At 49.5% G+C, this 117,399-nt stretch overlaps 10 protein-coding genes across 33 annotated transcripts; 7 read left to right on the plus strand and 3 right to left on the minus strand.

Annotated features, from left to right (window-relative positions):
• The first annotated feature begins 9,215 nt into the window (after positions 1–9,215).
• Positions 9,216–9,455, plus strand: SMIM40 (small integral membrane protein 40). Its single transcript, XM_055263762.1, has one exon. The coding sequence runs from the start codon at positions 9,216–9,218 to the stop codon at positions 9,453–9,455; it is 240 nt and encodes a 79-aa protein (XP_055119737.1).
• A 6,753-nt stretch (positions 9,456–16,208) lies between these two features.
• Positions 16,209–20,872, plus strand: DAXX (death domain associated protein). Of its 6 annotated transcripts, none has more exons than XM_055263756.2 (8): positions 16,209–16,534; positions 17,519–17,708; positions 17,851–18,682; positions 18,826–19,037; positions 19,197–19,413; positions 19,570–20,044; positions 20,205–20,427; positions 20,621–20,872. In XM_055263756.2, the coding sequence occupies exons 1-8, from the start codon at positions 16,482–16,484 to the stop codon at positions 20,678–20,680; spliced, it is 2,262 nt and encodes a 753-aa protein (XP_055119731.2). In that variant the 5' UTR covers positions 16,209–16,481; the 3' UTR covers positions 20,681–20,872. The 6 variants fall into 6 exon arrangements, with proteins under 6 accessions (XP_055119731.2, XP_055119736.2, XP_055119735.2 ...); XM_055263761.2 differs by having other exon boundaries at positions 16,355–16,525; positions 17,453–17,708; XM_055263760.2 differs by having other exon boundaries at positions 16,368–16,525; positions 17,450–17,708.
• A 660-nt stretch (positions 20,873–21,532) lies between these two features.
• Positions 21,533–25,010, plus strand: ZBTB22 (zinc finger and BTB domain containing 22). Of its 3 annotated transcripts, none has more exons than XM_063632360.1 (2): positions 21,533–21,556; positions 22,445–25,010. In XM_063632360.1, the coding sequence occupies exon 2, from the start codon at positions 22,514–22,516 to the stop codon at positions 24,416–24,418; it is 1,905 nt and encodes a 634-aa protein (XP_063488430.1). In that variant the 5' UTR covers positions 21,533–21,556; positions 22,445–22,513; the 3' UTR covers positions 24,419–25,010. The 3 variants fall into 3 exon arrangements, with proteins under 3 accessions (XP_063488430.1, XP_055120538.2, XP_063488429.1); XM_055264563.2 differs by lacking the exon at positions 21,533–21,556 and adding an exon at positions 21,690–21,781; XM_063632359.1 differs by lacking the exon at positions 21,533–21,556 and adding an exon at positions 21,708–21,725.
• Positions 25,011–25,124: 114 nt separating this feature from the next.
• TAPBP (TAP binding protein) lies at positions 25,125–40,822 on the plus strand. 4 transcript variants are annotated; one of them, XM_055264568.2, is made up of 8 exons: positions 25,140–25,422; positions 25,563–25,733; positions 25,942–26,202; positions 35,485–35,883; positions 36,230–36,568; positions 36,648–36,737; positions 36,876–36,910; positions 39,080–40,822. In XM_055264568.2, exons 1-8 carry the CDS (start codon positions 25,386–25,388, stop codon positions 39,089–39,091), a joined length of 1,344 nt encoding a protein of 447 aa, XP_055120543.1. In that variant the 5' UTR covers positions 25,140–25,385; the 3' UTR covers positions 39,092–40,822. The 4 variants fall into 4 exon arrangements, with proteins under 4 accessions (XP_055120541.1, XP_055120543.1, XP_063488431.1 ...); XM_055264566.2 differs by lacking the exon at positions 39,080–40,822 and having other exon boundaries at positions 25,125–25,422; positions 36,876–37,507; XM_063632361.1 differs by lacking the exon at positions 25,942–26,202 and having other exon boundaries at positions 25,174–25,422.
• A 294-nt stretch (positions 40,823–41,116) lies between these two features.
• Positions 41,117–48,841, plus strand: RGL2 (ral guanine nucleotide dissociation stimulator like 2). Of its 7 annotated transcripts, XM_055264554.2 has the most exons (18): positions 41,117–41,626; positions 41,846–42,042; positions 43,378–43,461; positions 43,734–43,912; positions 44,046–44,096; positions 44,185–44,482; positions 44,751–45,002; positions 45,088–45,191; positions 45,298–45,382; positions 45,463–45,531; positions 45,746–45,820; positions 46,445–46,477; positions 46,595–46,716; positions 46,812–46,907; positions 46,988–47,099; positions 47,205–47,495; positions 47,954–48,068; positions 48,185–48,841. In XM_055264554.2, the coding sequence occupies exons 2-18, from the start codon at positions 41,887–41,889 to the stop codon at positions 48,394–48,396; spliced, it is 2,334 nt and encodes a 777-aa protein (XP_055120529.1). In that variant the 5' UTR covers positions 41,117–41,626; positions 41,846–41,886; the 3' UTR covers positions 48,397–48,841. The 7 variants fall into 7 exon arrangements, with proteins under 7 accessions (XP_055120529.1, XP_055120527.1, XP_055120534.1 ...); XM_055264552.2 differs by having other exon boundaries at positions 41,433–41,626; positions 46,445–46,716; XM_055264559.2 differs by lacking the exon at positions 41,846–42,042 and having other exon boundaries at positions 41,433–41,626.
• A 1,141-nt stretch (positions 48,842–49,982) lies between these two features.
• Positions 49,983–51,649, minus strand: PFDN6 (prefoldin subunit 6). Of its 4 annotated transcripts, none has more exons than XM_055264574.2 (5): positions 51,631–51,649; positions 50,991–51,141; positions 50,672–50,742; positions 50,466–50,590; positions 49,983–50,200 (listed from the first exon to the last, which is right to left on the minus strand). In XM_055264574.2, exons 2-5 carry the CDS (start codon positions 51,052–51,054, stop codon positions 50,071–50,073), a joined length of 390 nt encoding a protein of 129 aa, XP_055120549.1. In that variant the 5' UTR covers positions 51,055–51,141; positions 51,631–51,649; the 3' UTR covers positions 49,983–50,070. The 4 variants fall into 4 exon arrangements, with proteins under 4 accessions (XP_055120549.1, XP_055120548.1, XP_055120547.1 ...); XM_055264573.2 differs by lacking the exon at positions 51,631–51,649 and adding an exon at positions 51,291–51,433; XM_055264572.2 differs by lacking the exon at positions 51,631–51,649 and adding an exon at positions 51,283–51,364.
• WDR46 (WD repeat domain 46) lies at positions 51,641–61,981 on the plus strand. 2 transcript variants are annotated; one of them, XM_055264564.2, is made up of 15 exons: positions 51,641–51,809; positions 51,906–52,115; positions 52,222–52,302; positions 52,446–52,558; positions 52,681–52,768; positions 52,899–52,960; positions 53,207–53,311; positions 53,420–53,570; positions 53,684–53,819; positions 54,018–54,117; positions 60,271–60,584; positions 60,706–60,800; positions 61,230–61,325; positions 61,479–61,592; positions 61,715–61,981. In XM_055264564.2, the coding sequence occupies exons 1-15, from the start codon at positions 51,741–51,743 to the stop codon at positions 61,811–61,813; spliced, it is 1,833 nt and encodes a 610-aa protein (XP_055120539.2). In that variant the 5' UTR covers positions 51,641–51,740; the 3' UTR covers positions 61,814–61,981. The 2 variants fall into 2 exon arrangements, with proteins under 2 accessions (XP_055120539.2, XP_055120540.2); XM_055264565.2 differs by having other exon boundaries at positions 51,644–51,809; positions 52,068–52,115.
• A 283-nt stretch (positions 61,982–62,264) lies between these two features.
• Positions 62,265–64,331, minus strand: B3GALT4 (beta-1,3-galactosyltransferase 4). The gene has a single exon (XM_055264570.2). It carries the CDS (start codon positions 63,667–63,669, stop codon positions 62,533–62,535), a length of 1,137 nt encoding a protein of 378 aa, XP_055120545.1. The 5' UTR covers positions 63,670–64,331; the 3' UTR covers positions 62,265–62,532.
• Positions 64,332–64,547: 216 nt separating this feature from the next.
• On the minus strand, positions 64,548–69,065 carry RPS18 (ribosomal protein S18). Its single transcript, XM_055264571.2, has 6 exons — positions 68,919–69,065; positions 68,317–68,415; positions 65,173–65,259; positions 64,990–65,091; positions 64,789–64,880; positions 64,548–64,664 (listed from the first exon to the last, which is right to left on the minus strand). Exons 1-6 carry the CDS (start codon positions 68,988–68,990, stop codon positions 64,589–64,591), a joined length of 528 nt encoding a protein of 175 aa, XP_055120546.1. The 5' UTR covers positions 68,991–69,065; the 3' UTR covers positions 64,548–64,588.
• Positions 69,066–69,086: 21 nt separating this feature from the next.
• On the plus strand, positions 69,087–91,458 carry VPS52 (VPS52 subunit of GARP complex). Of its 4 annotated transcripts, none has more exons than XM_063632357.1 (20): positions 69,087–69,138; positions 70,755–70,839; positions 70,972–71,024; positions 71,204–71,279; positions 71,466–71,533; positions 71,834–72,009; positions 72,374–72,524; positions 72,815–72,915; positions 73,026–73,158; positions 73,284–73,341; positions 73,675–73,808; positions 74,284–74,439; positions 76,140–76,258; positions 76,543–76,666; positions 76,937–77,032; positions 77,161–77,268; positions 77,493–77,558; positions 89,775–89,886; positions 90,112–90,230; positions 90,751–91,458. In XM_063632357.1, exons 6-20 carry the CDS (start codon positions 71,837–71,839, stop codon positions 90,895–90,897), a joined length of 1,797 nt encoding a protein of 598 aa, XP_063488427.1. In that variant the 5' UTR covers positions 69,087–69,138; positions 70,755–70,839; positions 70,972–71,024; positions 71,204–71,279; positions 71,466–71,533; positions 71,834–71,836; the 3' UTR covers positions 90,898–91,458. The 4 variants fall into 4 exon arrangements, with proteins under 4 accessions (XP_063488427.1, XP_055120536.1, XP_063488426.1 ...); XM_055264561.2 differs by having other exon boundaries at positions 69,102–69,457; XM_063632356.1 differs by lacking the exon at positions 74,284–74,439 and having other exon boundaries at positions 69,126–69,457.
• Positions 91,459–117,399: the final 25,941 nt, after the last annotated feature.

The raw sequence follows: 117,399 nt of genomic DNA on the forward strand, positions 1-117,399 counted from the left end.
GACCCCTGATTTCCCACTTCACACCTCTATATTTCTGTGTGTGTGTCTTTAATTCCTCTAGTGCTGCTGGGTTAAGGTCTCCCCGACCGAGCTGGTCTCAGCAGCCGAGGCAGACAGATCACTTGAGGTTAGGAGTTCAAAACCCCCCTGGCCAACATGATGAAATCCCATCTCTACTAAAAATACAAAAATTAGCTGGGTGTGGTGGTATGCCCCTGTAATCTCAGCTACTTGGGAGGCTGAGGCAGGAGAATGGCTTGAACCCGGGAGGCAGAGGTTGCAGTGAGCCAAGATCGCACCACTGTACTCCAGCCTGGGCGACAGAGTGAGACTCCGTCTAAATAATAATAATAGAAACTGATTACTATTCATTAAATAAAATAGAAACCTACAGGTCCAGATGATATAAATAAATATGAAAGTAATGGATTACAATTCACTGAGTAAAATATGAATCTGTATAATATAAACAAGTAAATGGAGAAGAAGAGAAATTTTTTCTCTTATAGTAAACTGCATTTAAAAAGAAGTAATGAGGCCAGGTGTGGTGGCTCATACCTGTAATCCCAGAACTTTGCGAGGCCAAGGCAGGCAGATCACTCGAGCCTAAAAGTTCGAAATCAGCCTGGGCAACATGGTGAAACCCATCTCTACCAAAAAATTGTAAAAATTAGCATAGTGTGCTGGCATGTGCCTGTAGTCCCAGCTACTTGAGGGGCTGAGATGGGAGGATAGCTTAAGCCTGGGAAGAAGAGGTTACAATGAACTGATTGTGCCCCTGCACCACTCCAGCCTGAGTGACAGAGCCAGAGTCTCAAAAAAAAAAGAAGAAATGATATAAATATAAAATCACCATTTAATAAGTGTCACCATAGTGGTTATTCTAACAGGAGTCATCATCTATGGATACTAAGGCAGATAGCTAGAGATTTGATGATATACCAGACAATAAGGAACTACACAGGAACCGGCCGGGCGCGGTGGCTCACGCCTGTAACCCCAGCACTTTGCGAGGCCAAGGTGGGCGGATCACGAGGTCAGGAGATTGAGACCATCCTTGCTAACACAGTGAAACCCCATGTCTACTAAAAATACAAAAAATTAGGCCGGGCGCGGTGGCTCAAGCCTGTAATCCCAGCACTTTGGGAGGCCGAGGCGGGCGGATCACGAAGTCAGGAGATTGAGACCATCCTGGCTAACACGGTGAAACCCCGTCTCTACTAAAAATACAAAAAATGAGCCGGGCGTGTTGGCAGGCGCCTGTAGTCCCAGCTACTCGGGAGGCTGGGGCAGGAGAATGGCGTGAACCTGGGAGGCGGAGCTTGCAGTGAGCCGAGATTGCGCCACTGCACTCCAGCCTGGGGGACAAAGACTCCGTCTCAAAAAAAAAAAAAAAAAGTACAAAAAATTAGCCAGGCTTAGTGGCGGGCGCCTGTAGTCCCAGCTACGCGGGAGGCTGAGGGAGGAGAATGGCGTGAACCCACGAGGCGGAGCTTGCAGTGAGCCGAGATCGCGCCACTGCATTCCAGCCTGGGCGACAGAGTGAGACTCCGTCTCAAAAAAAAAAGGAATTACACAGGAACAACTGGTAACTTTATGGTGGAAAAAACTGGCAGACTAGGTGGGCAGTACTAGGGGAGAGATGAGTTTACTTCCTAGGCCCACTGATGTGCTGCACTGAGAAGTGCACAACATTATTATTATTTTTTTTTTGGAGATGGAGTCTCACTCTGTCACCCAGGCTGGAGTGCAGTGGCTTGATCTCGGCTCACTGCAACCTCTGTCACCCGGGTTCAAGCCATTCTTCTGCCTCAGCCTCCCGAGTAGCTGGGACTACAGGCATGTGCCACCACACCCAGCTAATTTTTGTATTTTTAGTAGAGATGGGGTATCACCATGTTGGCCAGGCTGGTCTCGAACTCCTGACCTTGTGATCCACCCGCCTCGGCCTCCCAAAGTGCTGGGATTACAGGTGTGAGCCACTGTGTCTGGCCAACATTATTTACCTGTTGCTTTTTTCTTTTCTTTTTCTTTTTTTTAGAGTGAGGGTCTGGCTACGCTGCCCAGGCTGGACTCGAACTTCTGTGTTCAAGCAATCCTCCTGCCTCAGCCTTTCCAGTAGCTGTGCCTACAGGCCACTGTGCCTGGCTAACTTCTTGCTTTTATATGCTCTTAGGTTGAGGGACATCTTACAGAAATGAAAGACCTAGGTTAGACGTGGTGAGTCATACCTGTAATACCAGCACTTTGGGAGGCCGAGGCTGAAGGACTGCTTGAGGCCAGGAGTTCAAGACTAGCCTGGACAACACAGTGAGACCCCTGTCTCTACACATTTTTTTTTTTTTTTTTGAGACAGAATCTCACTCTGTCACCCAGGCCAGAGTGCAGTGGCGTGATCTTGGCTCACTGTAACCTCTGCCTCCTGGGTTCATGCAATTCTCCTGCCTCAGCCTCCTGTGTAGCTAGCTGGGATTACAGGCATATGCCACCATGCCTGGCTAATTTTTTGTATTTTTAGTAGAGACGGGGTTTCACCACGTTGGCCAGGCTGGTCTCAAACTCCTGACTTTGTGATCTGCCTGCCTCGGCATCCCAAAGTGCTGGGATTACAGGCATGAGCCACCATGCCCAGCCTACAAATAATGTTTAAATTCCCCGGATGTGCTGGCACACATCTGTAGCCGCAGCTACTCAGAATGCTGAGGTGGGAGGATCACTTGAGCGAGGAGTTTGAGGCTGCAGTGAGCGATGATCCTGCTACTGCACTCTAGCCTGGGCGACAGAGCAAGAACCTGTTTAAAAAAAAAAAAAAGAAAGAAAAGAAAAAAAAGAAATGAAAGACCTCTTCAAAACTGTCAAATTCATGAGAGACAAGGAAAGACTGAGAACTTCCCAGATTGAAGGAGACTACAGATAGATACATGACAGTCAAATGCAGTATGTGATCCTGGACTAGAAAGGACAGATGGGCCAAGTATGGTGGCACGCATCTGTAGATCCAGCACTTTGGAAGGCTCAGGTGGGAGGATCACTTGAGCCCAGGAGTTTGAGGCTGCAGTGAGCTCTGATAGCATCACTGCACTTTGGCCTGGGCAACAGAGTGAGACCTTATCTCAAAAAAAAAAAAAAAGCCGTTAAAAAAATATATAATTGCACTTTGGGAGGCCTAGACGGGTGTATTGCCTGAGCTCAGGAGTTCAAGACCAGCCTGAACAACACGGTGAAACCCCGTCTCTGCTAAAATACAAAAAAATTAGCCAGCTGTGGTGGCATGTGCCTATAGTCCCAGCTACTTGGGAGGCTGAGGCAGGAGAATTGTTTGAACCCAGAAGGTGGAGGTTGCAGTGCGCCGAGGTCACACCACTGCACCACTCCAGCCTGGGTAACAGACCTGTCTCCAAAAAAAAAAAAGATAATTTAAAAAAGAAAGAAGAGGCAGTCATTACTGGGACAGCTGGTGAAATCTGAATGGGATCTATGAATTGAAGAGTGATATTGATTTCCTGATTAGAATGGTGTTTTAGTTTGCTAGGGCTGCCGTAACAAAGTATCACAAACTGGGTGACTTAAACAGCAGAAATTTATTGGCTTACAGTTCTGGAGGCTAGAAGTCCGAGATCAAGGTGCAGGCAGGGTTGCTTCTTTCTGAGGCGTGTAAGGGAGAATCTGTTCCAGGCCTTTCTACTAGTTTCTGGTGGTTTGCTGGCAATCTTGTGTGTGTGTGTGTGTGTGTGTGTGTTTTGAGACAGAATCTTGCTCTGTCGCCCAGGCTGGAGTGCAATGGCGAGATCTCGGCTCAGTGCAACCTCCGCCTCCCAGGTTCAAGCAATTTTCCTGCCTCAGCCTCCCGACTGAGTAGCTGGGATTACAGGCACCCACCACCACGCCCAGCTAACTTTTTGTATTTTTTTTTTTTTTTTCTGAAACAGAGTCTCGCTCTGTCGCTCAGGCTGGAGTGCAGTGACACGCTCTCGGCTCACTGCAACCCCTGCCTCCAGGTTCAAGCAATTCTCTTGCCTCCTGAATAGCTGGAATTACAGGCGCCCATGACCACACCCTGCTAATTTTTGTATTTTTAATAGAAGTGGGGTTTCACCATGTTGACCAGGCTGGTCTCAAACTGCTGACCTCGTGATCTGCCCGCCTCAGCCTCCCAAAATGCTGGGATTACAGGCGTGAGCCATTGTGCTCGGCCAATTTTTTGTATTTTTAGTAGAGATGGGATTTCATCATGTTGGCCAGGCTGGTCTCGAACTCCTGACCTCAGGTGATCCACCTGCCTCGGCCTCCCAAAGTGCTGGGATTACAGGCATGAGCCATGGCGCCTGGCCTGCTGGCAATCTTTGACATATCAACCTGATCTCTGCCTTCATGGTCACATGTCATTCTATCTGCAAACGTATGTCCAAACTTCCCTCTTTAATAAAGGGGGTGAGAGGCCCACTCAACTCCAGTATGACCTCATTGAACCAATTACATATGCAACAACCGTATTTCCAAATAAGGTTACATTCTGAGGAACTGGGAGTTAGGACTTCAATATATAAATTTTATTTTTTTTCTTTCGACTTTTATTTTAAGATCGGGGTACATGCGTGGGATGTGCAGGTTTGTTACATAGGTAAACGTGTGCAATGGTGGTTTGCTGCACAGATCATCCCATCACCCAGGTATTAAGCCCAGCATCCATTAGCTATTCTTCCTGGTGCCCTTCCTTCCCCCACTCCCCCAGATAGGACCCAGTTGTGTTGTTCCCCACCGTGTGTCCATGTATTCTCATCATCACTTATAAGTGAGAGATGCGAACAAATGAATTCTTCACCTTTTTTTTTTTTTTGAGAGGAGTCTCATACTGTCACTGGGGCTGGAGTGCAATGGTGAGATCACAGCTCACTGCAACCTTGGCCCCCTGGGTTCAAGTGATCTTCCTGCCTCAGCCTCCCACGTCGCTAGCTGGAATTATAGGGGCCTGCCACCATGCCCAGCTAATTTTTGTATTTTTAGTAGATATGGGTTTTTGCCATGTTGGCCAGACTAGTCTCGAACTCCTGACCTTGTGATCTGCCCGCCTTGGCCTCTCAAAATTCTGGGATTACAGGCATAAGCCACCGCGCCTGGCCTGATCTTGTTCTTTTCTTTTTTTTTTTTTTTTTTGGCAACAACTCGCTCTGTTGCCAGGCTGGAGTGCAGTGGTGCGATCTCAGCTCTCCACAACCTCCGCCTCCCAGGTTCAAGCCACTCCCCTGCCTCAGCCTCCTGAGTAGCTGGGACTACAGGCGCCCGCCACCACACTCAGCTAATTTTTTGTGTTTTTAGTAGAGATGGGCTTTCAGCGTGTTAACCAGGGTGGTCTTGATCTCCTGAACTTGTGATCCGCCCGCCTCGGCCTCCCAAAGTCCTGGGATTACAGGCATGAGACACTGCGCCCAGCCCAGCTCTTGTTCGTTTTTATGGCTGCACAACATATGAATTTTTAGAAGACACAATTCAACCTGTAACACATGGTTATACTGGGGTTGAGAGCGAGATGGAACAAATACAGCCAAGTGATGACAAATGGAAAATCTGAGTGAAAGAGGTACATGCCGAAGTTCTTGGAACTGTTCTTAAATTTTTCTGTAAGCTGAAAATTATTTCAAAATTAAAAAAATTCCAACAAGATGCTAGGTTTATTTATTACATAAGATGTTGGTGCTGAACCTACCATGTGAAAAGAAAGGTAAAGAGACAATAAAGGTGTTTGTGTGGCCTTATTGCACACTTGCCTGGGACATAAGTGAGGGTATCAGAGATTAATATGTTACATTTACATAGTGCTTTATAATTTACAAAAAACCCACATCAAAAAACCTTTATTTCATTTATCTCTCAGAATAATTCTGGGAGGCAAGAGCTTTTTCTGATTTTATTAAAAAAAAAAAAAAAGTAAAGAAAGGTCATGTGACTTGTCCACAGCTTCACACAACTAAGTGATCAGTTTAAATTCCAGTCCAGGTTTTTTTCACTCTTTTGAGACTCCTTTGCAGCTACAGCAAAAGACAATGCGGCATGACTTGAAACAACATTTTTTTTTTTTTTGAGACAGAGTCTTGCTCTGTCGCCCAGGCTGGAGTGCAGTGGAGCAATCTCGGCTCACTGCAAGCTCTGCCTCTGGGGTTCACGCCATTCTCCTGCCTCAGCCTCCTGAGTAGCTGGGACTACAGGCGCCCGCCACCACAGCTGGCTAATTTTTTTTTTTTTTTTTTTTGAGACAGAGTCTCGCTCTATCGCCCAGTCTGGAGTGCAGTGGCACAATCTTGGCTCACTGCAAAGTCCACCTCCCGGGTTCAAACGATTCTCCTGCCTCAGCCTCCCGAGTAGCTGGGACTACAGGCACCCACCACCGCACCTGGCGAATTTTTTGTATTTTTAGTAGAGACAGGGTTTCACCGTGTTAGCTAGGATGGTCTCCATCTCCTGACCTCGTGATCTGCCCGCCTCGGCCTCCCAAAGTGCTGGGATTACAGGCGTGAGCCACCGCGCCCAGCCCTCGAAACAACATTATAACATCATTTCTGCTCTTTTGCGGGGTGACCTGACTTCCCAAGTAAAGAAGGTTTTCCTAGTCAGGCATGGCGGCTTATGCCTGTAATTCCAGAATGATGGGAGGCTGAGGTGGAAGGATTGTTTAGGCTCAGGAGTTAAAAACCAGCCAGGGTAACATAGCAAGACCCTGTCTCTACAAAATTCAAAAATGAGCCAGGCGTCGTGACACACACCTGTGGTCCCAACTACTCAGGAGGCTAAGATGGGAGGATTGCTTGAGTCAGGGAGATCAAGGCTGCAGTGGGCCATGTCTGAGCCACTACACTCCAGCCTGGGTGACAGAGCAAGATCCTGTGGCCCGGGTGCGGTGGCTCACGCCTGTAATCCCAGCACTTTGGGAGGCCGAGGTGGGTGGATCACGAGGTCAGGAGTTCGAGACCAGCCTGGCCTACATTGTGAAACCCCGTCTCTACTAAAGGTACAAAAAATTAGCCAGGCATGGTGGCACGTGCCTGTAATTCCAGCTACTTGGGAGGCTGAGGCAGGAGAATTGTTTTTTTTTTTTTTTTGAGACGGAGTCTCGCTCCGTCGCCCAGGCTGGAGTGCAGTGGCGCAATCTCGGCTCACTGCAAGCTCCGCCTCCCAGGTTCACGCCATTCTCCTGCCTCAGCCTCTCCGAGTAGCTGGGACTACAGGCGCCCGCCACCACGCCCGGCTAATTTTTTCTATTTTTTAGTAGAGACGGGGTTTCACCATGGTCTCGATCTCCTGACCTCATGATCCGCCCGCCTCGGCCTCCCAAAGTGCTGGGATTACAAGCGTGAGCCACCGCGCCCGGCCAGGAGAATTGTTTGAACCCGGGAGACAGAGGTTGCAGTGAGCCAAGATCGTGCCATTGCACCCCAGCCTGGGCGACAGGGCGAGACTCCATCTCAAAAAAAAAAAGAACTGCTTAAAAAAAAAAAAAAGGAACAAGATCTTCCTATTGAGGTAAAAATGGAAATGAAATAATTTAGGTAGGAGGCTCCAAAGGTTCCCAGTATAAGGTTCACTACTACACACACTGCTTCCTCCACCGTTCCCCCTCCCCTCCCTCAGCCTCACTTGGGGGAATCCCTTGTCTCCAGATGGGCTTCAATTTCCTTACCCAACCTTCAGGCCAATGCCTGGGGAACAGGGTCAATAAAAGGTCTTCCTTTTTATTTTTATTTTTTTGAGACGGAGTCTCACTCTGTCGCCCAGGCTGGAGTGCAGTTGCAGTGGCACAATCTTAGCTCATGGCAACCTCCGCCTCCCAGTTTCAAGAGATTCTCCTGCATCAGCGTCCTGAGTAGCTGGGATTACAAGCACGCGCCACCACTCCCAGATAATTTTTGTATTTTAAGTAGAGACAGAGTTTCACCATGTTGGCCAGGCTGATCTCGATCTCCTGACCTCAATTGATCCACCCGCCTCGGGCTCCCAAAGTGCTGGGATTACAGGCGTGAGCCACCATGCCCGGTCTAAGAAAAGGTCTTCAATCAATCAAAAAAAAAAAAAGAAAGAAAAGAAAAGGTCTTCAATCCTTGCCCCTACAACCTCCTCAACCACATCCTCCACCGGTAGCCTCTGAGACCTGGACCATCGATGGCAAAACTTCACCCTTCTTTAAAATTACCCCGGCTGGGCGCAGTGGCTCACACCTACAATCTCAGCATTTTGGGAGGCCGAGGTGGGCGGATCATTTGAGGTCAGGAGTTCCAGACCAGCTTGACCAATATGGTGAAACCCCGCCTCTACTAAAAATACAAAAAAATTAGCCAGACGTGGTGGCATATGCCTGTAGTCCCAGCTACTTGGGAGGCTGAGGAAGGAGAATTGCTTGAACCCAGGAGACAGAGGTTGCAGTGAGCTGAAATCGTGCCACTGCACTCCAGCCTGGGAGACAGAGTGAGACTCCGTCTGTAAGTAAATAAGTAAAGTAAAGTAAAATAACCCCAACCCAATAGCCAAGTCCCAATCACATACCCTTGCCCTGCTGATCCATCACGGTCTTTGTCTTTTTATAAGCCTCCCCTTGGGCTCATGCAGTCAATGATAATCCTCCCTTGGTACTGCAGAGACCAAAAGTTAAGAAGAGAGTGCTCTGGGTTATACCATCTCAACTTAGCTGCCTGCAGACCCAGTGGGGAGAACTACTCCTGTGAAAACTCAAGTCCCCTCTGCTTGTTCCCACCCGCCTTGGTTAGGATAGACCATCTCACCCGCTACCATCCAGCCAGAAGGGGCTTTAGATCCTTGACTGACAATGGCTCGCAGATGTATGTTAGGTCCATTTCCTCACTCTCTATCAGTTGGGTCCTAAGATTTTGAGCCTTGAGCCTTTGAGACTTGAGACCCAGATTGACAGGCAGTTCTAGCTTATGCCTCCATGTTGGGCCTTCAGTTTCCAAATCACAGAATTATACTATGAAATAGCTGAATAGAGTTCATGGATCATTTAGTCCAGACCTTTCACATCACACTGGATGTTTAAATAATTGATCCGAAGGCTCACAGGGTCCTCTCTCTTTTCTCTTAGGTGTGGGAATTAAGGTCAGGACTGGCAGGTGCAGGACTTGCCGTGGCCACGCCCCTTAATCCTAGCAGTGCTGAGCAAGGCCTTCCATCCTAGCCCCCTGATCCAGCCAGCTGTCTGACTGTGAGTCAGGATGGCAGAGGAAGGTGATGTGGACGAGGGGGATGTGTTCCTGGCATTTGCCCAGGGTCCCTCTCCTCCCAGGGGTCCTGTGCGACGTGCCTTGGACAAGGCTTTCTTTATCTTCCTGGCCCTCTTCCTGACACTGCTGATGCTGGAGGCTGCTTGTAAGCTGCTGTGGTCACTACCATGGGCAAAGTTAGGGGACTGGCTACTGGGGACACCTCAGAAGGAGGAGGAGCTGGAATTGTGACCACCTTTCCTATAAACATCTTCTTTCCCCACCAAGGAGGTGAGAGTGGAGACAGGAGGGAAATGGGAGTGTTGGGGGCTGTGGAGGAGATTCTTGGATAGCTTAGGGCAGCCGTCTTTTTTTTTTGGGGGGATGGAGTTTTGCTCTTGTTGCCTAGGCTGGAGTGCAATGGTGCGATCTTGGCTTACTGCAACCTCTGCCTCCAGGGATTCTCCTGCCTCAGCCTCCTGAGTAGCTGGGATTACAGGCATGCGCCACCGCACCCGGCTAATTTTGTATTTTTAGTAGAGACAGGGTTTCTCCATGTTAGTCAGGCAGGTCTCGAACTCCGACCTCAGGTATCTGCCTGCCTTGGCCTCCCAAAGCGCTGGGATTACAGGTGTGAGCCAGTGCGCCCGGCCAGGGCAGCAGTCTTAAATTCTGCACCTATACTCAGGGAAATAATTTTGAAGAAGTATATACTCCTTCATATATCTTTAAGTAGGTATCTAAAAATTTTCATCATAAATTAAAACTGTGGCCGGGCACAGTGGCTCATGCCTGTAATCCCAGAACTTTGGGAGGCCGAGGCAGGGGGATCACCTGAGGTCAGGAGTTCAAGACCAGTCTGGCAAATATGGTGAAACCTCGTGTCTACTAAAAATACAAAAATTAGCCGGGCAAGTTGGTGGGCACCTGATTCTCTGCCTCAGCTACTCGGAGGCTGAGGCAGGAGAATTGCTTGAACCCGGGAGACAGTTGCAGTGAGCCGAGATCGCACCATTGCACTCCGGCCTGGGTGACAGAGCGAAACTCCATCCAAAAATAAATAAATAAATAAATAAATAAAAAATTTAAAAAAATAAATAAAAATTGTTTCAAGGATGTAATTCTGGCATATTGAAAATATTCACATTTTTATTTATTTATTTATTTATTTATTTATTTATTTATTTATTTTTTTTTTTTGAGATGGAGTCTTGCTCTGTCGCCCAGGCTGCAGTGCATTGGCGCAATCTCAGCTCACTGCAACCTCTGCCTCTGGGGTTCAAGCAATTCTCCTGCCACAGCCTCCTGAGTAGCTGGGAGCACAGGTGTGCTCCAGCATGCCCGACTAATTTTTATATTTTTAGTAGAGATGGGGATTTCACCATGTTGGCCATGCTGGTCTTGAACTCTTTTTTTTTTTTTTTTTTGAGACAGAGTCTCCTTCTGTTGCCCAGGCTGGAGTGCAGTGGCAGTGATCTCTGGTCACTGCAGCCTCCGCCTCCCAGATTCAAGCGATTCTCCTGCCTCAGGCCCCCAAATAGCTGGGACTACAGGTGTGTGCCACCATGCCCAGCTAATATTTGTATTTTTAGTAGAGGGGGGGGTTTCACCATGTTGGCAAGGCTGGTCTGGAACTCCTAACCTCAAGTGATCCACCCACCTCAGCCTCCCAAAGTGCTGGGATTACAGGCGTGAGCCACTGCCCCCAGCCTATTTATTGATTTATTGAGATGAGGTCTCACTATGTTGCCTAGGCTGGTCTGTACTCCTGAGATCAAGCAATCCACCCACCTCAACTTCCCAAAGTGCTAGGATTATAGGCAGTGAGCCACAGCATCTGGCCACATTTTATTTATTTATTTATTTATTTTTTGAGAGGGAGTCTTGCTCTGTCACCCAGGCTGGAGTGCAGTGGCACCATCTCGGCTCACTGAAACCTCCGCCTCCTGGGTTCAAGCGATTCTTCTGCCTCAGCTTCCCGAGTAGCTGGGACTAAAGGTGCCAGCCACCATGCCCGGCTAATTTTTGTATTTTTAGGAGAGACGGGATGTCACCATATCGGCCAGGCTGGTCTCTAACTCCTAGATTTCGTGATCTGCCCGCCTTGGCCTCCCAAAGTGCTGGAATTACAGTGTGAGCCACCGCACCTGGCCTATTTATTTATTTTTTTGAGACAGAGTTTCTCTGTGTCGCCCAGGCTGGAGTGTAGTGGTGCGATCTTGGCTCCCGGCAACCTCTGCCTCCTAGGTTCAAGTGATTCTCCTGCCTCAGCCTCCCAAATAGCTGGGACTACAGGCGCCCGCCACTACACTCAGCTAATTTTTTTGTAATTTTAGTAGAGACGGGGTTTCATCATGTTGGCCAGGCTGGTCTCGAACTCCTGACCTCAGGTAATCCACCCGCCTCAGCCTCCCAAAGTGCTGGGATTACAGGTTTGAGCCACCACGCCTGGCCTATTTTTTTTATTTTTTGAGACAGAGTCTTGCTCTGTCACCCAGGCTGAAGTGCAGTGGCGTGATCTTGGCTCACTGCAACCTTCGCCTCCCAAATTCAAGGGATTCTCCTGCCTCAGCTCCCAAATAGCTGGGATTACAGGCGCCCACGACCATGCCTGGCTAATTTTGTGTATCTGTAGTAGAGATGAGATTTCCTCATGTTGGTCAGGCTGGTCTGGAACTCCTGACCTCAAGTGATCTGCCCGCCTCGGCATCCCAAAGTGGTAGGATTATAGGCGTGAGTCACCGTGCCTGGCCCCACATTTTAAAATAAAACAATTAGATCACCATTTATTGTCCAGTGGAATTGAAATATCATAGTGATGGCCGGGTATGGTGCTTCACGCCTGTAATCCCAGCACTTTGGGAGGCGGAGCTGGGTGGATCACGAGGTCAGGAGTTCGAGACCAGCCTGGCCAACATGCCGAAAACCCATCTCTACTAAAAAAAAAAAATACAAAAAATTAGCTGGGCATGGTATTGTGTGCCTGTAATCCCAGCTGCTCAGGAGGTTGAGGCAGGAGAATCGCTTAAACTCAGGAAGGGGGGGTTGCAGTGAGCCGAGATTGTGCCGTTGAACTCCAGCCTGGGTGACAGAGCAAGACTCCATCTCAAAAAAAAAAAAAGTATAAATAAGTACTTACCAGTTGGGAATCATTCCTTTTTTTCTTTCATCACCTCTTTTCTCCTTGAGCTCCTACTACTACTCCACTTCCCCACAAACTTTATGCTTTTATACTTGAAAGTCCTTTATTGACCAATCTTTTACATCTTCCTGCATATACATATATATTAATTGAGATGAAAAATATCTTTCCTGTGATTGTAACACTCTAGTTGTTAAAAATTATCCTGGAGGAGTTACTGTTACAATTATTATTATTATTATTATTATTATTTTTTTTTTTTTTTTTTTTTGAGACGGAGTCTCGCTCTTTCACCCAGGCTGGAGTGCAGTGGCGCGATCTCGGCTCACTGCAGGCTCCGCCCCCCGGGGTTCACGCCATTCTCCTGCCTCAGCCTCCCGCGTAGCTGGGACTACAGGCGCCTGCCACCTCGCCCGGCTAATTTTTTGTATTTTTAGTAGAGACGGGGTTTCACTGTGTTAGCCAGGATGGTCTCGATCTCCTGACCTCGTGATCCGCCCGCCTCGGCCTCCCAAAGTGCTGGGATTACAGGCTTGAGCCACCGCGCCCGGCCTTGTTACAATTATTATAAGAACAGAATGTTCTTATAAACATGTGATCGTACACTTTTTTTTTTTTTGAGACGGAGTCTCGCTCTGTCACCCAGGCTGGCGTGCAGTGGCGCGATCTCGGCTCACTGCAAGCTCCGCCTCCCGGGTTCACGCCATTCTCCTGCCTCAGCCTCTCCGAGTAGCTGGGACTACAGGCGCCCGCCACCACGCCCAGCCAATTTTTTGTATTTTTAGTAGAGACAGGGTTTCACCGTGGTCTCGATCTCCTGACCTCGTGATCCACCCGCCTTGGCCTCCCAAAGTGCTGGGATTACAAGCGTGAGCCACCGCGCCCGGCCTTTTTTTTAAGACAGAGTCTCGCTCTGTCGCCCAGGCTGGAGTGCAGTGGCGCGATCTCGCCTCACTGCAAGCTCCGCCTCCCGGGTTCACGCCATTCTCCTGCCTCAGCCTCCCGAGTAGCTGGGTCTACAAGACGCCCACCACCACGCCCAGCTAATTTTTGTGTGTGTGTGTGTATTTTTAGTAGGGACGGGGTTTCACCGTGTTAGCCAGGGTGGTCTAGATTTCCTGACCTCGTGATCCTCCCGCCTCGGCCTCCCAAAGTGCTGGGATTACAGGCGTGAGCCACCGCGCCTGGCCCATCGTACACATTTTTATAACTGTTAAAAAGAAATATTTAATAAGATAGTAGTCTGGGAGTGGCGGTTCATGCCCATAATCCCAGCACTTTGAGACACTGAGGTGGGAGGATTGCTTGAGGCAAGGAGCTCAACATCCATCTGGGGAACACAGTGAGACCCTGTCGCTACAAAAAACCTTTTTTTTTTTTTTTTTTTTTTGAGACGGAGTCTTGCTCTGTCGCCGGGCTGGAGTGCAGTGGCTGATCTCAGCTCACTGCAACCTCCGCCTCCCGGGTTCAAGCGATTCTCCTACCTTAGCCTCACGAGTAGCTGGGACTACGGGCGCGTGCCACCAAGCTCAGCTAATTTTTGTATTTTTAGTAGAGACGGGGTTTCACCATGTTGGCCAGGCTGGTCTCAAACTCCTGACCTCAGGTGATCCGCCCGCCTCGGCCTCCCAAAGTTCTGGGATTACAGGCATGAGCCACCGCACCCAGCCGCTACAAAAAACTTAAAAAAAAAAAATTAGGCCGGGCGCGGTGGCTCACGCCTGTAATCCCAGCACTATGGGAGGCCGAGGCGGGCGGATCACGAGGTCAGGAGATCGAGACCACCCTGGCTAACACAGTGAAACCCCGTCTCTACTAAAAATACAAAAAATTAGCCGGGTGAGGTGGCGGGCGCCTGTAGTCCCAGCTACGTGGGAGGCTGAAGCAGGAGAATGGCGTGAACCCCGGGGGGCGGAGTCTGCAGTGAGCCGAGATCGCGCCACTACACTCCAGCCTGGGTGAAAGCGTGAGACTCCTTCTCAAAAAAAAAAAAAAAATTAGCTGGGTGAGGTGGTGAGCCGGGTGAGGTGGTGTGCGCCTGCAGTCCTAGCTACTTGAGGTGGGAAGATGGCTTGAGCCCAGGAATTTGAGGTTACAGTGAGCTATGATCGTACCACCGCATTCCAGCCTAGGTGATAGAACAAGACCCTTTTTTTTCTTTTTCTTTTCTTTTTTTTTTTTTTTTTTTTGAGATAATCTCGCTCTGTCGCCCAGGCTGGAGTGCAATGACGCGATCTTGGCTCACTGCAACCTCCGCCTCCCGGGTTCGAGCGGTTCTCCTGCCTCCGCCTCCTGAGTAGCTGGGATTACAGGCGCCTGCCACCACGCCCAGATTTTTTTTTGTATTTTTAGTAGAGACGGGGTTTCACCATGTTGGCCAGGATGGTCTCGATCTCTTGACCCCATGATACGCCCGCCTCGGACCCCCAAAGTGCTGGGATTACAGGCATGAACCATCACACTCGGCCGACCCTGCCTTTAAAAAAAAAAAAAAGACAAAAGAAAATAAAAAAAAAGAAAAGGTGGTATTCATGGTGCCTTGATGAAAGAAACAGGATACATTTCCCTTTATTTTAAACAGGTAAGATTACCCTCAGGAGATTTCATGGTTGAGAACTATACTTTTGAGGAGGGAGGGGAAAAAAGATAACTATTCTTTTTTTTTCTTAAGAGGGTGACTCTATTGTAAAAGGAGAAGTGAAGAATGAGAACCTGTACTGCAGGTGTTTCCTTAGGAAGACCAATTTTGGGAAAGTTGAGGTTCTTGAAATTAAATCCCTTACATCTTCCAAGCTCCAGTCCCCGCGGAGAGTTTTTATGTTCCCCATTTTGAAAGGTGTAGACTTTGACGACTGGCGAGAAGTGATGTGGGATTGTTCAACGGACGGGTGTTTGCGATTCTAGGACTCAGCGTTAGGGATCTAATAAGCTCTGTGACCCTAGTTACGTGGCAAGATGCCCACCACTTGTGGAAATGGGAATCTTAGCGATTGGGACCCTGTTAATGTTTCTGGTTTCCTCATAAGCTCACCTCTGGACCCAGCCTTGCCTCCACGAGTCCCTCCAGCCTCCCTAAACTCAACGAGGTGGGTATCAAATCTGTTTCTTCATCCTTCATTCTTTTTTCCCGTCTCCCCGAAGAGGAGGAGGAGACCCAAAGTATTTTATGAGCCTCATTTCGCCTCACAGCAGCCCTCGCAGCGGCAATTTGCACAAACTCTCCTCCAAGCCCCACCCCGTCATCGCCCATCCGCAGACCCTAGGCCTCCCACGACAAAGCACGGCCTCCTGGTCAGCACAGACGGCCCTTCGAGGACCCCCTCTGGAGAAGAACCATTCAGGTCCCAACGGTCTGGCTGGTCATTAGTTCTGTGGTGAAGCTTGAAAAGCAAATCAGCAACAATAGTAATAATAATAACAACACTTGTATGGCGCCTTGTGCTCATTTGTACGCATGTGTTATAACGATCGCGGGACGCAGCACCTGGCAGTAGAAGCAGCTGCTGGACAGCGGCAAGGAGCGCGCCGCCCTTGCAGGGGAAGAGGCTGGGTGAGCCGAATAAGCCGTGGAAACGCGAACCTTGGGGGACAGGAAAGCAGGGCCAGATAGCTTGCCAATAGCCCAACTGAAGGAAAAGGTTATACTTCCCTTTTAAGAGACTTCTGCCCGTCCCTGAAACTCTGCGCAGCTTTGGAAAGCCCAATTCCTAATCCACCCTGTTCGGTTCCCCTGCCCCTCCTTGGAAAGGAGGCTCGGTCCTCCCCACGCGCTACTCGCCGGCGGTTGGGCAGGAAGTTTCTGATTGGCGGAGTCGTAGAAGCACCGGGTGAAAAGAGCTCCACTGGCTGCGCACCGGAGTCCGGGCGTAGCCAGCGCCGTACGGCAAAATGGCGGCCCCCAGCTGCTTTGGGACGCCTGGGTTTGGGGAGACAAACTCCGACCTGGAAGAGACCGCTGACTATGTGGGCTGCACTGGAGGTGTTCGTGGGGCGGGCCTACAGCCACTTCCGGCCACAGGAAGCCTGTGTTCCGTACGACAATATGGCGGCGCTTAGTTGCATGCAGGCGGAAACTCTGTGACTTCCGGTCCGTAGTGGGGCCTGCGGTGGGAGTGGGAAGGAAGGCGGAGGGAACCATGCGAGGTTCTGAGATCTGCGGCGAGGGTCGCCTCCAGAGACGGTTTGTGAGGTGGGGGCCGGACGGTGCGGGGATCAGAGGCGGGGGCGGGGATATAGAGGGAGAAGTATTGGGGAGAGCCGGGCGCTGAGTCTGAGGGGAAAGCTGTGGTACCTTCCTATCCCTGAAAGGGAGTGGAGCGGCCGGGGGCTGAACTGGGGGAGGGGGATTTGGCGGGAAGCGCTTCTACCGGACCGGCCGGACCCAGGGTTGGGATCTAAGAGGAATCGGGAGAGCGTAGCGCGGTGCGGGGGAACTTTTGATCAGTTACAGGTCACCGAGAGAATGGGGGAAATTAGGGTGGGGTGAAAGGGAGGGGACTTGGGTAAAATATCTTCAACCTAAAGCCCCAGTTTGAGGAGACTCATCGGAGGGTGAAATATGGAGATAATTCAAGGAGAAGAAAAGAGAACGGACTGTTGGGAGGGAACCTTTTTCACCTCAGAGAGTCTAGGAGTTGGGGTGATCATTCAGGATGGGGTGGGTGTGGGGTTGACTTGTTTGAGGGCAGAGGGGGCAAACACATGAGGTGGCGCACACAGGAGTGTGTTATCTGTGCAAGGAGGTGTCAGGACGATTTGGGGTGCAGTGTGGGAGGAAGAATCAACTTGCCAACTCTGAGAAATGGGGGGGAAATGCAACAGAAAGACCGGAAAATGGGGGGAAATGCAACAGAAAGACCGGAAATCGACGTGAGGGGTGGAGCAGAAGGTGGCAACTTAAGATGTGGGGGTGGCTTGCCCCCCCACACCACTTGAAGAGCCCGAAAAGCATATAGAACTAACTAATGGTTATTGAAATCAGGTGGTGAAGACAGTGTTGGTCAGGGCTGGATATTACTGAAACCCAAGGAGTTCAGAAAATGTGTGAGGTGAAGGGATGGGGCTATGCTGGAGGGGCTCATTCTGAGGCCCCATCCCCTTCCAGCAGGAATTCTGAAATCCCCACCACTTCCTCCCTCCGGGGGATTTGATCCCCTATGGCCACCGCTAACAGCATCATCGTGCTGGATGATGATGACGAAGATGAAGCAGCTGCTCAGCCAGGGCCCTCCCACCCACTCCCCAATGCGGCCTCACCTGGGGCAGAAGCCCCTAGCTCCTCTGAGCCTCATGGGGCCAGAGGAAGCAGTAGTTCGGGCGGCAAGAAATGCTACAAGCTGGAGAATGAGAAGCTGTTCGAAGAGGTGAGCTTTAGCGGGGAAGATTGTTGTACCCCAGGGAGGGGGATGGCTGACTGGTTCTCCTGTCCTTTCTTCCCCACTAACCCCACCTCCCCTTTCTCTCAACCCCTTGTCTCTCTTCGCCTTCTTCCCCTGAACCTTCTAGTTCCTTGAACTTTGTAAGACGCAGACAGCAGACCACCCTGAGGTGGTCCCATTCCTCTATAACCGGCAGCAACGTGCCCACTCTCTGTTTTTGGCCTCGGCGGAGTTCTGCAACATCCTCTCTAGGGTCCTATCTCGGGCCCGGAGCCGGCCAGCTAAGCTCTATGTCTACATCAATGAGCTCTGCACTGTTCTCAAGGCCCACTCAGCCAAAAAGAAGCTGAACTTGGCCCCTGCCACCACCACCTCCAATGAGCCCTCTGGGAATAACCCTCCCACACACCTCTCCTTGGACCCCACAAATGCTGAAAACACTGCCTCTCAGGCCCCAAGGACCCGTGGTTCCCGGCGGCAGATCCAGCGCTTGGAGCAGCTGCTGGCGCTCTATGTGGCAGAGATCCGGCGGCTGCAGGAAAAGGAGTTGGATCTCTCAGAATTGGATGACCCAGACTCCACATACCTGCAGGAGGCACGGTTGAAGCGTAAGCTGATCCGCCTCTTTGGGCGACTATGTGAGCTGAAAGACTGCTCTTCACTGACCGGCCGTGTCATAGAGCAGCGCATCCCCTACCGTGGCACCCGCTACCCAGAGGTTAACAGGCGCATTGAGCGGCTCATCAACAAGCCAGGGCCTGATACCTTCCCTGACTATGGGGATGTGCTTCGGGCTGTAGAGAAGGCAGCTGCCCGACACAGCCTTGGCCTCCCCCGACAGCAGCTCCAGCTCATGGCTCAGGATGCCTTCCGAGATGTGGGCATCAGGTTACAGGAACGACGTCACCTCGATCTCATCTACAACTTTGGCTGCCACCTCACAGATGACTATAGGCCAGGTAGGGGGTTGGTGGGATGCCTCTCAGTGACCCTTATATGTCAGGTATGAGGGGATGGGGCATCTCTCTAGTCCTTTCTAGGGTTTGTACTCTTCTAGTCCCTTCAAGGCCTGAGTGCTCTGACTTTATGTCTTTCCACGTAGGCACTGACCCTGCACTATCAGATCCTGTGTTGGCCCGGCGCCTTCGGGAAAACCGGAGTTTGGCCATGAGTCGGCTGGATGAGGTCATCTCCAAATATGCAACGATGCAAGACAAAAGTGAGGAGGGCGAGAGAAAAAAGAGAAGAGCTCGGTTCCAAGGCACCTCTTCCCACTCTGCAGACACCCCCAACGCCTCCTTGGATTCTGGTGAGGTGTGGATGGGGTACAGCCTTCAGAGAGACATTGTCCTTCCCCTGCACTGGCCACCAGGGAGTCCAGGTTGACTGATGGGGGGGGAAGCATGAGAAGGAATGCAAGAACCAAACCCTCTGGGGCAAGGGATTCCTTAGAGAAACTTCTTTGTCTCCCAGGGCCCTAGTGGAATGGCATCCCAGGGGTGCCCTTCTGCCTCCAGAGCTGAGACAGATGATGAAGAAGATGAGGAGAGTGATGAGGAAGAGGAGGAGGAGGAGGAGGAAGAAGAAGAGGAGGAGGCCACAGATTCTGAAGAGGAGGAGGATCTGGAACAGATGCAGGAGGGTCAGGAGGACGATGAAGAGGAGGACGAAGAGGAAGAAGCAGCAGCAGGTATGTCAAGGGAACATTCTCCTCACCTGTCATTTCTGTTTTGTTAGGCATGAGCCACCTGTTTGAAACCTTTCCCTTCCTCCTCCTAGTGTCCTCTCAGCAGTATCTTTTTCCCCTCATTCTCAGGCTACCCTCTCCCCTTTTCTTCTTTTCCAGGTAACAATGGAGACAAGAGCCCCATGTCCTCACCACAGATCTCCACTGAAAAGAACCTGGAACCTGGCAAACAGATCAGCAGGTCTTCAGGGGAGCAGCAAAACAAAGGACGCATAGTGTCACCATCGTTACTGTCAGAAGAACCCCTGGCCCCCTCCAGCATAGATGCTGAAAGCAATGAAGAACAGCCTGAGGAGCTGACCCTGGAGGAAGAAAGCCCTGTGTCTCAGCTCTTTGAGCTAGAGATTGAAGCTTTGCCCCTGGATACCCCTTCCTCTGTGGAGACAGACATTTCCTCTTCCAGGAAGCAATCAGAGGAGCCCTTCACCACTGTCTTAGAGAATGGGGCAGGCATGGTCTCTTCTACTTCTTTCAATGGAGGCGTCTCTCCTCACAACTGGGGAGATTCTGGTCCCCCCTGCAAAAAATCTCGGAAGGAGAAGAAGCAAACAGGATCAGGGCCATTAGGAAACAGGTAATAACAACAGGAGGAGGAAGAGGGAAGCCAAGGAGGGATTGCAGGGGACTTTCAGAGAGGAATATTGGGGAATTGAGTCTGCTGGGAGAGACTGGACTGCCCCCCTCCAGCCTCAGTCTTCCCGTACCCCTCCACATATTTATGTTTCTGTTTCTAGCTCTGTGGAAAGGCAAAGGTCAGTGCATGAGAAGAATGGGAAAAAGATATGTACCCTGCCCAGCCCACCTTCCCCCTTGGCTTCCTTGGCCCCAGTTGCTGATTCCTCCACAAGGGTGGACTCTCCCAGCCATGGCCTGGTGACCAGCTCCCTCTGCATCCCTTCTCCAGCCCAGCTGTCCCAAACCCCCCATTCACAACCTCCTCGGCCTGGTACTTACAAGGTAAGAAGGGGAGGGCGTGTTTCCTCTGATAATTTGTTCTCTTTCATTGTCTGTTTCAGCTGCTCTGTCTGAATATTGCACGTGCCACATCCTGTCTCTTCCTTTTTCCCACCGTTTTAAATCCTCTAAATCCTCCTGTGTCTTTTCTCCTGTACTCCAGATCTCTTTGACTCTGTCTCTCACTTCCCTGCAGACAAGTGTGGCCACACAATGCGATCCAGAAGAGATCATCGTGCTCTCAGACTCTGATTAGCTGCCTCCCCTTCTCCCTGCCTCCAGAATGTTTTGGGATAGCATTTGGAGGAAGGTGGGAAGCATATGACTGAGGAAGGGATGGACTAAGCTAATCCCCTTTTGGTGGTGTTTCTTTAAAAAAAAAAAAAAGAAAAAAGCTTAAGTTTTACACAGAAACATTAATAAACAATAAAGTTCTTTTCTTACTGTATCACTGTCTTTTTCTTGTCCTTCTACTGTTACAGATTGGCATTAGCTGTCCCCTTGCTCAGGGTTAGCCCAATATCCCTGGGGTAGTCCCGATCTGTCCTTTCTAGCCTGGCCTTTTTTTTTTTTTTTGTCTCGCTGTGTCGCCCAGGCCAGAGTGCAGTGGTGCGATCACAGCTCACTGCAGCCTGGACCTCCCAGTCTCAGGCGATAATGCCTCAGCCTCCCGAGTAGCCGGGACTACAGGCGCGTGCCACCATGCCTGGCTAATTTTTGTTTTTGTTGTTTGTATTTTTTGTAGAGACAGGGTTTCGCCATGTTGTTCAGGCTGTACTTTTTTTTTTTTTTTTTTTTTTTTTTAAGTGCTTCAGCCGCCTTTACGCACTTTACTTTTTCACTTCGTGCAGTAGGAGTGAAAAAACCAATGAGGGGCCGACTCAAGGTTATTTGGCCAATCCAGGACTGGAGAAAGGGGGCGGGGCTTCAGGGAGACTGTAAGGAGCTAGGAAGAGGGCGATTAGATCCCACCAACCAGCTAATGGTCACAGCTCAGAGGCGGAGCCTGGGGAACGATACCTGGACCCATCGCCAATGGGAAAAGGCAGGCTTATAGCTTTAAAGGGGAATAAATGCTTCGGCCGAACCAAGTCCTGAGCTCCCAGCGGAGGAGGGGACCTGATCTTTTAAGGTGGAATGAGGCGACGGTTCTTTAAAGGCAAAGTGGCCGAGTCGGCCGAGTATTGCCCAGCGGCACGGGCGGGGTGCCCGGCTGTGCCTTTAAAGGCGGAGGGGCGGGAGGCGGAGCGGAGGCGGAGGGCGGAGGGAGTCGGCGCAAGATGGCGGCGGGAGGGGCCCAGGTTGCTGCTCTGGCCGCCGAGTGAGGGGCGGGGGGGGCCCGGGGGCGCGCGGCCCGGTAAGCGGGGACGCGCGAGGTTGGGGGGCGCCTTCCGGGTGGGAGAAGAGGCCGAGGTAGCGCTTCGGGCGGAGCGGGGGGGGCGGGGTCCGTTGTGGGCGGAGGTAGACAAGGGGCGGGGTCGAAAGGCCCGATAGTGGGCGGGGCACGGGGGCGGGCCTAGAAAGGGGCGGGGCTAGAGAAGCTGGAGCCAAAGGGGGCGTGGTCGGCGAGGGAGCTTGGGGGGCATACCCTGAGGGGAGATGGAGCCAGCGTTGGTTTTCAGTAGCAGAGCTGCCCTGCCCCCTCCCAAAAGTGGGTGCAAAACACCAAAAAGGTAGATTTTGGAATGTCAGGCTCTCAGGTAAGTGGGAAATAGGGTATAATTCCGAAGGAAGCCGCTCTAGCCCCTAAGAGCACCTTATTTCTCTAACTTCCAAGGAAAGGGCACAGGATTTGTCAGATACCTGTGTTTGCTGGCGCTGCCACTTGCTGTGTGACCTTGGATAGTCTCTTAATCTTTCTGAGCTTCAGTTTCCTCATCTGTCGAATGGGGTTGAGAGGAATACCTACCTCACTGTTGTGGGGAGTTACATAGATAATGAGTGTGAACATATTTTTGAGTTGTAACGGGCTGTGTCGTTATGAGATGGTATCATTATTCTTTTCTCTTTTTCTTCCCAGAGACCCCCCCGGCCGCCCTCCTCCTTTCTTTGTTCCTGTGGCTGGGGGGGTATCCCCTCCCTCCACAACATGGAGCCATCTCCTCTGTCTCCCAGTGGGGCAGCACTTCCCCTGCCGCTGTCGCTGGCTCCGCCCCCACTACCCCTGCCAGCAGCTGCAGTGGTACATGTGTCCTTCCCTGAGGTGACCAGTGCCCTCTTGGAGTCCCTCAATCAGCAGCGTCTGCAGGGCCAGCTCTGTGATGTGTCTATCCGAGTGCAGGGCCGGGAGTTCCGGGCTCATCGGGCTGTCCTGGCTGCCTCCTCCCCTTACTTCCATGATCAGGTCCTACTCAAGGGCATGACCTCCATCTCGCTGCCCAGTGTCATGGACCCAGGCGCCTTTGAGACTGTCCTAGCCTCCGCTTACACTGGCCGCCTCAGCATGGCTGCTGCTGACATTGTCAACTTCCTTACAGTGGGGTCTGTGCTCCAAATGTGGCACATTGTGGACAAGTGCACTGAACTACTCCGAGAAGGCCGGGCCTCAGCTACCACCACCATCACTACTGCTGCAGCCACCTCTGTCACTGTCCCTGGTGCTGGGGTGCCATCCGGGAGTGGGGGCACTGTGGCCCCTGCTACCATGGGCTCTGCGCGCTCCCATGCCTCCAGCCGGGCCAGTGAGAATCAATCTCCCAGCAGCAGCAACTACTTCAGCCCCAGGGAGTCCACTGATTTCTCATCTTCCTCCCAAGAGGCATTCGCAGCCTCTGCAGTGGGCAGTGGGGAGCGTCGAGGAGGTGGCCCTGTATTCCCAGCCCCTGTCGTTGGCAGTGGGGGGGCCACATCTGGAAAGCTGCTGCTGGAGGCAGATGAGCTGTGCGATGATGGTGGGGATGGGAGGGGGGCAGTGGTTCCTGGGGCTGGGCTCCGGAGACCCACCTATACACCCCCTAGCATCATGCCACAGAAACACTGGGTATACGTGAAGCGAGGTGGTAATTGCCCAGCACCAGCACCCCTGGTTCCCCAAGACCCAGATCTGGAGGAGGAAGAGGAGGAGGAAGATCTGGTGTTGACCTGTGAGGATGATGAAGATGAAGAACTAGGGGGTAGCTCCAGGGTTCCAGTGGGGGGAGGGCCTGAGGCTACCCTCAGCATCAGTGATGTCCGTACCCTGAGTGAGCCCCCAGACAAGGGGGAGGAGCAGGTAAACTTCTGTGAGTCCTCCAATGACTTTGGCCCATATGAGGGTGGGGGTCCTGTGGCAGGTCTTGATGACTCGGGGGGGCCAACTCCCTCTTCCTATGCCCCCTCCCACCCTCCTCGACCGCTCCTTCCCTTGGACATGCAGGGCAACCAGATCCTGGTCTTCCCGTCGTCGTCTTCATCCTCATCCTCACAGGCTCCTGGCCAACCACCAGGGAACCAAGCAGAACACGGGGCAGTGACCGTGGGGGGCACGTCGGTGGGGAGCCTGGGTGTGCCGAGTAGCGTTGGTGGGGTCCCTGGAGGGACTGGCAGCGGAGACGGGAATAAGATCTTTCTGTGCCATTGTGGGAAGGCTTTCTCCCACAAGAGCATGCGGGACCGGCACGTGAACATGCACCTCAATCTGCGGCCGTTTGATTGCCCCGTGTGCAACAAAAAGTTCAAGATGAAGCACCATCTGACTGAGCACATGAAGACGCACACAGGTCTCAAGCCCTACGAGTGCGGAGTCTGCGCCAAGAAGTTCATGTGGCGAGACAGCTTCATGCGCCACCGAGGACACTGTGAGCGCCGGCACCGCCTGGGCGGGGTCGGGGCCGGACCTGGGCCTGGGACGCCCACGGGGCCATCCTTGCCGTCCAAGAGAGAGTCTCCCGGAGCGGGCGGGGGCAGCGGCGACGAAGCGAGTGCGGCCACGTCCCCGTCCAGCAGACGTGTCTGGTCCCCACCCAGCGTCCACAAGGTGGAGATGGGCTTCGGTGGAGGTGGAGGAGCAAACTGAAGGGGCAGGCTACTGGGGTGGGGTAGCTTTCGGGAAAGGGAATAAGGAGCACGATGCAAGGGCGCTGTGGCCCCCGGGTGATCTCCCACCACACTTACTGTCTTCCTTTATCTCTGTGGACTTGTATATATTCTGGAAGGGGAACCACAGTTGCACCATCGCCCGCCCATTCTACTACTCAACCCCTCCCTCCCAAGGTATTTCCAGAACTAAGCCCTTCCTTTCCCTCTGATGGGTACACTGAAGCCCCTGCTCCACAGAGTAGGGCGCACATGGAGGGAGGGAGAGGGGGTGTGTTGAACATCCTGCAGTCACAGGGTCGGGGTCAGGTGGTTGTAGTCTGTGCCTGAAGTCTGTGTTTGTGTTGTCGTGGAGACAAGGCCTTTGAGCCCCACCCTTGTCCTAGAACCTACCCCCTCAAGGATGCGCTCTTTATTTCTACCCTGTCCCTTCCCGCCACCCCCCCACTTCCCGTGGAAATTCCCAACTCGGTTCTCATGGAAGAGTGGGTGGAGACAAGGAAGGAGTAAGTCGTAGGAGTACAAGGTTTTTATTTTTTTTAACAGTGATTAAAATATTTATTGGTCATTTACTTGGCTTCCCGACAACCCGTGTGTTTGCTGGGGCGCGGCACAGATGGGGGAAAGCTGGAGTAATGGTTTTCGGGCAAGCGGATGCTGGAGAGCACACACAGGAGTTGGGGGGTGGGGGAGGGCCTGGGCTTGGGGAGGGCTCGAACTCGGGGCTGCTGGGTAGTCCAGGAGGGCGCGGTAAGGCTGGGGTGTCCTGGTGAGAACTGGAGAGGATCTACCCGGCTCCCTGCCTGGCCAGTGGGGAAACACCGGTCTCCCAGGCACCTTCACCTAACCAGAGCGGGGATTTCCACCGCCCCTTCTGCCGCCCTTTGGAGGAAAGTGAAAGTGAAAGGAGGAAGAGGAGGCTTCATGGCTGAGGAGGTCGCAGCGCCATGAAGTCCCTGTCTCTGCTCCTCGCTGTGGCTTTGGGTGAGCGAACCCCGCGACTCATCGCCCAAGAACTAGAGGGGAGCGGAGGGAGGTGGCCCCACTGGAGCCGATGCCAGGGTGGGAGTGGGGCAGGTCATCAGACATACAAACCGCCCCTTACTCGCGCCCCTATACGCCAGGCCTGGCGACCGCCGTCTCGGCAGGACCTGCGGTGATCGAGTGTTGGTTCGTGGAGGATGCGAGCGGAAAGGGCCTGGCTAAGAGACCCGGTGCACTGCTGTTGCGCCGGGGACCGGGGGGGCCGCCGCCCCGGCCGGACCTCGACCCTGAGCTCTACCTCAATGTGCACGGTGAGTCTCTAGGGACTCACCGTCCCCCTACCTTTGTCGCCTCCACCGAAACCCCCTCCTCTTTAGATCCGGCAGTGACCTCGGGCCTCAGCTTCCCCTCTATAAAGTGAGTCTCACAGTCTGTGCATTTGAAGTTCCCCGAACGCTGCCCTTCCAGCCCCTTTCCCGGCGGTGACTCTACAGCTGCAACTTCCTTCTCTACACTCAGACCCCGCGGGCGCCCTCCAGGCTGCCTTCAGGCGGTATCCCCGGGGCGCCCCCGCACCACACTGCGAGATGAGCCGCTTCGTGCCTCTCCCCGCCTCTGCGAAATGGGCCAGCGGCCTGACCCCGGCGCAGAACTGCCCGCGGGCCCTGGATGGGGCTTGGCTGATGGTCAGCATATCCAGCCCAGTCCTCAGCCTCTCCAGCCTCTTGCGACCACAGCCAGAGCCTCAGCAGGAGCCTGTTCTCATCACCATGGCAACAGGTAGCTGGGGAGGGGAGGTGGAGAAGGGTGGGTAGATTCTATGGGTCCGGATCAGCCGGTGGTCTCGCTTTATGGACTTCAGCAAGACATTTCGCCAATCGGGGTTCTTTCCTTTTTTTGTTAAGAGAGGTGGCTTGGCTAGAATGAATCGGTCTCTACCGCTCCTTCTAGCCCTCACCCAGTTAAAAAAAAAAAACAAAAAACAAAACAAAACAAAAACTGCAGCTTGGCAGGGGGTAGGTGGAGAGCCGGAGCGGGCAGGGGGGTTACTTTCTGGTGTTTTGAAGGGCGGGGCTTTGAAGAGGTGGGGTTTCCCAACACCAGACCTTGAGAGACTTGTCAGGTGATGCGAGGTGGGAGGGGTTCAGAAGCAGGAGCATTTTTTCTCTGCTCCTCCCACATCTATATCTTGCTCTGCACCCTCAGCTTTGCGGTTCACTCTTTCAAAACCCAGCACTCTAGCCCCACCTGCGCCCACACCCGGCGCTGCGGCAATCCGCAAAGCAAAGGCTCTTGCACTCTAGAGCGTTGACCTTCCCTGACAGCCGCGTGTGGGGATGTGCTGCCGCTCTGTGGTCCGCAAACAAGTGGGCTCGAGTGGGCGGATGGACGCGGCTGGAGATTGGATGGTTCTTATTGCACTGAAAGGTGCATTGCAGTTTGAGGCCCAGGGGTCGGAAGCTTTGCTAGGCTGGAATGTGGGAGGGACTGTGCAGATAATTCAAGAATGAGGAGAACCTGACCTGGATATCTGGGAGCTCTCCCTCCTGGCAGCGGAGGCGGGGTATTCCGGGGTAGAATACCGGTAGAGTTCTTAGCTTTTCTATCTGGATTTTATGTAAGCGACACAGCCTGATGGACAGGCCAACCCCAACCAAGCCCTGCACCCTCCCTTCCTTCCACCCTCCTGAGAATTACCCACAGAACCAGGGAGACAGACTTGAAACCCACGCTGAAACCCTCACCTCTGCCTATACCTCCATTCTTAGTCTCAAGCCCCCACCCTGACAGAAGCTGACGAACACTGCTCTTGTGTAGACAGTAGCTCTCTCTGGTGGGGTGGAATATTTCCTAGGGCTACTGGCTCCACCAAGGTGATTATGAGAATGGTCTTTGCTTTCTGAGTTTGTTTTTCCAACTGTAAAATGTGGATACTATTTCCCAGCTGCCTTTCTTGTTGTGACTATCAAGAGATGGCACTGTGTTAATTTATTCATTGATTCAATAAATACTTATTAGCACCAACAAGGGGTTAGGACTCAGCAGTTCTCAGTCCACGCTGGAAATAAGAATCCTGTTGGAGGTTTCTAAAATATACTGAAACCTGATTCAATCCCATGCTTAGCTTGGCCGATTAAATCAGAATCTCTGGGGTGGCCCTGGGTGCCCTTAAGGGTCACAAAGATGATCTGATGTAGACTCTGCTCTCCAGGAGGTTCTGGGCGGATTTGTCACGGATAATCCTAATGTAAAGTAGAAAGTGAAGGACGTGCAGACAGGGAGCCCTGGAAGAGCCCAGGTAGTAAGATTGTCTGTATTTCACAAACAACCGGGGTCAAAGCAAGGTGCTGTGCTATTTATTTTATTTATTTATTTATTTATTTATTTATTTTTGAAACGGAGTTTTGCTCTTGTTGCCCAGGCTGGAGTGCAATGGCGTGATCTTGCGCTCACCGGAAACTCCGCCTCCCTGGTTCAAGCAATTCTCCTGCCTCAGCCTCCCGAGTAGCTGGGATTACAGGTGCCTGCCATCACACCCAGCTAATTTTATATTTTTAGTAGAGATGGGGTTTCTCCATTTTGGTAAGACTGGTCTCGAACTCCCAACTTCAGGTGATCCTCCCGCCTCACCTCCCGAAGTGCTAGGATTACAAGCATGAGCCACTGTGCCCGGCCTGCTATTTATTTATTTATTTATTTTTGAGATGGAGTCTCCTTCTTATTGCCCAGGCTAGAGTGCAGTTGCAGTGGCATGATCTTGCCTCACTGCAACCTCCGTCTCCCATGTTCAAGCAATTCTTGTGCCTTAGCCTCCCCAGTAGCTGGGATTACAGGCTCGTGCCACCACGCCCACCTGATTTTTGTATTTTTAGTAGAGACAGGGTTTCACCATGTTGGCCAGGATGGTCTTGAACTCCTGACCTAAGGTGATCTGCCCACCCTGGCCTTCCAAAGTGCTGGGATTACAGGCGTGAGCCACCATGGCCAGCCTGCTATGCTCTTTCTTTTCAAGCATTTCTGCTTGATTAGGGATTTAAGAAAATGAAAGCTGTTGTACTGATGTAAAATTAGAAATGAAATCTCTCCACGGTCAAAGATCATTGATGATTTTGCTAATATACATTTATTTATTTATTTATTTTTTTTTTTTTTTTTTTTTTTGAGACAGAGTCTCGCTGTCGCCCAGGCTGGAGTGCAGTGGCACGATCTCGGCTCACTGCAGGCTCCGCCCCCTGGGGTTCACCCCATTCTCCTGCCTCAGCCTCCCGAGTAGCTGGGACTACAGGCGCCTGCCACCTCGCCCAGCTAATTTTTTGTATTTTTAGTAGAGACGGGGTTTCACTGTGTTAGCCAGGAAGGTCTCGATCTCCTGACCTCGTGATCCACCCGCCTCGGCCTCCCAAAGTGCTGGGATTACAGGCGTGAGCCACCGCGCCCGGTCCTAATATACATTTATACTTGTCTTATCAAATATTTTAAAATGAGGCCGGGCGCGGTGGCTCACGCTTGTAATCCCAGCACTTTGGGAGGCCGAGGCGGGCGGATCACGAGGTCAGGAGATCCAGACCATGGTGAAACCCCGTCTCTACTAAAAATACAAAAAATTAGCCGGGCGTGGTGGCGGGCGCCTGTAGTCCCAGCTACTCGGAGAGGCTGAGGCAGGAGAATGGCGTGAACCCGGGAGGCGGAGCTTGCAGTGAGCCGAGATTGCGCCACTGCACTCCAGCCTGGGCGACACAGCGAGACTCCGTCTCAAAAAAAAAAAAAAAAAAAAAAAAAAAAAAAAAAAAAAAAATTTTAAAATGTTTATTGACAAATACACTTATTTATTTATTTGAGGCAAGGTATCCCTCTGTCACCCGGGCTGGAGTGCAGTGCAGGCTGGAGAGCAGTGGCATGATCTCAGCTCACTGCAACCTCCACCTCCGTGGCTCAAGTGATCCTCGTGTCTCAGTCTCCTGAGTAGCTGGGACCACAGGCATGTGCCACCATGCCCAGCTAATTCTTTTATTTTTTTTGTAGAGATGGGTTTTCGTCAGGTTGCCCAGGCTGGTCTTGGACTCCTGGGCTCAACTGATCTGCCCGCCTTGGCCTCCTAAACTGCTGGGATTACGGGTGTGAGCTGCCTGGCCCCAAATATACTTTTTTTTTTTTTTTTTTTTTGAGACAGAGTCTCACCCTGTCGCCCAGGCTGGAGTGCAATGGTGTGATCTCTGCTCATTTCAACTTCTGCCTCCTGAGTTCAAGTAGTTCTCCTGTCTCAGCCTCCCGAGTAGCTGAGACTACAGGCACCCACCATCATGCCCAGCTAATTTTTGTATTTTTAGTGGAGACAGGGTTTGGTCATGTTAGCCAGGCTGGTCTTGAACTCCTGACCTCAGGTGATCCACCCGCCTCAGCCTCCCAAATTGCTGGGATTACAGGCGTGAGCCACCACGCCAGGCCTATACTTTCTTTTTTTTTTTTTTTTTTTTTTTTTTTTTGAGACGGAGTCTCGCTCTGTCACCCAGGCTGGAGTGCGGTGGCGCGATCTCGGCTCACTGCAAGCTCCGCCTCCCAGGTTCACGCCATTCTCCTGCCTCAGCCTCTCCGAGTAGCTGGGACTACAGGCGCCCGCCACCACGCCCGGCTAATTTTTTGTATTTTTAGTAGAGACGGGGTTTCACCATGGTCTCGATCTCCTGACCTCGTGATCCGCCCGCCTCGGCCTCCCAAAGTGCTGGGATTACAAGCGTGAGCCACCGCGCCCGGCCTATACTTTCTTAATATACTTTGTGTGTATAGTGTTTAATTCTCATCATTCTTTTAAAATATTATGGAGTCAGGTGAGGTGACTCATGCCTGTACTTCCAGCACTTTGGGAGGTCTAGGTGGGAGGATCATTTGCACTCAGGAGTTCGAGACCAGCCTGGGCAACATAATCAGACCTTGTCTCTACTAAAAATTAAAAAACTGCTGGGCGCAGTGGCTCATGCCTGTAATCCCAGCACTTTGGGAGGCCGAGGTGGGCAGATCACCTGAGGTCGAAAGTTCAAGACCAGCCTGACCAACATGGAGAAACCCCGTCTGTACTAAAAATACAAAATTAGCCGGGTATGGTGGTACATGCCTGTAATCCCAGCTACTTGGGAGGCTGAGGCAAGAGAATTGCTTGAACCAGTGAGCCAAGATCATGCCATTGCACTCCAGCCTGGGCAACAAGAGTGAAACTCTGTCTCAAAAAAAAAAAAAAAAAAAGGTTGGATGTCGTAGCATGTACCTATGGTCCCAGCTACTCAGGAGGCTGTGGTGGGAGGATTGCACCTTCGATGGGTGACAAAGTGAGACCCTGTCTCCAAAAAAAAAAAAAAGTTAAACTGTAAAACCTTTAGGTCTTGTTTATTATTTTTTAAAATTTTTTCTTTTAAATAGAGATGGGGTCTTGCTATGTTGCCCAGGCTGGTCTCAAACTGCTGGGTTCAAGTGATCCTCCCACCTCAGCCTCCCAAGGTACTGGGATTACAAGTCTGAGCCACCCTGTCCAGCCAGGTTTTGTTTATTAATTCTATGGATTTTTTTTTTTTTTTTTTGAGATCGAGTTTTGCTCTTGTTGCCCAGTCTGGAGTGCAATGGCATGATCTCAGCTCACCACAACCTCCGCCTCCCAGGTTCAAGTGATTCTCCTGCCTCAGCTTCCCAAGCAGCTGGGATTACAGGCATGTGCCACCATGCCCAGATAATTTTGTATTTTTAGTAGAGATGGGGTTTCTCCAGTCTGGTCTCAAACTCCTAACCTCAGGTGATCCACCCGCCTCGGCCTCCCAAAGTGCTGGGATTACAGGTGTGATCCACTGTGCCTGGCCTGTGGATCTTTTTTTTTTTTTTTTAACAATTCAAAAAAGTATGTTTCTGGATTTTGACAAACTGAGTGAAACTGCATACTTTCTTTTTTTTTTGAGACAGAGTCTCGCTCTCTCACCCAGGCTGGAGTGCAGTGGCGCGATCTCGGCTCACTGCAAGCTCCGCCTCCCGGGTTCACGCCATTCTCCTGCCTCAGCCTCTCCGAGTAGCTGGGACTACAGGCGCCCGCCAGCACGCTCGGCTAATTTTTTTGTACTTTTAGTAGAGACAGGGTTTCACCGTGGTCTCGATCTCCTGACCTCGTGATCCGCCCGCCTCAGCCTCCCAAAATGCTGGGATTACAAGCATGAGCCACCGCGCCCGGCCGAAATTGCATACTTTTTTTTACTCTACTGAACAATTCCATGAAGATGAGAACAGTTTAACCTTATAGGCCTCAGAAGCTAGGACTAAAAAGAACATAAAGATAATTACAAGAAGAAAAAGATTACTTCTACCTGAAGGACCTAGACATTTCTGGGAAGAAACAGCAGTGAAAGTGACCTTAACGTACATGGAGTATTTAGATCAGGGGTCTCCAATCTTTTGGCTTCCCTGAGCCACACTGGGAGACGAATTGTTTTGGGCCAAGCATAAAATACACGAACACTAACGATGGCTGATAAGCTAAAAAAAAATGTGAAAAAATCTCATAATGTTTTTTTTTTTTTTTTTTTTTTTGAGACGGAGTCTTGCCCGACCTCAGCTCACTGCAAGCTCCGCCTCCCGGGCTCACGCCATTCTCCTGCCTCAGCCTCCCAAGTAGCTGGGACTACAGGCGCCTGCCACTGCGCCCGGCTAATTTTTTGTATTTTTAGTAGAGACGAGGTTTCACTGTGTTAGCCAGGAGGGTCTCGATCTCCTGACCTCGTGATCCGCCCGTCTCGGCCTCCCAAAGTGCTGGGATTACAGGCGTGAGCCACCGCGCCCGGCCTTAAGTTCATGAATTTGTGTTGGGCTGTATTCCCAGCCGTCCTTGGCCGCATGTGGCCCGTGGGCTGGAAGTTGGACGAGCTTGATAGATGTTTGGGAGAAAATGGGAAAGACATTGTAAACTGAAGGGACCTCATGACCAAAGCAAAGAGATGCCCAATGATGACCACTTCTACTAGGCACAAGGAAGGGGTTCTATGTGGCTGGTTTGTAGGCTGCAGGAGAAGTCTGGAAGGGTGGGTTAGGGGCTGAATGTTCAAATACTTTGAAAGCTGGGCTTTGTTCTGTAGGTAGGAGTGAACCATCAGAAGTTCTTTTGGAGGGCGGGTCATTCTAAAAAGCCTGTCTTTATTATGTACGTATTTATTTTTTGAGACGGAGTTTCACTCTTGTTGCCCATGCTGGAGTGCAATGGGGCGATCTTGGCTCACTGCAACCTCTGCCTCCTGGGTTCGAGCAATTCTCCTGCCTCAGCCTCCCAAGTAGTTGGGATTACAGGCACCCGCAACCACGCCCAGCTAATTTCTTTTTTTTTGTATTTTTAGTAGAGATGGGGTTTCACCATGTTGGCCAGGCTGCTATCGAACGCCTGACCTTAGGTAATCCACCCGCCTCAGCCTCCCGAAGTGCTGGGATTACATGTGTGAGCCACCATGCCCGGAAAAAGCCTGTTATTTTACTTGATTCTTTTAAAAGATAGGCAAAGGTCAGATCTTTGGACTAGTGAGGAAAATACAGGTAAATGATTTTCCCAAGTTGACCAGCAAGTCCATGACAGTGATGAAGGTAATGAAAATAGTAACAGCTAACATTTATCAAGTATTTTCTATATGCCAGGCCCTGTTCTAAGCACTTTATATGCATAATCTCACTTATTCCTCTCAACAACCACAGGTTGTAGGTTTTAATATTATCCCTATATTGCAGACGGATAAATATGGGACACAAACCAGTTAAATAATTTGCCCAAGGACACACAGTGTGTAAGAAGCAGAGCTAGAGGCCAGGCGCGGTGGCTCACGCCTGTAATCCCAGCACTTTGGGAGACCAAGGCAGGTGGATCACCTGAGGTCGGGAGTTCAAGACCAGCCTGGTCAACATGGTGAAACCCCGTCTCTACCAAAAATACAAAAATTAGCTGGGCGTGGTTGTGGGCGCCTGTAATCCCAGCTACTCAGGAAGCTGAGGCAGGAGAATCACTTGAACCTGGGAGGCAGAGGTTGCAGTGAGCCAGGATCATACCACTACACTCCAGCCTAGGTGACAAGAGCAAAACTCCATCCCAAAAAAAAAAAAAAAAAAAAAAGAAGCAGGGCTAGAAATTGAACCCAGGCCATGTAGCTTCAGCCTGTGCCTTTATCAGCTGACTTCCTAGGTATTTGGGATTTTTATTTTATTTATTTATTTATTTATTTATTTATTTTTGAGATGGAGTCTCACTCTGTTGCCCAGGCTGGAGTGTAGTGGCATGATTTCGGCTTACTGCAACCTCTACCTCCCAGGTTCAAGTGATTCTTCTGCCTCAGCCTCCCAAGTAGCTGGGACTACAGGTGCATGCCACCACACCTGGCTAAGTTTTGTATTTTTAGTAGGGACAGGGTTTCACCATGTTGGCCAGGCTGGTCTTGAACTCCTGACCTCAGGTAATCCACCCGCCTCAGCCTCCCAAAGTGTTGGGATTACAGGTGTGAGCCACCACGCCTGGCCGTATTTGGGATTTTTTTTTTTTTTTTTTGAAACGGGGTTTCCCTCTTGTTGTCCAGGCTAGAGTGCAATGGCACAATCTTGGCTCACCGCAACCTCCGCCTCCCAGGTTCAAGCAATTCTACTGCCTTAGCCTCCCAAGTAGCTGGGATTACAGGCATGTGCCACCACACCAGGCTAATTTTGTATCTTTAGTAGAGATGGGGTTTCACCATGTTGGTCAGGCTGGTCTCAAACTCCCGACCTCAGGTGACCTTGTTTGGCTACAGTGTGAAGGAGGAGTTGAAGGAGCGACTGAGAATAGGGAGACCAGACAGGAGGGCTGTTGTAATTGTCTAAATGTACATTGATGAGAACCTAAATTGGAAACAGATGTGAGATCTGTTATGTCCTAGTGGGGATAGCACATAGCACATTATTTTTGACAATTTGCTTGTCTGTCATTGGACTATAGGCAATTTGAGGGCAGGGACTGCTTGTCTTGTTCACCATTCTGTCTTCTACCAGGATACCCTGAACATCTTCAGTGCTCGATAGTTGCTGAATGAATAAATGAGTCTGAGTAACTCCAAGGGTTTGCTTTTAGTGTCTGGCGGGCTTGGTGATCATTTATCAAAGACGGAAGATGGGCATTGGAGCAGGGTGGGGAATGTTGCAGAGATGCTGTTGACTTGGGGTATGCTAAGTTAGGTGTAACTAGAGCAAACACATGGGTATGCTAAATTAGGTGTAACTATAGCAAACACATGTGTAGACTTACTGTGTTCCAGACAGTGTTCTAAGCACCCTTCATGTGTAGGTGTCTCTGTTACCTAAAATTGGGAACTGAATAGACTTGAGTAGCAAGAGGTATTAACGATTTACCCATCACAACAACCTCATGAAGTAGGTACTATTATTATCATCAACTTTTAATTTTAGAGATTAGGAAGCTGAGCCATGGAAAAATGAAGAGGTCCAAGGCCATATAAATAAGCTGCAGAGGGGATTTGAACCAGGTCAGCCAGGCTCCAGGCACTTAGCCACTGCACCGTACTGCTTCAGTAGAGCACAGAGGTCTGTGCTCAGGTCTAGGCTAGAGCTGGAAACTTCTAGAGTCAGTAAATATTCTGTACAGCACCACAGGACTGACAGTCATGGCTCAATCATTGTCTTCGCCTATAATCAAGAAAGGCCTGGTTCCTCAAGGGTGGTGCTTGGAGATAGAGTGGTTCAGGTTGTGTCAGAAGTGGCCTTGGATTCTGCAGTCCCCAAAGCTAGAGTGTGCTATGTGTTCAGAGTAGGCTTCAAAGGCCATACCCCCTCATTGCCCCTACTCACCACCCCTAGACCTCTCTGCTCACCCTCAGCTACACTAGGTGCCACCCAGTCGCAGAGCAAAAGGAGTTTGCAGGGAGGGCTAGGAAATGGTATCAGAAAAGGTGTCCTCTGAGGGGTGGGTAAACTGCAGTTTAGTCCTCCCCAATAACTGCATTTCTCTATTTTTTTCTCCTTCTTTCTCTCCCTCATGCCCCTCCCAACCCCTCATCTACCTGTCTTCCTCAGTGGTACTGACTGTCCTCACCCACACCCCTGCCCCTCGAGTGAGACTGGGACAAGATGCTCTGCTGGACTTGAGCTTTGCCTACATGCCCCTCACCTCTGAGGCCGCCTCATCTCTGGCGCCGGGTCCCCCTCCCTTTGGGCTAGAGTGGCGACGCCAGCACCTGGGTAAGGGACATCTGCTCCTGGCTGCAACTCCTGGGCTGAATGGCCAGATGCCAGCAGCCCAAGAAGGGGCCGTGGCATTTGCTGCTTGGGATGATGATGAGCCATGGGGCCCATGGACCGGAAATGGGACCTTCTGGCTGCCTAGAGTTCAACCCTTTCAGGAGGGCACCTATCTGGCCACCATACACCTGCCATACCTGCAAGGACAGGTCACTCTGGAGCTTGCTGTGTACAGTGAGTTGGGGGACAGAGGTCTCCAGGGGTAGAGGGTGGGCACTGGATTGTGGGGACCATGATAGGGGGAGGGATGATGGAGAAGAGGGTGCCTGGGCAAGTAAGTAGAGATAGAAAGGGGTTCCTGGGAGTTAGAGGGGTAATGGGAGCCTAGAAGGTTCCTGGGAATTTGAGGGGCTTTGACATGGGTATTTCTGTGACGCACCAATGGAGAGTTGGTTCCCCATTTCAGGAGAAGAAACCCAACCTTCTTTAGTTCTGAGGAAGCCAGCAGGCAAACTGAGGGTCTCTTAGGGAGGACAGCATGGACTGATTTCCCTATGCTCATTTCGTCCTCTTTCCCCAGAACCTCCCAAAGTGTCCCTGATGCCAACCCTTGCATGGGCTGCCCCAGGGGAGGCACCCCCAGAGTTGCTCTGCCTCGTGTCCCACTTCTACCCTTCTGGGGGCCTGGAAGTGGAGTGGGAACTCCGGGGTGGCCCAGGGGGCCGCTCTCAGAAGGCCGAGGGGGAGACGTGGCTCTCGGCCCTGCGTCACCATTCCGATGGCTCTGTCAGCCTCTCTGGGCACTTGCAGCCGCCCCCAGTCACCACTGAGCAGCATGGGGCACGCTATGCCTGTCGAGTTCACCATCCTACCCTGCCTGCCTTGGGACGCAGCGCTGAGGTCACCCTGGAGGTAGCAGGTAAGAGCTGGGAGCTCCGCGGAGCCTGAGCCAGCACCCAGGAAGACAGGAGCTCACTCTCACCCCTTCTGCCCGCCAGGTCTTTCAGGGCCCTCCCTCGAGGACAGCGTAGGCCTTTTCCTGTCTGCCTTTCTTCTGCTTGGGCTCTTCAAGGTGCTGGGCTGGGCTGGTGAGTGTGAGCCCCACCCTGACCATGACCTGAGGCTGGTGGACTTTCCCCACCTACTCCCAGGAGCCTGACACCCATCCCTCTGCCTTCCACCTCTACCACTCCGGCATCCCATCCCTTCTCAATCTTTTCCCACAGCTGTCTACCTGTCCACCTGCAAGGATTCAAAGAAGGTACAGTGCTCCACCTCTCTGTATCTTTCCCTTGTCACTTTATCTCCTCATCCTATCTCAAAACCCATGGAGGGAGGCTGCTGGTGTGGTAGGCAGAACCTAGGCCTGGAATTCACACTGATCTGGGTTAAAACCTGGCACTATATCCTAACTGTAGGACTCTTTGAGCATGCTACTTAATCTATATCTGTTTCCTTGGGTGTAGGGATTTTAAAAAGTTACTTAGGCAGTGCTGTCCAATAGAAAGATAATGCAAGCCACATATGTAAATTTCAATAATCTAGTAGTCACATTAAAAAAATAAGCAGAAACAGGTAAAAATAACTTAATAATATACCTTATTTAATCTAATAATTCTGGTCCCGTATCTGAAATGCTTGGGCCAGAAGTGTATTTGGATGTTGGATTTTTTCAGACTTTGGAATATTTGCATATATTTAAATCTTTGGGATCAGACCCAAATCTAAACACAGAAATCATTTGTTTCCTATACACCTTATACACATGGCCTGAAGATTTTTTTCTTTCTCTTTTTTTTTGAGACAGAGTCTCTGTCGTCCAGGCTGGGGTGCAATGGTGCAATCTCGGCTCACTGCAACCTCCACCTCCCGGGTTCAAGCGATTCTCCTGACTTAGCCTCCTGAGTAGTTGGGATTACAGGCGCCCACCACCATGCCTGGCTAATTTTTGTATTTTTAGTAGAGACGGGGTTTCACCATGTTGGTCAGGCTGGTCTTGAACTCGTGACCTCAGGTGATCCGCCTGCCGCCTTGGCCTCCCAAAGCGTTGGGATTACAGGTGTGAGCCGCTGCACCTGACCACAATATTTTTAATAATATATGTGACCCATCACATAAGGGCAGCTGTGGGATTTTCCACTTGTGGCATCATGTTGGCACTAAAAAAATTTCAGGTTTTGGAACATTTCAGATTTTAGATTTTTGGATCGGCGATGCTCAACCTGTACCTCCAAAATATTATTGCAACATGATATTTCTTATATTGAATATAAGAAATTACAGGCCGGGTGCAGTGGCTCACGCCTGTAATCCCTGCATTTTGGGAGGCCGAGGCGGGAGGATCACCTGAGGTCAGGAGTTCAAGACCAGCCTGGCCAACGTGATGAAACCCCGTCTCTACTAAAAATACAAAAAATTAGCCAGACATGGTGATGGGCACCTGTAATCCCAGCTACTCGGGAGACTGGGGCAGGAGAATCGCTTGAACCTGGGAGGCGGAGGTTGCAGTGAGCCGAGATCACACTGTTGCACTCCAGCTTGGGTGACAAAAAGCAAAACTTCGTCTCAAAAAAAAAAAGAAAAGAAGAAGAAATTACAGTCTTGGCCAGGTGCGTTGGCTCACGCCTGTAATCCCAGCACTTTGGGAGGCTGAGGTGGGCGGATCACCTGAGGTCAGGAGTTCAAGACCAGCCTGGCCAACATGGTGAAACCCCGTCTCTACTAAAAATACAGAAAAATTAGCCGGGCATGGTGGTGCGCACCTGTAATCTCAGCTACTCAGGAGGCTGAGGCAGGAGAATTGCTTGAACCTGGGAGGTGGAGGTTGCAGTGAGCCGAGATCGCACCACTGCACTCCAGCCTGGGCAAAAGAGTGAGGCTCCATCTCAAAAAACAAAACAAAACAAATTAGCTGGGCGTGGTGGCACACACCTATAGTCGCAGCTACTTGGGGAGCTGTGGCAGAAGGATCGCTTGAATCTGGGAGGTTGAGGCTGCAATAAGCCAAGGTTGTACCACTGTACTCCAGCCTGGGTGACAAAGTGAGACCCTGTCTCAAAAAAAAAGAAAAGAAATTACAGCCCTTTTTCCACCCTAAGTATTCAAACGCAGGTGTTTATTTTAAACAGTCAGCACATCTCAATTTGGACTAGCCACATTATCAAATGCTCAATAGCCTAATGTGGGTGGTGGCTGTCATATTGGACAGCAGAGCCTGAGAGGACTGTTAGGAGGATTAAGGAAGACAGTGTATCTCCTTTAGAAGATGCAGGAGATACAGCACTCAGCAGTGTCTGGAGGGTAGAAAATGTTAGCCTCATCCTTCTCCCATCATCTGTACCCATGATAGTTTATATGTTTCTAGACTGACCATGTACACCTCAACTGCCTTCTAATATCCTGAATTCCTCACCACCTTCCTCTCTTCCAGAAAGCAGAGTGAGGGCACTCACCACCATCCTCTGGAAGCCACCATCATCTCTGACCCAAGCTTCTGTAGTAGCTCCCCAAAATAATACCCCATCATCTGCTCCTACTCCGTCCAATCTCTTTCCACTGAGTGGCTGGAATGCTTTTTTTTTTTTTTCACTTATATAAGGGAGAATTTTTTTTTTGAGATGGAGTCTCACTCTCTCAACCAGGCTGCAGTGCAGTGGCATGATCTTGGCTCACTGCAACCTCCGCCTCCTAGGTTCAAGCAATTCTCTGGCTTCAGCCTCTGGAGTAGCAGGGATTACAGGCACATGCCACCACACCCAGTGAATTTTTGTATTTTTGGTAGAGACGGGGTTTCACTATGTTGGCCAGGCTGGTCTTGAATTCCTGACCTCAGGTGATCCACCCGCCTCGGCCTCCCAAAGTGCTGGGATTACAGGCGTGAGCCACTGCACCAGGCCCGAGAAATGCTTTTTTAAAAAACACATATCTTATGGCATTCACCTTCTTGGAGCTCTAGGACAGTGGTTCTCAAAATTTTTTCTCTCAGGACCTCTTAAAAATCATCAAGGACTCCAAAAAGCTTTTGCGTATGTGGGTTATAGCTATCAATATTTATGGTACTAGAACTTAAAACTGAGAAAAATTAAAAACACGAGAATACATAGGCACACATTCCATTCATTGTGGGGAACCATGGTGTCAATACATATCATGTAGCTTCTGAAAAACTCCACTGTACACTCTTATAGAATGAAGAAGGCAAAAAATTTTTTTTTTTTTTGAGACAGAGTATATCGCTCTGTCGCCCAGGCTGGAGTGCAGTGGCACGATCTCGGCTCACTGCAAGCTCCGCCTCCCGAGTTCACGCCATTCTCCTGCCTCAGCCTCCCAAGTAGCTGGGACTACAGGCGCCCTCCACCATGCCTGGCTAATATTTTGTATTTTTTAGTAGAGACGGGGTTTCACCGTGTTGGCCAGGATGGTCTCGATCTCCTAACCTCGTGATCCGCCCGCCTCGGCCTCCCAAAGTGTTGGGATTACCGGCGTGAGCCACCGCGCCCGGCCGCAAATAACATCTTAATTTTGTTATAAAATCTCACATACCCCCTGACATAGTCTCAACGACCTGTAGGGCCGAGGTTACACTTGGAGAACCCATGCTCTAGGGCCAAATCCATTCTTGCCCTGGCTTAACGTGTCTCCCCCACCGCCCCGCGCTGGAGCCACTGCCTAATTCTCCAGCCCTAGATGGTGCTCGCCAGCCCTCCTCTCAATACTCATCACACACAGGGCTATTCCTCTCCTCCAATGAACCAAACGCCTCCCGCCCACCTCCAGGTCCCAGTCCTCTGTTCCCTTTGCCTGGTCCACCCTTGCCCTCCCTGGGTCGCAAACGAGGTCGGCCTCGTCATTCCCTGCAGACCGCTGCGCGTCCCTCTTGTGCGGTTCACCACAGTTGTATTTAAGTGATCGTGTGAGTCGTCGTTAAATGCCTGTCTCCCAGCGGATCATGGGCTCCTCGAGGACAGGGACCGGCCTGTCTGTCCACTGCTGTAACCCCGCGCCGGCATAGGGACCTAAGGCCCACTGGAGGGCGCTCATCAAATAGCTGCTGGATGTTGACGAAGGAAGCGGCAGCGCAGCTCAGGGATCTCCGAGTCAGGACGGTCGGCCAGACCGATGGGGTAACGGGTCTAATCGTGTGGGAATAAAGCTGTATTCCAGTGCTTCCAAACGGGTCTCTCATTCCAACCCCTTTCCAAGCTCAATGAATGTTCCAGTCACCTCTGGTCCCTTCCAGTGACCCTGAACCCCTCAGAGAACGCCCCCGTCGACACCGTTCGGGGTCGGGTGCCACTATTGGCGCATGAGATGCGCTCAAGCGGAGGGGACTCCACTGGCGAGGCGACGCCAAGCCGACGGAGATCTCGGTCTTGGCGCCGGAAGCCCTAGAGAGCCGAATCTGGAACCGGATGTGGCTGCTTCCTGCCCCGCCCCCTGTCGAGGGGGCGGGAACCGAGGGCCCTTCGGAAAACCCGGCCGGGATTTCGGTCAGCTACATTCGTGGGTTGTGGTGGGGAGCGTAATCCCATGGGGATGGAGTGACCGGCTCTCTCTCCGCCTGAAACCCTTCCCACGGGAGTTTTAGCCGTGTTATTTTGGGGAAGGGAATGTCAAATTCTGCTACTGCCTTCCCCTAGGGGCTGGAGACCGGAATCTTTATTCCAGTTCAGTGCGGGGCGACGTGGTCTCCAGAATCCCGGAGTGTAGAGGCGGAGGACCGTGGAGCTGGGGACTCGGGCGCCTGGTCCTGGTCCTTGAGCGTCCAGCGCTCCCCTAGTCCGCGGCCCTGGCTCCTGTCCTCACTTCCTTCCCCTTTTGGCTCCTGCTCTCGGAGCGGGCGGACGCGGGGGGGAGCGGAAAGGGCGGGGGGGGTTCAAGGGGGTACGGAAAAGCCAGGGAGGGGACTCGGTCCGGGGCCGGAGACCGACGGCAACAGCGGCTCAGGACCCACGCTGCCCCCACCCCTCCCGAGCAGGTCAGAGCCTGAGCACCCTGCGCGTCTCCGTACTCGTGACCCCCTCCTTCCCCAGCTGCACCAAGGGCCCCCCTATTCCACCCTTCTGTTGCCCCCCTCCCCCAACCTTCCTGCAGAACTCCCTTCCGGTCTTCTTGACACCCACCTACGTCCCTTCCCTGCCCGGTTCCCCCGCGCCCGCCTGACTCTCCACCCCCACCCCACCCCGTCTCTCCCCAGGCGCCCCCATGGCCCGACCCCGCTGATTCCTTCACTCGGCCATGCTCCCGCGGCCCCTGCGGCTGCTTTTGGACACGAGCCCCCCCGGGGGAGTCGTACTGAGCAGCTTCCGAAGCCGGGACCCCGAAGAGGGTGGGGGCCCAGGTGGCCTGGTCGTGGGCGGGGGGCAGGAGGAAGAGGAGGAGGAAGAAGAAGAGGTGAGACGCGGGTGGTGGGAGGTAGGGGGCGTATGTATTTCTGAAGTCTCCACTTTTCTCTTGTCTCTGGGTCCCTACATCTCCTCCTCCTTGCCTCAGTTATTCTCGCGCCTCCCTGGGTGTCGGCCCGTTTCTCTGCTGCGGGGAGTCCTGGCGTCTCTGTGGTTCTCTGTCAGTGTGACTCAGGACCTGCCCGCAGGAACCTGCCCTGTTCCTGCCTGGAACTTCTGGCTGGCTGTCCCTGCGGGTCTCTGGCCCTCGGCCTCTGCCTGTCTGAGTGTGCCTACCTCTTTGAGCAGTCGTGTCTTGGTCCCTGTCTCCCTCCTTGTTTTTGTTTGGCGGGGAGGGGTTTGTTTCCACAGTAACCAGCTCCTCTGACTCTGGGATTGGGGAGGGAACCCTCAGATTTCGTGACCCCTCCTTCCCTCTCTCCCCCTTCCCCCCGCCCCCCCGCCCCGCCCCGGTCCTGGGTAGAGGCCGGGAAGCCACGGTTCTGGGACCTGGAGGAACCATCCTAGGGTGGGTAGAGAGTGGTCACCTGTTTTCAGTAAGGATTAATGGTAGTGGCCAGGAGCAGGATTTCGGGCCTCAGGAGGGGCCAGAATTTGGATTTGGGGCCCCGAGGCCCTAAACTCCTAGGTCCAGATGCTAGGTGAGGGCAGGTTAACTGGCAGGGCTGGTTTTTCGGGATCGGTCGAGGGGAGGGGCTGGGGCCACGTGACTCTCTGAGTCTACCGCCCCCCACCCCCCATCATCCCACTTCCCCTTTTCCTTCCTGTACTGGGATTGGAGCTGCTACCTTCGGGGGTCCCTTAGGGCTGAGATAGTGGAGGCGCTACCCGAAGGACCAGGGTGAAAGGGGGCCTGAGAAGGACTAATTCTCTGGGCTGGTCTAGTCCTTGGCCGGGAGGGGCGGGGCATGCGGCAGTGCCTGGACTGAAGTTTCAGCTACTCCTAGTCGCTGCCTCTGGCTTGCTGCCTCTCGCTTCCCTCTCCTGCCCTTTGTACCCTGCTCCTCTGTCGTGTGTGGGTTCAGCTCTGGGGAGAAGGGGCTTTGGGGGTCTCCAGGATCAGAATTCCTGTACTCCATCCACGCCTCCACTGCAGCCCCTTCGACTCCACCGGGGCCCTGAGGCGGCTGGGGTGGGGCTGTTTGGGCCCCAGTGGGGGAGACCTGGGGTCACCAGCTCCCCTAACCCTTCCTCGCACTCGCTGGTACTATGCCCTGCCACCACAGGTGAGGGGTACAGAGGGAGGAGCAGGGCCTGGGGTGAAGGCTGAGGGCAATGGGGAATGGTGTGGAACTGTCTGACTTCCCCTTCCTTGCTCCTCCAGGCCCCTGTGTCTGTCTGGGATGAGGAGGAGGATGGTGCCGTGTTTACTGTCACAAGCCGCCAATATCGACCTCTTGATCCCTTGGTGAGATTATGACTTTAGCTTCTCACCTCTGACTCTTCATTCCCAGTTTTCCTTCCTCTGGCTGACTTTCTGGCCAGAGTGCTAGGTTGGAGTTCTGGAGTCCTGGACTCTGCTGTGTCTCTGGACTCTGGACTCTGCTTAGGCCAAGACTTTTGCCCTCTCTGAATATCAGAAAAATGAATCTGGAACATCTCCTGGGTCTGGGATTGTCCTCAGAAATCTAGGGGCAGAGTGGGAGAAAGGGTTGGTGATCATCTCTCTGTGTTCTCCAGGTCCCTATGCCTCCCCCACGTTCCTCCCGACGGCTCCGAGCTGGCACTCTGGAGGCCCTGGTCAGACACCTACTGGATACCCGGACATCAGGGACTGATGTGACCTTCATGTCAGCCTTCCTGGCCACCCACAGGGCCTTCACCTCCACGCCTGCCTTGCTAGGGCTTATGGCTGACAGGTCAGAGTCATAAGGGACCCAGGGTCGTGGAGTGTCTGCCTGGATTTCCTAAAGCTGCAACATCCCGCCAAAATAGTCAAAGCCACTGAGGGTTTGGGAAAAATGGACAGATAGATCCTCTTCTTCCCCTCAGGCTGGAAGCCCTTGAATCTCATCCTCGCGATGAACTAGAGAGGACAACAGAGTGAGTGACCCCTGGTTCTTAATCTCACAGTCCCCTCTGCCCAGGCTGCAGCTTTACCTCTCACCCTTGGCTGATTCCCTTCTCCCAGGGTAGCCATCTCTGTACTGTCAACCTGGCTGGCCTCTCATCCTGAGGATTTTGGCTCTGAGGCCAAGGGTCAGCTTGACCGGCTTGAGAGCTTCTTACTTCAGACAGGGTATGCAGCAGGGAAGGGTGTTGGGGGGGGCAGCGCTGACCTCATCCGCAACCTCCGGTCTCGGGTGGACCCCCAGGCCCCCGACCTTCCTAAGCCCCTGGCCCTCCCCGGCGATCCCCCTGCTGACCCCACGGATGTCCTGGTGTTCCTCGCTGACCACTTGGCCGAACAGCTGACCCTGCTAGATGCGGTGAGACCCTGACCTCTGGCCCCTATGCCCCCTGACCCCTTACTAACCTCTCCTTGACTCCAGATCCTTTCCTTGCTTCCACCCCTTCCTGATCCAGCTCCTAGCCTCCTCCACCTACCATTTTGATTTTCCCCTTTTCCCTTTGGTCATTACCCTTCAAACCCTGTGCCCCTCTGGTTCCTTGGCCACCTGCGATCCTCAGATCCCTGATATTGGAAGGCTGACCTCACTTGACTATGCACTTTAATCTCTGACCTCTACCCTGCAGGAGCTGTTTCTCAATTTGATCCCCTCTCAGTGCCTGGGAGGCCTGTGGGGTCACAGAGACCGGCCAGGACATTCTCACCTCTGCCCATCTGTCCGAGCTACTGTCACACAGTTCAACAAGGTGGCAGGGGCAGTGGTTAGTTCTGTCCTGGGGGCTACTTCCACTGGAGAGGGACCTGGGGAGGTGACCATACGGCCACTCCGTCCCCCCCAGAGGGCCCGGCTCCTGGAGAAGTGGATCCGCGTGGCAGAGGTGAGAGACTAGATTGCCCTACGGTTGGCGGCTATGGAATGGAGAGGCCTCCCATAGCCTTAGCTCTCCTCTTTGACCCCCACAGGAGTGCCGGCTGCTCCGAAACTTCTCTTCGGTTTATGCCGTGGTGTCAGCCCTGCAGTCCAGCCCCATCCACAGGCTTCGGGCAGCCTGGGGGGAAGCAACCAGGTGGAGAGGCTGAGGCATTGGACTGGGGTCGAGTTCCTCAGAAGGCGGGGAAGAGTGGGTGACAGAGCCAGGCCTGTCCTCAGGGCCACTTTTCTCCCTTCCCCAGGGACAGCCTCAGAGTCTTTTCCAGCCTCTGCCAGATTTTCTCTGAGGAGGATAATTATTCCCAGAGTCGGGAGCTGCTCGTGCAGGTGAGAGCCTGGTTTGTGGCATTCCCACCTCTCCCTGCTCCCTACTGCTCCCCCATGTCTCTTTATTTTGCCACCACCAGGAGGTGAAGCTGCAGTCTCCTCTGGAGCCACACTCCAAGAAGGCCCCGAGGTCTGGCTCCCGGGGTGGGGTGAGTGACTAGCGGGGTGGTGGGCTTGGAGGTGGTGATTATGAAGGGGTGAGGAGTATGTTTTGGGGGAGCAGCCTGAAGGATGGGTAAGGGAGGCACAGAGGGGTGAGGAGAATGAAATCTGTTCTCTGAGGCAATGGGGAGGATAAGTGCTGAGGGATGGCGGGCCCTCACGTCAATGGCAGGCACTTCTGACCCTGACCCCTGACCTCAGGGTGTGGTCCCATACCTTGGCACCTTCCTGAAGGACCTTGTGATGCTGGATGCAGCCTCCAAGGATGAGTTGGAGGTCAGTGGTGTGTGTGTGTGTCATTGTGATGATGTAACAAGTGGGCTGCAGGGTCGGACAGACCCCCTTCGCCCCTTGCAAGGGGCTGTAAGGCACAAATAGCTGAGTGTGGGACAGAGCCAGATCTGTTTCTGTGCCAAGTCGCCTCAGTGATCTGTAAATGGGAAACTAGAAATAGCATCTACATTGATCTGTTATAAGGGTTAAATGAATTCGTATTTGTCAAGTGCTTAGAACGTGCCTGAAGCGTAAGCGCATCTAGGTTTTGTGATGGGCTCTTGCTCTATCGCTAGAGTTTGTTAAATAAACAAATACTGAAACCTTGGGGAAGTTCCTTATCCTCTCTGGATAAGGAATCCTGTCGAATTGGATACTATCCAGTCTTCTCATCTGCAAAGCAGACTCGTTGTCTACCTGAGATACTCAATTTTAAAGGGTCAAGTGGAGTGCTTAGGCCATGATAGATTGAGGAGTAAGGCAGGGAGGGATGGAAGAGTCAGAGAGGCTGGAGGGAAGTGGTTGTGAGTCGGATGTGGCTGTGTGTGTTTAAGAGAGGGGATATTCTCTCTCTGTGGCCTGGAAGGTAGGGTTGGAACTTTCACCCCATCCCCATTTTCCTCGCAGAATGGATATATCAATTTTGACAAGCGGAGGAAGGTGAGCGGAGTGCCTGGGCTGGATGCTGGACTTTCCTATCCATGTTCCAGGAAGGGGAGGGGGGAAAGTCAGGGGTCTCTGAGTTTTGGCTCCTGCAGTTTGAGGGCTCCTTCCCAGGAGTTTGCAGTCCTTTCTGAGTTGCGACGGCTCCAGAATGAATGTCGTGGCTATAACCTCCAACCTGACCATGATATCCAGAGGTGGCTACAGGGGCTCCGGCCACTGACAGAGGCTCAGAGGTGACTGGCGGGTGAGGTTGGGACTCCAGGGTTCTGGCCAGGTGTGGGGGATTGGTGTCATGTCCTGAGCTCTGCCTATTGCCCCCCTAATCCAGCCATCGTGTATCCTGTGAGGTGGAGCCACCTGGTTCCAGTGACCCTCCTGCCCCACGGGTGCTTCGGCCAACATTGGTCATCTCGCAGTGGACAGAGTGAGAGATTCACTGGCTGGGGGGTGGTTTCCTGGGACTTCCACTTTTCTTCTGATCCTTCCAATCTCCTGCCACTGCAGGGTTCTGGGCTCTGTTGGGGTCCCTACCCCGCTTGTGTCCTGTGACCGGCCCAGTATAGGGGGAGATGAGGCGCCTACAACTCCTGCCCCTCTGCTGACTCGGCTGGCCCAGGTGAGCTCTGCTCCTGACTCTGACCTTGACGCTGACCCTCACTCTGTAAATGTTTCTTCCTTAACCTCCCTGCCTTCATGCCAGTCCCATGTTGTTTGTTCCTAGCACATGAAGTGGCCATCTGTCTCGTCACTAGACTCTGCCCTGGAAAGCAGTCCATCCCTGCACAGTCCAGCTGACCCCAGCCACCTCTCCCCACCAGCCTCCTCCCCTAGGCCTTCTCGGGGTCACCGCCGCTCAGCCTCCTGTGGCTCCCCGCTGAATGGGGGTGCAGAAGAGGCCTCCGGGGGAACTGGATATGGGGGAGGGGGATCTGGGCCAGGGGCCTCTGATTGCCGAATCATCCGAGTCCAGATGGAGCTGGGGGAAGATGGCAGTGTGTATAAGAGTATTTTGGTGAGGGAGCCTTGGGATGGAGTTGGGGTGAAGGATGGTGTCTTGTTGGACTATAAATGTTGTCTGAGGTTTGGGCAGCCAAATGGAATTGAATGTAGTTTTAATTTTGACCTTTGGTTTTGGCAGTTATGTTTTATTTATCTTCTAAACTCTAGTCTTCAATAGAAGCTGAAATTTGTTTTGATGGCTATTTTGCATTAGTTGCTACACCTTAAACTTTTGGTGGCCATATTAAAATTTCAGAATCAACAGCAGTTTCCCCACAGGGAAGCAGCTCTGTTTCACTGGGCACCATGTGGGCTGGCTTATGGGGTATAGGAAGCCACCGTATTGGGTTTCCCTGTTCATTTTAAAGCCTTGGACACAAGTAACCTTTTGTCGTTGGGTTCAGTGGCTGAGGGTAGAAGGATGGGAAATCATGGCTGATTGATTGCTCTTTTGGTCTCCTGTCCTGCCAGGTGACAAGCCAGGACAAGGCTCCAAGTGTCATCAGTCGTGTCCTTAAGAAAAACAATCGTGACTCTGCAGTGGCTTCAGAGTATGAGCTGGTACAGCTGCTACCAGGGGAGCGAGGTCAGAGGCCGTGAGGGAAAGGCAGACTCGGGAGGAGAGTGGAGTGCTTCCACATCTGGGCGGCTGTGGGGGGAACAACTGTGTTTGTGCTTGACATCCATCCCCTGAACCTTCAGACCTGACTATCCCAGCTTCGGCTAACGTATTCTACGCCATGCGTGGAGCTTCACACGATTTCCTCCTGCGGCAGCGGCGAAGGTCCTCTACTGCTACACCTGGCGTCACCAGTGGCCCGTCTGCCTCAGGAACTCTTCCGAGTGAGGGAGGAGGGGGCTCCTTTCCCAGGATCAAGGCCACAGGGAGGAAGATTGCACGGGCACTGTTCTGAGGAGGAAGCCCCGTTGGCTTACAGAAGTCATGGTGTTCATACCAGATGTGGATAGCCATCCTGAATGGTGGCAGTTATATCACATTAAGACAGAAATTCAGAAAGGTAGCCAGCCACCCTGGGGCAGTGAAGTGCCACTGGTTTACCAGACAGCTGAGAAATCCAGCCCTGTGGGAACTGGTGTCTTGTAACCAAGTTGGATACCTGTGTGTAGCTTCCCACCTTCCATGAGTGCAGCACACAGGTAGTGCTGGCAAAACGCATCAGTTTCTGATTCTTGGCCATATCCTAACATGCAGGGGCCAAGCAAAGGCCTCAAGGTTCTGAGCCCCAGGGCAGAGGAGAATGGCAAAAAGTAGGTCCTCGCAGCTCTTCTTCCCACTCTGGGGGTTTCTATCACTGTGACAACACTAAGATAATAAACCAAAACACTATCTGAATTCTACTCCCCTGTCCTTGCAGTACATATGAACTGGCTGCTATGAGTGGGGGTGGGGAATTGGCTGAAGGTAGATGCCATGGAACAGGAAGGGGCACAATGTTTTCTGTCCCCATGAACAGAGCAAAAAGTGAGGTATTGGTGAAAAAAGCTTCCTCAGAACAATTTCTCTCCAGTAACCTCTCTACCACTGGTCCCTTGCTGCAAATGTGTATAAAACAATTTTAGGACAAGGAAATGGCAGAACAACTTTATGGACAACATACAAACTTGGGAGGACTGATACCATAAAGCATTACGTGCTGGGATTTTAAGTCAGTTTAAGCTACATTCAAGCAAATTCTAGGAAGACAGAAGCTGAAAAGTATTAAACTTGGGAGGACTTATACCATAAAGCATTACGTGCTGGGATTTTAAGTCAGTTTAAGCTACATTCAAGCAAATTCTAGGAAGACAGAAGCTGAAAAGTACTAACAGAGGTGCCACGGCTGCTGGCAAGGAAGGTAACCACATTTCATCCTGGGGCCTCAGGTTAGAGAACTGTGTATTCTTTTTCAATTAAACTGACATTCCCAGCAATATGCTATGTTGCAAATGCTCTTCCAAAAGAATCATGCCAACCAAGATGAGGGAGAATTAAGGGTTGTATATACAGGCAAGAAGTAGGTTTGAAGACATTTAGGATTTCACTTTCTTTTTTTTTTTTTTTTTTTTTTTTTTTTGAGACGGAGTCTTGCTGTGTCACCCAGGCTGGAGTGCAGTGGCGCGATCTCGGCTCACTGCAAGCTCCGCCTCCCGGGTTCAGGCCATTCTCCTGCCTCAGCCTCCCGAGGAGCTGGGACTACAGGCGCCCGCCAACACGCCCGGCTAATTTTTTGTATTTTTAGTAGAGACAGGGTTTCACCGTGTTAGCCAGGATGGTCTCGATCTCCTGACCTCGTGATCCGCCCGCCTCGGCCTCCCAAAGTGCTGGGATTACAGGCTTGAGCCACCGCGCCCGGCATGGATTTCACTTTCAAGAAAGAACACTGTGCCACAAAGAGATTCCAAGCGCAAGAGTTTGAGCCTGAGGGGGTAATACAGGTGGTGTGTGTTAAAGTGGAAGGGGCTGTGGGGATATGACAGAGTGCCTGGTCAGGAAACAGAGCCAGGTGTTTTTACATTTTATTAGCTACAGTATAGATCCTAGAGCTGCCTCATTCCCTCCCCTCCCCTCCCCTCCCCCCACCATGGGGTCAGGCCTTGCCAGGAGCCCCTGTCTTTGCTGCCTGGGCCCGCTGGAACTCCTGCTGCAGCTGAGCAAGGGTCTCCCTCTGTTGCTCTGACTGCCGCTCCAGGTCCCGGAGCTGGGATTCGTATCGCTTACTAAGGAGAGGCAAGGGAGACAAGCAGAAACGGAGAAATTAGTAGGACTTACTATGGAGAGTGCTAAACGCAAGAAAGAGATAGGTGGAAAACTTGAGATCTAGGGGAGGGAGAAGAAGGGGGGTTAAAAGGGAAGGAAAGGGTTGGAGGAACTGGAGGACTAGGGGCCACTATGGATAGCTGTTCTGCAATGGTTCAACACCTCTACTCCAATGGTTTACTTGCATCACAGGGTGCAGCACACGGTGGTGGAATAAAAACTCACATTTCAGCTGTGATATAGTCCAGCCTCTTCCCTACTGTGGCCCGAGCCTCCCCCAGGTCCTGTTTGACTAGCACCGGACCCAGAAGTTTAAAGACCACGTTGGACCCATCCAGCAGGGCCAGTTCCTGATGGAGGGATGGGACATATGTGATCAGAACCACGGCTAGTACAGGTCCCTCCTTGCCCCAAAAATCCCAGTTCCTCACCTCTTTCACGATATTATTTTCTGTTAGTTGTGCTTCAAGTTTCTGCCTTCCCGACATGGATTTACTCAAGTCTGGGGATAAGAGGAAAGGCAAGATTAGAAACATCAAATGTGCCACCTATCCCCACAATCCTAGTCAGGTGGATATGGATCTGAGGAAGCAGAAAAGGATGGGGGCAGCGGGTGAGTGAATAGGGAAGAGCACTGAGGCGGGAAAGTCTCTGCACGCGAGGGCCCAGATGGGGCAACAAACCTTATCTCGGTAATGGCTTTGGGTTGTGAGTGCACTGGGCGAGGCCATACTGACCCTGTTCCCTTACCCTTCTGTAGCTGTTGATATTTCTCCACTTCTCCCTGCAGCTTCTTCTGGATCAGCTCCGCCATGGCGGGGATGAAAGAGTACGGGGAGCGAGACGAGGGCGCTGGGTCTCACTTTCTGGAAGGTACCTGAGCTCCCTTTTTTGATCTGGCCTGCGGAAATGATAGCACTCTTGAGAGGTAGCCCTGAGGGGCACCGCAACCTCCCCCCCGTCCCGGATATCGACTCCACCCTGTCCCCAGGAGATGGTGGGCGAAACGCAAGACCCCAAGCCTCTCAACCGAAATCCTAACCTACTCACGTTCTTCCTTCAGTAGTAATAAACCCGGAAGTAAACAAGGAATGCTGGGAAAAGACTGTGCCGGAAGTTTCTTTCTGACCCTTGATGGGAAGTGTAGTTCTGACATGTTTAGCGAGTGGAGTTCTGCTAAAAAGACTAGACTCGGACATTTTTAGGCAAGATGGGGAAACTAATCCGGAAAAAGAAACTGCACTGCTACTCAGCCCCTGGCCCCGGACCTGCCTTTCTTTTTTAAGTCACTCTTGCTTAAGCTGCCGCTCGCGATAACGTGCCAAAAACTGTTCCGCCCCTCTAAGGAGAGCGTGCCCTCACTGAAGATGGCGCCTAGAGAGCTTCGGACATGGTACTCTGCTGATTGGATGAAGGACAGAGGGCTTCCGGGAGTTTTCAAGCCGACTGTGTGGCAGCTGAGAGGGGTTTTGCACGTGGATCGCCGTTCGGGTGGGCGAGATGGAGACAGCCCCCAAGCCGGGCAAGGATGTCCCGTCCAAGAAAGACAAACTTCAGACCAAGAGAAAGGTAGCGGCCTCCCTGGGTGGGAAAGGAAGTTTTTAGCTGTGGGGTCGGGGGGCGGGGCGTGAGTGCGGAGTATCAGAGTTCCTGATGTGCCTGTAGAAACCGCGGCGATACTGGGAGGAAGAGACCGTTCCGACCACAGCCGGAGCCTCTCCAGGGCCTCCTCGTAACAAAAAGAATCGGGAGCTTCATCTTCAGAGACCAAAAAATGCTCACATCTTAAAGAAGTCTCGGATCTCTAAGAAGCCTCAGGTCCCGAAGAAACCCCGAGAATGGAAGAACCCGGAGTCCCAGCGGAGCTTGTCCGGGGTGAGCGTGGGACCTGATGGGTGGCGAGGCAGGCCGCCTCGTGCCTTGAGAGTGAGAGGGTTGGGGTCAATTCAAGGCTGTCTGCTAATTGCGTCCTTTTCCCTAGGCCCAAGATCCATTCCCAGGCCCCGCCCCCGTCCCTGTGGAGGTGGTCCAGAAGTTCTGTCGCATTGACAAATCCCGAAAGGTGAGGTCCAGCCGGAGAGTTGGGAAGTGTTGGAGGCAGGGAGTGTCTGGGTGAGTTGGATGGAGGCTGGGACAGGTAGCTCTCCTGTGACCCCACTTATCCTGTGGTTCTTCTGCCACTCCTCCTCACCAACAATGTTATAGCTACCACATTCTAAAGCCAAAACTCGAAGCCGACTTGAGGTGGCTGAAGCTGAGGAAGAGGAAACAAGTATCAAAGCTGCTCGTTCTGAGCTGCTGCTTGCTGAAGAACCTGGGTGAGTAGGCCCTAATCTGGACCCCCATTCCCTGCTTTATAGGACTGTCTTTTCTCGTTTTTATGTTGGTATACTTGCTTCATATTGGGAAGCTTTACTGCCGTCCTAACCCTTGCTTTCAGGTTTCTGGAAGGGGAGGATGGGGAAGACACAGCAAAGATATGCCAGGTTGACATTGTGGAGGCTGTGGACATTGCAAGTGCAGCCAAGGTGAGCCTGAGGAGGTAAAGGAGCCAAGGGATTGATTGGTGGTGCAGGACAGTAGAGGAGTGAGGGCTAGAAGAAGGCGTTACTGCAGGGCACTCATTTTTTTTTTTTTTTTCACTCTTCTCTTTCCCAGCACTTTGACTTGAATCTGCGGCAGTTTGGACCCTACAGACTAAACTACTCTCGAACTGGAAGGTAAGGTTGAATTCTAGTGACTCTTGAACTAAGATGTGTTTCCTTAACCACTTCAGCCATTCCCAGTGTGTGTTTGGGTTGCTGATGAGGGGAGGGTCCGTCAATTTGCTTGGGTGTGAGGGTGAGCACCTACAGCAACATGTGTCTGCCCACCTGGAGAGATGGGGCTGGCATGGGGCAGACCTCAAGTTGTCTGAGTCAGTGGTCCCCTGCCTTAACACCCTGCCTGCCCCTCACCTCCAACAGACACCTGGCTTTTGGAGGGCGCCGAGGTCATGTGGCTGCCCTTGATTGGGTAACAAAGAAGCTTATGTGCGAGATCAACGTCATGGAGGCGGTGCGGGACATCCGGTCAGTGGCCTCACTGTCAGCGGTCAGTTGGGGTGAGATAGTCCATTCCTGATTGAATGATAGCCTGTGACCTCATTTCCCAATTGAACCACTCTTCCTCTCCCCCAGGTTTCTCCATTCTGAGGCACTGCTTGCTGTTGCTCAGAACCGCTGGCTCCACATCTATGACAATCAGGGCATTGAGCTCCACTGTGTCCGCCGCTGTGACCGAGTAACACGGCTTGAGTTCCTGCCCTTCCACTTCCTCCTGGCTACAGCTGTGAGTGGTCGTGGAGCTCAGGAACTGAGGGGAAGCCCTTGGGATGACCACCTTTCCTTTAGGACCCCAGCAGAGGGCAATCAGGACTGGGTCATTCTCTCTTTCTCTCTCAGTCAGAAACAGGATTTCTAACCTACCTGGATGTGTCAGTGGGGAAGATTGTGGCAGCTCTGAATGCTCGAGCTGGGCGGCTCGATGTTATGAGTCAGAACCCTTACAATGCCGTCATCCATCTCGGACACAGCAATGGTCAGTACCTGGCTTAGTTTTGACTCTCTGACCATCCTGACTTGCTTTTCTTCTATATTTGTACTTCATGGGTCCCTTAAAGTTACCCTTTTATTTCCCTTTTTTGTTATCTCTTGGTCTTGAGTTCCCATCTTTCCCATGTTTAGTAACCTCAGGCTTAAGTGTGTATTAGCAACTTTGGTTCTTCTTCTCTTCCAGGTACTGTGTCTTTATGGAGTCCAGCTATGAAGGAGCCACTGGCAAAGATTCTCTGTCATCGTGGTGGGGTCCGGGCTGTGGCAGTAGATTCTACAGGCATGTAAGTCACTGGTGGGATGAGGTGTTAGGAGTCATAGGTGGGCAGAAAGGTGTGCAAGGCAGTGTGCTTTAGGAGCACAGAGTCTAAAGCCAGGATGCCCAGGTTTAAATCGCAGTGTTACCACTGATGTGCCTTACAAGTATGGGCATATTTCATAACCTCTGTGTGCCACAATTTCCTCACCCCGAAAATGGAAATATGAGTGTCCATTTCAAGGGTCCACAAACTTTTTCTGTAAAGAGTCAGATAGTAAATATGATATGATTTGCTGATAAGAGGTAAAATCAAAGGGTATCGTGTAGGTATTTAAATACCAAGAGAAAACAAATTATTACAACTTTTTTTTCTGAGACGGAGTCTCGCTCTGACGCCCAGGCTGGAGTGCAATGGCGTGATCTCAGCTCACTGCAACCTCCACCTCTCAGGTTCAAGTGATTCTCCTGCCTTGGCCTCCCGAGTTATCTGGGACTACAGGCACCTACTACGGGCGTCTACTACAATGCCTGGCTAATTTTTGTATTTTTAGTAGAGACAGGGTTTCACCAGGTTGGTCAGGCTGGTCTCGAACTCCTGACCTCAAGTGATCCACCCGCCTCAGCCTCCCAAAGTGCTGGGATTATAGGCGTGAGCCACTGCGCCTGACCTTTTTGTTTTTTTTTAAATCTTTCGAGAGAGACATAGTCTTGCTCTGTCTCCCAGGCTGGAGTGCAGTGGCATGATCTCGGCTCACTGCAACCTCCGCCTCCCGGATTCAAGCGATTCTCCTGCCTTAGTCTCCCAAGTAGCTGGGATTACAGGCACTTGCCATCATGCCCAGCTAATTTTGTATTTTTTTGTAGAGACGGGGTTTTACTATGTTGGCCAGGCTGGTCTTGAACTCCTGACCTAAGGTGATCTGCCTGCCTCGGCCTCCCAAAGTGTTGGGATTACAGGCATGAGCCACTGCGCCTGGCCCATACATTTTTAAGTTATAAAATTAAACATAATATGGCCAGGTGCGGTGGCTCACGCTTGTAATCCCAGCACTTTGGAGGCCAAGGCGGGTGGATCACCTGAGGTCAGGAGTTCGAGACCAGCCTGGCCAACATGGCGAAACCCTGTCTCTACTAAAAATCCACAAAATCAGCCGGATGTTGTGGCGGGGGCCTGTAATCCCGGCAACTTGGGAGGCTGAGGCAGGAGAATTGCTTGAACCCGGGAGGCAGAGGTTGCAGTGAGCCGAGATTGCGCCATTGCACTCCAACCTGGGCAACAAGAGCAAAACTCCGTCTCAAAAAAAAAAAATAATAATAATATGAGGCTGGACACAGTGGCTCATGCCTGTAATCTTAACACTTTGTTAGGCTGAGGTAGGCAGATCACTTGAGCCCAGAAGTTCGAAACAAGCCTGGGTGACATGGCAAAACTCTGCCTCTACAAAAGATAGAAAAATTAGCCGGGTGTGGTGGTGCATGCCTGTAGTCCCAGCTACTCAGGAGGCTGAGGTGGGAGGATCACCTCAGCCCAGGAGGTTAAGACTGCAGTGAGCTGTGATCATGCCACTGCACTCTAGCATGGGCAACAGAGTGAGACCCTGTCTCAGAAAAAAAAAAAAATAATAATCAAATATGATATTTGTGTAATACAGATCTACTAATGGGAAGAACTGAATTTCTCTTTTTGAGGTTAACATTTTGCCTAACTGATGTACAAAGTTAGTGTTCCAAATGGTCAAATTTGACTGTAGATATTCATGTTCATGCTGATCTGTAGAGATTGCATGTATTTCATCTTTGAAAACATCTTTTCACACAGTTAGGTAATGATAGGTGATATGTGAGGTGCTTGAAATGCTGTGAAGCACTTACGACTGTGTCACTGTGACTTGTGGTGTACAAAGCAACAGTGCAAATCAGGATGCTGTAGTCTCTGTAATGACCACTCGGCTGTGTGCTGTAGAGCAAAAGCAGCCACAGTGTAAGTAAATAGTGAGTGTGGCCACGCTCCAATACAACTTTATTTGTGGATATTGGAACTTGAATTTCATAGTTTTCACAGTCTCAAAATATTCTTTTGATTTTTCTTCAACCACTTAAAAATGTAAAAACCATTCTTGGCTTGTGGGCTATACAGAACTAGATGATGGGCCAGGTTTGGCTCATGGGCAGTAGTTTACCAAGCCCTGGTTTAAAGCCCTTACAAAAGCTGTTGTAGACATTAAGATTAGTTAAGGCATATACTTTAGTACAGCACTTAGCAAAATAGGGAGCGCTGTGTTCATCATTGTCATTCAAGATGATCGTTCTCTCCAGGTCTGGCTGATGTGAGGGGTGGAGGTGGTGTCTGCTTTGGATTTCTGCTGTTCTTGAGGGAGTATCTGCATTTTCCACAGCTTTTCTGTCTGATTTGTATTTTCCTCTGATTCCTTTCGTCATCAGGTATTCACTGGGCACCTGCTGTGGGCGGGGATCTGTGCTGAGGTTCTGGAGATAAAAGGATGAATCGTTGAGCCTGCCCTGGTGTGGTGCTCCAGTTATCCTTTAGGTATAAAAACTTGTGGGCCGGGCGTGGTGGCTCACGCTTGTAATCCCAGCACTTTGGGAGGCCGAGGCGGGCGGATCACGAGGTCAGGAGATCGAGACCACGGTGAAACCCCGTCTCTACTAAAAATACAAAAAAACTAGCCGGGCGTGGTGGCGGGCGCCTGTAGTCCCAGCTACTCGGAGAGGCTGAGGCAGGAGAATGGCGTGAACCCGGGAGGCGGAGCTTGCCGTGAGCCGAGATTGCGCCACTGTACTCCAGCCTGGGTGACAGAGCGAGACTCCGTCTCCAAAAAAAAAAAAAAAAAAAAAAAACAAAAAACTTGTGGCTATGGTTTTTTTTTTTTTTTTTCTTTGAGATGGACTCTCACTCTGTCACCCAGGCTGGAGTGCAGTGGTGCAATCTCGGCTCACCGCAACCTCTGTCCTCCGGGGTTCAAGCGATTCTCCTGCCTCAGCCTCATGAGTAGCTGGGACTACAGGTGCCCGCAAACCACACCTGGTTAATTTTTTAATGTTTAGTAGAGACGGGGTTTCACCATCTTGGCCAGGCTGGTCTTGAACTCCTGACATCGTGATCCACCTGCTTCGGCCTCCCAAAGTGCAAGTGCTGGGATTACAGGCGTGAGCCACTGCACCCAGCCATGGCTATGGTTTTTGAGAATGACTGGCCAGGTGATGCATTTATTTATTTTATTACTATTTTTCGAGACGGAGTCTTGATCTGTCCCCCAGGCTGGAGTGCAGTGGCGCGATCTCGGTTCACTTACAACCTCCGCCTCCTAGGCTCAAGTGATTCTTCTGCCTCAGCCTCAGAGTAGCTGGGACTACAGGTGCGTGCCACTGCACGCAGCTGATTTTTGTATTTTTAGTAGAGATGGGGTTTTGCCATGTTGGCTTGGCTGGTCTCAAACTCCTGACCTCAGGTGATCCGCCCACCTCGGCCTCCCAAAGTGCTGGGATTACAGGCATGAGTCACCACGCCTGGCCCAGGCGATGCCATTAGTTTCTACACAGTTGTCTTCTGTCATCCCAGACTCAATGTGTCCATCACTGGATAGGTCACTGCCTCCTAAAGTTTCTCTTGACCTGCTCTCATCTCCCAGAATTTTCCTGTCACCCAGAATTTGACTCAGGCACACAATACCACACCTGGATAATTTTTCTATTTTTTGTAGAGATGGGGTTTCACCATGTAGCCCAGGCTGGTCTCTGTCTTGAACTCCTGGACTCAAGCGGTCCTCCCACCTCAACCTCCCAAAGTACTGGGATTACGGGTGTGAGCCACCACACCCAGCTTGGCCACCAGCTTATTCAAAGTCTCCAGGATGCTGGGACCACCCCCCCACCACCCACTCCTTGCTTTTCCATAATTGTATCTTTCTTTTTTTTTTTTTTTTTGAGACGGAGTCTCACTCTGCCACCCAGGCTGAAGTGCAATGGTGTAGTCTCGGCTCACTGCAACCTCCGCCTCCTGGGTTCAAGCGATTCTCCTGCTTCAGCCTCCTGAGAAGCTGGGACTACAGGTGTGTGTCACCACACCTGGCTAACTTTTGTATTTTTAGTAGAGATGGAATTTCACCATGTTGGCCAGGCTGGTCTCGAACTCCTGACCTTGTGATCCGCCCGCCTGTCCTCCCAAAGTGCTGGGATTATAGGCGTGAGCCACCATGTCCGGCCTTTGTAATTGTATCTTTGTGAACAAGTGATTTGGTTCTGCCCTTTTTACTGCATATCTATACCAGCCTGGCTCTAGGAGAGTCAGAAGGCCTGCCCAAGGGTTTCTGCCCTCTCTGGGCCACTGGGCCAAAGCTGTAGCTTGCCCTCCGTGGGCTACCTGGGTCAGCCACTCCTGTGCTTAGGGCTTAGTCACTAGTTCTCTGAGGCCTGAAGTTTAATGAACACCTTGATGCTGAACAGCTCTGGTCCTTGTGATCTTCAGCCCATCCCTGCTTTTCTCTGGTCCTCCTCAGGAGCTTGTCAGGCCACGGGGGCTCCAGTGATGAAGCTGACCATCTTTCTTAAGAGGTGTTCTGGTAGCTTGTATTATGATTGGATTGGGTTGACTTCTCAAAGCCGAACTGATGCTTGCAAGTTTAGTAGTACAGTAGACTCCCATCTGGCACTGGGCTGGTCTTTACCCAGGAGTCCCATAGATGGGTGTGTAGAGGGGAGAAGAGCCAGCATGCATCCTTGAGTTGTTAGTTCACCAAAGGATGTGACCCTGTGTTCCAGGAGTGCTCGGTAATTCCTGGTTTGCACTGACGGCCTTTCTCTTTGGTAAAGTTAGGGCGCTGATTATCTTGTCAGAAGTATCCAGCTGGGCCTCTCTTGGGCTCCATCACTGTGCAAATCTCTGCTCATAAGAACTCTTTAGTTCCCCTCTCCTGGGTTCACAGCCAAGGCAAAAAAGAGAGTCCTTGGCCTCTTGGCAAACATACACCCCCTACCTGGCTGGTCCCCCTTCAGCTTCCCTCTCTAAGGAACAACTTGAACATAGAAACTCCAACCTTACCTGTAATCCCAGTGCTCTGGGAGGCCAAGGTGGGCAGGTCATTTGAGGCCAGGAGTTCAAGACGAGTGTGGTCAACATGGCGAAACCCCGGCTCTACTAAAAATTAGCGGTGGTGGCGCATGCCTGTAATCCCAGCTACTTGGGAGGCTGAGGCACGAGAATCACTTGAACCAGAGAGGCAGAGGCTGTAGTGAGCCAGGGTCATGCCACTGCACTCCAGCTTGGGCAACAGAGTGAGACCCTGTCTCAAAAAAAGAAAAGAAACTCCAACTTCTGAAAGTAAACAACTTATGCAGTACATGATTCCTGGAGAGGATTTGGTCACCAACCTTCCCTCCTTCCTTCTAGGGAACGCACACAGAGGGGCAGGGCAAGGGCCTCCAGTGCGTTACTTCACCACTTCCTGAGTAGGTCTTCTCAAGTTCTTGGAGCCTTCACTTTGTGATTTGTCACTGCCAGAGAGCAATGTTGGGATCGTGAGCTGTGTGTCCTCAGTCTGACTTTAAAGAAACCCCACAAATTGTCCGCTCCTGATTTTCCTGACCATGTTTCCCACCAATCCTGCTAACAAACCTCTGCTTCCTTCTCAGTCTCCACACTCTGGTGTTAATGCATTTGAACCTGCTGTGTATCTGCTTCCGGTACTTTTTTGAGAATTATCTAGAATGGCCCAAATCCCACCTTTCCCATGAAGCCTTTCTGACCACTGCAGATGCTCCTTCCCCTTGCTGGGCTGTGTGCTGCATGTGTGTACAGGGGGACATCACATTTAGGCGCAGCCTATCGTGTGGACGTTCCTTTTGACGCTTGTGTCTTGAGAGGGCTGTGTGGTGTTAGCAGGTTAGAGGCAGATGCTAAAGAGACAGGCCTGACCACTCACTGACCTAGCTTTCCTTTCCCTGAGCTTCAGTTTCCTCACCTCTTAAAGGGAAATAAAAATAGTAAGAGTTGTATGCAGCTTAACTGGGGTGAGGATGCCTGCGGAGTGTTCAGGGTGATGGCAGTGGTTATTACTATTAATCTTTTTCTCCCCAGCCAGACTTGATGCCTGGACTTGGCCACAGCTTGCTTGGTAAACCCATTTGCTGACATATTAATTGATCCCTCTTCTCTCACCAGGTACATGGCCACCTCTGGCCTAGACCACCAGCTGAAGATCTTTGACTTGCGAGGGACATACCAGCCTCTGAGCACTCGGACCCTGCCCCATGGAGCAGGGCACCTGGCCTTCTCCCAGAGGGGACTGCTGGTGGCAGGAATGGGTGACGTTGTCAACATCTGGGCAGGGCAGGGCAAGGCCAGCCCACCCTCCCTTGAACAGCCCTACCTCACCCACCGGCTCTCAGGCCCTGTGCATGGCCTTCAGTTCTGCCCCTTTGAAGATGTGCTGGGGGTGGGGCACACTGGGGGCATCACCAGCATGCTGGTCCCTGGTGAGTGGGCCAGGGGATGGAGGGGGCTGGGGCTTGAAGTGAATGAACTCTGGGCTTAGCTGGGCTGGAGCTGTTGGACTGAGGTTCTTATGGCTCCATGCTTCTCCCTCCCTCCCTTCAGGGGCCGGTGAGCCCAACTTTGATGGCCTGGAGAGTAATCCATACAGAAGCCGGAAGCAGCGCCAGGAGTGGGAGGTGAAGGCCCTGCTAGAGAAGGTGAGGCTCCCCTCTGCTGGAGAGGGTGAGATTCCCCCCACTGCTAGAGAGGGTCAGGTTCCCCTCTCCTGGAGAGGGTGAGGTTCCCCCTTCCTGGAGAGGGTGAGATTCCCCTCTCCTGGATAGGGTCAGGTTTCCCCTCTGCTGGAGAGGGTGAGATTCCCCCTGCTGGAGAGGGTCAGGTTCCCCCCTGCTGAAGAGGGTGAGATTGCCCCTGTTGGAGGTGAGGTTCCCCTGCTGGAGAGAGTGAGGCCCCTGCTGCTGGGGAAGGTGTGCATGTGGTTTGGGGTTGGAGGTAGAGAAAGCTCTCCTGAGGTCTCATGCTGGGGGGGCTTGGGTAGAGGGGTTCAGCAGCCTCCCTGGCTTCTCTTTTTGGTGCTACTCTCCTGTGGTTCCTTGCTGAGTCCTGTCCCTCTGTGACACTCCCAGGTACCTGCAGAGCTTATTTGTCTGGACCCACGAGCCCTGGCCGAGGTGGATGTCATCTCCCTGGAGCAGGGAAAGAAGGAGCAGATAGAGAGGCTGGTATGGAACAGGCCCCTGAATGCCCAGGCCCATCTTCTCCCCCCCATCCTCTCCCCACCATGGCTCGTCCCCAGAAGTGCGGCCAGCAGGTGGGTGCTGCCAGTTCCCTGACTCCGAGGCTGTAACAGATTTCACTCCTGTCCCCTCCCTCAGGGCTACGACCCGCAGGCTAAGGCTCCCTTCCAGCCAAAGCCAAAGCAAAAGGGCCGCAGCTCTACGGCAAGCCTGGTGAAGAGGAAGAGGAAGGTCATGGATGAGGAACACAGGGTAAATGAGCATTGGGATGGGCTGGGCCTTCCACAGGCTGCACCCTCCTGCTTGTGCCTCTGCCCTTGTCAGCCTGCCACTTCTCACTCTGTGCCTGTGTCCTCCCCCTCTCTGGTCCCCAGGACAAGGTCCGGCAGAGCCTTCAGCAGCAGCATCATAAGGAAGCGAAGGCCAAGCCCACAGGGGCCCGGCCATCTGCCCTGGACAGATTTGTGCGCTGAGCCAGACTCCAGAGTTGCCTGGGAACAGTCTCTCCCCAAGATCACCTGTAGGGAAATGAGTGTTCCCTGGAACAAGGAGGTGGGGGCAGTGTGGCCCCTTCTCCAACTGGGGGTGGACAGCTGTCTCCTGGGGTGGGTTGGTATTAAAGAGGAAAGCAACTTTTTGGATAATGTGTCTGGATCATCTTGTGGACCTGTTCTCCTCCCCGCTGCCAAGCAGGAGGCCATTCTAGGATCGGAGGGGTCAGTGTCCTGCCTCTACCCCCACCCCCATACCTTGTGGCTGCTGTGGCCTTAGCTTTGCCTTTTAGGGGCCTTCCTCCTCAGAGAGGCTGTCCTCTCTCCCATGTCCCTGGAGATGTCCTTCCCATGCAGCAGGGTCTGGCAGCCTCTGGGCTCTCCAGGTTTGTGGTATTCTGGGGGTCCTGGTGAAGACCACACTGCACTCGAAGAAGTGAAGACAAGTTTATTGAGGAGCTTGACACCCCTCTTCTGCCCTAGCTTGAGAGAACAACTGCAGCATTTTTTGCTTTTTCTCTTCCTGATGACCATCTTCGGGCTGGCGGGCCAGGCCCCTCGGTGTCTCCCACATCCCTGTCTTTAGTGAAACTGAGGATCTGGTATAAGGAAACAGATCAGCTGCAGCCAGTGAGGGCCCCTGCGTTGGGCCTGGGAGAGAGAAGGTCCTGTTCCTGCCTTTCCTGTGGCCCCAGGTACTCTCAGCTCTGAAGCCAGGCTATTGCTCGACACCGCAGGATGCCCAGGACTCCCTGGAACCAGGAGCAAAAGGGCGCAGTCCTTTCCCCGTCAGAGCCACCCACCAGCTTCCAGGCTTCCTGCATCTTCCAGGGGTCCAGCCTGTGGGACGTCAGCAGGAATTTTCCATAGCAGCACCGGTCTAGCGGGTAGTGGGTGGCACCAGCCAGCTTGACACACTGTGTTGGGGCGAGGCCTCCTCGTCGGGCACTTACCCCTACAAAGACATCCTCTAATGGGAGAGGGGGTGCCCGGCTGGCCACCTTGAGAATGAGCTGCACAGCAGACGCTGACAGCACATACCCCGTGCCTGAGGCATAGGGTGGAAAGGGGCCCCAGGTGTGAGGCCACTGCTCCTCTGATACGCGGTGCCTGCCCCCTGGTGTCCGAGAGGGGTTCACGCGCCAGTGCACCCGGCCCAGGTACAGAAGAGGCACTTCCTCGCTGTGCAAAACCTGGCCTCCTTCCTGCTCAGCTTCTCTCTGGGGTTCCGTGCTTCTCTCCCATTGCTCCCAACGGCCCCCTCGCAAGACCAGCTCTGATACCAGTTCGGGGACGTTGACATACACATCATCGTCCGTCTTGAGGACGTATCGGGCCATAGGGCAGTGTTTCTCAGCCCAGTTCAGCCCGCTGAGGGTCTTTAGGGTGAGGTTGCGGTAGGAGTCCTGGAAGGCGGCCTGCAAGATATCCCCCTGGGCTGCTGACTCCGAGGCCAGGTCATTGCCCTGGGAGCCCCACACGGGGTGCTGTGTGTTTGGCTCTCCCAGCAGGAATAGCGTCTGCACCCTGAGCCCCCGGGCCTCGCGCAGCCCGCCCCACGAGGCCCGAATGGCGTTTCTCTGGTTCAGGTTCTCCGGAGCCGTGCACACCAGGATGAGCAGGAAGGGAGGGGCCCCGGGACCACTGCAAGCTTCCTGGTTGGGGATCAAGAGGCGGGGCAGGGCCAGGGGCGGCCCCGGTGAGGCGGGGGCTGGGAGCAGGGAGGCTAGTGAGAGGCTCAGCAGCTCCTCCCCCAACCCCGAAGGCCCGAAGAGGGTCCAGAGGATAACCAGCAGCAGAGCGGCGAGAAGCAGGCGCCGGAAGAGCCTGAGCTGCATGGTGCGGCGTACTCCGAGGGGATCCGTAAGAGCGAAGGGCGGAGACTAGCTCCCCGGGCGTGGGTCACGGCCAGGGACTTAATGGACCACGCCTGGGATGCGGAGGACGGAGCGCGCGACCGGGACCAGCGCACCTTGGGGGTTGGGGAGAGGCGGTGCAGCTGCGGACCGCGGTCGAGGCATGCTGCGGGGGTGGCTACCTTGTCGCCGCGGCCTCGCCGCCAGCAAGCTTGGCTCCATGGCTGCCCGACTGCGGCACTCACGGCCCCTCCCCCGCCTCGCCCCGGCGGCCGGTCTGCCGCCCGCTTCCGCGTTGCGCGCTCCCATCCCCGCCGGAAGCGGCGTCGGAGCAGCGCGGCAGGGCGCGGAAACCCGGGCGGCTGGAGTGGCACCAAATGGAGTGAGACCGGTCTGTCCAGCCACTCCCCATCCCAACGCACCCACGTACTCCACCAGGGAGACCACACCCTTCATAACCAACGTCGGTGTTTTTGCCTTTGTTGCTTCGGTCACAGCCCGAAGGATTTTCTCTTATGACTAGATGACCCCTTTAAAAAAAAAAAAAAACCCAGAGTGACCATGACCTGCATACTCACCTGAACTGCAACTGGCTAGGCTCAGCTACCCACTCCACAATCATGCTGCACACCAACCCCAGGGGGTTGGTCCCCTCAAGGCTGGGAACTGTTTTCCCCTCACATTTCTCTTTACAGAGAGGAACATCACTAGCTACATATAGGAAGACTGGGTGGTCTGCAGCATCACCACTGCTAAAACTAATAGCACTGTGTGGGCAACTGAGTAGGGCAGCTCTAAATGGAAAAAGGACCCAGCACTTTAACATTCCTATTAGAATGGACAGAAAGGACAGGAAGCCATAGGTATATAAACTATTTATTAACAGACAAGGCCTACAGACTTATTTCTTCTTGGACACACCCACAGTGCGGCCACGGCGGCCAGTAGTCTTGGTGTGCTGGCCTCGGACACGAAGGCTGCAGGTAAAAAGAGAAGGGTCATAGGTCACACAAAGCCCAAACAAAAGGTTGCGGAAAAGGAAGAGCAAGTAGGAGGAATGCTGAGTCGAGGTAGGCAGGGAGATGAGACCCCCCCACTCACCCCCAGAAGTGACGCAGCCCTCTATGGGCCCGAATCTTCTTCAGTCGCTCCAGGTCTTCACGGAGCTTGTTGTCCAGACCATTGGCTAGGACCTGGATTCAGAGGAGGGGGCAAGGGATGTTTTATCCCCTGACCTCCTATACCCAATTCTGTCAGGACCCTCCACCCTTCCTCTAATCCTGCCCTCATTTCAGTACACACCTGGCTATATTTTCCATCCTTTACATCCTTCTGTCTGTTCAAGAACCAGTCTGGGATCTTGTACTGGCGTGGATTCTGCATAATGGTGATTACACGTTCCACCTAGCAGGCAGGATGAGGTCAGATCTAGATGGCCCCCTTTCTGAGGCTGACCCCAGCCCCAGCCCCCTTCCTTGTCCTCACCTCATCCTCAGTGAGTTCTCCCGCCCTCTTGGTGAGGTCAATGTCTGCTTTCCTCAAGACCACATGAGCATATCTTCGGCCCACACCCTGAATGAAGTGAGGGGTTTCGGAATTAGGGTTGAATCTGATTTTTAAATTCCTTTATAGCCTCATTATTCAAAAAGCTCACAAAGGTAGGATCTGCAATAATCTATTTTGCAATTCCCTAGGTCACCTTTTCCTCACCCACCTTTCCAGATATAAACCATTCGATAGAAGGTTAACTTTGGGCCGGGTGCAGTGGCTCATGCCTGTAATCCCAGCACTTTGGGAGGCCCAGGTGGGCGGATGACATTGAGGGCAGGAGTTCGAAACCAGCCTGGCCAACATGGTGAAACCCCGTCTCTACTAGAAATACAAAAGAAGTAGCTGAGCGTGGTGGCAGGCTCATGCCTGTAATCCCAGCTGCTTGGGAGGCTGCAGCAGAATAGCTTGAACCTGGGAGGCGGAGGTTGCATCAAGCCGAGATCACGCGACCACACTCTAACCTGGGCGACAGTGAGACCCCGTCTCGAAAAAAGAAAAAAGTAACTTTGTTCAGGAGCACGACTGAATCATGAACACAGAATTTAGTATTATAGACAACCCTTTGAAAGCAGGCAGTATCTTTTTTTCCCTCATTGCTCAGCATATGTAGTTGTCACTAAGTGCCTTCTGATTCTTGCATTTAGGAGAACAAGGGGCCTGCCTCTGCAAGCTGATGCAGTAAACCAGGGTCTTAGGAGTTACAGGCTTTGATTAAGGTACTGGGCTGTCAGTTCCTCGGAATCTCTAAGGGTCACAATTATTTAGGCAAATCACTGTATCCCTATAATCAAAGTATTCCAAGATCACAAACTCAATTTTGTCAGTGCCCAGAACTGACCGCCCAAGTGATTATAAAAAGAAACTAATGCTTACATTGGTAGCATCACATCAACACCAGCACTAGCACCTATGCCATCTAAACTCATGAACCAAAGTGATTTGGAGAGTGAAGGATGAACTGAATAGCAAGCCCTGCCCCTCATTTTGTCCAACTAGAAACTCAGAATGTGGCCTATTTGGAAATAAGGTCTTTACGGAAATAGGTAAAATGACATATTTGATTAGGGTGGGCTCTAGATCCAATGACAAATCATCTTATGAGAGAGACACGAAAAGGACCATGAGATGACAGCAACAGATTGGAGTAATGCAGCTACAAGCCAAGGAACACTAAGGATTACTGACAACCACCAGAAGACAGGAAGAGGCAAGGGAGAATTCTTAAGTGCCTCCAGCAGAGTAATTTTCTGCTTAGTTTATATGAACTTGTTACAGTAGGCTCCAGGAAACTAAAACAAATGGCAGTTCCTATCTGCAAGAAAGAGATCAAGGGTTGGCTTCACCGTGGCTCATGCCTGTAATTCCAGCACTTTAGGAGGCTGAGGCTGGAGGATCACTGAGCCCACGAGTTCAAGACCAGCCTGGACAACACAGCAAGATCCAGATTAGCCAGACGTGGTGGTGCACACCTGTAGCCCCAACTACTTGGAAAGTTGAGGCAGGAAGATTGACTTGAGCCCTGGTTGTCAAGGCTGCAGTGAACAGTGATTCCGCCACTCCAGCCTGGGCGACAGTCTCAAAAAATAAATGTGGCTGGGCGCAGTGGCTCATGCCTGTAATCCCAGCACTTTGGGAGGCTGAGGTGGATCACCTGAGGTCAGAAGTTTAAGACCAGTCTGACCAACATGGTGAAACCCCATCTCTTCTAAAAATACAAAAATTAGCTGGGCGTGTGCCTATAATCTCAACTACTTGGGAGGCTGAAGTTGCAGTGAGATGAGATTGCGCCACTGCACTCCGGTCTGGGTGATGGGGCGAGACTCTGTCTCAGAATAAATAAATAAACACGACCAAGGTCAAATTATTAGGTTGATTCAGAAGATAGCAGGGTCTTTCAAATTTATTTATTAATTAAACGACGAGGCTTCACCATGTTGGCCAGGCTGGTCTCGAACTCCTGACCTCAGGGGATCCGCCCACTTCAGCTTCCGAAAGTGAGCCACTGCACTAAGCCTCAAATTAAATTATATGTTTACAAATGAAAAGATTTACTTCAAAATGGGTGTGGGAAGAGATACAGATGAAATAAGATTTCTAATTTTTAGTTAGAGACACCCATGAAGGTTATTCTCTATTACACTTCTGAATGCTGCGCCTCTACTTAAGCCTCACAGCCAGTCTCTGAAATAAGTACCGTATTTCACACTGCCTTATTAGTTTCACAGAGCACCCAACAGAAGGAATTTCCCTCTACAAATTCCTCAAACAAGCCAACAGTATCCCTACTACTATCCATTCCCTAACGTCGCCTAAGTACCTACCATACAACAAAAGCCAAGAAGACAGGCCTAGCCCGGCACCCATGGACACATACTGGTAGGCTATTTCCATAACTAACTACATATTCCAACTTAAGGGAAAAAAAGAACGTTATGTATCTAGAAAGCCGGAGTTCATTAGGTTTGTGGAGAGAAATACTCAAGTGAAATAATATTCTTGCATTCATTGATTCGATTCTTAAAAGCCAAAGAGAGATAGATGTACTCCTTCACACTTTGACAGGAAAGGAGTGTCAATTATGGCATCTCAGTAAATATTCCGCTCAGACTTCTTCCCCCCTCCATCCACAGGCTTCTTCACACTTTTTATCTGTTGGCATTTCTACTTATCCCTCAAGATGCCCAATAATCCTCCAATTCTCAGGGAATATAAATTTCGCAGGAAGGGTTGCTGTTATGATGGTGGGGTGGGTAAAGAAACCGAATCTAGAAGGAATCTCACAAGCTCATGGTTCAGTTAAATCTTAGCGAATTCGGGTGAGCAACCACACCTTCTCCTCACCTCCCCGGGTGAAATGTTTTGGCTTGACCTTAAACCACTCTCTTGGCTTTAATCAGTTATTTTCTGTGGTAAATGCTAAAGGGGTTAGTCTCTCCCTAAACCACTTTCTTTTCTTAATCCAGCAGTCAAGGTGATCTGGACGAGACTCAAGTCTCCCCAACCTTGCTTCATTTTTGCTTATGTCTTCACAACCCAATTCTCATTTACATTCCCTATTCCTTACCCTACTTCACTTACCTTAATGGCAGTGATGGCAAAGGCTATTTTCCGCCGCCCATCGATGTTGGTGTTGAGTACTCGCAAAATATGCTGGAACTTTTCAGGGATCACTAGAGACTAGTTGAAAAAGTACGGGGGAAGAAATCAGACACAGTAAACTATCAAACAGTAAGGCTGATAAGGCAAACGAACTTCATACAGAAAGGTTAAGCCTGTCACAAGTGGCAAGACACCCGCCCCCCACCCCTTAGGTTTTCACACCACAGAGCAAACTCCTCAGTCCTGCAGAGTAGGCACATGAAACGTTCAAGCTTGAGAAAATGCAACCTCTGGAGAGAGGAAGCAGGTCTCCTGCCCATTCCCAAAAGTGCGTGGCGGAAGCCAGAGTTCCCCATATACGCCCAAGCCTTAGGCAGCTTCCGTGCGCCCGAGCAGTGACCCTTCCTCGGGCCCACTCTCCGGAATTGGAAATCTTTGGTGTCCCTTTCCAGGGACGCGATCCAAGGCTCCATACAGAAAGTCGCAGACCCTCAGGACAGGACGTTTCCAGAACCCTGACAGCCGGCTTTCCTTGCCCAAGTTGCGATGTCGTTGGATCACGGCACGGATTCCAGGCTTACCATGGCGGCAGCACAAGCCGCGGCGTGTAGGCCTCCTGTGGAAGAGAGAAAGCGGAAGTGACGCGATATCATTATATAGCTTCCAGGAGGAAGAGGCGGTGCGATCTAGGAGAAGTGCTTCCGGAAACTGTTTCAGCGCGACCTGGCTGGATTTATGAGAGTATGGCTTGGGTAACACAACTTCCGGTGCGCTTTTCTTTACAGTTCGTAAGGTTCATAGGTATGAGAACAGCGAAGGTTCCGGGGCTACTTTGTGCTTCAGACTTCCATATTTCCATTTGCAGTTGGGTGAAGTGGTTAAGGCTGAAAGGGAACAGCTGGAGTCAAACAACTTAACTCAAATATCTGGGAACGATTTCGCGCTGAGGAAGACCCTTTGGGACTTGTAGCTCCACTCCGGGGAACGGACTCGCCGGGACTGACAGTTGCCTGAAGTGAGGCTGCGGGGAATGGCCGCCGCTGCGACCATGGCGGCTGCCGCCCGGGAACTGGTGTTGCGGGCTGGGACCTCAGATATGGAGGAGGAAGAGGGCCCGCTGGTGAGAGCGCGGAGCTGTTTCTCCTCCGTAGTTCCGGTGCTCCTAGCTTCAGAGCTAGGTTTAGGCACAAGGGTGGGAACTTGGCTGCTACCCGTGATATTACCTGTTTGGCTCCCCGTACCCTTCCCTGTGATCAGACCCGACCCTGAGCGGGACCCTAGTGGCTGAAACTCATGTTCTGGGGCACAATTTCAACTTCACTCCACATTTTGGGGTAGAGTCAAGAAGTAATATAGTGTAAAGGTTAAGAACATGGCCTCTGGAGCCAGACTGCCTGGGTTCTAATTCCATCTCTGCCACTTACACGCTGTGTGCCCTTGGACAAGTTAACCAGCTTCTCTGTGCCATCATTTCTCACACCTATAAGGTGAGGAAGATAGAACCTACTGTATACATCGTCGTTAGGATTAGATGAATGAGTATGTATAAAATTGCACCTGGCACGCCGGTAAACACTATGTGTTTTGACATTTCTAGAAAGCCTGCGGTTCCCCAGAGGTGTGATAGGACACCCAAGATGGCAGGAGTCTGAGGGTCTTAAATTTAAGTGCAAGTTCTGCTCTATCCTCTGCAATTCCTAGCTTTCCTCATTCGGTCATCTCCACTGCAGTGTCTTTTTTTTTTTTTTTTTTGAGACGGAGTCTCGCTCTGTCGCGCAGGCTGGAGTGCAGTGGCGCGATCTTGGCTCACTGCAAGCTCCACCTCCCGGGTTCACGCCATTCTCCTGCCTCAACCTCCCAAGTAGCTGGGACTACAGGCGCCCGCCACCACGCCCGGCTAATTTTTTGTATTTTTTAGTAAAGACGGGGTTTCACCGTGTTAGCCAGGATGGTCTCGACCTCCTGACCTCGTGATCCGCCCGCCTCGGCCTCCCAAAGTGCTGGGATTACAGGCGTGAGCCACCGCGCCCGGCCTCCACTGCACTGTCTTGTCTTTTACTTTTTTTTTTTTTAATTGTGACGGGTTTCCCTGTGTTACCCAGGTTGACCTTGAACTCCTGATCTCAAACAATTTTCCCGTCTCAGCTTCTAAGTAGTTGGGACTACAAGGAGCCCGCCACCATGCTGGGCTACCTCCACTGTCTCACTGGATCGTCTCACTCCTTGTCGTATTCCTTACCCATCAGCACAAAATAGGAGAGTGGGTACAATGTGAGACTCTTAGAATTTTTCAAAGCAGTACCTGTGGCTCCCAGTAAATGCACCTCCTTCTCACTTGAAGGACTGGGGATATCCAATTATATTTTTTCTTTCTGTCTTTCACCGTACCCTACTCCCATTAACTTATCCCTTTCCAGGCGGGTGGTCCTGGGCTCCAGGAACCACTGCAACTTGGGGAGTTGGATATCACTTCTGATGAGTTCATCCTGGATGAAGTGGATGGTAAGTGATGGCAGTACCTGTAATCTGAGGCATGGGGGCTGGAAGGAATAAGGTAGGGATTGGTGTGCAGATACTCAATGTGGGGAGAGGGAGCTGTGGAGCTGGACCCTTATGATAAACTTCTATTTCCAGTTCACATTCAGGCAAATCTGGAGGATGAGTTGGTAAAGGAAGCTCTTAAAACGGTGAGGCTTTCCCCTGTACTAATCTGCCCTTCTATCTACTCTCCCCCAAAAGGAAAAACAACAGTCTCTTGCTTTTGTTGTATCAGCCTGGTATCTGACCCTTTAGTCCTTCACTGATTCTGTTACAGTGTGCTTTTACTGAGACTTCTTTCTGACCTGTCATCTTTATGTTCTCCCAGGGTGTAGATCTCCGTCACTATTCAAAGCAAGTTGAGCTGGAGCTACAGCAGATTGAACAGAAATCCATTCGGGATTGTATCCTCCAGCAGAGGGAAGGGGTGGTGCTATTGACATGGGGATTTTGTGGCGTGTGGTACAGATGTCCCAGCTGGGGTCAACATCTCTGAGGTTTCTGTCACTTCAAAGAGAAATTGGAGAGTTACTACAAATCTGAGGATCTCCCATCTTCACCATGAGGCCCCTTGACTTTTTGTGGGTCAGATATTCAAGAGAGTGAGAATATAGCATCTCTACACAACCAGATCACAGCCTGTGATGCTGTCCTGGAGGTTAGTAATCATGACCTGTGACCCCTAATAGCTACTCTGAACCAGATCATGGACTCTGGTGCCATTTTTAGGTCATCAGCCTCAAGATGGGGACAGGTTAGGGTCATTTTCAAGATGACTTCAGGAGCCTTTTTTGTTATTACTGCCATATTTAATGTTATTTCCTGATAATCTGGGGTGTCTCATCATCTGCCACCCTCAAGGACTGATAAATACTGAGGACTTCACAAAGAGTCTTTGGTGGCCCACTTATCCCCTACAAACCCTATAGCACTCCAGCAACATCTACCCTCCCTACAGCGAATGGAGCAGATGTTGGGAGCTTTTCAGAGTGACCTCAGCTCCATCAGCTCTGAGATCCGGACACTGCAGGAACAGTCAGGAGCCATGAACATTCGACTTCGAAATCGCCAGGCAGTTCGGGGGAAACTTGGGGAGCTTGTTGATGGTCTGGTGGTGCCTTCTGCTCTGGTCACGTGAGTTACCAATTTGAAGGGTCATAATGTCCATAGCAGGTGGATGGGCTGGGGTGACCTACCCTATTTACCATATGGGTCTACTGGCTCCAGGTTAAGTGCTTTTTAGAAATTAGTAGCCAGGTTAACCACCATTTTTTTAGGCATGCATTAGGCATCAAAGATTAAGATTAAGAATGATGTAAGATCAGGTGTATAGTGGGGAGGTCCAGGAATAGAAAACTTTGTACATGTGTCCTGACTATATGGTACAATGCAAGGTGGTAGAGATGACAGGGGCTGGAGGTAAGGAGTGTGGTCTGGATCTGGTTTAGGGATGTCTGGGTCTCCCTTGTAACTCATCCCACCCCTCCCTGCTACCCAGGGCAATTCTGGAGGCTCCAGTGACAGAGCCCAGGTTCTTGGAGCAGCTACAGGAGCTGGATGCCAAGGCAGCCGCAGTCAGAGAGCAGGAAGCCAGAGGCACAGCAGCCTGCGCAGATGTCAGAGGCGTGCTCGATCGGCTCCGGGTCAAGGTGGGAAGTAGGGATGGATACCTTGGAGGCTACTGGAAGCAGCCTTCCCAAGATCTTCACTATGGATTTCCTTGGCAGAGCTCACTGTAGCCTGTCTCCAAGAACTTCACCCTGCCTTTTCTGGGCAGCCCCATTCTTGCCTCTCTGGGTTTCCCTGAAAATCTTGAGAAATACAAAAGAGATATTCACCACCCTTCTGCCTATGTTTACCATTTGTTGCTTCCCCCAGTTCCTCTCATACAGCAAAAGGGTTGCAGCTTCATGCCATGTGTTTGGTTCCCCACATCTAGGCAGTGACGAAGATCCGAGAGTTTATCCTCCAGAAGATTTATTCCTTCAGGAAACCCATGACCAACTATCAGATCCCCCAGACGGCCCTGCTGAAGTACAGGTCACAACCCCAAGGAAGTGCATGGGATGGCCTTTGAGCTTTTGAGCAGCCTAGTGTGGGCATCTGGTTTCTTGGGAGACAGGTAGACTGACATGTTCCTGACCCCCTAGGTTCTTCTATCAGTTTCTGCTGGGCAATGAACGAGCAACAGCAAAGGAGATCAGGGATGAATACGTGGAGACGCTGAGCAAGATTTACCTGTCTTACTACCGCTCTTACCTGGGGCGGCTCATGAAGGTGCAGGTAAGGTCAGGAGGGAGAGGCATTCCTGGGCACATGGACTGGGAGGAGGGGACATCCCTGGGCAAGGAATATTTTATTGTGTTGTGGGAAGACACAGTTATCAGTTCTCTTTTCTCTTTTCTTAGTATGAGGAAGTCGCTGAGAAAGATGATCTAATGGGTGTGGAAGATACAGCGAAGAAAGATATCCTAGTACTGGGGAACCCTCATGCCAGGCCTTGAGAATGGGAGGACTTTCGGCTCCAGCCACCGACACTGCTCCTTACCTTTTCCTATGGGACTGAAACCTTTTAGAATGTGATGAAAACTATAGCCTCCCTCCCCAGAAAGATGCACACATTATTTTGACACATAGTTTTGCATATGATTGCAGGGGAGGGAGAGACACCCTGAAGCCCATTTACAGATGTCAGCACGTGGGGCCCCAGTAATGGGGCCTGTCTGGGGTCCCCGCAGATAGTGAGTCTTTGGGCCCAGTTATGGTCTCATTGTTTTCCCTGACTCTAACCCATCTTACGATTCTTCTCAAAGCCATCGCTCCGCAGCAGGAACACCATTTTCACCCTAGGAACCCGCGGCTCTGTCATCTCCCCCACTGAACTTGAGGCCCCCATCCTGGTGCCTCACACAGCCCAGCGTGGAGAGCAGAGGGTATGAGGAGGAACAAGCTTCAGTCATGAAAGAGGCTCTGAGCATGGCGGGGAGGGAAGGCCAGACCTCAGGGCAGAGCTTCCCAACCTGCAGGCCCTGTCTTAATCCCCTTAGACTTGGGAGTGGCCTTCTCCAATCACTCCAGCCTGCTGTGATGTGAAAAGAGCTGGGAACCATTGACTTAAGGGCATGCAGAGGGGAGAGACTGGATGAGGGGAATGACGGTCAGAGGCAGGTGTTGAGGTGGATGCAGGAGTAGCAACAGCAGGTAGGTGTAGGCCCTTTTTGTACCCCTATGTTCCCCCACCTTTTCAGTGCCCATTCAGCTTGCTCTTTGACAGCCTGGACCTAGATAGATGCGAAGGGTCTGCCTAGCTCTTATTACTCAGGTTTACTGATTTTCCAGCCATATCCATGGGAAGTCAGTGTTGGGGTCCATCCCTTCTGTTTTTCTTCTTTACTCCTCCTCTCCCAGTATCCATTTGAGGCCCTCTTCCGCAGCCAGCACTACGCCCTCCTAGACAATTCCTGCCGCGAATACCTTTTCATCTGTGAATTTTTTGTTGTGTCTGGCCCGGCTGCACATGACCTGTTCCATGCTGTCATGGGCCGTACACTCAGCATGACCCTGGTAAGACTCCTACTTCCTGTACTGTTCAACACCTTTGTCCCCAGTCTTCATCAACAGCATAGTGGGGTCCTGACTGGTAGAACCGAAATCAGGATCACCTCATTCTAAAATGTCTAAGCCTTGGCTGGGCATGGTAGCGCATGCCCATAATCCCAGCACTTTGGGAGTCCAAGGCAGTAGGATTGCCTGAGCTCAGGAGTTTGAGACCAGCCTGGGCAGCAACCTCATCTCTACAAAAAATGAAAGATTAGCCGGGTGTGTGTTGATGTATGCCTATGGTCCCAGCTACCTGAGATGCTGAGGTGGAAGGATTGCTTGAGCCCAGGAGGTCAAGGCTGCAGTAAGCCATGCACTCCAGAGTGAGACCTGTCTCAAAAAAAAAAAAAAAAAAAAAAAAAAAAAGTCGGGTGCGGTGGCTTATGCCTGTAATCCCAGCACTTTGGGAGGCTGAGGCGGGAGGATCACAAGGTCAGGAGTTCGAGACCAGCCTGACCAACGTGATGAAACCCTGTCTCTACTAAAAATACAAAAATTAGCTGGGCATGCACGGCCTGTAATCCCAGCTACTCAGGAGGCTGAGGCAGGAGAACTGCTTGAACCTGGGAGGAGGAGATTGCAGTGAACCAAGATTGCGCCATTGCACTCCAGCCTGGATGGCAGAGCGAGACTCTGTCTCAAAAAAAAAAAAAACTTGTTACTTAGACTTGTCACAGTGTTACTCCCCATGAAATCCTCAGTGTGTAGGGTCCCTTAGACTACCCCTGCTGCTGACCTGCAATCAGGCAATAGCATGTGAAAACTGAGGGTTCCCCAAATCTTGGTGCTCAAACCCCTGACCCAAGCTCAGCCCTGAACTCTGCTGCGATAGGCTTGTGATCATAGATCCTGGTGCGGCCAGGTGCAGTGGCTTACGCCTGTAATCCCAGTACTTTGGGAGACCAAGGCAGGAAGATTGCTTGAGGCCAGGAGTTCAAGACCAGCCTGGGCAATGCGGCAAGACCTTGTCTACAAAAAATTTAAAAATAAACTTAACCAGGCATGGTGGCACACACCCATGGTCCCAGTTACTTGGCAGGCTGAGGTGGGAACATCACTTGAGCCCAGATGTTTGAGGCTGCAGTGAACTATGATTGTACCATTACAATCCAGCCTAGGTGACAAAGCAAGAACCTGTCTCTAAAGGCAAAAACACCGGGCGCAGTGGCTCACACCTGTAATCCCAGCACTTTAGGAGGCTGAGGTGGGTGGATCGCCTGAGGTCAAGAGTTTGAGACCAGCTTGACCAACATGATGAAACCCCATCTCTACTAAAAATACAAAAATTAGTCGGGTGTGGTGGCAGGCACCTATAATTCCAGCTACTCAGGAGGCTGAGGCAGGAGAATTGCTTGAACCTGGGAGGCAGGTGGAGGTTGCAGTGAGCCGAGATTGCGCCACTGCATTCCAGCTTGGGCGGCAAGAGCGATACTCCATCTCAAAAAACAAACAAAAAGCCAAAAACATAGATCCTGGTGGGTAAGGCAGTAAGACCACCCGGGTGGCAGTGGACAGGAAAGCAGGAGGCAGTTGCATTTTATGTCTCTCTCTTCTGTCCTGTCCAGTGCATCATCCCCAAAGAAACACATGCATTTGTTCATAGTCACTGAGGACAACAAACTGACATTCTCTTTTAATCCTCTGCTTGTTCCCCAATCACACAGAAACACCTGGATTCCTATCTAGCTGACTGCTACGATGCCATTGCTGTTTTTCTCTGTATCCACATTGTTCTCCGGTTCCGTAACATTGCAGCAAAGAGGGATGTTCCTGCCCTGGACAGGTCACTGAATTCTGGTCCTTGATGCCCAGCAGGCCACGAACTCTCTTGGTCTTGCATGACTCTGCCCTGACCTTAGACTCCTGCTGACCTGGTATCATCAACCTTTATTCCCATTCATTTGCTCTGGAGGCAGTACTGCTGCTTTTTGACTCTCCTTTCTCCAACCACTGCCCCCCAACCCCCACAACTAGCTGTTGACCATTAAACTGAATGATGCCCCACTCCCTCCCATCCCCCTCCAACATTCCTTGCCGGCTGACCTCTGATTCTGATTAAACCCACAGGTACTGGGAACAGGTGCTTGCCTTGCTATGGCCACGGTTTGAGCTGATCCTGGAGATGAATGTCCAGAGCGTCCGAAGCACTGACCCCCAGCGCCTAGGGGGGTTGGATACTCGGCCCCACTATGTGAGGGAGGGCAAGGGTAACAAAGGGTTCTTGAAAGGCAGGGCTCTAAGCATCATTGTGGGGGTTGGCCAAGGTCACAGTTGTGTCATGGGCCACGCTATGAGCAGGCATTCTGGGAGGGTGGTAAAACTCATGGTGAGTGGTGCACTGTGGGTAGGAGGGACTGGAGGTAGAGTCACATCACATGGAGGTGGGTTGGCTAAGGAAGTTGGGAGGTTGCGTTGGTTGGGCCAGGAGGTGGGTGTGATTTTCCTTCCCACTCTCTCCTAGATCACACGCCGCTATGCAGAGTTCTCCTCCGCTCTTGTCAGCATCAACCAGACAATTCCCAATGAACGGACCATGCAATTGCTGGGACAGCTGCAGGTGAGGGTCGGACAGGAGAGACTTCCCAGCAGCAGGGCTGCTGCCAGTGGGTGGAGTCTGAGGAGGAGCTAGATGGGGCCCAGATGACCTTGCTTTCTGGTGTCACCTCTTCCTCTCTGCCTTTTCAGGTGGAGGTGGAGAATTTTGTCCTCCGAGTGGCAGCTGAATTCTCCTCAAGGAAGGAGCAGCTTGTGTTTCTGATCAACAACTATGACATGATGCTGGGTGTGCTGATGGTAATAGGTGCTCCTTCTCCTTGTCTTCCTACCCACAAAATTCGGTTTCCCCCACTGCTTTGTTAGCTCTGTGAGGGCAGAGATGATGCCTGTCTTGTTCAGTGTGTTACTTTTGGAGTCTGGCACAGTGTCCAGCTTAGTACAATAAGTGTGGAATGAAGGGGACATCCTGAAGTAAAGGACTGTTTTCCCCAAACTAGACATTTCCCTTTGTCTTCCCTTAGGAGCGGGCTGCAGATGACAGCAAAGAGGTTGAGAGCTTCCAGCAGCTGCTCAATGCTCGGACACAGGTAGGGGTGTGGGGAAAAGGGAAGAGACAGCCTTGTGTGCTGTTTTCAGCTCTGTGAGTGTGTGTGTGTGTGTGTGTGTGTAGGGAGTGGCATAATGGACCTCAGGTATGCGGAATTACTGTAACTCTTGATTCACAACATACTGTCATTATTGGTCTATTTTATTTTATTTTGTCTTTGTTTTTTTTTTTTTTTTTTTTTTTTTTTTTTTTTTTTTTTTTTTGAGGCAGAGCGTTGCTCTGTCACCCAGGCTGGAGTGCAGTGGCAGCATGAACATGGCTCACTGCAGCCTCAACAGCCTGGGCTTAAGCGATCCTTCTACCTTAGCCCCCTGGGTAGCTGGGACCACAGGTGCGAGCCACCATGCCTAGCCAATTTTTTATTTTTAGAATGAATTTTATTTTTTTCTTTATCTATCCTCTCAAGCATTTATCCTTTGTGTTATAAACAATCCGATTACACTCTAAGTTATTTTAAAATGTACAATTAAGTTATAATTGACTATAGTCACCCCGTTGTGCTGTCAAATAGTAGGTCTTATTTATTCTTCCTATTTTTGTTTGTATCCATCAATCATCCCCACCTTCTCCCCAGCCTTCCAGTAGCCTTCCCAGCCTCTGGTAGCCATCCCCTTCTACTCTCTTCGTACATGAGTACATGAGTTCAATTGTTTTGATTTTTAGATCCCACAAATAAGTGAGAACACATGACGTTTGTCTTTCTGTGCCTGGCTTATTTCACTTAATATAATGATTTCCAATTCTATGCATGTTGTTGCAAATGACTGAGTCTCATTCTTTTTTATGGCTGAGTAGTACTCCATTGTGTATATGTCCCATGTTTTCTTTACCCATTCATCTGTTGGTGGACACTAAGGTTGCTTCCAAATCTTAGCTATTGTGAACAATACTGCAACAAACATGGGAGTGCAGATATCTCTTCAGTGTACTGATTTCCTTTCTTTTGGGTATATACCCAGCAGTGGGATTGCTGAATCATATGGTAGCTCTACTTTTAGTTTTTTGAGCAACCTTCAAACTGTTCTCCAAAGTGTTTGTACTAATTTACATTCCCACCAACAGTGTATAAGGGTTCCTTTTTCTCCACATCCTTGCCAGCATTGTTATTGCCTGTCTTTTGGATAAAAGCCATTCTGACTGGAGTGAGATGAGATCTCACTGTAGTTTTGATTTGCATTTCTCTGATGATAGTGATGGTGAGTCCCTTTTCATATATGCCTGTTTGCCATTTGTATTCTTTTGAAAAATGTCTATTCAAATCTTTTGCCCATTTTTTAATAGGATTATTAGACTTTGTCATGTAGAGTTGTTTAAGCCCCTTATATATTCTGGTTATTAATCCCTTGGCAGATGGGATTTGCAAATATTCATTGTCTCTTTACTTTATTGTTTCTTTAGTTGTGCAGAAGCTTTTTTTTTTTTTTTTGAGATGGAGTTTTGCTCTTGTTGTCCAGGCTGGAGTACAATGGTGCAATCTCAGCTCACCGCAACCTCCGCCTCCCAGGTTCAAGCAATTTTCCTGCCTCAGCCTCCTGAGTAGCTGTGATTACAGGCATGTACCACCACACCTGGCTAATTTTGTATTTTTAGTAGAGATGGGGTTTCACCATGTTGGTCAGGCTGGTCTCAAACTCCTGACTTCAGGTGATCCGCCCAGCTCCGTCTCCCAAAGTGCTGGGATTACAGGAGTGAGCCACCATGCCCAGCTGTGCAGAAGCTTTGTAACTTGACGTGATCCCATTTGGCCATTTTTGCTTTGGTTGCCTGTGCTTGTGGGGTATGGCTCAAGAAATTTTTGCCCAGACCAATGTCTTGGAGATTTTCCCCAGTGTTTTCTTGTAGTAGTTTCATAATTTGGTCTTAGATTTAAGTCTTTAATCCATTTGATTTGGTTTTCATATGTGGCGAGAGATAGGGGTATAGTTTCATTCTTCTGTGTAATGGATAGCCAGTTTTCCCAGCACCATTTGTTGAAGAGACTATCTCTCTTTCTCTCTCTTTTTTTTTTTTTTTTCCAGACAGAGTCTTGCTCTGTCACCTAGGCTGGAGTGCAGTGGTGCAGTATTGGCTCACTGCAACCTCTGCTTCCTTGGTTCAAGTGATTCTCCTGCCTCAGCTTCCTGAATAGTTGGGATTACTGATGCCTTCCACCACGCCGGGCTAGTTTTTGTATTTTTAGTAGAGACAGGATTTCACCATGTTGGCCAGGCTTGTCTTGAACGCCTGACTTCAAGTGATCCTCCCACCTTGGCCTCCCAAGTGCTAGGATTACAGGCGTGAGCCACCGTGCCTGACCAAGAGACTATCTTTTGCCCAGTGTATGTTCTTGGCACTTTTATAAAAAATGAGTTTACTGTAGGTGTGTGCCAGCTAATTTTTTAATTTTGTAAAGACAGTGTCTCGCCATGTTGCCTGGGCTGGTCTTGAATTACTGCCCTCAAGTGAAAAATCTTATGATTCTTTTTTTTTTTTTTTTAAGAGACGGAGTCTCGCTCTGTCTCCCACACTGGAGTGCAGCGATACGATCTCAGCTCACTGCAACCTCCGCCTCCCAGGTTAAGTGATTCTCCTGCCTCAGCCTCTGAGTAGCTGGGACTACAGGCGCGTGCCACCATGCCCAGCTAATTTTTGTATTTTTAGTAGACATGGGGTTTTACCACGTTGGCCAGGCTGGTCTTAAAACTCCTGACCTTAGGTGATTCACCCGTCTCAGCCTCCCAAAGTGCTGGGATTACAGGCATGAGCCACTGTACCCGGCCCAGATTCTGTTTTTAATGACACTGAAAAACAGAGTGAATTTTTGTTTTGGCATATATATAGCTCTACTTTTAAAAGCAAGAACACACACAAAAAAGGGGGAAAAAAAGCAATAACACAATAAATGCAACATTTAGATCAACGAGTACCTGTGCACGAGAAGCACAGGGATGGTTTCGGTAGGATTTCATAGTTTGATGGTGACTTTTGCCAAGCTGCTACTTCTTGGATTGTGTGGTGTGTTCGTGAGTGTTTATATCATTAAAAAACAAAACAGCCACTGCACTGGGTTGTTTTATTTTTTAATGATATAAACACTGATGAGACAAGGCAAGAAAACAGCAAGGCAGAAAAAAAAAAAAAGCCAGGCATGGTGGTGTGCACCTGTAGTTCTAGCTATTTGGGAGACAAAGGCGAGAGGAGCACTTGAAATCCAGGAGTTCGAGGTTACAGCGAGCTATGATCATGCCATTGCAGTGTACCCTTGGCAACAGAGCAAGACCCTGTCTCAAACAGCAAAACAAAACAAAAACCCCCAGAATCATAGGATTTTTTTCATGCATAATTTTTCTAATATTGCCATATTATTGCATATGGCAATAGCTCATTCCTTTTCACTGCCATATATGACTTGTGTGATTAAACATATTCTATAAATGGATTGTTTCCAGTTTCTTGCTTCTGTGAGCATTGTTTTATGAATAATCATGTCTTTTAGCACACATAGATATTGATTATCTTCATCAAAAGTTTCTCTTGGGTATAAACCTAGGACAGTAGTCTTGCTGCTTATAAGATATGCAGTATTAGTCTTTATGAGACAACGATAAGTTGTTTTCCTAAGTAGTTCCTTCTCACCAGCAATATGTAAGAATTCCTACTGAGCCACATTTTCTCCACCATGTGGTATTATCAGATCTTTGCCATTTTTTTTCTTTTTTTTTAAGAGACCAAGGATGCTGCTAAAGATGCTTGGGATCAGAAATGTTTCAGATTTTGATTTTTTTCGGATTTTGGATTACTTGCATTATTTTTACTGGTTAGCATCCGTAGTCTGGAAATCTGAAATGCTCCAAAGAGCATTACCTTTGAGCATCATGTTGATACTCAAAAACTTCCGTATTTTGGAGCATTCTGGATTTCAGATTATTGGATTAGGGATACTCAACCTGTATTTCAGTGGGTCTTTATTTGTAATTTCCTGATTACTAATAACATTGAGCATCATTTCAAATGTTTAGTAACTATATGTAGGGGTTCAGTCAGGCTGGTGGGAAAAATGTTAGTTACGATAGCCACAAACCCTCTTGGAAGGCCTAAGAGTTTGCATTAACTTCAGTAATAGATATGGTTGAAGGCGACCTGATCTTTACCTTTAGTTAAATAAATTAGAGTAATAACAAAGGAATGTGGGGAAGTTATCTAGCTAGCTTGTTTACCCATGTGGTCTTAAGACTAACCGTTGATGTACTGCAGGTGCTTAATTGCTTTCTATTCAGGAAGTCCACAATGTCAGTTACCCTGTAGTGGTGTTGACTCAAGTCTTTGTCAATTAATCTTTACTGAATAAATGCGAGTCTCACTAGCTGGTCAGGGCCACCATTGCAACTGTTTACAGTACTCTCCAGGGAGTCTGTAAACAGCCTGGACACACTCAGCTGGACTGGCAAAGCAGAGTATCTGTGTGTCAGTGTACCTCATTCATCCGTCGCTGAGTCAGGGGTCTGCAAGGGACAGACTCCCCGAAGCTGGTGCCCTGTGTGAGGAGCGTCACCACAACTATACAATTTTTTTTTTTTTTCTGTAAAATGGCTGTCATAGCATTTGACCTTTTAAAAATCGGGTTGTGGCTGGGCAGGGTGTACACCTGTAATCCCAGCACTTTGGGAAGCTGAGGCGGATGGATCAGTTGAGGCCAGTAATTCAAGACCAGCCTGGCCAGTATGGCAGAACCCTGTCTCTACCAGAAGTACAAAAATTAACCAGGCATGGCGGCGCATGCCTGTAGCCCCAGCTCCTCAGGGGCGCTGAACTGGGAGGTGGAGGTTGCTGGGAGGCAGAGGTTGCAGTGAGCCAAGATTATGCCACTGCACTCCAGCCTCAGTTACAGAGTGTGACTCTCAAAAAATAAAGAAAAAAATAAGGCTGCTAGTATTTTTTATTTATAAGAGTTCTTTGTATCGTCTACATACTAATCTTGTTGATTATACATATGTTACAGATTATCTTTTAGTATGTATCTTTTTAGTTTTTTTGTTTTTGTTTTTTTTTTTTTTTGGTGAGATGAGGGTCTTTCTATGTTGCCCAGGCTCCTGGGCTTAAGAGATCCTTGCACCTTTTTTTTTTTTTTGAGACAGAGTCTGGCTCTGTCCCCCAGGCTGGAGTGCAGTGGCACCATCTCGGCTCACTGCAAGCTCTGCCTCCCGGGTTCACGCCATTCTCCTGCTTCAGCCTCCCGAGTAGCTGGGACTACAGGCGCCCGCCACCACGCCCTGCTAATTTTTTTGTATTTTTAGTAGAGACAGGGTTTCACTATGTTGGCCAGGATGGTCTCGAACTCCTGACCTCGTGATCCGCCCACCTCGGCCTCCCAAAGTGCTAGGGTTACAGGCTTGAGCCACCGCGCCTGGCCTTTTTTTTTTTTTTTTTTTTTTTGAGACGGAGTTTCACTCTTGTTGCTCAGGCTGGAGTGCAATGGCGTGATCTCAGCTCACTGCAGCCTCCTCCTGGATTCAAGCAGTTATCCTTTTTCAGCCTCCTGAGTAGCTGGGATTACAGGCGTGTGCTACCACGCCCGGCTAATTTTTGTATATTTAGTAGAGATGGGTTTTGCCATGTTGGCCAGGCCAGTCTTGAACTCCTGACCTCAGGTGATCCATCCGCTTCAGCCTCCCAAAGTGCTGGGATTACAGGCATGAGCCACCGCGTCCAGCCTTTGTTTTTTTAATGTTGCTTTTTGATGAAAGAAATTGGTAATTTTAATATGATTGAATTTATCTGTCCTTCATTTTTATGTCTTTGTTTTTAGCAACAGTCTTGCTCTGTCACCCAAGCTGGAATGCAGTAGTGTGATCATAGCTCACTGTAGCCTCAACCTCCTGGGCTCAGGCAACCCTCCTGTCTCAGCCTCCCAAGTAACTGGGACTACAGGTGTGTGCCACATGCCCAGCTAATTTTTGTTGTTATTGTTGTTTTGTAGAGACAGAGTCTCACTATGTTGCCCAGGCTGGTCTCAAACTCCTGGCCTCAAGTGATCCTCCCACATCAGCCTCCCAAAGGGCTGGGCTTAAACAGCCACCATCTACCATGCCTGGCTATTTTTGTCCTGTTTAAGAAATTCCTGGGCTGGGCGTGGTGGCTGACGCCTGTAATCCCAGTACTTTGGGAGGCCGAGGCGGGTGGATTACAAGGTCAAGGGATGGAGACCATCCTGGCCAACATGGTGAAACCCCGTCTCTACTAAAAATACAAAAAAATTAGCTGGGCGTGGTGATGCGCACCTGTAGTCCCAGCTACTCATGAGGCTGAGGCAGGAGAATCACTTGAACCAGAGAGGTAGAGGATGCAGTGAGCCAAGATCGTGCCACTGCACTCCAGACTGGTGATAGAGTGAGACTCCGTTTAAAAAAAAAAAAATTCCTTATTACTCCAAGGCCAGACAAATATTATGCTACATTTTCTTCTTAATATTGTAGAATTTTGGCCAGGTGCAGTGGCTAAAGCCTATAATCCCAGCACTTCGGGAGGCCAAGGCAGGAAGATTGCTTGAAGCCAGGAGTTCGAGACCAGCCTAGGCAGTATAGTGAGACCTCATCTCTACAAAAAATTAAAAAAGTATATTAGCCAAGCATAGTGGCACACACCTGTAGTTTCTGCTACTCAGGTAGCTGAGGTGGGAGGATCACTTGAGCCTGGGAGGTCAAGGCTGCAGTGAGCCCTGTTTGCGCTGCTGCACTCCAGCCTGGGCAACAGAGTGAGACCCTGTCTCAAAAAAAACAATAAAATTAAAGAATAAATAAATAAATATATATATAATTTTTTTGTTACCTTTAAGTCTGAAATTTACTTGGAATTAATTTTTGTGTATGATGTGAGGTAGGGATCTATTTAATTTTTTTATGTGGATGGTTGGCCCAGAACCATTTATAGAAAATATTTTTCTTTCCTTTTTTTTTTTTTTTTTTTTTTGAGACAGAGTCTTACTCTGTCACCCAGGCTGGAGTGCAGGGCCACAATCTCAGCTCACTGCAACCTCTGCCTCCTGAGTTCAAATGATTCTCCTGCCTCAGCCTCCTGAGTAGCTAGGATTACAGGCATGTGCCACCACACCCAGCTAATTTTTGTATTTTTAGTAGAGATGGGGTTTCACCATGTTGGCTAGGCTGGTCTCAAAAAGTTTTCACATTTTAAAAAGTCGTTAAGGATTTTGATTAGAATTACATTGTCTATAGATTAATTTGGAAGAATTGATACTTTATAATATTGAAACTTCCTATCCATGATCATGATCATGGGCTCCCTATACTTTTTTTTTTTTTTTTTTTTTGAGACAGGTTTTGCTCTGTCACTCAGGTTGGAGTGCAGTGGCACAATCATAGCTCACTGCAGCCCTGAACTCCTGGGTCCAAGTGCTTCTCCTGTCTCAGCCTCCCAAGTAGCTAGGACTAGAGGCACACAGCACCACACTTGGCTTTTTTTTTTTTTTTCTGTAGAGAATACAAAATTTAAAAATTTAATTTTTTGTAGTGTCTCACTAAGCTGGGATTACAGATGTGAGCCACTCCACCTGGCCTCCTTCTCCAATTTTTAAGAAAGTCTTTTAATGTCTTTTGATAACCTTTTTAAATTTTCAGCACAAAGACACTGTAAGTCATTTGCCATATTTTTAGGTGGGTATAATACGTATGTTTAGTCCTACTAGGAATAAATAAATCTTTTCTAATCTTTTGTCTTTAACGTCTTATGTTTTTGATTTCTTATTCTACTGGCTAACACTCCCAGGATGATGTTTAGAAGTTGAATAGAAAGGTGATAGTGAGAACCCTTTTCCTATTCCTGATTTTGAAAGAATTGTTGCTGGCGCTGTGGCTCATGCCTGTAATCCCAGCACTTTGGGATGCTGAGATGGGAGAATCTCTTGAGCCCAGGAGTTTGAGGGGATCTTTGAGACTCCATTTCTTTTCTTTTCTTTTTTTTTTTTTTTTTTTTGAGACAGAGTCTCCCTCTGTCACCCAGGCTAAAGTGGTGCAGTGGTGCGATCTTGGCTCACTGCAAGCTCCGCCTCCCAGGTTCATGCCATTCTTCTGCCTCAGCCTCCCGAGTAGCTGGGACTACAGGTGCCCAGCACCATGCCTGGCTAATTTTTTGTATTTTTAGTAGAGACGGGGGGTTTCACCATGTTAGCCAGGATGGTCTTGATCTGACCTTGTGATCTGCCCGCCTTGGCCTCCCAAAGTGCTGGGATTACAGGTGTGAGCCACCATGCCTGGCTAAGACTCCATTTCTTTAAAAAACAAATAGCTAGGCATAGTGGCATGCACCTGTAGTTCTAGCTGCTTGGGAGGCTGAGGCGGGATCATTGCAGGAGATTAAGGCACCCACAAAGATGCACTTAAACCAGTTGTTTCTGCTGAGAGCAGCTGGGATTTGTCACTGGATTTGCCAGGTATAGAGACTCGCCAGCTGCCATCAATGCTTCTGGTCCTTTTTGGTCAGCCGCTGCTTCATATTACATAGGAAAGATTGTTAAAGCCCACTGCACTGTTTCCCTCTGGTCACTCCTCTGCTATCAAGGTGTTCTCTTTTGCGTAATAGAAAGCTTAAAGTTCATCTAAGTCCAGACCAGTACTCCTATAGGAATATAATGCATGCCACAAATGTGAGCCACTTAAATAATTTTAAATTTTCTAGAAGCTGCATTAAAAACTAAGGAGAAACAAATGCGAGCCACTTAAATAATTTTAAATTTTCTAGAAGCTACATTGAAAAGGAGAAACAAATGTGAGCCACTTAAATAATTTTAAATTTTCTAGAAGCTACATTAAAAAGTAAGGAGAAACAGATGAAATAATTTTTTAAACCACTACATCCAAAATATTATTTCAACATATAATCAATAAAAAATAGTACTGAGGCCAGCACGGTGGCTCACACCTGTAATCCCAGCACAGGCCAAGGCAGGGAGGATTGCTTGAATCCAGGAGTTTGAGACCAGCCTGGACATGGTGAAACCCCATCTCTACAAAAAATAAAAAAAAATGACTGGGGCGTGTTGGCACATGCCTGTTAGTCCCAGCTACTCAGGAGGCTGAGGTGGGAGAGTCACTGAGCCAGGAAAGTTGAGGTTGTAGTGAGCTGTGATTGTGCCACTGCACTCCAGCCTGGGTGACAGAGCAAGACCCTGTTTCCGAAAAAAAAAAGAAAAAAAGGATATACTTAAAATTTATTCCAATATGAAGTCTTCAAAATCAGGTGTATATATCATGCTTACAACACATTATATAATTTATGGCTCCTTCCTAGCAGGGGTCATTTTCTTTTTTTTTTTTTTTTCTTGAGACGGAGTCTCACTCTGTCACCCAGGCTGGAGTGCAGTGGCGCAATCTTGGCTCACTGTAAGCTCCGCCTCCCGGGTTCACGCCATTCTCCTGCCTCAGCCTCTCCGAGTAGCTGGGACTACAGGCGCCTGCCACCACGCCCGGCTAATTTTTTTGTATTTTTAGTAGAGACGGGGTTTCACTGCGGTCTCGATCTCCTGACCTCGTGATTCGCCCGCCTCGGCCTCCCAAAGTGCTGGGATTACAAGCGTGAGCCACCGCGCCCGGGCTGTTAGTTCAACTTTTCTTTGGCAAGTCTACTCCATGTGCCCCACCGTACACTGCTACGTTGTTGTTTGCATATGTGTGTGTGAAACTGCATTTAGGCAACTGTAATAGGTTGAATTTGGTTATTTAATCTCTGTCCAAAATCACATCACAAAGATGCCTTGATTATAGAAATATCCTTCCTTGCAGCATATTATTTGACACCCTCAGTGGATATAAGTGAATATTTTGAGGGAAGAATAGAAAAGATACAATTATTTTATATATATATATATATATATATATATATATATATTTGTTTGTTTTTTGAGACAAGTTGCTGTTCTGTCACCCAGGCTGGAGTGCAGTGACATGATCTTGGCTCACTGCAATCTCCACCTCCCGGTTCAAGCGATTCTTCTGCCTCAGCCTCGCTGAGTAGCTGGGATTACAGGCATAGTCATGCACCACCACACCTGGCTAATTTTTGTATTAATAATTTATTTTTAAATGGAATAATAATTTCACTTTCTTCTTACCAGATCTTATTGTCTGGGTTGTTTGTTTTTATAAAAGAGTTTTTTTGTTTGAATCTCCCTTTTACATTAAACAAAAATTAACATTTTATTATGGGAAATTTCCATATGCTATTAGAAAAGCATAGTGAACCCCCAGACATCATCAGTGATATGCAGTGTATAACAGTTCACGGACAGTTTTGTTTCATCTATACCAACACCTATTGCTTATCCTCCTTCTGTGTCCCCCAGTTACTTTGAATTAAATCTTATACATTATTATCACTTCATCTGTATCAGAATGTTTTTATTTTTTATTAAGAAAATTATTTTTGAGATAGGGCCTTGCTGTAGTGCCCAGGCTGGAGTGCAGTAGCATGATATAGCTCCCTGCAGCCTCGAACTCCTGGGCTCAAATGATCCTTCCACCTCAGCCTCCTAAGTAACTGGGACTACAGGTGTGTGCCACCACACCTGGTAACAGAATGGTTTTAAAAACTACAATATATCACACTTAAAAAAATTATCTTATTTAAAATAACTATTCAGATTTCCCCAGTTATTTCATAAATGATTTTTTTTTTTTTTTGAGACAGAGTTTCACTCTTGTTGCCCCCAGGCTGGAGTGCAATGGCCTGATCTTGGCACACTGCAACATCTGCCTCCCGGGTTCAAGCAGTTCTCCTGCCTCAGTCTCCCGAGTAGCTGGGATTATAGGCACCCACCACCACGCCCAGCTAATTTTTGTATTTTTAGTAGAGACAGGATTTCACCATGTTGGCCAGGCTGGTCTCAAACTCTTGACCTCAGGTGATCTACCCGCCTCAGCCTCCCAAAATGCTGGGATTACAGACATGAGCCACTGCGCCTGGCCTTCATAAATGATTTTTATGGTTCAAATCAAGATCCATATAAAGTCCATATATGTGTCTTTTTTTAATCTATAGGTTTCCCTTCCATCGTAACCCCCTCTCCTCTGCAATTTATTTGTGGAAGAAACTGAGTTATTGAGTCATTTGTCATCTAGAATGATGTACAGTTTAGATTTTGCTGACTGCATTCCATGGTGTGGCCAAACTTCCTCTGTCTGCTGTATTTCTCATAAATGTGTAATTAGATGGAAAGGCTTGATCAGATTTAAATTAGTTTTTCTTTTTTCTACAGGGATGTTTGAGAGGTAGTGGTACGTATTTCCATCAGGAAGCGCATAATGTCTTCTTGGCTCTCTTTGTGATGTTAGTAGCCATCAATTTCAGTGCCTAGATACGTTAATTAGATTTCTGTATCTCCTACTATCTCAAAATTTTCCATCTTCTGTCTGTGCTACATTCTGAGTCCTTTCTTCAGTTATAAATTCTAGTTCATTGTATAATTCTTGTTAATCTGTTGACTTTCTAGAACTGGCTTTTCATATCTAAAAAAATTTTCTTTTTTCAAGTCTGTTCATTCCTAACAGTTCTTACTAATTGGTCATTTTTACATCCTTACCTTTTTTTTTTTTTTTGAGACAGAGTCTTGCTCTATCATCCAGGCTGGAGTGCAGTGGCATGATCTCGGCTTACTGCAACCTCCACCTCCCAAGTTCAAGCGATTCTCTTGCCTCAGTCTCCTGAGTAGCTGGGATTATAGGCATCCACTACCATGCCCAGCTAATTTTTGTATTTTTAGTAGAGACGGGGTTTCATCTTGTTGGCCAGGCTGGTCTTGAACTCCTGACCTCAGGTGATCTGCCTGCCTCAGCCTCCCAAAGTGCTGGGATTACAGGTGTGAGCCACTGTGCCTGGCCAATCCTTAACTTTAGACATTGCACACAGTACAACTGCTATCCGTATTGGATAGTTCTAAGGTCAGCAGCTATTGCTTATTGTGTCTACTGACTCTTGGTAGCTGCCCTTCTTTTGTGTCTAGTGATCTTTGAGTTCATTGCTTGATCTTAACCAGGGGAACTGTATGGGCCAAAATTAGGATTGAGGATATTTTTCTCCATAGAGGATTTTCCTTAACTTTTGCAGCAGCTGAAAGATGCCATTCACATGGATCTACATTAGTCATGATGCCAGAAGTGGGCAAATCTGCTGACACCAGGACACCTGTGTATATGTGTTTGTGTCTTTCCAGGAATTCATTGAAGAGTTGCTGTCTCCCCCTTTTGGGGGTTTAGTGGCATTTGTGAAGGAGGCTGAGGCTTTGATTGAGCGTGGACAGGCTGAGCGACTTCGAGGGGAAGAAGGTATGAGGAAAATATGGTAATGATGGGATCAGTGGTAAGGGAAGTGGAAAAGAAAAATGAAAGGATGCAGATTACATGGTGGGGGAATAGAGTATGAAAGACTGGATTGAGAGAATACCAGAAAAGAGGGTTTGATGGTAAGGATGGCTATACCTTGGGGAGAACTTAGTAGAGTTGAAGATCAGCCAGATCCCTCTCTGACACTCTGTTTCCTCCTGCTATTAGCCCGGGTAACTCAGCTGATCCGTGGCTTTGGTAGTTCCTGGAAATCATCAGTGGAATCTCTGAGTCAGGATGTAATGCGGAGTTTCACCAACTTCAGAAATGGCACCAGTATCATTCAGGTGACCTGCAAGTCCCAGCCCCCACTCAGATCCCCCATCATTAATATTTTCCTCCATCTTTTTGCTGGGCTCAGCATCATCTAAGTGACCCTTGGTCTTCAGTTACTAGCTGTGCCCAAAGTTCTGTATGAGCCCTAACCTAATTCTTTTTTTTTTTTTTTTTTTGAGACAGAATCTAGCTCTGTTGTCCAGGCTGGAGTGCAGTGGCACAGTCTCGGCTCACTGCAACCTCCGCCTCCCAGGTTCAAGTGATTTTCCTGCCTCAGCCTCCCAAGTAGCTGGGATTACAGGCGCCTGCCACCACACCCAGCTAATTTTTGTATTTTTAGTAGAGATGGGGTTTCACTGTGTTGGCCAGGCTGGTCTCGAATTCCTGACCTCGTGATCTGCCCGCCATGGCCTCTCACAGTGCTGGGATTACAAGTGTGAGCCACTGCGCCTGGCCGCCTAACCTGATTCTTAAATCATCACTATTAGCACCATTTTACAGTTTGATCCCTCAATGACTTTCTTTGACCAGGGAGCGCTGACCCAGCTGATCCAGCTCTATCATCGCTTCCACCGGGTGCTGTCCCAGCCGCAGCTCCGAGCCCTCCCTGCCCGGGCTGAGCTCATCAACATTCACCACCTTATGGTGGAGCTCAAGAAGCATAAGCCCAACTTCTGATGTGCCGGAAACTGCCCTGAGATCTGCCAGTCATCTCCATGGACTTCTGCACCCCATTCCATACCCTTCTTCATGTGGGGTCCCCCTTCCAGTTTTCTCCTTGCTTTCCAGGCCCTTGACATGGCTTACCTGCCTTCACTCCCAGCACCTTGCCCAACAGGATAAGCTGGATCCCCCTTGGCCTTCTGAGTCTCCCAGTGTCTTCAGGTTTCCCAAGACCACTTCCCTGTGGGCTTCCAAAATGGCCTTTATCATGTCTCCAGTCTGTCACCCTCTTTTCCTGCTCCCATACACCCAAGGCTTGTTTCTTCCCCTGTAAAAACCTTCACTGCCTCAATCTCTGGTTCACTCAACTAGTCACCATGTCCTGAGGCATGAAGCCTCAGCTCTTGGAATTGCTGGCAAGGGGTGATGGCCTCTAAGTCATTGTGTTTTTCCAAGTGATTTCTGTAGCTTTTTGACCTAAGATCTCAGCAATTTGAACACTAACCCCTCCATTCCTGGCTCAAGAATTACTCCGAAGTCAGTCTGCAGAAAATAAATATTTAATATGACATGACACTTCTCCCGTTTCCTTTCTCCTTCCTCCTGAAGGTTTTCAGGTGGCCCCATCTCTAGAGTGACCTTTCCTTTCTGACTACTTCCTGGGTTTACATCCCTTCTGGTGGGTGTAACCTCTAACCTCTAGCTACTTCCAGGCCATTGGAGGAAGGTGGCCCCTGGCTAAAATAGCAGATGCTGCAAGGGCTGAGAACCAGGCCGCGCAGCCCCAGACACTGTCCCGAGGGCTCCCTTGGGACAAGCCCAAGCTGACTCTGGAATCCCTCCTCCGTAGCAGCTCCGTAGCTCCTCTGGTTGTGGCTGTGACAGCCTCTTTCGGGGGCTGCAGCACCCAACTCACACCCACACCGTTGGGGCAGGGGCAGACCAGGAGAAATTCATACCATCCATTTCTGTTTGACTTGGAGCCTTCCTGCTGTCCTCGCCTATACGCCTCTTTTGAACTTAGGCTAGGCTGGAGGGAGACGGGGACCCCTTTAAGGCCTAAGAGGAGAGGCGCAGTTAAGGAAAAATGGTAATTTGGGGATGTTTCCTGTGTCCTCCACCCCCACGGCCTAAACATTCCCTCCCCAGGTCCCTGGAGAGTGGTGGAAAGAAAGCGGTTACTCCCCGCTTAGGCCCTTCGGATGCAGGTCTAGCTCGCCGGCAACGGGAGGTGTCCTGAGTGGGTCTGTGACTGCCGAGCACACCCGCCGCGGAGCGGAGTCTGCTGCTTCCTGAGGCTGAGAGAGGATCCGGCTCCGGGCTCTCCTAATTGGCGGACGCGGCGGGGCGGCGTGGTAAAGCAGAGCGGAGCGGCATCTCAGCTCTCGCCTTTTCAGGGTTCCGCCCCATATCCGAGAGCCGCTCTCTAATTGGCTTGGGAAACCGTACCTCAGCGCTTTGGCCTAGCGACTTTGAACCTGTTTGCGCCTGAGACCGAAGTGCAGAAGAGGGCGAGCACAGGAGAGGCGTGGTGAATCAGCGATTCCTGATTGGCCAGGCGTGCCTTGAGGGCGGGGCCAGAACTGCGTCCTTAACTCACCTCGCCCTTGTCCAACTCACCTCGCCCTTGTCCAGCTCACCGCCTCCGCGTTGTTCCGAGTTTACCCCACCTGGCTCGCTGCGCTATGCGTTCCCTCACGCCTGCCGGATGCCAGGCGGCGGTGTGCCAGGCTCTGAGGGGCCGCGAGCTCACCCCAGACGCCGGCCCCGGGAATCCTCTGCTCCTCCACTTTCCCTTCCCACTGCTGGTTTCTTGCCCACCCACTTCTGTGTCACTCTTGGGGCATCCAGATGTTCTGGCATTTGACCTGACTCCAGCCTCAGCGCAAGGACGGGAGAAGGGCCAAGGGTATGAGATTTGGGACAGGAGAGGCATTGGCTACTCTGACAAAGAGCGTGGATTCCCAAGAAAGGGTCCCTAGATACCCCGCAGGGGAGACTGTCGAGACAGGCGACTTTAGCCAACTAGTGCTCGCACGCGGGGAGGGCTGTGCAGGCAGGCACCACGGTTCTTCACAGCCTTCATTCTTTCCTTCCCCTGTCCGTCGCAGAACCCAAATCCTCAGAGCTGACCGAGAAGCGCGTGTTGTTGCAGAAGTCACTGAGGGGCAGACCTGGAATATGAGCCGTGGGGCGAAGGGACAGCTCTGGAGACTCGTGATTCCGGAACCCGGTGGGCATTCAAGTGATACTGGAGCACGCAGTTTTCGGGGACATTAAGCTCGCCCCAGGGGTCCACAGGAACCCTGTGACCCAATGGTCTCTCTGGACAGGATGATCCAGAACAGACGATGAAGAGACAGAATAGCGTGAAAGAGAGCGGCGATACCTACACTGACCTCCGGAGGGCAGCATGATCAAGGGAAGGAGCTGTTCTCGCTCCGCTCAAACCCCCGCGCAGCCTCTGCGGCTTACTCCTGCTTCGGAAGGCGGCGAGCTGCGGAGGGTCTTTTTCTTCAGCCCCCAAATCCTCTGCTCTGTGGCTTAAGATTCCCAGGCTTAAACCCATAACTGCTAAGGTCATCAATCCTCAAACTTCTCCCTCACTTGTTTTGCTGATGAGGACACAGGGGCCTCACAGACTCAGAAGCATCTGGAATCATTTCGAAGGACAGAACTGTGTCAATATCCTCTTTCCCCTGCTAATCTCTGAGAACAGTGTCTGTATATGGCACAGGGGTCCCTAGTGTCATATAGAAGGACTTGGAGATGTCCTCATGGGCTGTAATGGCCCCTCGTGCTATTCCTTTAAAGAAATATCATTTCCCCTTATTTCTCTACCTTTGTGCCCTCACCTCGCCCTGAATTGTTTCTTAAACTGGGCTTTCTGGGAAACATTTACTTTGTGTTCAACAGCAAAGTCTCGGCATAAGGCGAGGGCGGCAGGGGGCGGGGGGCGGGCGTTTGCTTGCTTTGGCATTAATTTCAGAGCTGCTGAACGTGGACAAGAGAAGGAACATCCTCCTTTCTTCCATTCCTGTAAAGATGGACCCACCTACCCTCCACTTAAGATGGGTGGCTTTTCTGATTTTAAGATATCAGGCAGCCGGGCGAGGTGGCTGACACCTGGGATCCCAGAACTTTGGGAGGCCGAGGCGGGAAGATCCCTGGAGGTCAAGAGCTCTAGACCAGCCTGGCCAACATGGCGAAAACCCATCGCTATTAAAAATACAAAAATTAGCCTGGCATGGTGGTACCTGCCTATAATCCCAGCTACTAGGGTGGCTGAGTCAGGATAATCGTTTGAACCTGGGAGGCGGAGGTTGTAATGAGCCGAGATGGCCACTGCACTCCAGCCTGGGTGACAGTGAGACTGTCTCAAAAAAAAAAAAAAATAAATAAAAATAAAAAGATATAAATTGGCTGGGCTTTAAAATAAAGTAGTCAGAGGCCCAGGGTGGTGACTCATGCCTGTAATCCCTTTGGAAGGCAGAGGCCAGAGGATCTTGAGCGCAGGAGTTTGAGACTAGCCTGGGCAACATAGGGAGACCCATCTCTACAAAAAAAAAAAAAAAAAAAGCAAAAAGCCAAGCATGGTGGCCCATGCCTGTGGTCCCAGCTACTTCTGAGGCTGAGGCAGGAGGATTGCTTGAGAACAGAACTTAGAGATTGCAGTGAGCTATGATTGCACTACTGCACTCCAGCCTGGGTGACAGAGTGAGACCCTATCTCTTTTTAAAAAATTAAAAAACAAAGTAGATTTAGCGTGAAGATTCAAGGAAAGAAAGAGAAAGCAACACAAAACTTTAAGGAGAGGAGAATCAAAATTGGCTGACTTCATCCTGGACATAATGGACACAGCTATTCGTGTTACGTACTAGCGTTAACAAAGTGTTTTAATGACAAAGTGTCATTAAACCAACACATTTATTGAAGCTCTGCTCTGTGTTCTGTGATAGGCACTGTGGATTCAGCAGAGACTAAATCAAAGTCCTTGATCTCAGAGAGCACATATTTCATCTAATTGAATTCACATACCAGCCTTATGAGGAGGTGTTCTTCCTGTTTCAGGTAATAAGCTTGAATTTCAAATAGTGAGCTCAAAACCATATAGGCACTCAGTGGCTGAACCTTCTGTGCCCACATTCAGCTTTTGTTCTATGACTCCAGGCTGGGAGTCATGGAGCTGAGGAGGCAGCTGGTTGTAGAGAAGCAACAGATTAATAAGTAATAGTAAATTATTGAAAGGATATTTACAGAACTGAAGGAAAAGCTTAACAGGCGGTCTTTGAAAAGGACAGAAGCCAGGATAGTTCCAGCGTCCAGGCAGCAGACACCAATGGTCAGTGCTTCTACTTTGGATCAAAGAGAGAGAACTCCAATAGGCTTAGGGTGGGTCAGGTGCTCACACTCATCTGAGGAAGGGGAGGGTCCCTTGAGGAATAGTACCATAGACTACCCAATGTTGGAGAATAATGGCCCCAACGCAAAAATGGGATCCTGCTACCAGACGAATGGGATGTAGATGCCAGGTAGCAAAATCCAACAAATGTACACGTGCCCAAATCCTGACTCCATCACTAATAGCCATGCAATCCTCTGAATATCAGTTAGATTAATTGACACTCTTTTTCCTCTCGCTACTGTGGTACATGCAGTAGTTACCTTTATTCTTCACTTTGTTTTCTCATATGACTAACAAGCCGTTTTTTAAAATAAATAAAAGCAAAATTGCTTATTGTCTTAGTCTATTCATTGGCAAACTGGTAACATTAAATAAACTCCAGACAGAGCCACTGGAGAAGAATCAAGTACAACTTAGTAGAAATAACACTGTATGTGTGAAGGTGAGTGTATGTGTGTGTGTGTGTGTGAGGGAAAATACTTTGTCCTGCCCACACTGCTAGTCATGACCATGCCCCTCTCAGCAGAAGTTTATCTTCATCTCATTTGGAACAAGTTTGTAAGAACGCAGCTTAAAAAAAACCTGTGATTTTGGAGCAAGGTCAAGCCTTTGCTATTGCTTCCACCTTTTGTTTTGTTTTATTTATTTATTTACTTTTCAGTTTTTTGGAGTTTTGTTTATTTGTTTGTGTTTTTGAGACAAGGTCTCACTCTGTTGCCCAGGCTGGAGTGCAGAGGCACCATCTCGACTCACTGCAACCTCCGCCTCCCGGGTTCAAGCGATTCCCCTGGCTTAGCCTACTGAGTAGCTGGGATTACTGGCACGCACCACCACATCCAGCTAATTTTTGTATTTTCAGTAGACACAGGGTTTTGCCATGTTGGCTGGGCTGGTCTCAAACTCCTGGCCTCATGTGATCTGCCTGCCTCGGCCTCCCAAAGTGCTAGGATTACAGGCATGAGCCACCACGCCTGGCTAGTTTTTAGTTTTTTGAGACAGAGTCTTGCTCAGTTACCCAGGCTGGAATGCAGTGGCATGATCACGGTTTACTGCAGCCTTGACCTCATGGATTTAAGCAATCCTCCCACCTCAGCCTCTGGGATAGCTGGGACTACAGTCATGTGCCACCACACCTGGCTAATTTTTGTATTTTTTGGTAAACGAGGTTTCACCATGTCGCCCAGGCTGGTCTTGAACTCCTGAGCTCAAGTGATCTCCTACCTCGGCCTCCCAAAGTGTTGGAATTACAGGTATGAGCCACTGCCCCAGCCTGTTTTATTAATTTGGTTAAAAATATATGAAAAGAGGCCCTGCGCGGTGGCTCACGCCTGTAATCCCAGCACTTTGGGAGGCCGAGGTGGGCGGATCACCTGAGGTTTTGGAGTTCAACACCAGCCTGACCAACATGGAGAAACCCCATCTCTACTAAAAATATAAAAAATCAGCCAGGCATGGTGGCGCATACCTGTAATCTCAGCTACTCGAGAGGCTGAGGCAGGAGAATTGCCCTAACCCAGGGGAAGTTGTGGTGAGCCAAGATTGTGCCATTGCACTCCAGCCTGGGCAACAAGAGCGAAACTCCGTCTCAAAAAAAAAAAAAAAAATATATATATATATATACACACATATATATACGTATATACGTATATATACATATATATACACATACGTATATGCGTGCGTATATGCGTATATACATACGTATATGCGTGCGTATATGCGTACATACGTATATGCGTGCGTATATGCGTATATATATACATATATATATGAAAAGGCTGGGTGCGGTGGCTCACGCCTGTAATCCTAGCACTTTGGGAGGCTGAGGCAGGTGGATCACCTGAGGTCAGGAATTCGAGACCAGCCTGGCCAACATGGCAAAACCCTGTCTCTACTAAAAATACAAAAATTTGGCATGGTGGCAGGTGCCTGTAATCCCAACTACTTGGGAGGCTGAGGCAGGAGAATTGCTTGAACATATATATATATATGAAAAGCAGGCAGGGCATGGTGGTCCACGCCTGTAATCCTAGCACTTTGGGAGGCTGAGGTGGGCAGATCACTTGAGCATAGGAGTTCGAGACTAGCCTGAGCAACATGGCGAAACTCTGTCTCTACCAAAAATACAAAAATTAGCTGGGTGTGGTGGTGCATGCCAGTAATCCCAGCTACTGCGGAGGCTGAGAGGCAGGAGGATCGCCTGGGGAGGCAGAGGTTGCAGTGAGCCGAGATGGCACCACTAGACTCCAGCCTAGGTGACAGAGTGAGACCCTGTCTCAAAAAAAAAAAAAAAAAAAAAAGAAAGAAAAGAAAAACAAATCGCCTGCCTTATGAAGAAACAGTTTGTAACAGATATAAGACACAGAATGTACAGCCCCTGGTATGGAATAAGTCCTTAGAAAATGTTAGTTCCTCTCTGTCCCTATGTGACATGAAGGGAATTCCAGGGCCAGTACCGCTTCCTGGTGGTTTCCCTCACTTAAGTGCTGTGTACCCCATTGCAAAAGCACGTCTTCCAGGTTCCTGATACCACATCCCATGTCCTCTGCCTTTGGGGCTCTCATAGGATTAACTGTCATTTTCCCTATGAGCTAGAAAAGAATCTTCTGAACGTCTGCCTTGGGAATGATGATATAGCTGAGCTGAAAGGACAATTAGTTTTCCTCCCCAGACCAACCCAACCTTCAAGGCTGGGGACTCATTTGATGCTCCCATTCAAACAGTTGGAGAACATTGTCTCTGAGTACCAGGCCTTTTTAGCATCTTTTCTCCACATGTTACATCCTTAGGGGCTTTGAATAGTAGAAGAGCCTTCAGTAGTGGTTCAGATGGAAGCATGCAGGCATGTGGAGAGTTTCCACTCCCTGATCCCTGAAACAAGGCTTAGGATGGAAAAGAGCCTCCTGGGGAGGTTGGCTCCTAATGTAAAGCTGGGAGAGGCACCTCCTGTCAACCTAAGGGCTTGTTGAATGCAGGGGCAACATGTTAACCTGGCTTCCTTCCCACTCTGAGACATCACTGGGTCTCATGCAGAGCTATTTTTTTCTTTCTTTCCTTCTTTTCTTTTCTTTTTTTTTTTTTGAGATGGAGTTTCGCTCTTGTTGCCCAGGCTAGAGTGCAATGGCACGATCTCGGCTCACCACAACCGCCACCTCCCTGGGCCAAGCAATTCTCGTGCCTCAGCCTCCCGAGTAGCTGGGATTACAGGCATGCGCCATTATGCCCAGCTAATTTTGTATTTTTAGTAGAGATGGGGTTTCTCCTTGTTGGTCAGGCTCATCTCAAACTCCCAACCTCAGGTGATCCACCTGCCTTGGCCTCCCAAAGTGCTGGGATTACAGGAGTGAGCTGCTGTGCCTGGCCTTTCATTCTTTTCTTTCCTTCTTTCCTTCCTTCCTTCCTTCCTCTCTCCCTCTTTCCCTCCCTCCCTCCTTTCTTCTTTCTTCTCTTTCTCTCTCCTTCTTTCCTTCCTTCCTTCTGTCTCTTTTCCTTCCTTCCTTCCTTTCTTCCTTCCTTCCTTCCTTCCTTCCTTTCTCTCTCTCTCTTTCCTTCCTTCCTTCCTTCCTTCCTTCCTTCCTTTCTCTCTCTCTCTTTCCTTCCTTCCTTCCTTCCTTCCTTCCTTCCTTTCTCTCTCTCTCTCTCTTTCCTTCCTTCCTTTCTTCCTTCCTTCCTTCCTTCCTTCCTTCCTTCCTTCCTTCCTTCCTTTCTCTCTCTCTCTCTCTCTCTTTCCTTCCTTCCTTCCTTCCTTCCTTCCTTCCTTCCTTCCTTCCTTCCTTCCTTCCTTCTTTTTTTCTTTCTTTCATTTCGCTCTATTGCCAAGGCTGGAGTGCAGTGAGTGGCACGATCATGGCTCACTGTAGCCTCAACTTCCTAGGCTCAAGCGATCCTCTTACCTCAGCCTCCTTAGTAGCTGGGATTGCAGGCATGAGCCACTGTGCCCAGAGTAATGCAGGGCTCTTCATCCGGGATACCAAAGGGCAAACAAAGATAGAAAATTACGTTTCATTTCCACTAATCTCTAACTGAAATTTAGCATTTTCTCCAATGATAAATGTAGGCAATAAACTTACACAGGTATTTGTAGTACATGTGACTGTTGTTAATAGAATTTACACATTTATGTCATCTTCCAGTAGTTGCAGGAATTTCAAAATGTCATGTATGCTCATGGTTACTTTGTAGTTAGTGGTCCTGGTTAGACTCACCACTAGATCTTCTTCTTACACATTTTGTTTCATTTTGACAACTGTACTTCAATATGATTGTTTTCCTTTGTAATCCCATTTATTTTACTTTATGCAGTTGAAGATTATTCTGAGACTCCACAGACTTCACCAGACTTCCAAAGCCTGTCCTAGATGTAAAAAGTTAAGAAACCTTAAATCTCTAATGATGCTGTCATTTCCTGTTTTGTATTATCTTACAACCATGGTAATTAGGAATGCCTTCTTCTTCTTCTTTTTTTTTTTTTTTTTTTTTTTTTGAGACAGAGTCTTGCCCTGTCACCCAGGCTAGAGTGCAGTGGCACAATCTTGGCTCACTGCAACCTCCACCTCCCAGGTTCAAGCGATTCTCCTGCCTCGGCCTCCCAAGTATGTGGGATTGCAGGCACCCACCACCATGCCCAGCTATTTTTTTGTATATTTAGTAGAGATGGGGTTTCACCATGTTGGCCAGGCTGGTCTTGAACTCCTGACATCAGGTGATCCACCTACCTCAGCCTCCCAAAGTGCTGGGATTACAGGCATGAGCCACCATGCTTGGCTTGCTTTCTTCTTGTTTAAACTAAAGTTCTGCTTGTAAAATTTCTGCTCATATTTTCTTCATTATTACTCAAATTCAATTATTCATTTATTTGCCAAATATTTAGAAAACACTTCCCTTGTGCAAAACCATGCTGCATAAAATTGTTATTATGTGAAAAATAATCCTTACTTGCCATGCCCTCCACCCCAACCCCCCAACCCCATTTACAATCTGGTAGAGGAGCTGGACTGTTTACCCACATAGGACACACAGGCTGCAGTTTACCATGGGCAGGGAGAGGGGATGGTTGTTCTGGGTGCAGGTAATAAGAAGGTGTATTGTCTGTGAAGAATTTAAAAATAATTCTAAAACTAACTTTTTTTTTTTTTTTGAGATGGAGTCTGACTCTGTTGCCCAGGCTGGAGTGCAGTGGCACCATCTTGGCTCACTGCAGCCTCTGCCTGCCGGGTTCCAGTGATTCTCCTGCCTCAGCCTCCCAGGTAGCTGGCATTACAGGCACACACCACCATGCCAGGCTAATTTTTGTATTTTTAGTAGAGACGAGGTTTTACCATATTGGCCAGGCTCGTCTTGAACTCCTGACCTCAGGTGATCTGCCCACGTCATCCTCCCAAAGTGCTAGGATTACAGGTGTGAGTCACCACACCCAGCCTAAAGCCAACTTTTTATTGATACAGCACACCAGCAATTATAAAACAACGTTAGTGACAAAATACCCCTTGCAGTGTAGCCTCCTCCCCCAACTCCGCCCTGCTTGGTATGCCACTGCACACAGGGGAGTTTAACCATTTCCAGTTTACCTACATACACACACACACACACACACACACACACAGCCTTTGAGACTTCCTTTTCTCCTCCTCAACTCCCCCAGCCCAGTTCTCATGTCACTCTACTCAGGGTGGGATCTGTAGCGCTGCTGGGCCAGTATCCCCAAAGGTGAGTGTCCAGCCCTGTAAGCTCCTTGGCCTCTGGATGGTTTCATTAATAGTCCAGGATGAGCCCTGCAATCTTGGCGTCTGTAGGCAGGTCTCAGCTCTTCTTCATGCCCTTGGGCTTGAACCCCTTGGCGACTGTGTCTGACAGTACATGATTCCCATTCTTCATCTCCAGATTTTCCATCCTTCAAGAAAACACTGGATTTCCTGGTCAAGCCAAGGCTTAATGAAATGGCCTGGCAGCTTGTCTGGTCCTCAAGTTTCCTTTTCTTGCCTTACTTTCTGAAGACTTCTGGTAGTTTTACTTGGAAGTGTCACTGTCTCCATTTTTATTCCTGAGTTTTCTGCAGTTCTTTTTTCTGTAGCCCCAGGGACTCATCCAGGGCCTGCAGGGAGCTGACACCTCATCTGAGCTGCTAGAATTGAGGTGAGAAAGGAGGTTCCTAAGTGCAGAAATGTGTTTTCTCCTCTCCAGCCACCATGGAAGGCCTTGGATGTGATTGAGTCAGACCTCTCCTCCACAGTCTCCCTTTGGATTACCTCAAGATAAACCGATTTGTGACTTTAATTACATCTGCAAAGTCCCTTCCCAGCAGCACCTAAGCTAAAGTGTGATTGAATGAGTGAAAGAGGGTGTGCTGGCGATCAGCTAGGGAAGTGATTCCAAGGGTCCCTAGACTCCACATTACCAACTGCAAAATGTGACGTTGTTACGTTCTGACAAATGAACTCTCCTCCCAAATTCATTGCCTGAGCTGATGCAAATGAATTCAGCCATGCCTTTTGGGTTTGGCATCTGAGAAGTGTCTGTGACTTGGGAAGAGAGGTCAGAATGGCAGGTAATGGGAAGAGACCACATTTCAGCTGGTGGAGAGTGAAAGGACAGCCAACATCTTGCTGTTTCTGAAGCATAGACATATTGGAGTTGAAAGTGTCTGTTGGTCTCACAGGCACTGAGGAAAGCCTCCCATCCTCTCAGATTTTCCTCCTTTTTCCTGAGGTCCCCTGAACCTGATAGTCTGTAATCTTATTCCATGTCTGGGCCAACAAACCACCTTCCATGGAGGATTTAAATATAATTCAGCTTCCTCTGCATTCCTCCAGAACACAGAGTCCACACCATCCATGAGTCTATCAAACAAAAGCTTCCTCATTGGTCTCAATGTTGAGCACTCAAAGTTCTCTGAGCGCATTTAGCACCAACCCATCATCCTTAAAATCCACAGGATGGGCCAGGTGCAGTGACCCACGCCTATGATTACAACACCTTGGGAGGCCAAGGGGCAGATTTCTTGAGACCAGGAGTTCAAGACCGGCCTGGGCAATATGGTGAGATACCATCTCTACAAAAAAAAAAAATTTTTTTTTTTTTGAGACAGAGTCTCACTCTGTGGCCCAGGCTGGAGTGCAGTGGCGTGATCTCAGCTCGCTGCAACCTCCGCCTCCAGGGTTCAAGCGATTCTCTGCATCAGCCTCCTGAGTAGCTGGGATTGCAGGCATCCGCCACCATGCCCAGTAAAGTATTTTTAGTAGAGACAGGGTTTCACCATGTTGGCCGGGCTGGTCTCGAACTCCTGACCTCGTGATCCACCCGCCTCAGCCTCCCAAAGTGCTGTGATTACAGGTGTAAGCCACCGTGCCCGGCCTACAAAACTAAAAAAAAAAAAATTAGCCAGGAATGGTGGTGCACACCTGAGGTCCCAGCTACTTGGGAAGCTGAGGTAGGAGGATTCCTTGAGCACAGGAGGTTGAGGCTGCACAGTGAGCTGTGATCATGCCACTGCACTCCAGCCTGAGCAATAGTGAGATCTTATCTCAGAAAACAAAACAAAAAAAAACCCCAAAATATCCCTAGGATGAAACATATGTTTGATTATGACAAGTTGCTCATGGCACCTTCTGGATAGCCCAGCTTCCTTGCAGATCCCCAGACCGACTGCTTTTGTTGCAGAGACAGCTTCTTCTTGTAACCTCTTTTTTCTTTTTCTTTCTTTTTGAGATGGAATTTCACTGTTACTGCCCAGGCTGGAGTGCAATTACATGATCTCGGCTCACTGCAGCCTCTGCCTCCAGAGTTCAAGCGATTCTCCTGCCTCAGCCTCCTGAGTAGCTGGAACTACAGGTGTGCACCACCATGCCCGTCTACTTTTTGTATTTTTAGTAGGGATGGTGTTTTGCCATGTTGGCCAGGCTGGTCTCGAACTCCTGGCCTCAGGTTATCCACCCGCCTCAGCTTCCCAAAGTGCTGGGATTACAGGCGTGAGCCACTGCACCCGGCCTACAGCCTCTAATTTCATTTTCATCCAAAAACTTTAATGGAAGACCCACAGATTCCCTCTTCAAGTAACAGCAAAGCCCATCTCCTTTAAGATTTCTTTGATCATCTTCGTAAAGCTTGACCTTAAAGTCTTCTGAGGATTTCTCCTGGAGGCAAACCAGATATATAGACATTTGTATTTCTGTCTTCTTCAACATGAAATTATCCTCATTCCATTTTTCTTTTATCTCCCCTTTTTTTAGGATCAGTGGGTTTGGGGGGTTTTCTCTGCAGAAGTTCTGCATTCCTAGCATTGACATCTTGTACATTTGCAGGAGAGCTAGATGCCCCACCATTAGAAAAGCCACACTTGGCTGGGTATGTAGCAATGAAACCTTCAGTGGCCTTGGGAAACCATGCCTTCTTGTCCAGATCCCAGTCATCGTGGGAGTCAGTTGGCTGCTGCCCTAAATAACCTGTTTGTCACTGAGATCTTCTTGTCTGTTGCAGTCCTTAGTGTCTCCATATAATTTATGCATTCACAACCGCTCATCAAGTCATCATTATCATCCACGTCATGTTTCCTACCTAGCCAGGGGCAGGGTTCAGGTAATCAAAGAGGCTACTCTGCTGGGCCTGCAAGGCTGCACCCAGTGTGTCTGAGGTGACAGCCCAAGCACTGTTATAAACATTTGTGCACTGTTGTAAACCATTTGCATTAGTCCCTTCTCACACTGCTATAAAGAAATATCTGAAACTGGGTAATTTATAAAGAAAAGAGGTTTCTGGGCGCGGTGGCTCATGCCTGTAATCCCAGCACTTTGGGTGGCTGAGGCGGGTGGATCACTTGAGGTCAGGAGTTTGAGACCAGCCTGGCCAATATGGTGAAATCCCGTCTCTACTAAGAATACAAAAATTAGCCGGGCATGATGGCCGGCGCCTGTAATCCCAGCTACTTTGGAGGTTGAAGCAGGACAATCACTTGAACCAGGGAGGCAGAGGTTGCAGTGGGCCAAGATTATGCCACTGCACTCCAGCCTGGGTGACAGAGCAAGACTCCATCTTGAAGGAAAAAAAAAAAAAAGAAAGAAAAGATGTTTGCTGGGCACAGTGGCTCATGCTTGTAATCCTAGCAGCACTTTGGGAGGCCGAGGCAGGAGGATCAATCACTTGAGCTCAAACGTTTGAGACTAGCCTGGGCAACATGGCAAAAACCCGTCTCTATAAAAAATACAAAACTTAGCTGGGTATGGTGGCATGTGCTTGTGGTTCTAGCTACTTGGGGAGCTGAGGTGAGAGAATTGCTTCAGACCAGAAGGTAGAGGCTACAGTGAGCTGTGATTGCGCCACTGCCTGGGCAACAGAGCAAGACCCTATCTCAAAAAAAAGAGGTTTAATTGGCTCATGGTTCTGCAGGCTGTACAGGAAGCATGATGCTGGCATCTGCTTGGCTTTTGGAGAGGTCTCCAGAAACTTACAATTGTGGCAGAAGGCAAAGGGGGAGCGAAGCTTCTCACGTGGCAGGAGCAAGAGAGAGAGGGAGGAGGTGCGGCACACTTTTAAACAACCAGAGCTCGCCAGAACTCACTATTATGAAAACAGCACCAGAAGGATGGTGCTAAACCATTCGTGAGAATCTACTCCCATAATCCAACCACCTCTCACCAGGCCCCACCTCCAATACTGGGACTACACGAGATTTGGTGGGGACACAGACGAGATTTGGTGGGGACACAGATCCAAACCATATCAACGTTTAACACATCGCATCTTTGAATTGTCACAGCAACCCTGTGAGGTGGGTACTAGTGTTATCCCCATTTTACAGAGAGGAAATTGATGCCCAGAGACCTTGCCAAGGTTATAGACAGGACAGCTAGTGCACGACAAAGCTGGAATTGGAATGCAGCCAGTTCTGCTTTAGAAGCCACTTTCTTGCCTGCCTTTCTTTCATTCTTTATTTCTTTATCTTTTTTTTCTTTCTTTCTCTCTCTCTCTCCTTCTTTCCTTTTTCTTTTCTTTTCTTTTTTTCTTTTTTTGAAACAGGGTCTGGCTCTGTTGCTCAGGCTGGAGTACAATGGCACCATCTTGGCTCATTGCAACCTCCACCTTCTGGGCTCAAGCCATCCTCCCACCTAAGCTTCCCAAGTAGCTAGGATTACAGGTGCACACCACCACACCTGGCTAATGTTTGTATTTTTTTAGTAGAGATGGGGTTTCGCCATGTTGGCCAGGCTGGTCTTGTACTCCTGGCCTCCCAAAGTGCTGGGATTATAGGCGTGAGCTTTGCACCTCGCCTGAAGCTACATTCTTTTTTTTTTTTTTTTTTTTTTAATGAGACGAGTCTTGCTCTGCCCCCCAGGCTGGAGTGGTGCAGTGGCATAATCTTGGCTCACTGCAACCTCCGCCTACCGGGTTCAAGCAATTATCCTGCCTCAGCCTCTCGAGTAGCTGGGATTACAGGCACCTGCCACCACTCCTGGCTGTTTTTTCTATTTTTAGTACAGACAGGGCTGCACCATATTGGCCAGGCTGGTCTCAAACTCCTGACCTCAAGTGATCCGCCTGCCTTGGCCTTCCAAAGTGCTGGGATACAGGCATGAGCCACCGCACCCGGCCAAGGCTACATTCTTAAACGCCACTTTTTACAGCTTCCAAGAAACTGAGTGAAATCCAGCCTGCCTCCTGTCCTTGTTTTTATCATTTCATAGTGAAAACATAAACTCCCAAGCCCACCTACTCTATTGCACTGTGTCTCCATGACACTCTGTACTTTCTGGCTCTGACTCAGCCCTCCACTTGCCCCCTCCTTAACCTGCCTGTGCCCTCTAATAAACTGCAGCCCCCCTTATACCCTTAGCTTCTCCTTGGAGCATTCCCTCCCCTTCCTGGCGTTAAGTGAAATTTAACTCTCCGTTGAGGGCACCACCTCCTCTGCAGGCTTCTGAAATGAGAGCTATTGATTTTCTTACAGCTGAGGGTGCTCTCCTGGCTTCAGATTGCTGCCTCCAGACTACTACTCCCCCAGCCCCCAACTCTAGCTTAAAATAACCCTCTGGCTTCCAGGCTCAGCAATTAGGCTGAACTTTCCTCTTCCTTTCTCACTGCTACTGTCTGCCAGACCCCTCCACCTCACTCAGGGGAACGCTGGCCAGCTGACCGTCTAAGTCTTTGCATTGAGTCCTCCCTCTGAGAGACTTCATTGTCCACCTGGATGATCCATTCCCTACCTGACCTCTCAATAACCTGGCCACTTGATCCCCAAGAACCTTCTCCTCTCCAGCTCGGCCACACATTCTCATTGTCACACCCTGGACCTTATCACCTGAAAGAGCCCCTCTTTGAGAATCAGTCAAGCAGCCTGCTCTTAGCCCCCACCTCCTAACCGTCTGTCCATCAGTCTGTCTGCCCTCCTCGCAACCAATTTTCAGTCTCCTAGGACCTTCGGATCAATGATGCCTTCCTTCTTCCAGCTTATGAGCCCCTCCCTATTCAGCTCAACTCCACAACCCTTCATTTCAATACCTCTCTGGACAATATTGCCAACTCCCCTTCCCCTCTGTATTTTCATCCTTTGTACCCAAGTGGCAAAACCCCAACCCTGGATGAGCCCAGTGATCTGTTTTCTTCAGGATTTTACTCTGATAGCCAAGAACTGGTGGTGGTGGTGGGGGGGCGGAAATCACACAACCAGGAAATGGTTCCCACTCCTCACTCATGATCACCAACCCTAAGGAGGCTCCCAGAATTGTTGAGTGGCCCAAGCACATCACTCTGGTAAATGGCTACGTTAAACCTCCCTGGTCCTTGAACCTCTGAGGCTCTTCTGTCTCTCACCTCATGTTCACTTGATGACCTCCCTCTTTTTTTTTTTTTTTTTTTTGAGACGGAGTCTCGCTCTGTCGCCCAGGCTGGAGTGCAGTGGCGCAATCTCGGCTCACTGCAAGCTCCGCCTCCTGGGTTATCCTGCCTCAGCCTCCCGAGTAGCTGGGACTACAGGCGCCCGCCACCACGCCCGGCTAATTTTTTGTATTTTTAGTAGAGACGGGGTTTCACCATGGTCTCGATCTCCTGACCTCGTGATCTGCCCGCCTCGGCCTCCCAAAGTGCTGGGATTACAAGCGTGAGCCACCGCGCCCGGCAACCTCCCTCTTATGTCACAGAGAAAACCAAAGTCATCAGAGGTGAGCTCCCTCAACTATCTGTCACCAGATCCACACCCCTTCTGCACCTGTGCCCATCCTCTCCATGTTCCTTAGTGTTAGGAGACAACCCTGGTTTTCCAACATTAGTGTCTGTTGGATTCAGTAGGTCAGGGTTGGGGGCAAGAATTTTCATTTCCAACTAGTTTCCAGGTGATGCTTGATGCTGCTTGTCTGAGGACCCCACTTTGAACACCTACTGCGGTAGAGGAACTGATATGGTTTGGCTGTGTCCCCACCCCAAACTCCAATTATACTCCCATAATTTCCATAAGTCATGGGAGGGACCTGATGGGAGGTAATTGAATCATGAGGGCGAGTCTTTCTGGTGTTGTTCTCATGGTAGTGAATAAGTCTCATGAGATCTGATGGTTTTATAAAGGGGAGTTCCCCTGCGCATGCTCTCTCTTTCCTGCTGCCATGTAAGACATGCCTTTACTTCTCCTTTGCCTTCCGCCATGATTGTGAGGCCTCTGCAGCCATGTAGAACTGTGAGTCCATCAAACCTCTTTCCTGTATAAATTACCCAGTCTCAGGTATGTCTTTATTAGCAGAGTGAGAGCAGACTAAAGCAGGAACTGTCCTCTTCTCCATGGCCAGTCTCCCTGCATCCCATTTGATTCATCACCTCTTTTATTCCTCTTGGATCTTCAACCTCTCCCTCTCAATTTAAAACAAAAATAAATCCCTCTTCTACCTCACTTCCTTCTCTGATTACTACCTGTGTCTCTCAGTTCTCTCAATAGCTTCACTACCAGACACACTCTCGTACCGGTCCTTGAACCTCTGAGGCTCTTCTGTCTCTCACCTCACGCTCACTTGATGACCTCCCTCTTATGTCACAGAGAAAACCAAAGTCATCAAAGGTGAGGTCCCTCAACCATCTGTCACCAGATCCACACCCCTCCAAGAGGAACACAATGCATGCAGCGCATGTACCTTGATTTGATCCTGATTTGAAATATATGTATAGGCTGGATGCAGTGGCTCACACCTGTAATTCCAGCACTTTGCTTGAGCTCAGGAGTTCAAGGTGGGTGGATTACTTAAGCTCAGGAGTTCAAGACCCACCTGGGCAACAGAGAAAAACCCTGTCTCTACAAAAAAAAAAATACAAAAATTAGTCAGGTGTGGTGGGTCACACCTAAATAGTAGTTCCAGCTACTTAGGAGGCTGAGGTGGGAGGATCACTTGAGCCTGGGAGGCGGAGGTTGTAGTGAGCTGTGATTGCACTGCTGCACTCTAGCCTGGGTGACAGTGAGACCCAGTCAAAAAAGAGAGAAGGAAAGGAAGGAAGGAAAGGGAGGAGAGAGAGAGAGAGAGGAAGGAGAGAGAGAGAGAGAGAGGAAGGAGAGAGAGAGAGAGGAAGGAAGGAAGGAAGGAAGGAAGGAAGGAAGGAAGGAAAAAGAGAAGAAAGGAAGGAAAGGAAAAAAAAGAAATATATATATAGAAGACATTTTGAAGCTGACTGGGGAATATTTGAGTATATTCTGCTATCAGATGAAGTGAAAGAATGATCGTTATTTTCTAATTTTTTTTTTTTTTGAGACTGAGTCTTGCTCTATCACCAGGCTGGAGGTCAGTGGCGCAATCTCAGCTCACTGCAACCTCTGCCTCCTGGGTTCAAGCAATTCTCCTGCCTCAGCCTCCCAAGTAGCTGGGATTATAGGTACGCACCACCACGCCTGGCTAATTTTTGTATTTTTAGTAGAGACGGGGTTTCACCATGTTGGCCAGGATGGTCTCGATCTCTTGACCTTGTGATCCTCCTGCCTTGGCCTCCCAAAGTGCTGGGATTACAGGTGTCAGCCACCATGCCTGGCTGTGATCATTATTTCCTTAGCTGTGATTATGTATTGTGGTTATGGAATCTCCTTATTTTTGGGAGATGCATGCTGAGGTAGGTGTGAAGCACATGCTTTCCTATATTTTCACATGGTCTGAGAATGTTTTAGTAGTCACTTAACAGTTTCTATGTTTAAAAAAAAAAAAAGGGCTGGGCACAGTGGCTCACGCCTGTAATCCATCCAAGCACTTGGGAGGCTGAGGCAGGCGGATCACCTGAGGTCGGGAGTTCAAGACCAGCCTGACCAACATGGAGAAACCCCATCTATAGTAAAAATACAAAATTAGCTGGGCTTGGTGGCGCATGCCTGTAATCACAGCTACTTGGGAGTCTGAGGCAGGAGAATCTCTTGAACCCAGGAGACGGAGGTTGCAGTGAGCCAAGATCACGCCATTGCACTCCAGCTTGGGCAACAAGAGTGAAACTCCATCTCAAAACAAAAAACTAAAAACAAGTCCACAAAGACGTATATAGGCCTTGGCACTGTGGTTCATGTCTGTAATCTCAGAACTTTGGGAGGCCAAAGCAAGAGGATCATGAGTCCAGTTCGAGATCAGCTGGGCAACAAGGCGAGACCCTGTCTCTACAAAAAAATTAAAAATTAGCTGGGCATGGTGCCATGCACCTGTGGCCCCAGCTACTTGAGAGGCTGAGGTGGGAGGACTGCTTGAGCCCAAGAGTTTGAAGCTGCGATGAGCTATGGTCAGGCCACTACACTCCACCCTGTGCAATGAAGTGAGACCCTGTCTTGGAAAAAAAAAAAGAACCATGTATATATATGTGTGTGTGTGTGTATATACATATTTGTATATATATAATATATAAATATTTGTATATATATATAAATAAGAATTGTTAAATCTAAGTAAAATGATGGACATACAAACAATATTGTATTATATTTTCAAGTTTTCTGTATGTTTGAAATTTTTCATAATAAAAAAACTGGGCAAAATTCTCTCACTTCCACTCACTGCTTGACCCTTAGGCTGGTGTTTATCTCTACCTCGCTGCTACTCAAATTTTTTTTTGCAATGAACTTTATGTCATTAACTCCATTGTTTCGTTTTCTTCTTACCTGAACTGCCACTAGTAGCTGACGTTGCTGGCCAGTTCTTTCTTGAAACACTGTCGTTTTTTGGCCTCCAGGACTTGGCCTCGTCTGGCTTCCTCCTATCCCTCCCTTGGCTGCTCTTCCCCCCCTCAGCTGGCTCACTCTGCCTTTGACTGAAATCACCTGGTCACACTGGAGTTCATCAAGAGAGGTTGGTCCTGGACCCTCCTCTTCTCATGCTACCCTTTCCTTCCAGGGGATCACACCCGTCCTATGGCTTCAGTTCTTATCAGCTGGTTACTCTCAAATTTATCTCTTGCCTCAGATCTCCAGATTTGACCACCTTCCTGCCTGGCATCCCTACTTGGATGTCCCAAAGGTACTACTAACTTAGCTTTTTTTTTGTTTTTTGTTTTTTGTTTTTGAGACAGAGTTTCGCTCTTGTTGGCCAGGCTGGAGCGCAGTGGCAAGACCTTGGCTCACTGCAACCTCTGCCTCCTGGGTTCAAGTGATTCTCCTGCCTCAGCCTCCGGAGTAGCTGGGATTACAGGCACCCGCTACCACACCCAGCTAATTTTTTGTATTTTTAGTAGAGACAGGGTTTCATCATGTTGGCCAGGCTGGTCTCAGACTCCTGACCTCAGGTGATCCATCCGCCTCAGCTTCCCAAAGTGCTGGGATTACAGGCGTGAGCCACAGTGCCCGGCTTAACTTAGCATTTTGAAACAAAAGTCATGATCTTCCCGCAGAAGCAGTATCATCCTCAGTTCTGAACCACAGGGGCCCTGCCCTGGCCCACATACTTTAGGGGGATTCACCTATCACAAACAACCTATCACACACATTTATTACATGACACCGGGTCACCTCTGTCACTGATCTTCTCTCAGTGCTGGCACAGCACAACCTGAAATCTTACACATCTGCTCTTGTAATTAACGCCATTCAAGCCCTGGGGACTGGTGACTTCTGCAATCTCTTGCCCTGTATCCTGGAAACAAAAGATGACTATAGCCCAATTCTGTGAAAGTCTGAGGTTGTGCCTCTGCCTGGATTCTGAAGCATGTACTGCTTTGGAGTGTAGGGAGGATTTAAGCAGTGGAAACACGTAGGTGAAATCACTTTAACCAGCTTGTTAAATATTACCTCTCAAATAGCATGATAAAGTGTCATTTCCCGATAGTGTTGAGTGCAGTTTTTCTTGTTTCTCTTTGTTTTAGAGGTATCGATGTATGTTGTGCTGCATTTACAACAGTTGCAAAGGATAGCTGAGGAACGTGTTGCTGTATTAAACAATCCTTATTACTGTTAAATTTATATGCATACACTGGGAGGGGTGGTGAAGGATAAAAAACTACATATTTACAGTGTACACTCCTCCAGTGATGGGGGCACCAAGATCTCAGAAATCACCACTAAATAACTTATTCATGTAACTGAACACCACCTGTTCCCCAAAAGCTTATTGAAAAAAAAATTTAATACATGTAGGTCTAGATATAACTCATGTGAAGTATGATATTGATTCTCTATGTTGTAATAGATGGACATTGAATACAAGATTATGAATACAGTCATCCTCAGTATTCACCAGGGATTGATTCCAAAACCCCCACTGATGCTCAAACCCCTTGTATAAAATGGCATAGTATTTGCAGATACCCTATGCACATTCTTCCATATACTTTAAATCATCTCTAGGTTATCTATGGTACCTATCGCAATGTAAATGCTCTATAAATAGTTGTTATACTATATTTTTTTTTTTTTTTTTTTTTTTTTTGAGATGGAGTCTCGCTCTGTCGCCCAGGCTGGAGTGCAGTGGCACAATCTCGGCTCACTGCAAGCTCCGCCTCCCGGGTTCACGCCATTCTCCTGCCTCAGCTTCTCCGAGTAGCTGGGACTACAGGCGCCCGCCACCACGCCCGGCTAATTTTTTCTATTTTTCAGTAGAGACGGGGTTTCACCATGGTCTCGATCTCCTGACCTCGTGATCCACCCGCCTCGGCCTCCCAAAGTGCTGGGATTACAAGCGTGAGCCACCGTGCCCGGCCATTATACTGTATTTTTTATTTGTATTATTTTTATTCTTTCTCTCCCTCTTTCTTTCTTTCCCTCTGTTTCTTCCCTCCTTCCTTTCTTTCTTTCCTTCCTTCCTTCCTTCCTTCCTTCCCTCTTTCTTTCTTTCTTTCTTTCTTTCTTTCTTTCTTTCTTTCTTTCTTTCTTTTTCTTTCTTTCTTTCTTTCTTTCTTTCTTTCTTTCTTTCTTTCTTTCTCTCTCTCTCTCTCTCTCTCTCTTTTCTTTCTTTCTTTCTTTCTTTCTTTCTTTCTTTCTTTCTTTCTTTCTTTCTTTCTTTCTTTCTTTCTTTCTTTCTTTCTTTCTTTAACAGTCTTACTCTGTCACCCAGGCTGGAGTGCAGTGGCGTGATCTCAGCTCACTGCAAGCTCTACCTCCCGGGTTCACGCCATTCTCCTGCCTCAGCCTCCCGAGTAGCTGGGACTACAGGCGCCCGCCACCATGCCCGGCTAATTTTTTGTATTTTTAGTACAGACGGGGTTTCACTGTGTTAGCCAGGATGGTCTCGATCTCCTGATCTCATGATCCACCCGCCTCGGCCTCCCAAAATGCTGGGATTACAGGCGTGAGCCACTGCGCCCGGCCTGGCCATATATATTTTAAAAATATTTTTATTCTTCAGTTGGTTGAATCCACAGGTGTGGAACTGCAAATACAAAACACCAACTGTAGTTCAATTTTTATAAAACTATCTGTCTTAGTCCATTCAGGCTGCTATAACAAAATACCTTACACTGAGCAATTTATAAACAATAAAAACTGCTTACAGTTCTGGGGGCTAGAAGGTCCAAGACCAAGATGCCAGTGGATTTGGTAGCCATTGAGGGCACACTTTGCTTCATAGATGGCGCCTTCTTGCTGCATCTTCATGGGTGGAAGGCGCAAACGAGCTCTTTGGGCCTCTTTTTTTTTAAGACAGGGTCTTGCTGTGTCACCTACGCTAGAGTGCTGTGGTGTGATCTCGGCTTACTGCAAGCTCCGCCTCCAGGGTTCAAGTGATTCTCTTGCCTCAGCCTCCTGAATAGCTAGGATTACAGATACCTGCCACCATGACCGGCTAGTTTTTGTGTTTTTAGTAGAGACGGGGTTTCTCCATGTTGACCAGGCTTGTCTTGAACTACTGACCTCAAATGATTAGCCCGCCTGAGCCTCCCAAAGTGCTAGGATTACAGGCATGAGCCACCGCACCCAGCCTGGGCTTCTTTTATAACAGCATTAATCCCATTCATGAGGACAGGCCCCTCATGACCTAATCACCTTCTAAAGGCCCCATCTCTTAATATCACCACATTGGGGATTAGGTTTCAATTTATGAATTTTAGGGGGGGCACAAACATTTATGCCATAGCAATACATAATAAAAATTAATAATTTTTTTTTTGAGACGGGGTCTCACTCTGTCACCCAGGCTGGAGTGCAGTGGCGCAATCATGGCTCACTACAGCCTCGACCTCCCAGGCTCAGGCAGTCCTTCTACCTCAGCCTCCAGAGTAGCTGAGGCCACAGATGTGTGCCACCATGCCCGGCTAAGTTTTCTATTTTTTGTAGAGATGGCATTTCACCATGTTGCCCAGGGGGGTCTCAAACCACTGGGCTCAAGCGATCTGCCCACCTTGACCTCCCAAAACACTGAGATTTCAGGTGTGAGCCACTGTGCCCAGTCCAAAATTTCAAAAAAAAGCAAGCAAAAAGTCAGCTTTATCTAAATGTGTTTGATTTAAAATATTGATGTGTATTAATTATCATTTATATTTTGTCCAGATGCTGTGTCTCATGGCTGAGATCCCAGCACTTTGGGAGGCTGAGGTGGGAGGATCACTCGAGCTCAGAAATTTGAGACCAGCCTGGACAATACAGTAAGACCATCTCTCTACAAAAACTAAAAAAATTAGCTGGGTGCAGTGGCTCATGCCTGTAATCCCAGCACTTTGGGAGGCCAAGGCAGGTGGATCACTTGAGGTCAGGAGTTCGAGACCAGCCTGGCCAACATGGTGAAACCCCATGTCTACTAAAAATACAAAAATCAGCAGAAGAATGCTTGAACCCATATGTATACATGTATATATATATGTGTGTGTGTGTATGTTTATATATATATGTATATGATACAAAATTAGCCAGGTGTGGCAGCACACACCTGTAGTCCCAGCTATTTGGGAGGCTGAGATGGAAGAATCGCTTGGACCTGGGAGGTCAAGGCTGCAGTGAACCGGGATCATGGCACTGCACTCCAGCCTGGCTGACAATGTGAGATCCTGCCAAAAAAAAAAAGGAAAAATAAAAACAGTGATTTTACAGAAAAATTGAGATTTTCAATTTCTCACGGCAGTGCCAGCTCTGAATTCCTATGTGGCAACGCTGGACCAGGAGCTGTTGCCCCTCCAGGAGGGGAGCGTGCCCTCCAGCCTGTTATAGCCTTCCCTTGGCACTTGGCACATTACCTGCCTGGCCCTTACAGGAATTTGAGTTGCAAATTGATCTAGATCGTTGAAGGAAGAGTCTGGGTCTTCTCAGTTTTGGGGCACTTTCATTGCCAAGTAAGGTTCTTATGAGATTTTTAGAAATTGAGATTTTAAAAGAGTTTATATGCAGCTGGAGGTGATACCTAACAACAACCATAATAACAGCATCAACAACAACAAAAACAATAGCCTAGAGCAGTTACTCTAAGCCAGGTAGTGTTCTAAAGCACTTTACACAACTTATTTACTCTCATGACAATGCTATTAGGTAGCACTTTGAATATACACACTTTGTAGGTGAGGAAATTGGGGCATGTAGCTGTTGAGATTTGTATCAGCCGGGTGTGGTCGCTCACGCCTGTTCCCAGCACTTTGGGAGGCCAAGGTGGGCGGATCACGAGGTCAGGAGTTTGAGACCAGTCTGACCAACATGGTGAAACCCCGTCTCTACTAAAAATACAAAAATTAGCTGGACATGGTGGCGGCTGCCTGTGATCCCAGCTATTCAGGAGGCTGAGGCAGGGGAATCGCTTTAATATGGGAGGCGGAGGTTGCAGGTTGCAGTGAGCTGAGTTCATGCCACTGCACTCCAGTCTGGGTGACACAGTGAGACTTAGTCTCAAAAAAAAAAAAAAAAAAAAAATTTATACCATCCAATAGGAGGCGTGAGACTCAACACGGGGCGGAGGAAAGAATAGGTCAGGAAATCACATCTCTCCACCTGAACAGCCACCATCATTGTACCCTTCTAAAGAGACTGGCAACAACTTTCATTCAGCACTGTCCCATTTATTGGCTCATTTCATGATCACAGCAACCCAGTTAAGCAAATCCTCACCTTTGCATTGCCTTTGTATCACTTTTTCTTTAAAATTAAAAATAAAAAAAATGGATTACAAATTCGGCTAACACCCATCCCATTTCTCTCCTTCCTTGTAGTAATTATCATTCTAAAGTTGTTGGGAATTACTCCTATGCATACTTTGTACTTTTAAAAAATATGTTTGCTTTCCTAAACATATACCACTGTTTTGTGTATTTTAAAACTCACACAAATAATATCATACAACATCCATTTTTGCAAGTTTCTTACTCATTATATTGCTAAATATGTCTATAATTCATTTAACTGCCATATAGTATCCCATTATAAGAACAAACCATACTTTATTTACCCATTTTACTTAACAACAGTTAGCTTATTTCCACTTCTTGACAATTAACTGATACTGCAATGACCATTTTTATCCTCGCCTTTTTGTGCATGTGTAGAAATGTTTTTCTAAGGAATAGATCTAGAAGCAAGGTTGCTGGCTTATAGGGAATGTTCATGTTCAGCATTAACTGGTGCCAAAATTCTCTTCAAATTTGTTGTGTCTGTTTACACTTCAACACAAAATATATGCATTCCTATTGTCCCACATTTTTGTCAACAGTGTTAGAGTAATTTTAATTTTGGTGATTTTGTGTGTGTAAAATGGTATCTCATGCTGTGATTTGCATTTCTACATTACTGGTTAAATTGAGCATCTTTTCTTATGTTTATTGACCATCTAGGTTTCTCTTTTGTGACCTGCCTATTTGCAGCTTTTGCTCATATTCTCTTGCGTTGTCCTTTTCATATGGATCTGCAATTTCTTTATGAATCCTGGATATAATCCTTTGTTGTTTATGTAGATTATGAATATTCTCCAAGTCTGTGGCTTGTCTTTTACTTTACATGATTTCTTATGAAAGCTTAAAAATGTTTTAATGTGGTCATATGTGTCAATATTTTCCTTTATTGCTTGTGCATTTATTTATAGTTGACAAATAAAAATTGTATCTATGGTGTAACAACGTGATGTGTGTATATATGTGTGTGTGTGTGTGTGTGTGTGTGTGTAATGGCTAGAGTAATTACTGTATCTGTTATCTCACACATTATCATTTTAAACGTGATATTTGAAATGTACTCTCCTGGCAATTATTTTTATTTTTATTTTTTTGAGACAGGATCTTGCTGTCACCCAGGCTAGAGTGCAGTGGCAAGATTACAGCTCACTGCAGCCTGGACCTCCCAGGCTCAAGTGATTCTCTCTTCTCAGCCTCCCAAGTAGCTGGGACTACTGGCACGTGCCACCACATCCTGCTAATTTTTTCTATTTTTTGTAGAGACAGGGTCTCACTATGTTGCCTAGGCTAGTCTCGAATTCTTGGGGTCAAGCAATCAAGCAATCGGCATCCCGAAATGCTAGGATTACAGCCATGAGCCACTGCACCCAGCTAATTTTTGTATTTTTTTTAGAGATGGGGTCTCACCATGTTGCCCAAGCTGGTCTCGAACTGGTCTCAAGCGATCCACCCACCTTAGCCTCCCAAAGTGCTGGGATTACAGACATGAGCCACTGCAGCTGGCCAGCAACTTTTAAGTATACAATACATTGTTATTAACTCTAGTCATCATGTTATACAATAGATCTCCTGAATTTATTCTACCTAACTGAAATTTTGTGTCCTTTGACTAAAGC

This window comes from Symphalangus syndactylus, chromosome 23 (genome assembly GCF_028878055.3).
Source record: "Symphalangus syndactylus isolate Jambi chromosome 23, NHGRI_mSymSyn1-v2.1_pri, whole genome shotgun sequence".
Lineage (NCBI taxonomy): Eukaryota > Metazoa > Chordata > Mammalia > Primates > Hylobatidae > Symphalangus > Symphalangus syndactylus.

Excerpts from the sequence above, each read along its gene's own strand:
- B3GALT4 (XM_055264570.2), bottom strand. The coding sequence starts at position 63,669 with ATGCAGCTCAGGCTCTTCCGGCGCCTGCTTCTCGCCGCTCTGCTGCTG.
- SMIM40 (XM_055263762.1), top strand. The coding sequence starts at position 9,216 with ATGGCAGAGGAAGGTGATGTGGACGAGGGGGATGTGTTCCTGGCATTT.
- TAPBP (XM_055264566.2), top strand. The coding sequence starts at position 25,386 with ATGAAGTCCCTGTCTCTGCTCCTCGCTGTGGCTTTGG. Across the intron at positions 26,203-35,484 it reads TCTCATCACCATGGCAACAG|TGGTACTGACTGTCCTCACC; the intron begins GTAGCTGGGGAG and ends TGTCTTCCTCAG. Across the intron at positions 35,884-36,229 it reads TCTGGAGCTTGCTGTGTACA|AACCTCCCAAAGTGTCCCTG; the intron begins GTGAGTTGGGGG and ends CTCTTTCCCCAG.
- PFDN6 (XM_055264574.2), bottom strand. The coding sequence starts at position 51,054 with ATGGCGGAGCTGATCCAGAAGAAGCTGCAGGGAGAAGTGGAGAAATAT. Across the intron at positions 50,743-50,990 it reads ATATCAACAGCTACAGAAGG|ACTTGAGTAAATCCATGTCG; the intron begins GTAAGGGAACAG and ends TCTTATCCCCAG. Across the intron at positions 50,591-50,671 it reads AAAATAATATCGTGAAAGAG|GAACTGGCCCTGCTGGATGG; the intron begins GTGAGGAACTGG and ends TCCCTCCATCAG.
- RGL2 (XM_055264552.2), top strand. The coding sequence starts at position 41,887 with ATGCTCCCGCGGCCCCTGCGGCTGCTTTTGGACACGAGCCCCCCCGGG. Across the intron at positions 43,462-43,733 it reads ATCGACCTCTTGATCCCTTG|GTCCCTATGCCTCCCCCACG; the intron begins GTGAGATTATGA and ends TGTGTTCTCCAG. Across the intron at positions 45,383-45,462 it reads GTCGGGAGCTGCTCGTGCAG|GAGGTGAAGCTGCAGTCTCC; the intron begins GTGAGAGCCTGG and ends TGCCACCACCAG.
- WDR46 (XM_055264564.2), top strand. The coding sequence starts at position 51,741 with ATGGAGACAGCCCCCAAGCCGGGCAAGGATGTCCCGTCCAAGAAAGAC. Across the intron at positions 54,118-60,270 it reads GCAGTAGATTCTACAGGCAT|GTACATGGCCACCTCTGGCC; the intron begins GTAAGTCACTGG and ends TTCTCTCACCAG. Across the intron at positions 61,326-61,478 it reads AGGAGCAGATAGAGAGGCTG|GGCTACGACCCGCAGGCTAA; the intron begins GTATGGAACAGG and ends CCCCTCCCTCAG.
- ZBTB22 (XM_063632360.1), top strand. The coding sequence starts at position 22,514 with ATGGAGCCATCTCCTCTGTCTCCCAGTGGGGCAGCACTTCCCCTGCCG.
- VPS52 (XM_055264561.2), top strand. The coding sequence starts at position 69,368 with ATGGCCGCCGCTGCGACCATGGCGGCTGCCGCCCGGGAACTGGTGTTG. Across the intron at positions 72,916-73,025 it reads ACGGCCCTGCTGAAGTACAG|GTTCTTCTATCAGTTTCTGC; the intron begins GTCACAACCCCA and ends CTGACCCCCTAG. Across the intron at positions 89,887-90,111 it reads GCGACTTCGAGGGGAAGAAG|CCCGGGTAACTCAGCTGATC; the intron begins GTATGAGGAAAA and ends TCCTGCTATTAG.
- DAXX (XM_055263756.2), top strand. The coding sequence starts at position 16,482 with ATGCGAGGTTCTGAGATCTGCGGCGAGGGTCGCCTCCAGAGACGGTTT. Across the intron at positions 16,535-17,518 it reads CTCCAGAGACGGTTTGTGAG|CATCATCGTGCTGGATGATG; the intron begins GTGGGGGCCGGA and ends CACCGCTAACAG. Across the intron at positions 17,709-17,850 it reads ATGAGAAGCTGTTCGAAGAG|TTCCTTGAACTTTGTAAGAC; the intron begins GTGAGCTTTAGC and ends TGAACCTTCTAG.
- RPS18 (XM_055264571.2), bottom strand. The coding sequence starts at position 68,990 with ATGATATCGCGTCACTTCCGCTTTCTCTCTTCCACAGGAGGCCTACAC. Across the intron at positions 64,881-64,989 it reads AGGATGGAAAATATAGCCAG|GTCCTAGCCAATGGTCTGGA; the intron begins GTGTGTACTGAA and ends CTCTGAATCCAG. Across the intron at positions 64,665-64,788 it reads GGGCTGCGTCACTTCTGGGG|CCTTCGTGTCCGAGGCCAGC; the intron begins GTGAGTGGGGGG and ends TTTTACCTGCAG.